Source organism: Manis pentadactyla, chromosome 3 (genome assembly GCF_030020395.1).
Source record: "Manis pentadactyla isolate mManPen7 chromosome 3, mManPen7.hap1, whole genome shotgun sequence".
NCBI classification, from domain to species: Eukaryota; Metazoa; Chordata; class Mammalia; order Pholidota; family Manidae; genus Manis; species Manis pentadactyla.
This window is the reverse complement of record NC_080021.1, coordinates 153838603-153960498: the sequence shown is the minus strand read 5'-3', so window position 1 is coordinate 153960498 and position 121896 is coordinate 153838603. Positions and strand designations below refer to the sequence as shown.

The 121896-nt window shown below is 41.0% G+C and overlaps 1 protein-coding gene across 5 annotated transcripts; it reads left to right on the top strand.

Annotated features, from left to right (window-relative positions):
* The first annotated feature begins 205 nt into the window (after positions 1 to 205).
* On the top strand, positions 206 to 114644 carry TJP2 (tight junction protein 2). 5 transcript variants are annotated; one of them, XM_036920194.2, is made up of 24 exons: positions 391 to 552; positions 22053 to 22173; positions 72309 to 72362; positions 74476 to 74600; positions 75728 to 75830; positions 76249 to 76876; positions 88924 to 89027; positions 89708 to 89861; positions 91136 to 91244; positions 91347 to 91480; positions 93002 to 93068; positions 93911 to 94061; positions 97489 to 97597; positions 98698 to 98908; positions 99613 to 99800; positions 100253 to 100348; positions 101074 to 101153; positions 101564 to 101774; positions 107233 to 107333; positions 108480 to 108692; positions 109816 to 109926; positions 111074 to 111403; positions 112582 to 112667; positions 113688 to 114644. In XM_036920194.2, exons 3-24 carry the CDS (start codon positions 72318 to 72320, stop codon positions 113851 to 113853), a joined length of 3522 nt encoding a protein of 1173 aa, XP_036776089.2. In that variant the 5' UTR covers positions 391 to 552; positions 22053 to 22173; positions 72309 to 72317; the 3' UTR covers positions 113854 to 114644. The 5 variants fall into 5 exon arrangements, with proteins under 5 accessions (XP_057354576.1, XP_036776089.2, XP_036776085.2 ...); XM_057498593.1 differs by lacking the exon at positions 22053 to 22173 and having other exon boundaries at positions 206 to 552; XM_036920191.2 differs by lacking the exons at positions 391 to 552; positions 22053 to 22173 and adding an exon at positions 38707 to 38908.
* The last annotated feature ends 7252 nt before the right edge of the window (positions 114645 to 121896 follow it).

The window sequence follows — 121896 nt, the reverse complement described above, 5'->3', positions numbered from 1 at the left end:
TGGTCGGCTCGCCCTTGGGTGGGAAGAAAGCTCAGCGGTAGTTTCGCGGAGAAGGGAAGACTCTGGGTAGTGGGCGCCCTGGCTCGAGGGACAAGGCGGTGGCAGTGGCCGCAGCCCCTGCCCCACCGCTGGGTGGCGTGTGAGCACCCCCACCTCAGGCCTTCCCTACACCCCAAATAGTAGCGCTGCAATAAGCTGCGTGTCCTTTCCGGGCTCGCGCGCCTGGCACCCTCGGGGTCTCAACCAAGCGACAGCCGCTGCCCACTGCCGTCACCCCTCCTGCCGCCGCTTTCTGGCTCGCCGCCGCCCAACTCCCCCTGCCTCCACATTGGATATTCCTCCAAACAGGAAATAGCCTGAGTCACAATAATACAGAGGAGAGGCGGCCGAGGCCACTCGCACCCGCCCACTCTCAGGGCAGCCTGCAGCCCTTCGGCTCCGGCGAGGCGCCATCAGCGGCGAGCGCGAGGAGCGCAGGGGACGCCAGCGCAGCCGCAGGCGCCGTGCCGGAGCGCGCCCCAGCGCCGCCCGGACCCCGCCGCCCGCCTCCAGGCGAGTACCCTTCTCTCTCGCTCCTCCGCCCCGGAGCGCCAAAGGGGCGTCCGGGCGCTGCCCGCCGCACGGCCGGAGGAGCAGCCCTGGCGCGCCAGCCTTGGCTCGGGCGTCGCCGGGACGCCTCCCTCCTGTCCCCACTTTGGCGAGGGAGGCATTTGCGGGGTATGGAGGGGCGCTTGCGCTCTGGATGGGTCGTGCGGCCAGAGGTGAGGGCAACTAGAGTAAATGCGAGTGATGCCACCGCCCCCCTCACCCCCCCAGATCTCCCTGTGGATTCGGGGTGTACTTTATTGGGCACTGTTTTTTTTCCTCTCTGGGGATGCTTAACTGACTTTTGCCTTCTCATCCTCCTGGGGTACAACAGTGCACAGCTGGGTTTCTCTTGGGGAAATCGTCTGGAAATGGGTTCAAGCGCGCACCTGTGTCAGCTACAGGTGACTGAGAGCCACCGTCTTTTCCCTACCTGGCCTGGCGTCCTCTCCTGCAGGGAATGGGAACTGTTTACTGTTTCACTTTCTGTTGAGCGTCTCTTTAACCAGATAAAAGGCCTCTGAGTTTCTGTTGGCGCAGCCAGTGTTTGCAGTAACTGGAGGGGACATGAGCCGGTGCCTAGGGTTTATACGGGCCGAGGGAGGAGCTGCTAGTTCAAGCAGGTGGGGTCCGCCTGCGCTGCCAGCCGAGTTTCAGCTGCGGGGCGTGAAAGCTCCGCACACCTGAGAGCCCGACTGTACAGTCCTGAGGCGCTCGCCTGTCCGTGCAACCCGCCGAGCGGTAGTGTTGGAGAACTTTTTTTGTTGTTTCTCTGCAGTTTCTGACCCTTATGTAAGGGAGGTGCCGAGCTTGTCACATGCTGGGCGTTGTCCGTTTTAAAGGGCTGCATTGCAAGGTTCTTCTATAGGGAATTTAGTCAAAACTGAGTTGGAAATCTTTATGTTGGATAAAGGCCACTGAATTCCAGGCATTCTTCGAGCTTGAGAAGGGTATTTCAAGATTGTTCTGAAGTCTGCGGTGAGGACTTTTCTACGAGAAACCGCCTCTGCCTGCTATCCTTGTCGTTTGTGACGGCTTCCTTGTCCCGGAGGTGGAGGTACTCCGGAGAACACCCCTTCAGGCAGACCTTCTTGCCAAATTTCCCAACGCTTTTTAATTAATGGTGGTTGGTAGTAAGTTTCGTCGTTAACCAATTCACTTGAAAAGATATGATCAGCCCTCTGCATTTCCTGGTGAAGGGACAGTGGTTCTAGATGGGTCCGCTGACTGGGTGACAGTCTGTTTACTTCGAGTGCTCTGAGGCCTTGCTGCTCCTAGTGAGGGTCGCGACCGCCCTGGAGTCACACAGCATCTCAGGCCCCACCCTGACCTGCTGAATCAAGATCCCCAGGGGATCATTTGCATATTAACGTTTAAGAAGTGCTGGCCTAGATTATCTTGGGGTGAAGTTTCCTGTCCTGTGTAAGGAAGTGATTTACAATACATTTCTGTACACTTTCATCCCCTACGTTTGGACCTTCATTTGGCCAGACTAGGACAAACTTGATTGTTTCTAGGTGATGGCTTTTCCACTCAAGGGTGTCAGGTTCTTTAGCAAAATTTTGGAAATGTGTATTCTTTTATTATTGTTACGATAAAATATACGTAACATAAAATTGACCATTCCAACCATTTTTAGGTGTACTGTTCAGTGGCATTAGGTACATTCACAGTGCTGTACAACTATCACCACTGTCCATTTCCAGAATTTTCTTAGTCCCAAACAGAAACTCATTAAAAATACCCTATTCCCTGCCTCCTCAGCTTCTGAGGTTCTGGATACTTTAAATGATATTTTTGGTAAGGTAAAGAAAAGGTTGAATAGGAATGTAAAGTAAAAGTAGTAGAGTCTTTGCAGAATATGAACAAACATTTGTAGATTCCTGGATCTCTCTCCGGGTGGACATGGCACTATTGCTCAGGTTCTTAGAGTACATACGCTTTTTAAAAAAAATAGAGACAACCCCATGAGTATTTCCTTTTTGGTTTGGCTGGAAAGGGAGCTACCCAGGGCTCAGATTGCACTAATTAACTACATATGGTAATAAGTACATGCCCAGTAAAAATCTATCCCTGCACTTCTATTAACTGGCTTTATTTAGGTGTCCTGTTTATATTAGGTTTAGTTTTTTTAAACAGTGACTCAAACTCATTTTTGAAAGTAGTTGTAATAAACCTTGATGAGAAAAGTTCTTTCTGATAAATATAGACCACTGCAAGAGTTCAGGAAGATTGAGGTAATTTTCCCAAATCCTCCAAACTATTTTGCTTCTGCTTTAGTATTAAATGATTCAAATGATCCAATGACATTATTTCTAGTTGTAAAAATGTTTGTATAATTTAGAAAAACTCTGTAACAATGAAAGTCATATGCATTTGCTTAAAATTGTCCAGCTTGTGATTCGAGGACATACTTTTCATGATGACAAAGATGTGAACTGGTAAACTAATATAAATCGTTTCATTTCATGTTATATATAGATCAAGAATGTTGAACATAGATGATCAGAGATAGTGGGAAGAATTAATAAGTAGCTGAGTAGTGGGAGATCCTTTAAATTCATCCCAGATCCTTTTTTCTCTTTCTAAGACACCCTTGATTTTTGTTATGACTTTCATTAGAATGAGGCTGTCAACTTGTAGGAAGGAATTTACAACTTCCTTTGATTGAAAAGTCCCTTTGAAATGTTTAATGACGATATTTCAAATGGGCAAGATCGGACAGAAAATTCTTCTTCAGGAACCTTTTGCATTCACAGAATTTCAGATTATTTCCTTGAAATTCCAGTAAGGCAAAAGAGAAAAGGTTTCTCTTCCTCCACTGTGTTCACATCTGAAATAGCAATACAGTTCATCTTTTTATTTAGTGAACAAATGCTATTTTGGAGTCCACACATAAGAAAAAAATTCCTTAGAAAGTGTCCAATGAGTGATTTTTATTAGCGATTCAGTGATGCCTGGGGAATCATTTGGGGAGGTCAGTAAAAATGGAAAGTAACCCAGACCTACTAAGTGAGAATCTCTGCATTGCAATATGTAGGTGATTCCAAAATATGATTAGGATTGTAAGTCACTAGAGTAAATACGCACAAGCTAAGACAGTGAAAAATTAATCTAAAGATACATAAAAGCATAATTTTATATTAAATTTGAAATAAGATTAATAATGAATTCTTTAAAATTGGGTAACCATTATTTCAGGTTTGGCAGATCTTAACAACTTTTGATGTTGATCATCACTCTTGAGATTTGAGGTTTAGAATCCTGAATGTCTAGAAGAACTTAACTGGTTTCCATGGGGAGAGAGATCAAGGGATCAGACTGTTTGATTTGGCATCAGTGAACATTTGTTGAGTGCCTGTTGTGAACAGGCATTTTCAGATATATTTCTATGAAATCTTTACAAGGACCTTGAGAAAGGTATTTCTTTGTTTCCTCATTTTACAGGTGAGAAAACTTCAGCCAACCTTGGTCTTCCTGCTATAGACCATGGTTCTTTCCATGGTCCTTCCATGTAGAATAATAAATCCACATCCACTAATTCCCCTTCACATCCAAATAGCTATGTACTTATCAGTATCTTTCGGAACATCAGGTACTACATGCACTAGGGCTCTGAGGCAATAAAAAGATGAGCTGAACTGAAATTAATTCCAGAAGAGCAAAGGGTTCTTTCCATGGACACAAGACCTCTGATGAGTGAACACCTAGATTACAAGTGGTGTAACTGGAGGATTAGTGTAGCTAACTAGTCCAGTCCCCGGAAAATCAAATCATGGGCATTTTCCTTACAGAGATTTGTCAACTGTGCCATCTCTTTATATTGTCCTGAAAGCATCAGTGTGGCACCCTATGATGCTAAACAGTGTAGAAGAAAGGGTGCGGGATTTAGGTGTGGAGACTGCCTGGGAGCAAACATCATAAACTCGGAGCCATGACCTCCTGGAATATAAAACCAGGGGAATAACAATTACCCTCTAAGGTTATAGTATGGACTCAAAAGGACCTTATTTGTAAAAGTGCTTGTAAACTAAAATGATAACAAAATTCTCTCTTATCTTCATTTGGGAGAAATTTACAATGGAAAGGAGACAGAAGAAGCTGCATGTTTGAAGTACTGAACGCTTTTTAGTGAACTGAGTCTATAATTCTCTTCTAGCTTTAAGACCTTTGAAAAAAACAGTTTTATTGAGATGTAATTCACATGCCATAATTCACCTTTTAAGAGTGTACAGTTCATTGGTTTTGAGAATATTCACAGAGCTGTGTGATCATAAACATCATCAACTTTAGGACATCTCTAATGTCCCTGAACCTCGTGCACCCTTTAGCTGGCACTGGCCAATCCCCTCATTCCCCCACCCTAAGCACCTAAGTGTCTATGGATTGGCCTGTTCTGGACAGTATGTGGTCCTGTATGTCTGGCTTGTTTCACTTAGCGTATGTTTCCAAGGTTTATCTACATTAATGTAGATAACATACATGAAGTGCATATCAGTGCCTCTCTCTTTTTATTGCCAAATAATATTCCATTGTATGTGTTTACCACATTGTATCTATTCCCCAATTGATGGACATTTAAGTTACCTCTTTTTTGGTTATTAATATTATTTTATATATTAAAATGATATTAAGAATAATGCTGCTGTGAGCATTCATGTACAAGCTTTTATGTGTACATATATTTTCATTTCTTTTGAAAGGCATATACCTATAAGTGGAAAACATGGTAACTCCATATTTAACATTTCAGGAATTGCTGGACTGGTTTCCAAAGTGGCTACACCAGTCTTTAATCCTATAAACAATGTATGAGGCTTCTGGTTTCTCCACATCCTCATCAACATTTACTGTTTGTCTTTTTTATCTTAGTCATACTAGTTGGTGTGAAGTGGTTTTGATTCACATCTCTCTGATGGCAAATAGTGAACATCTTTACATGTGCTTATTTATTAGACCATTTGTTCTTGACTTTTTAAAAATTTAATTATTTCTAGATGAAGGAAAATCAATTTTGGCTAAATTCTCTAGGTTCAGTGGTTTAGAAGAATACTGAATATGTAAATTTAGCCCTTTGCTCTTTTGAAATTTATTTCAGTTTTGGCTCATCTTTTTAGTTGCCTTAGGGCCTAGTGCATGTAGTATCTGATGTTCCAAAGGATTTGAGTGAAGAGTTAATGAATACATAGCTTCTTGGAGATAAAGGGGAGTAAGTAGGAAGGGGCTTAATATTCTACATGCTGATTTAATGCACACTAAAACCTCATGCACCTCTCAAGTGTTAGTCACACACCAAACCTTCATTGGTACCAGTGGTAGACATTTTAAACACTTTAACTGAAATATTGTTTGATCTTATGTTGATATGGGTAAAGTTGGGGTTCCTATGGCCAGGATCCTCACCTGAACCTAAACTACTTGATGATGTAATTGGCCTACTGCTAGGCTACTACTTCCACACCCATAGGCAATAAGCTATTGTTGACTGAGTCACTGTATAGAGACCTCTGCCCAGTTGTGAGCAGAGGCAGAGAGGAAAGAGGATTGCAGACCTGCAGACTGTTGGATGCTAATGTAGTTATAGTGCTCAGCCTGTTGCCAAGTTATAAACCCTTTTACCCCAAGAATGTTCCATTGCCATTCCTCAGTCTCGCTGAATCCACAGTGAACTTGCCTGGGGCTGAAACCCATTGTCAAGAAAGTTGGTTAACATTTGTCCATTCTACTTATTAAAATGTACAGTAACATACTTTAAAAAAACATTAAGAAATTATTTATGAATATATAAAATACATTGTTAACATATTCTCTTAGGGTGCCCTTTATTTTATTTTCATGTACTGCCAAACAAGGTGGATCAATGGACACTTTTACATGAGTTAGTACGTTTTTGTTCTTTCTGACCTAAGCTTCTTAGCAGTGATTTTTCTCAATAGCCGTATGAAGAATTACCTTCATGCTCTGCAGTCATAACTCAATCACAATTCTATTAAATACTTGTTGTGTTTTGGAGGTGCACCATATTGAACTTGACTTGTGCTCTCTGATCTTGTGTTACTGGTAAATAAGGTAACTTTACGAGAACTAGGGAAATCAGCTGCCCTGAGAAAAAGGAAAATGACTTTGCTTTTGAGAACTGGTTGAGATGCCACGGGATAAGCACATGGAGGCATGTAGTGCAGGGTTCTGAAATGTTATTGGCCTGTGTCTGAATCACCTGGAGGGCTTGTTAAACCACATGTCATAGGCTCCACTTCCTGAGTGTTTACTTTCTGACTCAGTATGTCTGGGGTGGGCTGAGAATCTGTTTCTGGAACAGGTACCAGGTGATGCTGCCTCTGCTCATCCAGGACCCCGTTTTGAGAACCAGTGGTTTGGAGGCATCTGGATGCGTCCGACTGAAGCAAGAGGGAGGAGAGGGACAGGGCTGGAGGTTAGCATGCCTGTTCTGTGCATACAGGAGCATGGAGCCAGTGGTACTGTGGTACTGTGCAAGGGGTCATAGACAAGTGCAGGGAACTGAAATGTAGGGTAAGGTGGGGAGGGTGGCTGGAAGAGAAGCCTCTGAGATGAAGAAGGAAGGGGCAGAGTGTTATGAGGAGATCAAAGCCAGTGAGGGCCACAAACTCTGTGTAAACAGGGGAGTGAGGACCTGTCTGGGTATTGGAGGCAGAGGAGGGGCTGGGCTGTCACTGGGATGGTAGGTGGACCTGGGCAGGCCTGGCCTTTCCACCAGTCTCAGAAAGGCAAGGTGGGGTTCAGCATTACTGGGAGGGGGGAATGTGCTGCTCAGGGCCACACGGTCAAGCGTGGACTTTCCTCCTAAGACAAGGAACCCTTTTAATCCTTCAGGCCACAGTCCTGGTCATGACTGACCATTCTCCCCCTCCTTTCCTGTCACTGATAATCATAACCTAGAACCATGGTGAGCTTTGTAAGCCAGAGGCAAGAGGTCTTTGTGCAACAGTGACTGTGCAGTTTTAGTTTTTCTTCTTTAATGCATTTAATAGTTTTAAGATCTGTGCTGTCATGGCATCTAGTCTCCTTAGCATAATGTGGTATAAGCCGATTCTGAGAGCGGGTGCTGACAGTCCTTATTGTGAAGGTCAGGTGTGCTGCAGAAAAGAAATCCAAGAATGGTGGCAGTCCACTGCTTACTGGGTCTTCTATAATTGAGTTGTATTCTGCCCTTCCTGCTGCTATCACAAAGGCAAGGCAATGTCCCCTAATTGTATTTCATATTTTATTTTAAAGGAATCCTCATTGTATCTGAGGATGTAAAGCATTTCTCTTGGGTTTCCAAAAAGGCTGAAGCCCACCCCCAAGGTATTCTGTTATCATTTGGGGGCACCTGTTAGCAGAGCAAGAGGGTTTTACAGAGTGGTTGTAAACTGACTACCCAGCTCCGCCTGGCACTTGGTGGTGTGGTCTGGAGCTGAATGGCAGCTACGAGCTTACACTTGCCTCCCTGCCCTCTCCCTTTCAGCCAGTTGCACACTTTTACATTCCTGCCTGGCTCCTGTGGGCTCTGGGTGTGTGATTCCTCTGCCCAATGGACAGGACTGGACAGGAAGTATTTCACAATCCTGCTTTTGTGGAGAGACAGTGTCGTGGAATCCCCAAGACCACCCCTAGTTTCAGGGTTTGCTAGGAGGACTCACAGGACTTAGCATAGAGCTGTACACACCACTGGAGTATTCCAGGGAACGGGTACAAAGTAAAATCAGCCCAGGGAAAAGATCCCTGGAACAAAGTCTGAGGAAACTGAGCACAAGCTTCCAAGTGCCCTGTCCTGGTGCAGTCACATGGAACAGGCTGGCTTCCAACAGCAACGAGTTGGGACAACACATGTGAAATGTTACCAGCCACATGGAAGTTCACCAAAGACTCAGTGCCTCAGGTTTTTCCTGGGAACTTGTTTGTTACACTGGCATCCTCTGTATAGTGTGTACCAAAAGTTCAGTATCCCAGAAGGAAAACAGGTGTTTAGTGTAAACTGCATTGTTTGTACAGTTTAGGAATAGTGAGCCACTCTTAGTCAGTCCTGGGAGTGGTGGGAAACCTTCCCCAAATCAAAGTTGCCAGACTCTAGCCTAGGACCAATCTTGTATGCAGTCCTTTCAAAGGATGCTTGCTATTCTGTGCTCAGGTGGGGATGAGGATGGAAGGTGAGAATGGGGACAGGAGTCCTTGCACCTGCAGAAGGGGTCTGTCCATGTAGCTTCAGAGTCTGGGACTGCACGAGCTTTTCTCCCTGTGACTGAAGTGGGAGAGGGCAGGAGTGAACTCGTGGTTTCAGGATGATACCTGGGATTCTTTCACTACAGGAATAGAGAAGGGCAGTAGAGCACATTGGAAGAGTTCGAGGCCCTGTTCATTCATGTGTTCATTCATTGTTCACACAAGCTACTGATGCCTATATTCTGCCAGGCACTGTGCCAGGTGCTAGGCATACAGTGGTGAGCAGAGCAGTCTCTTTCCTCATGAGACCCATGTTCTAGAGGGAGACAGAAAAGAGGCAATTGCATTTTATTATTATGGGGACATACCAAGAGGCCCCATGGTGCCTACCCAGAGTGTCAGAAGGCATGAGTTTTGTGTTCACACAGACCTTGGTGGGAATCACACCTCTACTACTTATTACTGGTATGGCCTCGGGGAGGTTACAGAGTCACCTGGTGCCTGAGTGTCTTCATCTGAAAACAGGGAGGTTTCCTATTTACCTCTTATGGTCATCATGAAAGTCAAACAAGGTAATGTGTGTTGAGCACTTCTCTCAGTGGCTGGCGGTTTGGACATGTTCACTATAGAATAGTTTAGTGACATCTAGCAAGGAGAAGGGTGTGTTAGCTGGAGGGAATGGCCTTTGCCTTAGCCTCACTGTGCACAGCCTGATGCCAGAAGACATACCTGCCTCCTGCCAGCTCACTCCACTTACTGGTCTGAGAATCTCTTTGCTGTTTCTCTTTGCTGGCTCTTGGGGCTGCTTTTCCGTCTGCCTCAGATGCCTCAGATTCTTTTGTCAGTCTGAGGAATGTCTACTCACTAAAGCCTAACTCAAGTATCTGTGAAGACTTTCCCAAACCAGGATCCTCAGAATTGTCCACCCCATCCTTTGTCCCATCACTGTTCCACGGTCACTCCCATCCCTTTTACCACCTGCTGGGTTGAAATTACTTTTTGCTCCATTAGAGTGAATGGTTCTTGAGGTCATGGATGGTTGGTATTATTTGTATGTCCAGTATCAATCTGTGTTTGCTAGGGAGAGGCCTAGTGGTTGTCCAGGGACTCAATGAATGAATGAATGAGTGTTGGGTTGGACTAGAAAACCCAACAGGAAATGGGCACAATGTCAGCAAATAGGTCTCTGCCCTCAGAGCAGAACTTACAGTCTAGAGCGGGAGGCAGATAGTAAACAAGTACACCCAAATATATAGCTAGAGACTGAGATGTGACAGAAGGAAAACAGCGTGGTTTGGCAGCAGGTGACGGGATATGGAACTGGGAGAAATGGGAGGTCCGAATGTTGATGCTGTGGGCAGTGTGCAGTTATCTCCTGGAGCCTGTGTGTGTTGGAAGCTGGAAGGACTGGTCAGGCAGAGAGCTACTCCAGGAGAGCCAGGAGTCCTCCAGATGGGGATAGATGGGCAGATCAAAGGATATAGCACCTCCGCTGGAGAAGGGTAGGACTGAGAGGAGATATAAGTAGACCTTTGGAAGGTAAGGTGGTCCACTCCAGAGCACAGGAACTGGGGTTGAGGAACTCATGGTTGATTGAGGACGTGGCATCAGTGAGTTGAATTTAGGACCTTAGTTCACTCCAGCTTCCATAACAAGATATAGACTGGATGGCTTACACAACAGACATTTATTTTCACAGTTCTGGAGGCTAGAAATCTGCTATTGGGGTGCTAGCACGGTCAGGTTCTTGGTGGGGGGCCACCTTCCTGGCTTGCAGAAAGGCGCCATTTTCCTGTGTGCTCACATGGCCTTTCCTAAGTAGATGTGATGGGGAGAGTGAGTAACCTCTTCTCTTCCTGTTCTTATGAGGGCACATGTTCCATCTTGAGGATCCTACCTTCATCATGTAATCTATAGCTAATTTACCTACCAAACCACCTCCAAATACCATCACACTAGGGATTAGGGCTTCAATTTATGAATTTTGGGGCAGATACAAACATTCAGCCCATAATTACTTGAGCCAATAAATATTTGCTGAATAAATAATAATTAGGACTATCACTTTGAATGGTCCAGGCCCTAAATGTTTTGCATATACTCATTGAATTTAATTCTCAGGTTGGTGCTATTATTATCCCCTATTTCCAGGCCCTGGAGAAGTACCCAGCCACACAGCTAATTAGGGTATAAAGCTGGGATTCAAACCCAGGCAGTCTGGTTCTAGAGTGCACGGTCTTAACAGTTATACCCTGCTGTCTCTTAATTAGGAATATTATAACCCTAATAATTAATATAATAGCCCTAATATTATTGGTTATCTGTTATGTGCTGATTCTTGATCAAGGAGAGATGCTAGAGATACAAAGATGAATATGGTATCATACCTTCCTCCTGGGCCGTCACAGAATGCTCAGGGAGCTAGGCCTGTTAAAGGTAATTCTCTGCAGTCTGTTAAAATGTATTGAGACCAACAAGAAACTTTCTTTCACCTTTGTCTTGTAACTCTGGTACATAGAGCCATTGGCAGAGGGAAGTTTTTCCCTATTTCAAATTGTCTGGTGGCTGAAGTGCTCCTAAAAAATAGATTGCTTACGAAGTAGTGGACTGACTCATCAAATTAAAATTTACTGTTTATTTTTAGTCGAGTGTATAATATGAGAATAATTAAATGATGGTAACAGGTACCTAAAACTTGTAATACTATCAAGATTCAATCTGAGAAAGAGTAGAGCCACTAACTCTAAAAAAACTAAAAAACCAAAAAAGTTTTCTTAGACTAAAAAAAGTTAACTTATAAATGTTTTATAGGAAAATTTTAAATGAAATGACTTAAAATCTTGTGATATTTCACAATCTTGACTATGAGGATCATATAGAAGCTCAGTGAACCTAAGAAGTAACTCCCATTTTCTGGATGTTTGTCCAGGGAGGAGGACGTAAGTTCCAAGCCCCTGGTGGGAAGGATAAGGAGGACAGTGACTCCTTGGTAGGAGGCCAGCTTGGTGATGGTGGGTCCTGGAGAAGAAGGGAAAAGGGAAAGCCTGCAGCCAGAAGGGGGCTCTGAGGTTGGGTGGGTGATACCCTCCTGTCTCAGAGGAAGCAGCACCCCCTGCCCAGGGTTCAGGGAGACCCCTCTTTTCAGGGTTTCCCCTGGGTCCCTGTTACCTTTCAATCATCCTGTCTTTCAGCCTCTGTTTTTCCCACAAAACCACTCAGCCTTGGGTTTTTCTGGTTCTTTAGTTGTGTGTTAAAGAAGTTGTAGCTGCCTGGGTGGATCAGAAGTGTGTTAAGTGCACCTTGCTCTTGCCTGCAGAGAAATGAGGATTGAAGAGGGTTTCTTGAAGCGGTATTGGGAATAGAAAAAGAAAGACAGCTAGAAGAGATGAAAAGGGAAGGAGGGAGGGATGGTATCCATTGAATGCATGTATAACATCTCATTTATTATTAAAGCCACCCCCTGGGTTGTGGTCTTAAGAATTCAAGTTTTACAGATGATGAAATAGGTTCAGAAGAGGCAAGTAGCTTATCCAAGATCACAAGGTGTTAAACAACAGAGGTGGGATTTCCATCTAAGTACAGCTGTCCTTCCCTGTGTCACGGGGTTGGTGTGATTGGGTACTACAGGCATGGGGGAGGATGTCCAGGTCTTGTGTCAGGTGAACCAGGAAGAGGGTACAAGAAATAGGAAAAGGCAAGAGGCACCTGCTGGGGGCTGGGCAGTGGGTTATGTCAAATGTGTATTGGGCTGGCGGGGAGGACAAGAGTAGAATGACAAATTTGGTGGCATCCAGTTGAAGGTAATAGTTTAACTGAACCCAGTAGTGAGTGCATTCTGAGGATGACTGTGAAGAGCGGAGACTAGCTTGGGCTGAGGCTGGTAAACACAGGGGAGCCATAGCTAACCGTGAACTCTTTGGTAATTCTTTGACCTCATGTGGCCTATTTTTCTTACAGTGTTCTGATGGATCACCTGAGCAGCGAATATGTAAATATACCTTATATGTGAAGGTGTTGAGGAGATGGGGAATGAAATGACTTGCATGTCATAGGTTTGTTTGTAGTAGAGCTAAAAAAACGAAAAATAGCTGTTTCTCTGACTCTTCTGTTTTTAGTTAAGGCTTTTTCCCAGCTCCCTGAAAAGCAGACCACGTCCTGTAAAATAGCCCGTTTGGGGTGTTAGTTCATTTCCATTTTTGTACTTGCATTTTTACTGTTCAGGAACATTGAAATACCCAGTGAAGAAAGATGTCCACCCTTTTCCTCCAGCAGAAATAAAGTAGAAGTAATCAGTTCAAAGGGAATGTCAGTCTGATCTTTTACATTTTATGTTCAACTTTTTCAGAAAGAGAACTTGAGCATCTTTACTTGAAAGCTCTATATTTAAAGACATTTAAAAAATAAATTAATGATTTTTAGTCAGATAATTGTAGTTGTAAAGAATTTCTAGAATTCTGGGAATTAACCAAATAAATGCATATTTATAAAAAATCCTACAATTATTAAGAAAATGCCACATAAGTACATATCTGGATGGGGTATTCTGGTTAGATTCTTTTTTTGTGTTACTGTCTTTATGAAGGAGTTCACACAAAGAGGACAGTTTTTTTAAGGTGAACAAATAAATCAGAAAACTAAACAATCTCTTTTAGGCAACAGAGGCAAATTCTTTCTTACTATTGCTAAGACAGATTTTTTTTTTCTAATGAGAAACCCAACTTTAGTTTTGTGTGAGATATCATAGATGAAAATCACTTTGTAAGAGCTGTGTGTTAAATGCATCAAAAATTCCTATAGAAAATGAAACTTTAAAAAGTGCCATTTATACAGTATTACATCACTTTCACTGTAGTAAAAGAGTTTCCAGTGGGTGACAAGTTGAACCTGATTTTTTGTTGTTAGCTCAGGCTTCATTTCTTATTTGAGAGGGTTGTATAGTAATTTTTATCACGTGTCTTTAGACATACAGTTTGTTAGAACAAAGACTGTTGTGTAAGTATAATTACATCTTCCTGTATGATTAAATGAGGGCTGTATTGAGGCTTTTTTCCAGCAGTGGCAGCTGTAGCCAACCACGTTCAGCCCATAAAAGAATTCCTGTGACTAACTGGTGCTAATTGTTTGCAGACCAACCAGTGGGAGTAATATTCATGAACACTATGGAAATGAAATATTCCAAGACCAAATGGCTTATCCCGTGTTTTCACCACTTAACTGTGGTCAGATTATAATAACTGTGTAATCAGGCCAAGTAAAGTGGGAGCCCTTAGTCTTCTGTTGTTATTGGAAGACAATTTAGCACTCATCTGTTCAGACTTCTCATCTTACAAGTGGGGAAAATGGAGGCGTATGGAGCAGTTGAAGGGTTAAGTCACTGACCTTCAGACGTTTTGCTCACACCCCCTATCAGATTTTTTAAGTATACCCTGCCACATGTGTGAGTGTATTAATTTCTAAATGATATATCGCAGTGTAATTTAAAATATATGTTTCCAAAGTAAATATTATACATATTTAAAAACTTGACTTTTTAATGGACGAGAGAAAAAAGGAAAGAGATGATTTAATAGTTTCTTTCCACACCCTGAAGATTGTTGGTGTGAACCCCAATTTAGAGACTCATGATTTATGTCATTAGGGTTTAAAAAAAAGAAAGACAAAGAAAGTTGCTATTGAGGAAAAAGAGACTCTAGTGAAAGGGTTCAAGATTTGGGGGGATGAGGATGGGTTTGGGACACTCATTCACTGTGGGTATTTAGGTTAATCAGGATCGCCTCATAATGACTCCTGCGTCCACTTCACTTCCTCTTTATATAGAGTTTTAGGTAAGAAACAGTTCAAGTCCTGTATAATATTAAATAAAAAATAAAAAATACTTGAAGAAGTCAGGGAGGTGTGGGTCAACATCTTCAGAGTGACAGAAACTCAGCTAAAACTAAATTTCACAGAATTTTACAAAAGTTAATTTATTAGTTTTAATAAAAGTGTAACTGAGATCTCCTGGGATTCCAGCAGCCTTAGCCTAACTTGATCCAGAATCTCAAATGATGTTGTTATTTCCTTTTGATACTGTTTTTCTCAACTACGGTTGACCCTTGAACAATGGATTTGAGCTGTGTGGACCACATATGCATAAGTTTTTTTCAATAAATATATTGGAGAATTTTTTTGAGATCTGTGATAGTTTGAAAAAATATTTTCTTTAACTTATTGTAAGAATACAGTATATAATACATAAAACATACAAAATATGTGCTAATCAACTGTTCATGTTATTAGTAAGGCTTCCAGTCAACAGTAGGCTATTCATAGTTAAGTTTTGGGGGAGTCAAAAAGTTATAAGCAGATTTTTTTTTCCAATTAACAACAGCCAACAATTTTTTATTTTCTCCATGAAATTGGTTACTTCAGAAGTGCATATGCCATGTATTTTTTTTAAAGAGCTATGAAGTCAATTATTTTATAGTACAGCAGCCTATAATCCCACATTCTAGCTTAACTTTAACAAGGTGGTTTGTTATATCCTTATAAATGTTTGCCCTTTTTTATTAAGGTATCATTAATATACACTCTTATGAAGTTTTCACATGGAAAACAATGTGGTTATTACATTCACCCATATTATCAAATACCACCATATACAATTGAAGTCACTGTCCATCAGTGTAGTAAGATGCCACAGAGAAGTTACTTGTCTTCTCTGTGCTACGCTGTCTTCCCTATGACCCCACACACACCATGTGTACTAATCATAATACCGCTCAATCCCCTTCTCCCTCCATCCCCACCTACCCTTCCTCACCCCTCCCCTTTGGTAACCAATAGTCCCTTCTTGGAGTCTGTGAATCTGCTGCTGTTTTGTTCCTTCAGTTTTGCTTCATCATTATACTCCACAAATGAAGGGAATCATTTGGTACTTGTCTTTCTCTGCCTGACTTATTTCACTGAGCATAATACCCTCTAGCTCCATCCATGTTGTTGCAAATGGTAGGATTTCTTTCTTTCTTATGGCTGAATAGTATTCCATTGTGTATATGTAGCACATCTTCTTTATCCATTCGTTTACTGATGGACACTTAGGTTGCTTCCGTATCTTGGCTATTGTTAATAGTGCTGCAATAAACTATATGCAGATTTTTTTGCTCTGCGAGGGTGGTGCCCAGAACCCCTGCATTGGTCAAGGGTCCACTGTACAAGTGGTGGGCTGCCTTCACATGGTGGGGAATTTGAGAGCTAACAGCTCTGGCAGCCTATCAGCCCTGATTAGCAGCTCCAATAGAAAAAGGGCATTTCCCTCAGAATGTCATATTTTCATCCCAGGAGAGACTGTACCTTGACCCATTAGGTGGGCCACTGTGATGGATGGGTCCACCTTCAGCCCACAGAAAGTGAGCAAGAAAAGTCCTCCAGTCAAAGGAGAGACATTTATAAAAAAGGGGGAGGAGGTAGATTTTGAATGTTTCCAAACAGTATATTTTTATGCTATTGGGGCTCACCCATGTTGGATTCTAGAGGTATTTTAAAAGATATTTAAAAAAAAAAACAGAATTGTTTCTTAATTTTTACTTTGCTGTTGACTCATGCAAGGAGTTTTACAGCATTTAGAAAATGCCTTGCTATAAAATGACACCTGGAGCTCCTTAATTGTCAAAGCATAGCCTTTTAGGGAGAGGTGTTTGCAGAAGGAGCAGACCTGCTTCTGATTTTAATTCATCCAGAGTCACGCAGGCTTTTTGGACCAATTATTACTATACCTTGAGATAAATCACCTCCTGTGCCATTTGTACTTGAAGGATTAGCGGCCTCAAAGATTTAAGTGCGGATTAATTGGGGAGTGAACATTAGATAGCTGTGTTTAGAACCACGGTCGTCCTGCAAATCATTTTCATTAGTGCTTTATTCAAAATTCTTCAGCCTTACATAATACTGACGCAGGGAAATCTGGACACAGCTATTTATTTGTGGCTTGGCCTCAGCCTTTGCCCCACCCTCACTCTCCACCGTAGAGTTCAGTAGCTCTATCTAGGGATGCACAGAGCATCTAAAAGCACAGCCGCTTCCAGTATTGCAAAGATTACTTCATTTGCTTCAGCCAGACAGTGCCCGAAATTTGCATGACCTTGTACTGAGAGAAACAAGATGAGGTACAAGAAATATATGGCTATTCTGGAAGCAGCAGTGGGCATCACCCCCCTTAACAAAAGAGAACTTCTCCCTGAAAGCAGAAGACACGTGAACCTTTGGCAGCACCCTGGGTAAGCAGAGGAGACCAGAAATGCTTTGTCTGTGTTTGGGGGGTCTAGGTGGAGAAAAGGGTCATATTTGTCATAAGGATATAGATGCTGAGCTCTTCACTGAGAACTTGTTTCTTCCTGGAAGATACAGCCTTCCTAGACTGAGTTAAAATAGTCAGCATTGAAATTCATGATGAGAATAGTCTAAGAAAACTGGTCCCACAGCCAAGAAGATGAAGGAGTGTCTAGAGCTCATTTTTACATTCATTTTTTACATGTACATCATTACACTCACATCATTTTACATCCTGATTTTGAATACATTCAGGGCTGAGTTGCCATGCTGAAGGAGGGTTTAAATGTTCTTTTTCCAAGTGGTCAGAGGCCTCAATCCTCACTTTCCTCTGTGAAGTCTCTTTTGTGTCCTTTACATATTGAGAAGTTGTTCACAGAGCAGAGAGTAGTTTTAGGGACTGAATTTAATTTTTATGCTGAACGAGCCACACATCGGTACACACTCAAGATCAGCTTGAAGCACCTGGGTAGCTATGATACTTTCTAAAAAGTAGAAAGTCACTGGCTTATACATTCATTAGAGAAGATTTAGAAAATACCGAAAAATATGGGGGGAGAAATCATCCACAGTCCCATCTCCCTAAGAGAGTGGCTATAGTTATTTAGGTCAGTTCTCAGTGGTGGGTGCGGTGTGGGAGTTTGCCCCCCAGCGGACATTTGGCAATGTCTAGCCAAAGTTCTGGTTGTTGCAACTGGAGAGGGTGGGGATTGCTACCATATCTAGTGAGTAGGGGCCAAGGATGCTGTCCAGCATCCTGCAATGGGCAGAATAGACCTTCCACAACACCAAAAATCCAGCCCCGAATGTCAGTAGTGCCACCGCTGAGACATTTGATTTAGGCAGATTTTCTTCCCATCTGTAAAAGTTAGTTTTTATTAGAAATAAAAAATGAATATTTCTTTTGGACATTTTAAGAATGCTATAGAGTGGAATACTAAGGCAGCATTATTATTATTATTTTAATTATTATTTTACTGCTGTCTTGAAAGTAAAAAAAGTGTGTATATATGTGGAGGGAGCAACGGGGATGTTAGCCATGTGGGTTAATGTTTAGTGAGAACTATGAAAAGCACATCCTCATGACCACATTGTGATTCTTCCAGTAGTTCCTTGAGATTGGGCATTCTGGAGGCCGGCCCTTTGTCCTGGAATGACAGAAATTTAGAACTAGGAGGACTTTTTATCAGGGATGGTGAACAGGCTTCGTGTGGCACGTGGAAGGCAACTGATGGCTGGGCTTCTTAGAGTGTCAAGTTAGGGAGGACTCCCAGGCCAAGTGCGGGCTTGCAGGAAAGGAGCATTGTGGTTGGTGAGGGATGTTTTGTTCTGGACACGTAATTTGGAGAATTGGAGTACTGCAACGGGTGGTCCATATATTTACCATTCTTTAATCTAATTTAGTCTTACAATTTTACAAGTCTGAACCAGCCTCGTTTGAGTCATCGTGATTGAGGGCTGGGCCCTCAGACAGCAACTGGATGTTCTTAGTTTCTGGCTTGGGAACTTTCATTAAGGGATTCACCCTAAACAAGCCCGACATGATTCAGATGTGTAAATTGATTCCCACATTATTCTTTCCTTTTTGGAGATAACCTTTTCCAGCCATTGGAATGAGTAAGCACCCCAGGTAGAATCATCTCTGCTTCTTCCTCATCTCCCCAAGTCAAGCCAAACAAAAGTCAAATGATTCATTCCAAAGTGATCCCTAAAGAGGAAAGTTGAATGTTACTTTCTTTAAAAAAAAAAAACATTCCCTTAGGCCTGATGAAATTGCAGTGCATCACAGAACAACAGGACCTTCCTTGAATCTGTAATACTTCGAGTTCTTTGAATACACATGGACTAAACATTGTTCTGCTGATGCCCATTTTTTTGTTTGCTGACCCCCTTGTCACCTGAAGCAGCCTTTCTTCAGACATATTTATATCCCTCACTAAGCTTGCAGTAAACTCTCCCTTCCGAGTATCCTAGGAGGGGTCATCTCCTACTGGTTAATTTCATAAATCAATCTAAGTCCTTCAGAGGCACTTCTCACACTTTAATTTATATATGAATCATGCTGCCAAAATGCAGATTTTAATTCTGTACATATGGTCGAGCCTGAGAGTCTGCATTTTAAAAACTTCCAGGTGTTGCTGTCAGCACAGGTGATGCCCCATGGATGGTCAGTGATGCTGACCGTTCAGTCCATGAGCCACAGGGTGAGGGGCAAGCACTTGGGGAAGTGCTCTGCATCACGGCCAATTTGCTTTCTCTTGACCTCAAACTTTTTTGATCTTCCTGAGGACTTTTAGTCCCCAAACCTCCCCTCCCTGCAGTTGTTGGAGATCTCAGTGGCAAGAAGGCAGGTGGTTGGCTGTGCTTCTGCAGAGGAAAATGTGTCCATGAGCGCTCAGACCCTCTCTGCAGAGAGTTCTGTTGAGCTGATTGACTAGTGAGGCTGTTAGTTCTTCCAAGAATTCTGTCCCTTTCATTCTTTTAAAGAAATAATTCAGATTACTACAACACATAGGTAATACTGCATAGTATTCAAGAGCAGCTGCTTTTGCATTTTAAAAAACATAATTGGAAGTCAGGTCACAACTCAGTTCTCAAACCCTAGAGAATTCATTCATCATTAACCCCCTTCTCCTTTTAGGACTTTGTCTTGCTGTCTGCAAACAGGGCTGTGCTTGGGCGTCTCTGCGAAGTGCAGTCACAAGATAGGCTGATGCAACCAGCCACCAAAAATGTTGCAAGTTCGTGGAAGCACAGACTTGGTGACTTACACGCGTGCATATTTACTCCACTGCCCAGCCTATGTATGATAGGTGCTCAGCTTTGCCAGTGTTCACTTGGTTTCAGCATAGACACAAATGAAGAAAAAAATTTCTAAGGAACTGACATTGAAACACAAAAATACTGAGCCACCTCTGGATTCTCCTTTTAAAGATTTGTGATGTTTTTCACCACTAACTCGTATTACCTCACAGTTGTTTTATGTATCTGTCAATACTATTGAACACCAAAACTAGAAATAACAATAATAGAAAATAATAGAAACACCAGAAAGAGTAATTTAAGGCTTTCTGCCAAGCTTTTTCTAAATGTAAAGGCAGCCATAGTCCATAACAATGTAGTTTAGAAATGGCTGATGTTACTGATGGTTTGCATACATGTCAAAAACCTTGGGAACATTACAAAAGAAAGTTAAAACCAGGATGTCTTACAAATGCAGAAAACTGATTTAATTAAAAAGCAAGCAGTTCCAATAAAAGAAACAAGTTCTCTTTAGACCTGATACCTGTAGAAAAATTTCACATTAAGGCCAAAAGCATAACCAATCCCATCTTGATTTGCTGACCATTTATTTATCTTTGGAAGTAATAATAGAAACCATGTATGGGCTGGACTCTAATCCTATTGCTTGCTTTGTAGGATGTCCAGATGGCCCTGCTTCGGCCAGTGCCTACATTTCCTGCTTATTCTTGGGGAAGGGAAATATGTCCCCTGCCTGTACAAATAAAATCGACACTATCTTTTATTTCTATTTCATTGTGTAGGGAATGTTTTGCCCAGATGCCACAATACCACTTTGTCTAGCAAACAGAGGAGTATGTCCAGAACTGGTGAGAAGCCACATTCTTCCTCCCACTGGAAGGGTTTCCTTTGACGGGGGTGAAGCAGCTGGGGCCCAGCCCCACCCAGATGTGAGCTTGCCTCCTTGTGCAGTTTGAAGGCATCTGCAGGCTTCATAAAAAAATGTGGAGAAGGGATATTTCTTGGGTTTTTTTGGGATGAGGAGTAAGCAGGAAAAGTATTTGCCACTTTTTCTAACTGTGGGCAACTCACACATGTAAACATAAAGATAAGCCAGTACAATAAGTGCTGTGAAAAATAAGTTCCATTTTAGTTTAAAATGTTTTCTCTACAGTATACTTTAAGTGTATTTTACCACAATTTTTAAAAAAGTGTGTTCTCTCTATATTTTCCCTCCTGCTGAGTATTTTTTTTTAATCCCAAAAGAAATTCTTATGGCATCTTATTCCTCAGGATGACCCCTAGGTAAATTGATGGTGCCAAACTTTATATGGCCACTCATTTTCAACATTTTTTGAAAGATTGAAAATACTAGGGGCAGCAATTCCACCTGTGGGTAAAATTGTAATATTTCCAGAATATCTCACCTGGCTTTAAGGCATTTGCATATCAACAGGCATTCCTAAGGGAACAAGAAAAGTAGTTCATCTTCACATCAATGGGTAATTACCTGGGCAACCAAGGGGCTTATCTAAACCTGAGAGGTTGGGGGGAGGTCTTGCTTGCTTCTGCCTGAGCAGGAAAAAGATGGCCCCAGACTGCAGTTTTTAGCAATAAACAGGTTTTAAACTTTATTTCTCCATTTTACTGATTTCGGTTTTAGAGGTATTTTACCCCAGGATTTCCTTCCCCCGGAGTTACAAAACCTGAGAGAAATGAATATTATGTCCATCTAAACACTTGTGCATAGTAGCCAAAAAGTGGAAACAATCCAAATGTCTATCAGCGAATGAATAGATAAATATACAGTGGAATATTATTTAACCACAAAAAGGAATGAAATTCTGACACATGCTGCAGTATGGATGAGACTTGAAACTGTAATGCTAAGTGAAAGAAGCCAGTTACAAAAGATCACATGTTGTGTGAGCTCATTAAATGAAATATCCAGAATAGGTAAACCTATAGAGACAAATATTAGATTGTCAGTTGCCTAGGGGCGGCGTGGGGTGGAGGAGGGACTTGCAGGAGTGGAGGGTGATACCTAACAAGAGCGGGGGTTCTTTTTTGAAGTAATGTTCTAAAATGGATTGTGCTGATGGTTGACAACTTTGTGAATATTTTGAAAGCTATTCTACAAATGGTGAGTTGTATGGTATGTGAACTTAAGTTCATTTCCCAAGATATCACCATGCCAGTAGTGACCATGTTGGATTTTAACATGTTGTCTTTTTCAGGGGTCGAAGTGCCACATTATTATCATCTCCCTGTGAGTGGGATTGGCACCCCAGCTGTCCCTCCCAGCACAAGTACTCCACGAAGCACAGACCTTTGCTTGTGGACAGCCTGCTTGACCAGGTACTCGCTTTTTTGTCTCTCATCAACCTAGTTACTGTCTGTCCTCCACCAAAAGCTGAATGTAAATTACATGACATCCAAGCAGTAGCTGACATTGTTTCTGATGTTGCTGATAAAGAGATTGTTCAATATCAAAGAACATTTCATTGCAGTGACTTATTTACCAAAGAACAGAAACATTATACCTGCACTTATGGTCTGAATTGATAGATGTAACTTTGCCATGGTTGGGAGAATGCTAATTGAGGTCCTTCTAGGCTTAAACACAGAAGTCCAACTCCTGTAGTTCAGAAAAAATGCCTAACAGGGTTTTTTGGTGTCTGGGGTTATAGATCACATTTTCTCCCTTTCTTTGAGGTAGCAGAATTATGTAATGGTGGTAAGCACTTTGCTGAAAATATAAAAGACGTCAGTTGCAATGGCTTCTGAAGATTAATTATGTATAAGCTTTCAGCAAAAGAGCTACCAGTGAGTGTTATCTATTTACTGATTCACTTTTAAGTATGAATTAAATGAGATTTACAAGGTATTAAGTTTTATTTTGACAGATGCTGGATGTATTTGTTCTTAGTTACACTTTAACCCCTGATTGTAGACCAGTCCATTTAGCTGGAATGGGGTTGGAGTATTTTTCATGTGCTTGTGTCATTATTCCTGTCTGTTTAAGCTCGCAGCCCCTGCCTGGGTGGATTCCAGCAACAGGTCAGAGCTGGAATTTTAGTGGAGTGTGAGTAGCACCCTACAGAAGAGCACAGAGCTGTTCAAGCCCCCTACCTTACAAGTGTGTGATCTTGGGCACATGTCTTAATGTTTCTGAGTCTCCCTTCCTTCCTCTGTGAAAAGGGGGCATTAACATGAAGCTAAATGAGTTCAAGTATAGCAAGAACAGGGTACATACCAAAGCCTCCTTTGGAGTCTAGTTGTCCAAATGGGGATACTCGAGTGGGGAAATCCTGTGACCACTGAACCAACAGGACTGAGAGTGTTGTTTTTTTTTTTTTAACCAAGATGTTCTCCATTGAGCTCTTAATGTTTCCAAACATAAGAAGACAGATGCTTGCCAAGACTCCAGAAGTGGTTTTCCTAAAGCTCTATTTCTATTTTGGATCTATTGATTTAGTCAAAGAAATTGGAGGGACAGCATGGAGTATGACAGAGGGGGATGAAGCTGTCATTGCCTATTGAAGGGAAGGCTATTTGTGACCCAAGCAGGCCCCTGATGCCTTGAACTAGTGACCATACGCTCCGTCACATCAGTTTAGTTTCCCAAGTGAATGCCTCACTCCCAAGTCTTTCATGTGTAAACGCGTAAACTTGGTTTTCTGTGATGAATTAGCCTCAGATGAGCCAGGGTGGTGAGGATTTTTCCCAGAAAGCATCCCGCATCCCCTTAGTTTCAGATCCAGCAAACTTCTATTAAGAGCACTGGGCTAGGTGATTTTATTGGCCAGGCACTGGGCCAGGTGATTTTACCCATATTGCTTATCCTCAGAACAATCTTGAGAGGAAGGAATTACCAGCTCCCTTTTGTAAATAAATAAACTGAGATTCAAAGATTTTGAAATAAATTTCCCCAGGTTGCACAGACCCTGACTCCTGACTTCAGTGAGATTTCTCACTGCTGACTTTATGAACTAAGTTATACCAACTCTACAGAAGTTGAAGAATTAACCCCTAAACTCAGAATCGCAAACAGGTTTTTCTCTGGGGCCAGTTCTGATCAACCGATAGTGGCTATCTGGAGTTAAGGAGTCGTAGGTGCTGCCCAAGTTTGAGTAAGAATGCTGTGATCCATTAGCAATGTCTGGCAGCAGGGGAGGAGGGTCCCTGGAGAGCATGCCCTTGACCTGGGGTTCTGATCTTCAGCCTCTGCCCCATTTGGCCCACCTTTACCATCTTGGAGCTCCGCCAGAGAGCCCTATTTGCCCCATTCTTGTTTTTTGCTACTTTGCTACTTTGATGAATCACCTTCCTGACTTGGCAAAATCATCTTTACCTCTTTGCTCTCAAGAAGGATCTTAGAGTCTGGGCAGAGGCTCACTCCCTCCACATGGCTTCTCATTGTTAGGCAGTCCTGACACTGTGCAGTTTCCATAGACTCATCCTATAGCATGGGCCTAGAAAAGTCTGAAGGTGAAAGCTTAAAACTTTTACTTCAGTGCACCTGGGAGCCCCTCAGTCCCATCTCCCCTAAGGGCTCCTCAGTGTAGAGGAGTACCTGGGAACTCCCACCAGCAGCCAGACCTCCTCATGTTGAATTGCATAGACTCAGAGCAGTAGTTCTTGAGCTTTGGTGCACCAGAATCACCCAGAGGGCTTGTGAAAACAGATTTCTGGGTCCTACCCCGTGAGTTTCTACTTCAGTCAGTGTGGGGTGAGGCCCAGGAATTTCCATTCCTAACAAGTTCCCAGCCAGGCCATACTGCTGGTTTCTGGACCACACTTTGAGAACCACTAACCTAGCAAGTACTTTAGACAGCTGGTTTAGAGCATAGTCTTGTTTTTAGATGGTGTGTGTGGCTAGCTTCCCTACCTGTGGTGAGCAGCCATTTCCCCAAACATTTATTGAGCATCTCACACAGCACTGCCTGAGGGAAACTGAGAGGAATACAAAGGCTCATCCTCTGGGGGATTTAGGAATCTAATTTGGAATGGGTAATTGCACTGCTGTGTGAGAAGTTCTGTCCTCACCCCATCTGCTGGATGTGAGCAGAAGGCCTGAGGCAGTGACTGAGGGTGGGAGGCCTCCTGCGGTAGCTGATGTGCCTCTCCAGATGAAAAGTTGTTGGCCTGGTGTGCAAAGGAGGGAGGGGAATTCGGGAGCAGAGGGCGTACATCAAAGGGGCGTGGAGTTGCTGTACTGGGCTGGAAGAAAAGTTAAGCTTATGGTGAGAATTCCCTTGGTAATTCCTGTATAAAGTGAAGAGTCAACCTATCGTAAAAACAGCGAAAGCTTTATGTTTTGGGGGATGCTTATTATAATGTGGTTGGTGCTGTGCTAATTTTTTAAAAATTAATTTATAATTTTTTAATTAAGGTATCATTGATATACAATTTTCTGAAGGTTTCACATGAACAACATGGTGGTTTCAACATTCACCCATATTATCAACACCCCCCCACATCCCACTGCAGTCACTGCCCATCAGTGTAGTAAGATGCTATAGAGTCAGTACTTGTCTTTTCTATCTGTGCTAAATGTTTCATCTGTGTTATGGCATTTAATTCTCATACCTACCCTATGAGGTGTAGGACATAATCCCGATTTGTGTTGGTTTCCTAGGGCTTCAGTAACAAAGTACCTCAGACTGGGTGGCTTAAACAACAGAAATTTATTTTCTCACAGCTAAGGATGCTGGAAGTCTGAAATCAGGCTTTTGGCAGGGTTGGTTCCTTGAGAGGTTTTATGAGGGAAAGATCTGTTCCACACCTCTCACTGCAGCTTGCCTGTATGAGTGTCTGTCTCTGTGTCCAAAATTCCCCTCTTTATAAAAGACACCAGTCATACTGGATTAGGGCCCACCCTGAAGATCTCACTTTAACTTAATTATCTCTGTAAACACCTTAGCTCCAAATAAGGTCACATTCTGAGCTAATAGTAGTCCTTCGACATAAGAATTTTTCAGGGGGACCCACAATACAACTGGTAACACCATCTTACAGATGGAGGGTCAGAAGCTTAGAGAATTTAGGTAAGCTGCCCAAATCACACAACCATTAGGCCACATCACGCACAATTCCCATTTTTATAGGTCAAAAACAGTTAAATAGTGGCAGTGTCATAGATCTAACCTAAGGAGCAGCAGAACCGGTCCTTGCTGAAACCCAGGCCTGTGTGACTTCACAACTGTGCTCTTTCATCCAGTGCTTTACTGGCCTCTAGCATTTTTCTGTTGTTTTTGCCCTCTCTCCTTGTGGCTCACTGGGAAAAGCTATGGTGTGATCAGGTAAACAAGCCGCTAGCTATTGGTTTCTGGTCCTTGAGTTTCTGGATAAGATATCCTTATATTTTAGTTTTCTTTTATCTGTTTAAGGAGATTGTGGGAAATTATTAGAGTATATGAAACATTTAAAATTCATGAAAGAAAGGGGCTATATTTTTCAAGATGATATGTTCTTTTTGCTATTAAAATGTTAAATACTTATAAATACACAGTTTATCAGAGTATGGATGTCCTAGTCTTAATTTCCTTCTCAAACCAGCCACAAAGTTTGTAAACAATGTGTTAACCTAATAAGGGATTACTCCTTAAATTTGTATTATAAGTGTATTTACTTGCAATTATTTCTGCATTCAGGGATTTAAACAGCTTAATTGGCAAGCCATAAAGATTTCAGACAGGTAGTTTTGGTAGTACTCACACAATAATGACATATATTTCTCTGTAAGTATTTAAGATGAGAGAACATTGCTCCAAATACTTATCTACAAAGACTTTGTCATTTTAGCAATTCAAGCAAACTTACATCAAGAGAAATTGGTATACAGTTTAAGTGGAAGAAAAATAAAAATAAGAAGGGTTTATTCTTATTTTCTTAATGCTTCAGTTACAGCCTAACATGTTTTCCAAGCAAAAATTTGAGTACACAGTTTGCTCCTGAAATCAGCAAGACAAAGTGGTGGCCCATCTGGCCTATCTCTGGAAATCTGAGCTATCTAGGTATTTTAAGTAGAGCACATAGATGAATACTTCTTAAGCTAGGCTCTGAAACATAAATTTAATTACACTTCTGCGTATTTGAGAGAATCCAGAACCTAAGAATTCAAAGATGGCTAGGGGCTTACAAACCTAGAGTCCTCTCTCTCACTTTTCACAACCAAATTTCTTAAAAGGATTCTCTATACTTAACTGTTTTCCTTACCACCACCTGCCCTTCTTTTCTTCTTCATCTATTCCAGCCACTGAGGGGTCCTGTAACTGGGTTCAGATGCCATATAGGCAGGGCACTACACTGCTGGTGGAACTGTACGTGGGGAAGGGTCTTCCCTAGATGGTAGTTGCCCTGTGTGCCTATATTAGCCCCAGTGCAGAGGGGGCTTATTTTATGATTCTCATTAACCAGATAAAACTGAGATAAAGATTTTGCAACTAGCTTCTCGTTGGGAGGGATATCATCACTGGAGCCCCGATTTTGGTGCTTCATCACATTGTCATCAATTGGAGGGGTTGGTGACAGCGCTTTTCAATTCAGCCAGAATTTTGATGCATTTAGAGGTAATCTGGTTGTCTAGTGAGATTAGATGAAACACCCTAGATAGGATTTCCCCCTCCTTATCATAATTATATTTATATTTGAAAAAATTACTGATTTTTGAGAAAATATACATAATTGTTTACAATCATTCTTAACATTTGGTATTGATACTTGAAATATAATTACTGATATTCAATCAACATTGTTATATATGTATAATTATTTTTACTTCAGATCTGAAGTCTAGTTACTAAAATAATTCTATAAACATGCTTTGAAAGAGGGTTTGTAATATGTTAAAGTTAAGTCTGTTGTCATGGCTTTAGCTCAGCATAAGAAATGTGACGAGAAAGAGGGGTGCTTTCCCAAGACTAACAACAAGAATGAAAATACTTTAGCAACTGGAGGGGGGTTCCAGCAGAGGTAGACCTAGATCAGGGAGAGAAAAGATGAGTAATGAATAAAGTGTCATTGGACATAATAGCTAGGATTACTGCTAAAAAAAAGAAAATAGGAAAACACTTTGTTGATGTGATTTCGTGTGTGGAATGTAGATCTCAGCTCTGAATCCCTTGGAAATAAACATGGCTTCATTTTTTAAAAACTTAGATCATAACTTCAGAGGCAGGAGAAGCTGAAAATCCCTCACATTCCTGGAATTGAAAGATTTCAATCTGTGTTAACCTTACCCTCACATCCTAGATGAGCAAAGAATTTGATGTACCTTCTATAAACCTAATCTTATTTGTTATGGCTCCTCGCCCTGCTTCTCTTCATTACTCTAGGAGTTTTGGAAATGAGCTTAATGCAGTCTTAGTCCCCAAGAACACTGTCAGGCAAGACCTTCCAGAAATCATGGGACACAAAGACTCAAGAGACAAAAATCAGATGTACCAGTCACACACCTGATTCGATTCATTCAACTTGAAAACACGCAGCAAGAAGCCAGGGGAGAAAGAACATGGCAACATAATTAGTTTAAGATACAGATGGGGTAAAAGGTCCACACTTCAGGGACCCTGTGCTTGCATTGTTCACATATCCTTTCTCTCTGCTCTGTTAGCTTTCCCAGTGATGTGTGGTCACAAAGGCCAAAGTAGAGATTATCTCAGCAAGTTGAATGTGTCTGAAGCCACCACATGTTTGCCCTTTCAGAAGGATGTAGGGCAGGTAGGCCTGGCCAAATAGTGGTAGCTCACCAGTGATCTGTTTTCTCTGCAGTTCAGGGAAGAATATACTTGGGGCCAGAAGTAGGCACAAGGCGTGTCACTAATGGGTGATCGAATTAGGGATGATTCAACTGCTAATCTGAAGGTTACATATAGGAACTGGGTTTATTATATATTATGAATATTTCATTAAGTAGGTAATATTAAGAGTACAAATTATAAGATATTTTATATGATTACATTTTATTGTATCTAAATAAGTACAGTTATGTTAGATATTTGTCAATATTTTATTAAATATCATTTAAGATTTAATTTGTTCTTCCATCTCCTTCTATTTTTAACACTCTCATTTCATTTTTTCCATCTATATTTAACACACAAATGCTCCATTTATTCTGCTTAACACATTTATAGGTTACTATCTACTATCTATACTATATTCATCATAGAGATTCTGCCTGAGCCTTAACAAGCTACTTTTTTCTTCATTATCTGTGCCAGATAAATCTTAGGAGTATCATCTATCTGATTTTTTCCTTGTCCTCTATATCAGTTTTTAAAAGACCTTTGAATGGAAGTATTTATTCAGAAAATTATTGTGTAGTCATACAAATGGAATATTATGCAGCTAGGAAAATGATGCTATAAATCTATATTGCCATAAAAAAAATAGTCAAGCAGTATTCTTACATGGAAATAACAGGTGGCAAAGTCTAGCACAGCCCCAGGCATGTAAAGTATTTGACATCGACATGTTTACTTGCATACAGGTCCCTGGAAGGATGCTTGCCCAGTTACTAACAGTAGTTTGCTCTGAGTGGTGATAGTTCAGTTGCAGCTCACTACTTCTTTTATGATCTACTGTATGGTTTGGTTGTATAAACAAGTATCAATATCAAGTAAAAAAATATATTTAAATATATAAATAATTGATACACATATGTGTGTATACAAATATCTATGTCAATAAACATAACAGAAAGAATTATAGGACCAGACGCTTTCTTCTGTAAACCAAGGACATTCTGCAAATACTTATTTTCTGACCTTCAAAATGTAATCTCTCTGTTTTGCATCACAAAATTGCAACAGCAGTTAATTGTCCCTTTGGCAGGATTTCCCAGACCTCCCTGATGATGAGACTTGTCTGGGGGTGCATGCTCAAAATATAAATTCCCCAGGCCCATTCTCAGACCTACTGATTGAGAATCTCAGGGGAGGGACTCCATGTGCCTCAGGTGATTCTTATCATCAGAGAAATTTAGGACTTGGTCCCATGGCAACATAAATGTTAGGAGCCGCATTTTCCATTTCTATTGAATGCCTCCAGGAAGTGCCTTTTCCAGGCCCAGCTTCTTTTGTTTTAAGAGGCCTGCACTAATTTGCACGGCTGCCCTGGAAAAGTATCTGTGTGCTGCATTTTTTCAAAGACCCCTTTCAGGACTGAGAATTCTTTGACAATCTGGGAGACTCTTAAGTAACTTTAATCTGTGTTGATCAGGGATACTGAATTCTTAGGGCAGAGGATTCTGGTGATGATTTTTTAGAGCAATTCACATGTTGCAAGAGGCCACCCCTGGCTCCCTGGAGGACTCGTATCTCACGCACAGTCCACTGGGCCTCTCTGACCTTAGGTTTGCTCCCTTGCCCATGAGATGAGGACCTTTTTACTTTGTGAAATGTTGAACTTCAGTTAAAGTGTTTATCTTAAGTGTTTATTTAAGGAGAGGGAGTGCTAAAATTCAGTTAAACATCAGAATCATATTTGCTTCAAGGTTTCCCATTAATTAGCTCATCGACTGGAGTCAAATGGCATTTACCTTTTTAATATTGCACAGGAAGAGTTTCACAGACATTGTTTGCTCAGCCGAAAACCTCTGAGTTCTGTTGAAAGGAGTCAGAAGGAAAACAAGAACAGAAGACCCACCTCTCCCCTCACCCGGCTTGGTGCAGTTGTTCTGCTGCAGCAGAGGCTGTGAGCAGAGGCCCAAGAGCGGTGATGAGAGAACGGACTCTAATCCTGCAGTCTGGGGTTTGGAGTCTCACCGACCACCTCCTCGGCGATGGCCTGGGCAAGTGGTTTGCCCTCTCTGAAGTGCAGTTTCCTCATCTACAGCAGGGCAGTCATACCAAATCCATAGGGGTACTGTGAGGGTTTACACGAAGTGAAAGATGTTTGGTATATAATGTACATTTAATCAGTCATTGTTTAATCACTGTTTCTGTTTTTTCTTTTTAATGGAGAATTAACAAGTGGCACCTGTCCCTGAAAAGAGTGTAAATTTCATATACTTTGCAGTGTAAACAGTAGTAAAATGATAAAGGCTATTGAAACTTGAGTACAGTGTCTCTGAGGGCCCAGGGCTCCCTGCCTGGAAGGGAGGATTCTCCTGCATGCAGAGCAGTCTCCCTAAAAGCCTCTGTCTAGACTGGGTCGTGCCTCAAAAGGTGCCCATAGGCCTCGAGTTGGATTATGCTCTGTCCCAAACTCCCGCTCGCTGACCAGGCTGAGTGCGCCTTGACCTTGCCTGCCCACTGAGCATACCCAGACCCACCCTGTAAGTGTGCTAGGAGTCTGCACACAGGCAGCCTGGTCCCATGGGGGCAGCCCAGACACAGCTGCCTCCTTCCAACCAGAACTCTCCCCAAGCCCAGGGCCTCCTCAGATGCATAATCCATCAGCCGGCAGCTGACTCTGAGTTGCACAGCTAATTCATTTGTCAGCTTGGTGGCCAGCTAAACCCATCAAGCCCAGAGACACTGCTCGGTTATGTCAGGGTTTGGGATTTGTACCACTGGCAGGGAGAGGAGAGAGTTCCTAGAAAGGCACCATCCATTGAGAACGGACAACTCTCTTGCAGTAGGTCTGACTGCTCATGATTGCATCATTTTTGTACTCACTCACACATCTTTTCATTGTGGTAATAACAACATCCCTGCCAGTGTATTACCAATACCAGTAGTAATAATAATAAAGTTAGAGAGAGAGAAGTGGCTAATAGGCTCCTTTGCTTTCTTGGGCTTCTCCCCCTTCCAGGCTTCCCTTACCCTAACCAGACTGCCTGCTGCCCCCCACCAAGCCCCCTTTTCATACCCCTGCACTGTGCTCACTGAAATGCTTTCCCAGTAAGCAAAACACTCAGCTGGACTCCATCTCCTTGCTTTAACTTAAACTTGCTGTCTCCTAAGGGCACATGGCTCCCTGGTAGCCACCTCGGGGATGTCTACTATTTTAGATAGAGAAATCTAAGCTAAGCAGGAGCTGGCTCTGTTGTCCAGGTATGGAAGCTCGAACAGCTTCCAAAAGGCTGTGGGGCAGAAATGAGCTTGGCAGCATTTCGAGACCAACCAAGAAAGGCCAGGATGGCTTCATGCAGTAAGCTTAGGAGAGGGCAGGACGAATTGAGTGTGGAGAAGCAGCAGGGTCAACTCACAGAGGACCTGGAGGCTGTGTTAGGCCCTACAACAGAGTACCATAGCCTAGGTGGTTAAACAATAAGTTCTGGAGGCTGGGAAGTCCCAGACTAAGGTGCTCACAGATTTGGTTCTTAGTGAGGGCCCTCTTGTAAACAGCCACCTTCTCCTCTCCATGTGTCCTCATGTGGCCTTTTCGGGGAGCAGGAGCATGGAGAGACCTCTCTCATGTTATAAGGCCACAACTCCTTTCATGAGGTCCTACCCTCAATAGCTTCCCCAAGGCTCCACCTCCAAATGCCCCACACTGGGGGTTAGAGGTTCCTGCCTCTTGGGCGGATGGAGGGGGACACAAACATTCAGCCTGTAACAGTGGCCATGAAAGCAGTTTGGATTGATGACCTTTTTTTTGTCTTTGCACAGCATTTATTTTATTTGTTTCATTAATTTTTAAAAAAATGAAAAGTTGCACATAGGTTAAAAAATAGTAATACAATCACGCATCCTTTCTTAGATAAAAGGAATTTGGAAAATCAAGGTCCCATTTCCTATTCTGTTAATAATTAGCTGTGACACTAGAATGCAGATTTTTTGTTATTTTAGGTTACCATTGAATAACGATGATTCTTTGTTTGATTACAATAGATACAGACCTGACATTTTTGTTCTATTTGTCATATAGCAAGAAAATTACGTGTTCACAAAAAACATTCCAAAAACATTAAAGATTATTTGAAATCAGATTTCTTAGTCTATCCTTGTATATCATCATATTTTAGAAGTTGAAATTCCTCTGACTTGTTTCATCTCTCTTCTATTGTTTTCTTTTTTTAATTAAGGTATCATTGATATACAATCTTATGAAGGTTTCACATGAGCAACATTGTGTTTTCAACATTCACCTGTGTTAGGATTGATGACCTTTTGAGGATTTAAAAGCATAGGAGTGACGAAATCTGATTTGCCTTGTGAAAAGTTCACTCAACTGCTGGGGAGAATGGATTGGGAGAGGCGGTGAGGCAGGACTTGATCCTGAGAGACTGTAACGGAAAAGCAGGTTCTGGGGAGAAGAGAAACTCTCTAAAATGAAAACTTGTAACTTTTTTTATAAAATAAAAATAAAGGCTAATCTCAGGATGTTTTTCATAATAGGTTTGCTTTACTTTAGAAGTGTCTTTGGAAGCTCACCACTGAGGATTTTTTTTGAGGAAATTAAATCTTCCTTTTCTCTTTAGATGCTCTTTTGGGGACTCATGTTGAAGAAAAAATTATGTTCATGAATTATTTTCTGTTTCAGTCAAGTTTTTTTTTTATTCCCCTAGTCAGTTTCAAATAGAATCTTATTTACTATTTTAAATTAAAATAACATTGTAGTAGGATCTCATTTTTATTAAAATTATTCTGGTCTCTGAGGCAGGTCATCCATCTCATCTCCTATCCCTATATATGTGTATGTCTGGAATATTCACTTAATGTTAAGATGGTTATTAGGAATTTAGATTTGACTGTTTTATAATGAACACGTTATGCTTCTTTTCAAAAACTCACTGGTCTAAAAAATTAACAAAAATGAAAATTGTTTTTGTTAACTATGGGGCAGTGTAAACAGTGTTACACCTGAGGTTACATACTTTACTGAGTAGAAGAGTGACTATGTGAAAATTAGTACTTGTTCTTTGAGACACTAAAATGTAAATATCTGAACCTGTTTGAAGAGCAGCAAACTAGAGGCAACTTTCTGCTCTTTCCACCTAATATTAAGATAGGGGAGCAATCCTGAAGACAGGCAGGCTGCAAGGTTTTTGGTTTTTTCTTGTGCTTTAAAAAATTTTTTAATTTTGGTATCATTAATGTACAATTACTTGAACAACATTATGGTTACTAGACTCCCCCTATTATCAAGTCCCCACCACATATCCCATTACAGTCACTGTCCATCAGCGTAGTAAGATGCTATAGAATCACTATTCTTCTCTGTCTTGTACTGCCTTCCCCGTGCACCCCCCTACATTATGTGTGCTAATCATAATGCCCCTTTTTCCCCCTTATCCCTCCTTTCCCACCCATTCTCCCCAGTCCCAGTGAACTGGAGACAATGTTTCAAAAAAAAGGGAAAGCAAGACTCCTCAGTTGCTGGAAAGATGGAAATAGGCCCTGAGAGTTTTTTAGTGGTTTATAATGCATTCATCTTTTAGTTAGTGTGATTCTAAGTGCTAAAAGGGATAGCTTGAAAATAATTTGCTTTCTGCAGTCTTCACAAACCTAAAACTTGAAGTCAACTTTGTTTCATTGTATCATATTTATAGAGTGAGATCAAAGATTTGAGTAAGGAGCCTCTCAATCAAAAGACTGTTTTCCTTGGAGGCTTGGGGGTCATGTGGGAATATATGGTGCTAGAAGGTCCATATACTATACAAGCTGTCTCTTCCATATACAAGAAAGCAGTCTTTAACTAGAAACTAAGGATTTAGGAAGCTAGGTAGCTTCCTACCTGCTGGGAAGGGGATGGGATGCCAGTCTCTCTACTCCCCATTCCCTACACCCCTAAAAAGAAGAGCTCTTTAACAAACTTTCAAAGTGAGCAAGAGTAATATGGAATAACTTAAAAGTCAAGGCATGGGAGGCAGAGCAGAACTTCTGAAGCCTCTGTCCTGGGTGTTATTTTGTGCAGGCTGTTCGCGTAAGGAGTCCTTAAGTGAATATGCACGGTTGTGTATGGTTGGTTGGACTGAGAGGGTGGGAGAGGCCCTGAGAGAATCCCCTACCTGCTGGGAAGGGGATGGGAAGCCAGACCTTTTGTCCTGGAAAGGGCCCCTCCCTTGGGCAGAGTTTTAACTGCTGCCCCTGCACTTCAGTCAGACCTGTGTGTGAGCAGTTCTTCCGCATCATCATCATTTGTTTACATGTCTTGGTCTCCATCACACTGTGAGCAAGGCCCCTATTATATGTTACCTTTATTTTCTCTACACGTACCCTGTGGTACATGGTAGGCATTCCAGAAATGTTTATTGAAGGAGGGTGTCTTTATGATTCAGTCTGACATTCGGTGTACAAGCCAGCTGAATTGCTCAGTTAACCTGTAAACTCTAGAATGTCAGATTCCTTTGTTCCAACTTAATGACCATATTTTATAACCATATTTCAAATATGTATGTGTATATGCACATTTATGTGTATATATGTAAATGTGTGTGTATGTATATATATATATAACCCCAAATCTTATTCTTGAGAAAGTCTGATTAAAAATGTTAGTTTATCACAGTTGTTTGAGATCTTCTAGCCAACTTATTTCAAAGACATTATACTGCAGAGTGAAAAGTGCTAAAAAATAGTCTATTGCACAAACAATAACTATGATTTATGAAAAATACACACAGTCCTATCCTTCATCAATCATGTTCCTCTATGCTTTCCAATTCTTTTATGTATTTTTCATAATTTCTTCATTGTGGTCATCATAGGCTAAATAAGACTTGTGTTCTTTTTTTGATTGTTTGGATTATTCTCCTTGTTGCTATATAGACTTCCTTATTACAATTTTAAGTGATGGCTTACTGTGCCATTTCAATTGATTTGCTGTCATTTAATAGCCCTCCAACATTGAACATTGATGGTTTCCATCTTGCATTATTATAAATAGGCACACAATGACGTGCTGCCTCACCTGCCAGTCACCCACCGTGATCTTACCTTCAGTTCCATCTTTCTATTGAAGCAGCTCTGGCCAAGATGAGCAGTGGTCCTCTTCTTAGCATCTTCTGTTCCTGTCTTAACCGACTTCCTCAAAGTTGCATGTTGTTGGCTTTCTCCCCTCCTGGAAATTCATTCTTTCCTTGACTTTTTGGACACTCTGCTCCAGAGGGTTTTTTCTTCCCTTCCTGGAAGTTTCCCTTTGTTCTCTGTCTTGGGCACTTGAGCTTGCCCCCTTAAATACTGGCATTCCCAGGTATGGGCTATATCCTTAAGCCACTCTTGTCTCAGTCTACACCTTGTCTCTGTATAGTCTCACCTCCTCCCATGACTTCAGCCTTCTTGATACCTTGATGACTCCCAGATCTCTTTCCCCAAATCCTCATCAATGCCTAGGACATATTAGACACTTGAATATCTCCACCTGGGTGACCCATAGCCCTTGAAACTCAATCAGTCCTTAAAATTCACCATCCCCCCTGAAGCCCTTCCCAATATCGGCTCCCACTCCTGTGTTCTCTATTTTGGTAAAAGGCACCATCATCTACATATAAGTAAGCCGGAAGACTGACAGTCATCTAAGACTCACTTCCCTCTTCCTTACCTCATATCTAATCAGGCAGTCAGTCATCCAGCCTGCTGATTACACTTCCTTAATTTCTCTTCAATTGGTTCTCTGTTGTCTAACACGTCTAACTTCATAACCATGTCATCTCTCACCTTCATTCCCACAAAAAAAATGCATTTTTTGCTGTTCTTGTCATTCCTACTGACAGCCTTTCCCCCAACCCCACTGGCCAGATCATCTTCCAAGAAGCTGACAGGATGATCTTTATAGAATGACATTCTAATACCACTTCTGCTGTGTTTGCAGTAGAATATAGCCCCTGCTTGCCTGGCAGCCTCATCTCCTGGCACCCCCATAGCAAGCCCATGGTCCCTTCCTTCTTTGTTTCTCCACTTGGTATTTATTCCTTTCATCTGGAAAGCTTTCCCCCTCTTTAGTCTCACAAACTCATTCCTACCCATCTTTTAGAATGCGTAAGCAACCCCATCTCTGGAGAGCCTTCCCTAAACCCCATCAGCCCCAGTCTGGGTGAGGAACCCCTCCTGAGAGCCCCCAGACCACCCTGAGCCTGCCAAGAATCTCAGCCCTTACACACTGTTTTTTTATTTATTGATTACTGCAGTCGACTGACGTCCCTGAGGTGAGGGCCTAAGTCTTGAATCAGGCAGTGCTGGCTTGAAGAAGGTGTTCGTAATTACTTGTTGGATGGAAGTTCTTGGGAGAAACAAATTCTAGGAGTGGGGTTCAAAGTACAGCTCCACATGTGAAAAATATGTACTATTGTTTCTCCAAAGAGTTGAATTTATTTATACCGCTACCATCAATGCTAGTGTATCAATGGAATCATTTTTCTATTGAGTGTTGCTGTATACATCAGGCATTGTGCCAGAAGAATAGTTACTCTAGTATGACTGTTTCATATGGAGCAGTGTAGTCCAATAAAACTCTCTGCAATATGGAAATATTCTGTATCTGCACTGTTCATATGGTAGTCAGCCACATGTGGCTGCTCAACACCAGAAATTCGACTGTTGTGACTAAGAAACTGAAATTTTAATTTCCCTTAGTTTTAACTAATTTAAATGTAAATGTATTAAATACCTACATGTGGCAAGTGGTTTTAATACTGGACAATACAACTCTAGAGAGAAAAGGCATTCAGCACGTGTAATTGCTACGCTCTCGATTCCTTCCTTTCTTTTTAAAGGTCGTGGTGCAAGCTAACATCACTAAGGTGCCGCTGGTTCACAAATGCTGTCGTTGTTGTTATTAGTCACAACACCTAATTTAGGAAATATTTTTTAGTGTGGTGCTTAGGTTAGGAGAGTAACACCTTACATCAGGAATACAACTAAAAACCTCCAAGTGTGGAGACTTGAAGGAAAATGGGAAACGGGGCTCACAGTTTTTCATTCAGAGGCTTTCACATAGCTACACCAAAGGCGGCCAGAAGCCGGACACTTGCCCAGAGGCATATGCCGGACCTGTTTTTCCACATACACTGTCAGACTAGTGGTCAGGCCTGAAGTGAAGCAAGTTTTCAGGGAGAGAGCCCAGCATCTGTATCTCATCATCGGGTCAGACCAGACCATTTACCTTTTACTCTACTCGTGATCCTCAGCCGACTGTGCTTCTCAATTGAAGGGAAGAGCAAATGTGGGCTGCGCTTCTCTCTTAAAACGTGGTTTCCAAAGATTTCAAACACAAAATTGTATTTTTAATCAATGTACTTATTTTGGTCTTCCCCAGTTTACATGCCCCTAAATTAAGGAAGCTCCTCCTCTTCTGGCGCAGTTCTTTGCCCAGAGAAGACTCTAAAACATGGACTTGGTTGAATTAATTGAATGTTGCCGGCTAAGCATCTGTGACCTATCTGTAGCCTCTTAAAAGCTGACAATGGGAGAGGAGTTTCAGTCTGTTGGAGTTGCTGGACATGTACCAAACATAACCTGGAGTATATTTTCCTCAAAAGTCATTTTTTATTACTGAACACGAACATCTTATGCCCTCGGAATTCGGGTAATCAATCTGTTGCTGAGCTGAGAGAGGTAGGGTTTCAGGCCGTGTTTGTTTTGTCTGGCGGGGCAGTCATCTACGCAGGACAGGAAACTTTGGGGGTTCTCCAGTTCTTCCTTTCCGAAGAGAATTGAGTCTCTACAAACCTCTCCCAAACGCGTCCGTAAAGGATGCGCGCGCGACCTTAAGGACAGAGCCCGCAGACGACCAGGCCGGCCCCCAGCTCGCGGCTGCGCTCCGAATTCGCGGCGCTTCCCCGGCGCGCGCCCGCGGCCGGACCTGCGGGCCCGGGGGCGTGCCGCGGAGCGAACCATCGGGCCGGCCGGGGGAGGGGGAGGGGTGCGGGCCGCTCGGCCTCGGGAGCGCAGCGCCGGAGAGCCCTCCCCCCCCGGGCCGCGCGGGGGTGGTAGCGGCCCATTTGAGAATTTCCCGGGCCGCGCGGCAGGCGCCGAGGAGCTGCGCTCGGGCGGGCGGCCGACTGACGCCGCTGCCGCGGGAGGAGGGACAAAGGGGTGGGCCCGGCGGGCCAGCTCCTCGGCGGCCGCCGCTGCAGGCCGAGGACTGACCGGATTTGTCCAGCACGAGGAGCGGGGCCCACGCGGGACCCGCGCCAGAGATGCCGGTGCGAGGGGATCGCGGGTTCCCACCGCGGCGGGAGCTGTCAGGCTGGCTGCGTGTAAGTGCCCTCGAGTCCGCTCGGTTGGGAGAAGCGCGGCGGGCAGTGAGCGTGGGACCCATGGTGGGGTTTGTGTTGCGCTGTAGGTAGGGGGAATTCTTCCACCTGGAGGTGGGGCTTGGGGCACAGATAGGTTTCACCGCCTGGGGGTGGCCGCTCATGGCCGCCAGCACTCCAGGATCCTTTTCTCTCTGTAAAGTCACTCGGGTTTCTCTTAAGTAGGGAAGACTGTCTTGAACTTTGTCCTGGTCCTCTGCTACCTTGGAGTCATCTTGCTTTGCCTGTTTTGTCTCCTGCTGTTTGCCTTTGTGTTTTCCTTCTCTGTTAAAAACTAACTCCATCTGATGCAAAGTTACAGACGGGCGCTTGAGACAAACACCTCTTTAGAGACTAGGAGCCTCATTTTCCCTTTTAATCAGCAGCCTCTGCAGTATGAGTAATTTTCAGTAGGGAATGGAGATGGGGTTTTGGAAAAAGTGACAAAAAGCGGGTGAGAGATGCTTTCTACTCAGGTATTACCTCACCTGTCGCCAATTCCTTTTCCTTTATGACTTATTTTGTCAAGTTTCCGCTTCTACACGGTAGTTTGAGTTATAAATAATCAGGGTTTTGACTACAGGGTTTTAACATTCTTGAGATGTGGACGAACTCGGGAGTGAATACTCCAGGGCTTAGTAATGGAATACAGCCTCCCACCTCTATTTTAACTTCACTTCTGAGGCAGCGCTGCTTCCTTGGCAGCTGTCTGGCCTGAGTAATACTTGTGGTTTCCCTACAGTTCCCAGCGGAAACTCATCCCAGCATAGAAACTGCCCTGCGATCCCACACCCCCTCCTTCAGGCGGGGGGAAATCCCAAAAGAGGGGGAAAGAGGCCGTTTTCTTCAGATCTTTTGGTTTTCTGAGCTGGGTGTGCTGACAATCACTTGGGAGAAACAGGTCCTCTTGGTCAGGATCATTCCTGAGAGAGTCTATGGGTAACGTCTGTCAACATGCACACCTGGGAAGGAGTTAGTAGAAGGAACTGCATTTGTAACATAGTGCCATTTAATATCCTGCCTGAAAGAATGACATTTGGCTATCCAATACATTTTCATCAACAGCTTCACTTCAGTGTGAGGAATGCCAATGGTAAGAGTGTGCTCTCTCTGACTGTCTTGTGGAGGAAGCAGGCAAGTAATTACGACTCTGTTGAGTTCCAATTAGAAATGTGGGCAGGATCCTGGAGCTTCCCCTCTCTAGGAAGAATAGAGAAGGAAGTGCTTTATTAAGGCACCAGTGACTTTTGAGGTGTTTCTTGAGCTTTTTCACAGCTGCTACCAGAGAATGATGAAGGGGAATTATTTTCCTTGAAATGCTGGTGTAATTTTTTCAGGATGTCGCAGCTTATAATTTAATGAGCACCTATTGCAGTGCTGGTCACTGTCAGCAGGTAGGGAGATGAGCAACTCACCTTCTGCCTTCAAGAGTCATTAGATCTGAAAATTTTAGACAGTGGTTTTAACTCTGCAGACACTCTGTGGTGATACTTGCACCTGAGGGAGGGAATGTGTAGTATAGATGCATGCTGTACGTAGAGGAATACACAAAGGGTGGTACTGTCCTGTAGGCACTACTCGGGTTCTTATTTGGAAAGAAAGGGCAGCATTTGAACAGATACCTCAGTGTAAATTAGTATAGAAGATGGGGCTAATAATACCCACCTCATAGGGTTGTGTGAAATGATGTAGGCTGCCTGACGTGTAAGTAACTGGTGGCTGAGTAACCTGTAACTGGTAATAAGAACCAAAATGGGCCCTGAAAACTTCAGTGCTGTGTCCCAGGTAAATAAGGATCTGGAGAAGTACAGGTAGGAGATGCCCAGTAGGTGTCAAGGAAAGAGCTGAAGGAAAGAGGAAAAAGTTGCTTACACTCTTGAAAGGCCTTGAATGCCAGTAGGAGAACCTTGAGAAAAATGTCAAAGAAATCTCTAATGGATTAATGACTTCATTTTTTTCCTTAAATGAAGTGAACCAGTTTCCCAGTAAACATTCCTCCCCCCCCCCCACCCCACAGGGAATATTACTATGTTTGAGGCTGTCATCTGCTTAAGACCAGTGAATTTTAACATCACCCCCTGGGGAATGCCATTTGCAAGGACTTCTGCCTACATTTGTTTGACTTTTGATCTGGGTCTTTGTACATTGACAAAAGGTCACAGCTAACCATTTATCTTCTGCTGAAGTGCCTGGGAATGCAAGGGGGCTGATAAAATCCCAATGGTGACTTGAGTTCAGCAAGGCTTTTCTCTTAAGTTTTCTTTTTAGGACACGGATAAGTTCTTGAAACTAGGTGGGGTCACTTGAGTCCTGTAGTATGTTCCGTAGTTTAAGAAGTTGCATAGATTTGGCTTGGGAGTGGCATGAGGTGTGGGAGTGGCAGAGGTGGGGTGAAGATTTAGGAAGGGTTGGTAATCAGCTGCGCTCCCGAAACTTTCAACACACCTCTCCCAAGGATGTGAGCCATCAGTGCATTCCTTGCTTAATCCCTGAAGCAAATCCTGTTAAGGAGTTGTGGCTACAGATTAATTTGTCTAGGGTAAGAGCTGACTCCCTATAAAATGCCTCATTGATTAGATTCTAAGCAGTAATTGGGGCCAAGAGTTGCTGGCCAGAGTGGCCTTGAACTAGCCAGTCTTGGTGTCAGGAGGCATTTTCTGTGGAAAATGATTTGGGACATGGTGTGTAGGAGGGTGGGATTGCTACAGATGTGGGAGAGAAGAAAAGCGTGGGTAAAGAATTATTATCTCAGGTGGTTTACTGAGTTTCTTGATCCTAAATCCAAGGGTCAGGGTCAGAAACAGACTGAAAGGTCAGATTTAACACCTATTTAGTGGGTTAAAAACTTCAATGTTCATGTGAACTTTTTTAAGGTTAAAAATCAAATAATTCCTGAAACTATTTAGGGCCAACTTCACCCCACAGGGATTTTTATGATGACCTTGTTAGCTGAAGGTCGTATGGCTAGCAAATTTATGAGGATCTGAGGTGGTATTATCATTAAAATTTTTTGGAGGACTGCAATGGAAACTAGTTTTCAAGTACTCGTTCCTAACATCCAATATTGGCAATGGCGAGTTCCAGGTTTAAAGGTTACCTAGGAAAGCAGTCGATTAAGCTTGAACACCACCTACAAAATTGTGAGAGGCAGTCTGAGTTGGAAAGTGCATGCTCTCACTTTCTCAACTTGATTAGGAAATGCACTTCTTAGAACTTGGCTTCTGACTGCTAGAGCCAGGCCAGGCCTGCATAGTGCTGCCTATGATGGTGACTGTTTCAGTCTGTTTTTTAAGGGGATTAGTTAGTGTCTCCATCACCCACCCAGCCACTGTGTACAGAGCTTCATTAGCTTCCATAACCTGTGAGCTCAGAAGAGAGGCTAGAACTATCATCCTGAAAAAACACCTAATAGGTTAATTAAGCATTTTCTCTGACTTTTCTGCTGTCCTTAAAACATAAGTGTTGCCCAGAATGTGCTATGCAAGTAGACTTAGAGGTGGCACGTTCTATTTTTCAGTTACTGTGCATGAATATTGTACTTAAGGACTACAAAACATAAAGCCAGCCATCAGACTCATTTGTTTTGTGGGTAGATTGATTAGCATGAGGCAAAAATAAGTGGTAAGTATAACAATGAGTTCCTTTTAAGGAAAAGAGTAAATTATCAGGATCAACAGCCTGAGAATAAGACAAGCCATTTTGAAAGAGCTCTTGAAGTCTGAGATGTAAGAAATACTGCTTAAAAGTTGAGTGTGACATTTAGTTATGGAGAGTGAGGCATACGTTGGCTATACCGTCCGGAAAGTTGGACACAGAATGGCCCAGAAAAGTCAAGAAAGTTGAGTTTGACAGACTGTATGTCTTAACGTGTACATCTTGCTCTTGTCCAAGAGCATATTTATTGTAGGGTAGATTCAGAAGGGAGACGGTATTTTGGCATTACTTAGACCTCACTCTGTTAACCAGCGTTATCTCATTCATGATCTATTGGTGCTCAATAATGTAGAGAACCAAAGAGTTTCACATATATGTGCATTTAACATTTTTAAAATGTAGCTATGTTGGTCTGTCAAATAGGCATTAACAAGGATTTTCTAGGAACTGCAAGTCTTAAGGTAGGAAAAAAAAAAGTAACCCTGCCTTGACCTAGAAAAATGAACAGTTGAAGTTCACGTTCATGATAGGTGAATAAAACCAGAATAGAAAACACTTTGTTTCAGTTGCCAAAATCCCTAATTGTATGTGTGTACATGTACCTTTTATGAGAAATCCTAAGCCTTCAAATAGTAACTTGTACTTCAGTCATTTTAAACCAATACCCATATTTGTTTAGTGCCTCTGCCAGATGGTTAAAGCTAAGAGCCTTAAAAATATAATGCGGATTTTCTTCATCACTTTCACATTGCAGGCCATAGCTATATACATTTTTATAATAATGTTTAACTTTCAGATTAATATTTAGCTTAATTAGAATATTGATGGCTTATAGTGTCTTCCCCCAGCATCGCATGTGTATGGTGGGGGGAGGTTTGGGGCAATGCAGGAATAGCAGTAGTGAAAGAATAATTTTGGTATATTTTTGTGAATAAAGATATTTGTGTTTTGGGAAGGTGGACTGACCAGAAAATTTCAGATTATACCATTAATTATGGCAAAGATCTCAGTACCAGATCCTTGCATACAAATATTTACTAAATGTTGCCTATGTGCATATGTAAACATGGATTTCAGAATTAATATGGTAATTATTATTTCTATTGTAGACTTTAATTAGCCATATGAAATATATGCATTATGTTTACAAGAAAAATACATCTTTTAAACCTTTAATTATAGTAAACACCCTATATTAGCATGAGACTGAATATATAGTTGTATATTTATAGTTAGAAACAAATCAGGGGCATTTGGAGGGAATATATTTATATAGTACACTGTGAGAGAGAATTATTGGGGTAGTCTCCCTGGGGTAGCTGTTATTAGGCCATAATTAATAGATAATGACTAAAACCCACTTATAGCTTTACTGTTGTATTAAACAAAAGCTATGATAGAGAGGAGAGAACACTGCAGATGCTCTAGATTTTGTCACTTATGTTGAAGGTGAATAGGGAAAACAATGCTTTCTAGTCATCAGCAGAAATTAATGAACTCTTATAGGACTTGCAGCTTCTAGGATATTTGCTTTACCCAGGAGGAAATAATGTTCCAGATGTAGCTGTTTGTTTCCATTCCTTGAGAGCCATTTGTTATCACTGTATTAAAGGGAGTGTTCCAAGTTCCAGGTTACGGGGTTTCTCCTGTGCCTTTTAGAGTAGAGGCACCTGAGACCCTGGGTGGGTGGACCTGGATGATGAAAACAAAGGCCAATGGATACCGTGAGAGGCAGCTAGCCCACTCCTAGCCCTAGGAAGCCTGCTCCCAAGTATATCTGGCAAAGCAGAATGAAATTGAGGGGATTCAGTAGTGAAACTAACCATTTCTGTTTTTGAAAAGAATGAATAGCCCAGGAGGAACTTCCTGGTGAGCTCATTTTTAGAAGCCGTGTTCCTCCCTTACCCTTCTTCACTGAGGCTGAATCTGTTTCCTTCTTGCCTGGGATTAGTTAGCATGCACACACCAGTATTTATTAAAGACCTTATACATCTGCTCATGGCAGTCTCTTCCCCCAGCCACAAGCCCCTCCCTACTCTGAGTCAGTCATATTCGTAACCGCAGGAGCCAGCAGGGCACCAGACACCTACACTCTTTACCACATTGAATTCACTTGATTTGGGAATGGCCTTTGTTACGTAAATTGGTAACTCATTGAGAACCAAGAAGAGTGGATTCCTGACATTTATGTAGTGAGTGAGTGATAGTTTTTGAGTAAAAAAAAAAAGAATTGTACAATTATGTATAGACCATTTCTGTAGTGGCATATAAGCTGTACCACTAATTAGCTGGGTGACTTTAGCTAAGGCATGGAATTCTAGCTCTCGGTTTCTTTATAGGGAAATAAGTAGTTACACGATAGTCTCTGAAGTCTTTTACGGTGCTTAAGATTCTAAGTGTTTGGGTGTAAAGCCTAGAGAACACACTAAATCATTTCTATTAGTCCTTGTCATCTTAAAGTGCTTCCATGCTCCTTACAAAAATGTTTGTTCTCTATTTTTTTCTCTTAAGAGATCCAATGGATTCTCTCTGAGAGGCATTTTTCTTTAAAGATAAACTGAGAACCCAAGTTCTATAGTTGTTTAGCTCATGAAGCGATGGAAAGATCTATTATTCAGTTGCAGCTTAAATAATGTACCAGCACAGTGTGTTCTGGGTTCTCTTCCTTGCTCCCAGCCCAGGCCTCTTCCTCTCCACCCCTCCCAGTAAAGGTGCACACTGGGAGCCTTCTACAACCCCTTTTCCTGTGGTCTTCTCTCCCAGGGGTCATCACATCACACCTGTGGCAGGCAGGCCTGCACCTGGGAGCCCTTTCTGATTTGTCTGATTTGTGCTTCATAAATACACTGAAGGTGAGCCTCCTGGTTACTCTTGCAGGACCTCATTGTTCTCCAGCTAATGTGTAATTACTCACTGTCACCAAAGTTCTTGGGCTGGTCTGTTTAGTGTCTGGATGAGTTTTAAGAGGGGAGAGAGATGTGTGGCATCTTGGACACCCATTGATATTTTCCAGAAATGGAACTGGAAACATTTGTGCTTTTCCTTCTGGTGTTACCGTTAGAGTCTAAAAACAGGCAAGTGGCAACATATTGGAATGAAGAGGCACTGAGCTCATCTTGAATATCAGTGGTCTTCTTCCCAGCTGAACCTAAATTCAAATTATAATTAAAGGTCTGGGAGAAATATTTAGTCTACTTATACTGTTTAAGTGCACAGTTTGCACATGTCTTTGTCAGGAGATAGTAAGGGGCAGGAAAGGTAGATTCAATATACCCAAGAACCGAGGTTAGGAAATGTGCCTGAAACAGAAAACTTCCCGTAGAAGCAGTAGTATCCAGGGTCTGTCTTCCCAAGCCTGCTTACTCATACTGAAGCTTTTCTTTATTGTAGTATAATTTACATACAGGAAAATGCACAAATCTCAGGTGGAGAGCTTGATAAGTTCTGTATGTGTGTGGGTAGGGGAGTGGGGGTAAAACACACAGAAGATCCACCATTTCAACTATTTAAAATTGTGTAATTTATGGGGGTAGGTTAAGGGCAAAGTAGATGAAGGGGATAGAGAGGCACAAACTTCAAATTATCAAATAAATTAGTCACAGGAATGGAAGTATAGCATAGGGAATATAGCTAATAATAATGCAGTAGCTTGAGAGAGGGTAACTATGCTTACCGTGGTGAACCTTTAGTAATGTATATCACTGTTGCATCACTATGCTATACACTGGAAACCAACATAATGTATATTAACTACATTCCAATAAAAAAAGGGAGAAAAATAAAGTGTACACTTCAGTGGTATTTAGTACATTGACAGGGCTGTGTACCCCCCACCACTGTCTAGTTCTAGAGCTGGATGGACTTTTTTTTTTTTTGGTATCATTAATCTACAATTCTTGATGGACTTTTCTATGAATGTATTCACATGTGTGACCACCTCCTCGATAAAAAAATGGGACTTCCCATTACTCTAGAGGGTTCTCTTGCCACTTTCTCCGAATATCGCATCCTACCCTGAAGTGAGCCTTCCTTCTGACTTCTCTCACCGGGGAACAGTTCTGCTCAGCTTTGAGAGGATCTGTAGAAATGAAATCACCATTTTGTGCCTGGCTTCTTTTGTTCCTTTTTGATGCTGAGAGGTATTCCATTTATATGAATTTGCCACAGTTTGTTTATCCATTGTTCTGTTGATGGATATATAGGTTGTCAAGTTTTCTTTCCCATTAGGAATAAAGTTTTTATGAAAATCACCTGTGCTGTGTTTTGTGGGCTGGTGCAAACCCATTTCTCTTTTGTAAATTCCTAGGAGCAGAATTGCTACGCCCTGGGGTGGGGATATGTTTAACTTTCATTCTTTAACTTTGAAGTCAGGCAGACCTGGGTTTGAATTCTTTCGTCCTGCCACTTCCTTGCTTGGCCTGAGGCAATTTACTCACCTTTGTTCAGTTTTCTCAGCTGTAAAGTGGGCATTATGTGCCCTCTCAGATAGGGTTCAGGGAAGAAAACAGACATCATTCCAGCTATTTCAAGGATAAAGGGATTTAATGGAGGGAATTAGATGCCCATAGAACAAAAGGCTGGAGGGATGAGAATCAGGGCCCACAGTTTGCTTTCAGAATCGCCCCACAGAAAGTTAGACAGCTGGTGCTTGCAGAGCCAGAACCATCAACAAACCTTTCCACTTTCTCAGCCTCTGCAGCCCAGAGGGGGCCAGAATGATGGGGAACTTGGAGATGGCTGCAAAGCTCAGGTCTGTGAGGTCTACAACTGCTGCTCCAGGAAAAAGAAAAATGAGTGGCACCTGCTTCCCTTCATCCTTCTAGATCTTAAACCCTAGGAAAAAGAAAAATAAGTGGCACCTGCTTCGCTTCATCCTTCTAGATCTTAAACACGTGTATTGCATTGGCATCCTTTTGGCTAGGGAGTCATGGGATTCTGGCCTCTGGGAGTAAGAGAAGGTGAGTGCCAGCCAACAAGAAATGGCATAGACGCCTCCTGGGGTTGCAGTGGCAACCCGATGGCAGTAATTATATGTCACTGGTATCATTATTATCACTGAAGAACATGGTGCCGCCGCAGTCATAAGACTTCTTCCTGTAACACGTCTTAAGAATCAGTCCTCTGACTTCAGTCATTTACAGGAGTGTGTATGCTGCCCTTAGGTCTCCCTGTCACATACGGCATTGTTTCTCTGAAGGGCTTCAGTCACTTCCTCTACAAATCAGTGATTCAAGGTAGTTTTCTCTATGAGTAAGGTGGAAAGATGGTGATTTTCAAGCCTACGTTGATAGAGCAACTGGAGGGTGACTCAGTTCCAAGCACAGCTGCTTCAATGTATGCTGTGTGCAATTTAATGAGTTTTCTTTTTGAAGTCATTCTGATTTGTTTTTGATAAAAGGTGACATATAAACTTGGTTTATATAGATGGGCTAAAGAGGATGCTCCCTTTTTCTTCCTATGTGTTTAACTTCCTTCATCTTTTAACAAATGAAATGGAAAGAGATTAGATTTTTATCCTATTTTGTGCCTTAAATCTCATGCTGACAGCATGTCTACCAAAAACATTTGGCAATGATGGCTGTCCTATTTCTAGCTTATATTATGAAATATGAGCTATAATGTAGTGCTCCTGAGATATTTAAAAATCTTGAATCAACTTTGGCTAAAATCCTCCATAAAATGATGTTACATATGCAAAGAACTAAGTTTTTCTTACTTTAAATGTCTATAAAATTTATCTCATTCAGATAATTTTCCCTATACTGACCAATTTTACTTCCTAGGGACTTTACTATTATTGCTTGATGTGGTTTGGCCTTGTGATTTATTGATTAACATTTTATTTTAGGATTCTATCTATTGTGTTACTTCTGAAGGCTCCTTGCCGAGAAATTTGAAGCGACAAGGAAAGCTAATATTCTAAATGCCAAGATAAGCATGACCAGTAACTTCATTTCAGCCTCTGGTGTAGCAGTTAGAGTGAGCTGGCTCTTTGCAAAGCTTGCTCGAATGTGCTAGAAATATATTGACAGAATCCCATTTATCTATCTCTTTTTCACCAGACTTATCCAGTCAGCCAGGGCTAACAATGGATGTCCAAACGATTTACAGTGGCTAATACAATGGACAAAGGATTTCACTGTTTGGAGAGTGGAAAATGGAGCCGAAGGGGAGCTTCTTAAGGGCACTGACCTAATTCACTCCTTCAACAAAAATGATTAGTTTTAACTATATATGTATTTCTGACCCAGGTGTCTATAAATATTTCATCTTGTAATATTACAGCCCAAGGAAGGGACATGTGATGCTGCTTTGTGTATTTAGGTAAAGCACAGCCTTTACTTTTATTTGACAATACCCTTTAAAAATTAAAAAAAAAAAAAAGTCAAGTTCTGGGATGAACTGATACTCCACAAAAGTTAGGGAATTAAGAAAGGCAGCCGAAGTGGCATCCTCCCCTCCCTCAGCCCTTGAAACCTCATCACATTCAGGAATTGGTTTTCACCCACTTTTTAAAGGTAAAATCCTCTGGGGCCTTTCCTTTATAAAATGTGAAGAAACAGAACTGGGCTAAAAATAAAACCAGTTCAGGCATTGCTGAGTTTCTGAGTATTGTGTTTGTGATTACTTTGTCCAGAAAACATAAATGGGCAGTGTTTTTGCTATTTATTGCCACAGGATACTAGAGTCAGCATGCGCTGCCTCAGAGATTTTTCCTCGCCTATTAATAGAACAGGAGCAGAGGAGAAGATTCATGTCCCTCTGCAGGAAAAAGGCTCGTTGGGCTTAGTAGTAAGCTCCAAGTAACAACTGCATTGTTCTGGGTTGTCTTGGAGTGTGACTGGATGATTAAATATAAATGTTGACCTGATTGGATTATATCCCAGCAGTGAACTCTTCCCCAAAACAGCAGTAACATATCACTCTCGACAGTTACCAGACTTGTTCTTTTCTGCTGTAGGTTTGGGGTAATGGCTTCTGCAGTGAGTGTCACAGAAGCTGGGGTGCTGTCTGTCCCTCTGGTCTGCTGCATGGGTAGTCCGTTATCTTCATGGGAAGCAGCATAAGCTTGTTGATTGTGATGAGTGCGATCAAAATGAGTGTTTGGGAAGGGGGCACTACCAGAAATGCCCTCAGTTAGACCTGAACATCACTGGGTGGGGCCGTTCTCCCAGAGGTGCAGCAGAGCGTTAGACCCTTGGTACAGACCTCACTGAATGCTCCCAGCCAGTTGGGGGTAGGTTTTAAAACCCACTTTTATTGGTGTGGAAACAGGCTCAGAAGTATTAATTTGCCCAGTGTCCCATAGCTTGTGTATCGGGGGGATTTGAGCCAAAGTGCACTTGAGAATCAAGAATCAAGAAGTGTGTGCACCTCCCTTGGTCCAGTGTCAGCACCGTGCGGGGGAAGATCGCTTCTTGACTAATTTGAAACCTATAGATTCTTTCAGCATCACTAGCCTCGGCTTTTCAGAATCAGATGGGCAGAGAAATAGGGAGAGGACTGAAAGGCCCGGCCCTCTGTCGATTTTTAAGAGTTTAAACATTATCATTGAAAATATATAGAAATTTTCCCCTCTAGAGAATCATAAGTAACAATAAGAGTGAAAAACAGTAGGTTATGTGTAAGTTTATGAGTAATTATCTAATGGCAGAAAATCGTGTGTATAAGCTCATAGTGTTCTCTTAGAAATTATAGAATAAGGAAATTCATATGTGCTGTCAATAAATTTCACTGCAGTTGTCTAAAAAAGATAACGCATCAGTGTTTTAAAGAGGTGTTTTCATTTTTCAGTGTCCATTACTGGATGAGGCCTGAAAGAGTAAGACACAGCTTTATGGGGAAGTAAAAGACATAGACAACTAGCTAAAATTTTCAAGTCCACAGCTTCTAGTTACAAAGACTGTTATCATTTGTGACAAACTCCCCATCCCCAATGTAGAAATAACAATTGTTGTTAATGTCAAGAAAAACTTGTGTGGCAACAAAGCACATGGGTTGTGGAATTTGAAAGAACATCTTAGATATGCTGTGTTTGGGAACTTCCCTGGTAAGAGTCAGAATTCCATCACAAGTTTCCTGAGGGTCAAAGCATATCTTTTAAAACACAAAATACCGCCAAGAGGTTTAGGCTACCAGGTGTTCACACTTCAGTGTGAAAGTAGGTCAGCTTTCTTCTAATGTCTAGCTGAGACCACATGCATGGTATAATGAGAGTGTTGTTGGAGATAAAGATGGGGAATTTTCAAGCCAGAACATTTTGGTGATGGAGTGGACGTTCATGTGGAGTGCCAGGTGTTCAACTTTGGGTGGGTTGGGGTGGGAGGACATTGAAAACCAGAGTGCCCAGCCCAAGTGGCAGGAAAAGCTAGGAAAGACCCCAGATAAACTTTGTTTCTTCCCAATGTCCACCTGGAATCCCATGAAGGGTGCTTTTGTCTCTTCCTCATTGTCTTTCCTACCCCAGGACCCAGAATTGAAGAGATACCTGAGTTTCTATGGAGAGTCTAATGAAACTGACAGTGTGTGAAATGTAGTTTCATGGTTCTAAGCTCAGCTGTGACAAATACTGTATATATAATTCTGACCAAATTCTAAGTTGGACTTCATGGTGGACAGTGGAAGCTTCCAGTGTTTTCACCCTCTCTTCAAAAAATTTATTCTAAAGCAGAGTTTGCCTTGGGTTGTGGGTGCCATATCCTCGTTGTCTTTACACAAGGGTACATAGGCACCAGCCCAGCTTGGGGTCAGGAACCAAGATTTTTGCTTCCCCGTGTCCAACACATTTCTTCACACAGTGTCTTGCTCAATACATGTGTTGATAATACTAACACATGTAGTTAATTATCTGCTTTGAGGATTATTGGAGGCAAGATTTTGATCTTAGGCTGGCTTTGCCTGCACTGTATGACTGGAAATAGTGAGTAAGTTCAGATTTTAGTTGAGGTAAAATATAACCAGAGAAGTTCCATTGCTTCCAAAACCAAGTGTAGTTCGCTTTAAGTTGACCAGTTTGGATTATGTACCCACTAAGAACTTACCTGTTAGTAAATAAAAAAGGAAAAGAAAATTAAAAAACAAAACAAAACAAAATGGGATTATTCCCAAGTGGTGACTGGATGCTAAGGACAGACTGTGAGGCTCACTGAGGATAGCAGAGAAAAGCAAGGTGTGGAGAACCAAGAAGCATGTGCGCCTCCCTCCGTCCCGCATCAGCCCCATGCAGGTGGAGATGGCGTCTTGGGGACTGGACACCCACCTGCATGTCAGTAGTCTCACTGAATCCTGCATGAGTTTGGAGTACGGTTGGCCAGTTACAGCCAACTACCTGTTTTCGTTGTTGGTTTTCTTTTTTTTTTCCCTGCCTACTAGCTAGGAATTGTTCTTAACCTTTTGTAATGATTATAAAATAATCTACATGATATTCTCTGCCTGCCTAAAATGTATGCTATGTGGCCCGTTAAGAAAATATTTGGTAGGCCTTGGTCTAGAATTCCCAGAAGCAGGCTGCTTGCTTTCTTGCCTCCTCTTCTGTCATCTGAGACATTGGTATGTCAGGATGCTGGCTTGTGAAGGATTCTGGCCTCGTGAGGACGCTCCTGTCTGAGGTCCCTCTTAGGAAAGCGAAAGGGAGAAGGGGATGGGCCTGAGCACTGAAGGGCTGGTTTGCTTCTGTTTTCAGTCAAGGAAGGTGCTTGATAATGGGCCAACTCAGAAGTCGGGAGCGTAGACTTCCTCTGGGTTAAGCCGTAACATAAGTACAAGAAAATGTGGAGAAAGTGTACTTAAAAGCACATTTTCTCTTTAGGATGTAGAAAGGGCCATAAAACTGAAATATCCCTCTATGATGAAACATTTTTGTCTGGGTTTAGGATGTCCTTATTTGTCTGGATTCCAGCTTTGGAATACTGATACTTTTTATGAATGCTTTTAATTATGTTTCTACGTTGTTGACCATTTCACCTCCAGACAATTCATTTTTTCCTGCCAGGGAAAACTCAAAAAAGTTACAATAAATCGCTCTCATGGATTGAAAATCTTGAAGTATAGTGCAGAAGAGGAATTGATGATGGTCCTCCAGCTCAGGAGATTGGGAAAGGCTTTGGACTAACAGACATATCTGTGACTGGTACCCCACTTTGTATGCATTAACTGTTGTCTTTCTCTACTATTCTAGGCTTCTTTACATTCTAAAACAAGCATCCTGTGAGGGTAGGGACTTTGTTCTACACAGGTCTGTTTCAAAGCCTGATGTGCAGTAAATACTAAAATGTTGAGTGGATGCAATAAATTTTTTTAAATCTACTGTTAAACCACATTGCTCTTTTTTTAAGAGTGGGGCTTATTTAATACAGGAAACACCCCTCATTTTTGTGACACTTCACAGTTTATAAAAGCCTCCACTTAAAATTCTCACTCAACCTTCACAAGAATCCTGGGAGGTAGGTCTTATCACCCACGATGTTTAGAGACCTTTGGGGTTGTACAGCTGGTTAGTCATGAACCAGGGGCTTGACCCTCTTACAGAGTAGAACAGCTCAGTCATTCTAAGGGGCTTCATTGTGTTGTTGTCTGTCCTTGGACCCGACCCCCAAGAGAGCACAAAGCCTGATCATTTTGGTGAATGCTCAGTAGCAGTCCTGACCTGGTTTTCCCTCAGTGGACGTGTTTTGGTGGTTGTCGTCCTTCAGATGAACACTCTTGACAGAGCGTTTTGTTCACTTTGATGTATTCTGGTGTGTGCGCCGAGTCCTCAGAGTGCCTAGGAAACATTCCTGTGGCAGGCCCTCGTATCAGATTCTCGCCCACTCCGCAGTAACACACTGCAGAGGTGTCCTTGGAACCTGGCTTGGAGATTTTAGTTTGCTTTCCTCTTGTCTCCCAAAAGGGAGCCTGACTGGCGCTTGCACCCTTGGATGGGCCCCTTGGCCTCCATTACTGCCTGTGGGATTCAGGGCCGGGTTTCCTTTCTTCTTCCACCTCCTGCAGCCCATACTTTCTGTCCACCTGGGTTTCCATTTCCTCCCTACTTCTCAGGAAGATGAGGAATTTAGACTCATATATATAAAAAGACAAACCCACTTGTGCCATTGTCTTGCCTCAGACTTCCACTTATTTTACTCATAGATGAGACCCTGATCTTTCCTGAGACCCGGGCTCCCCTTTGGCCCTGTCTGTGCCCCAGCTGGGGTGGTCTTGGGGTAGGCCACAAACCTACTGCCACAGGGTCACTAAGAAGGAATGCCTTCCCTGGTGTCCTTGAAGAGGCCAGTTCCTCCCATTCTAGACCTTTCTGTGCTTTTCTCTTCATAGCACACATCAGTTTTAGTTTTCCAGTTTTAGTTTTAGGTTGCTTACTGTTTTCTTGATTTAGCCTGTGAGCTCCGTGAAGGCAGGACCACGTGTATTATCTTTACTGTTTAATCACTAATGCTCAGTACAGAGCCTTACAAAAGAAGTGCTTAATAAATCCCACCTGAAAGAACCAACAAATGGATCCCACCTTCTACATGAAACATGAATTCCTGTAGCTCTTTCTCCTGGAAATTATGTTTCTCCATGCCAGTTAGGTCCAGTAATTAACAATTAGAAAGCACTGTCTTCTGCTCTCCAGATAGCTTCAATTCTTTAATATATACCACAGCATGCAGAGCTGGGTCACAAACTTTGTAGGGTATTGATGTATTTATAATATGCTTTTGTTTTTACTTTAATATTCACAAAGGTCCAGAAGTGTAACTTTCCACTTTGTTTTCCCCTGCTCTTTTCAAATTTGCCTTACATCTTATGGCAGGGTTTTTAAAAAAATAATTATTAAAGTCCATTTCTTATTTTCTCTAAATTTTATTTTGAAATTTTAAATTTGAAAGGAAACCTGCCCTCGCTCCCTTTTTTATTTCTGCATGATTGCGCCACCTAGTGGATCTTATGTCTATTACTATTCAGGGGCCTTGGCTGATTTTCTGACGATCACAAGTTCCACAGGAGGGAAATGTTGGGTGCCTTTTATGCTTTAAGATAACATACAATTTCTGCCAACAGTTGGCTAGGCAAAAATTGATTTCTTGAGTGTAGCTCAATGCTGCTTAATTTAGAATTGAACAAAAATACTGACCTATATCTGAAATTTCCCATGTCACTGGTAAAGGAAAACAGTGCAAACTTAATGTAAAAAAAGGGAGGGTGTCCTACAAACTTTTTTATGGCCTGTCAGTTTAATTCAGTTTATATAATAATGGCATACAAAATACTAGATCAAAGAATGAGATCTTCTATGTTGAGAAACAAAGCAGTTTCAAACATCAGAACTTTTTCTTTAAATTTTGTAGTGAGAAAAATAATCAGGAGATCTCTGGTGTAATTTCACTCAATCTACTCTGTTTTATTATTAAAGTCATTGGTAAGGCTTGTTCATTTGCATATTCATTTTTAATAGCTTGGCTTGGCCTCATATTTCATCTGTGGGAGGTGGATGCAGGAAACCTCACCTTTCCCCTTCCTGTCTCTGGGTTTGTCGCCCCCTCCCCTTAGTGGATTGTGTTGTAGTAAAAGCGTGAGTTCTTTGTTATTCCCCATTGATTCCATGAGATGTAGTGGACACTCACTGTGCTAAATGTACCATGCAAGAACACTTTCAGTAATCGAGCTGATATTTTAAATATATAACAAATAGTTAGGCAGCTGAAGCCAAAATTGTAAGCTTTTTAATTATCCATAGATTAACATTTCAATGTAAAATTACAGTGCCTCTTACAGACAGCTGGTTAATTCAGTGTTTTCAAAGTGTCAATTGTTAATTTTTACCAACATTCCTACTTAAGGAATGCAAAGTCTTTTTTCCCCCCCACAGTCCTCTTTTGCTTTCAGGAAAAATTTTTAAAGATTACCGAAAAGGTTTTTAAAGTATGAAGTCAAGTACTATTTCTATAAACAAATAACATTTTTTTTTTCTTCTCAAAATGGCATTTGATTTCATCTTGCTACAACACTGTAAAGTGTTGAACTTCTTTTACAAGTGATAGGTCAGTACACCTGAAGAGGCTTAAAATGCTCATGGTCTTTAATTCAGAAATGCTACAAAATATGGTGGGATGGGGGGCTGCATGCATAACAGTGCCGTAGTATTAGTTATAGTAGCAAAAAAATGATAACAGCTTAAATGACTGCTAAGGATATGATTAGTGAATCATCTACTAAATGTGGCCACTGTTCATAAATTAACATTTAAATTAAATTAAGGTAAACATTCTGGTCCTTAATAGCAATAACATTCAAGTGCTCAATAGCCACACTGGTTAGTGGTTACCAAATGTGACAGCTCAGCTACAGAACATTGACATCGCAGCGCAGTTTGGCTAGACCAATGCTTCTCCCACTTCATTGTGCGTGTTAATCATATGGTGGCCCTTAGCAAATGCATCTTCTTATCAACAGGCTCAAGGTAGGGCTTGAGCTTCTGCAGTTCTTACAAGCTTCCAGGTGTTGGCAATACCGTATCTAAAGCTGAGGTTCTTTTAGTTACTGTTTATTCCCCAATTCTGAAGGATAGGCATGTCTTCAAAGCCCAGGATTCTGTGTGTGGGTTTACTGTTTTCTGGGGATTAACCAGGGACATTGGTATCTGGCAGAACCATCGTGTTGCTCTTTTCGATATGAGCTGTCCTCTGATGGTGCCAGGGGTCTGGGAGGGACAGCTTACCTTGGGTGTGTCGTCAAGGCCAGCCCTGATGGCAGTCAGGTGCAAGTTCCCCAATTATTATGGTTGAGCACTCTTACTAATTGGTTTTCTAACTGCCTTTTGACAGAGCAGTTTATAATTTTCTTTATCTTGGTAGCCTACGTCATGGGGTGGGGGTTTGAGTATGTATGTGTTTTTAAAGTGAAGTTGTGTTTTCATGTTGTACAGGCTAAGTCAGATTTAAAATCATAAGAGTAGACAAGACTGTGGCTGTGTTGCCAAATAAGCACCTTTCTTTTTGGCTTATTAATGGCTTCTTTGTAATTACAAATAAAAATGATCTGTTTAAATTATTATATCTTATAGCTCAGTGTACCACAACTAGGAACATAGAGGTCTTAAATGTTGTGATTATCTGCTAGTTCCATTCCCCCCACCCCATATACCTTATTAAAATTGGTCTCACATGAACCTGGATTCGGATCTTGACTAACCACCAAGTAGCTTGGGACCATGTGCAAGTTTGATATCTCAGGCTAATGTGTGTATGTGTATTTAAATGAAGATACTATATTTTGTTGGACCAGTTTAAGGTTCACAGCAAAATTAAGAGATTTCCCATCTTCTGTCCCCACCTGAACCACCTCAGTACATGGAGAGCCTTCCCCATTATCAACATCCTTGAAATCCTTAGTTTATATAAGAGTTCAGTCTTGAGATTATACATTCTGTGTGTGTGGACATATATAATGACATGTATCCATCATTATGGTATCATACGGGGTATTTTTACTGCCCTAAAAAATGCTCAGTGATCTGTTTCCTCCTTCCCTCTAACCCCTGGCAATCACTCATCTTTTTATTATCTCCATCGTTTTATCTTTTCCAGAGTGCCATATAGTTAGCAACATACAGTACGTGGCTTTGTCAGATTGACTTCTTTCACTTTTTGCATTTAAGTTTCCTCCATGTCTTTCCATGACTTGATGGCTCATTTCTTTTTTTTTAATTTTGGTATCATTAATATACAATTACATGAGCAACGTTGTGGTTACTAGATTCCCCCCATTATCAAGTCCCCACTACATACGCCATTACAGTCACTGTCCATAGTGTAGTAAAATGCGATAGAGTCACTGCTTGTCTTCTCTGTGATATACTGTCTTCCCTGTCCCCCACCCCCACCCCTACATTATGTGTGCTAATAGTAATGTCCCTATTCCCCTTATCCCTTCTTTCCCACCCTTCCTCCCCACCCTTCCTCCCCAGTCCCTTTCCCTTTGGTAACTGTTAGTCCATTCTTGGGTTCTGTGAATCTGCTGCTGTTTTGTTCCTTCAGTTTTTGCTTTGTTCTTACACTCCACAGATGAGTGAAATCATTGTACTTGTCTTTCTCTGCCTGGCTTATTTCACTGAGCATAATACCCTCTAGCTCCATCCATGTTGTTGCAAATGGTGGGATTTGTTTTCTTCTTATGGCTGAATAATATTCCATTGTGTATATGTACCACATCTTCTTTATCCATTCATCTACTGATGGACATTTAGGTTGCTTCCATTTCTTGGCTATTGTAAATAGTGCTGCGATAAACATAGGGGTGCATATGTCTATTTAAAATTGGGCTCCTGCATTCTTAGGGTAAATTCCTAGCAGTGGAATTTCTGGGTCAAATCGTATTTCTATTTTGAGTTTTTTGAGGAACCTCCATACTGCTTTCCACAACTGTTGAACTAATTTACATTCCCACAGGTAGTGTAGGAGGGTTCCCCTTTCTCCACATCCTTGCCAACATTTGTCATTGTTTGTATTTTGGATGTTGGCCATCCTAACTGGTGTGAGGTGGTATCTCATTGTGGTTTTAATTTGCATTTCTCTGATGACTAGCGATGTGGAGCATCTTTTCATATGTCTGTTGGCCATCTGAATTTCTTCTTTGGAGAAGTGTCTGTTCAGATCCTCTGCTCATTTTTTAATTGGATTATTTGCTTTTTTGTTTGTTGAGGTGTGTGAGTTCTTTATATATTTTGGATGTCAACCCCTTATTGGATATATCATTTATGAATATATTCTCCCATACTGTAGGATGCCTTTTTGTTCTTCTGATGGTGTCCTTTGCTGTACAGAAGCTTTTTAGTTTGATATAATCCCACTTGTTCATTTTTGCTTTTGTTTGCCTTGCCCAGGGAGATATGTTCATGAAGAAGTTGCTCATGTTTACATTCAAGAGAGTTTTGCCTATGTTTTCTTCTAAGAGTTTTATGGTTTCATGACTTAACGTTCAGGTCTTTGATCCATTTCAAGTTTACTTTTGTGTATGGAGTTAAACAGTAATCCAGTTTCATTCCCTTACATGTAGCTGTCCAGTTTTGCCAACACCAGCTATTGAAGAGACTGCCATTTCCCCATTGTATGTCCATGGCTTCTATATCATATATTAATTGACCATATATGCTTAGGTTAATGTCTGAACTCTCTATTCTGTTCCACTGGTCTATGGGTCTGTTCTTGTGCCAGGACCAAATTGTCTTGATTACTGTGGCTTTGTAGTAGAGCTTGAAGTTAGGAAGCAAGATCCCCCTGCTTTATTCTTCCTTCTCATGATTGCTTTGGCTATTTGGGGTCTTTTGTGGTTCCATATGAATTTTAGAACTGTTTGTTCCAGTTTGTTGAAGACTGCTGTCGGCATTTTGATACAGATTGCATTGAATCTGTAGATTGCTTTAGGCAGGGTGGCCATTTTGAAAATATGAATTCTTCCTACCCAAGAGCATGGGATGAATTTCCATTTGTGTCCTCTTTAATTTCTCTAAGGAATGTCTTATAGTTTTCAGGGCATAGGTCTTTCACTTCCTTGGTTAGGTTTTTTCCTAGGTATTTTATTCTTTTTGGTGTAATTGTGAATGGAATTCTTTTCCTGATTTCTCTTTCTGCTAGTTCAACGTTAGTGTATAGGAATGCAATGATTTCTGTGTATTAATTTTGTATCCTGCAACTTTGCTGAATTTAGATATTAGTTCTAGTAGTTTTGGAGTGGATTCTTAGGGTTTTTTTATGTACAATATCATGTCATCTGCAAACAGTGACATTTGACTTCTTCCTTGCCAATCTGGATGCCTTTTATTTCTTTCTGTTGTCTGATTGCCGTGGCTAGGACCTCCAGTACTATGTTGAATAAAAGTGGGGAGAGTGGGCATCCTTGTCTTGTTCCTGATCTTAGAGGAAAAGCTTTCAGCTTCTCACTGTTAAGTATGATATTGGCTGTGGGTTTGTCACATATGCTTTTATTATGTTGAGGTACTTGCCCTCTATACCCATTTTGTTGAGAGTTTTATCATGAATGGATGTTGAATTTTGTCGAATGCTTTTTCAGCATCTATGGAGATGATCATGTTCTTTTTGTTCTTCTTTTTGTTTATGTGGTGGATGATGTTGATGGATTTTTGAATGTACCATCCTTGCATCCCTGGAATGAATCCCACTTAATCATGGTGTATGATCCTCTTGAGGTTTTTTTGAATTCGGTTTGCTAATATTTTGTTGAGTATTTTTGCATCTATGTTCATCAGGGATATTGGTCTGTAGTTTTCTTTTTTTTGTAGTGTCTGCCTGGTTTTGCTATTAGAATGATGCTGGCTTCATACAATGAGTTTGAAAGTATTTCCTCTTCTATTTTTTGGAAAACTTTAAGGAGAATGAGTATTATGTCTTCTATAAATGTCTGATAAAATTCAGCAGTGAATCCATCTGGTCAGGGAGTTTTGTTCTTGGTTAGTTTTTTGATTACTGATTCAATTTCATTGCTGGTAATGAGTCTGTTTAGATTTTCTGTTTCTTCCTGGGTCAGTCTTGAAAGGTTGTATTTTTCTAGAAAGTTGTCCATTTCTTTTAGGTTATCCACTTTGTTAGCATATAGTTTTTCATAATATTCTCTAATAATTCTTTGTATATCTGTGGTGTCTGTAGTGATTTTTCCTTTCTCATTTCTGATTCTGTTTATGTGTGTAGATTCTGTTTTTTTCTTAATAAGTCTGGCTAGGGGTTTATCTATTTTGTTTATTTTCTCAAAGAATCAGCTCTTGGTTTCATTAATTTTTTATGTTGTTTTATTCTTCTCAATTTTATTTTTTTCTTCTCTGATCTTTATTATGTCTCTCTTTCTACTGACTTTGGGCCTCATTTGTTCTTCTTTTTTCCAGTTTAAATAATTATGAATTTATACTATTCATTTGGGACTCTTCTTCCTTCTTTAAATAGGCCTGGATTGCTATATACTTACCTCTTAGAACTGCCTTCATTGCGTCCCACAGATGTTGGGGTGTTGCACTGTTGTTTTCATTTGTCTCCATATATTGCTTGATCTCTATTTTAATTTGGTCATTGATCCATTGATTATTTAGGAGCAAGTTGTTAAGCCTCCATGTGTTTGTAAGCCTTTTTGTTTTCTTTGTACAATTTATTTCTAGATTTATACCTTTGTGATCTGAGAAGTTGGTTGGTAGAATTTCAATCTTTTTTAATTTACTGAGGCTCTTTTTGTGGCCTAGTATGTGGTCTATTCTGGAAAATGTTCCATGTACACTTCAGAAGAATGTGTATCCTGCTTCTTTTGGGTGGAATGTTCTATAGTTGTCTGTTAGGTTCATCTGTTCTAATATGTTGTTCAGTGCCTCTGTGTCCCTACTTATTTTCTGTCTGGTTGACAGGTCATTTCTTTTTAGCACTGAGTAACATTCCATTGTCTGAACATATCACAGTTTATTTTTCCATTTACCTACTGAAGGATATCTTGATTGTTTCCAAGTTTTGGCAATTATGAGTAAAGCTGCTATAAACATTCATGTGCAGGTTCTTGTGTAGACATAAGTTTTCAGTTCCTTTGAGTAAATACCAAGGAGCAAGATAGCTGGGTCATATGGTAAGTGTATGTTTAGTTTTGTAAAAATTCACCAACTGTTTTCCAGAGTGGCTGTACCATTTTACAGTCCCTCTAGCAATGAATGAGAGTTCCCGTTGCTCCACCTCCTCATTTGGAATTGTCATTCTTCTGGATTTTGGCCATTCTAGTAGTGTGCAGTGTCATCTCATTGTTTTAATTTGCATTTCCTAATGACATAGGATGTTAATTCTCTTTTCATACATTTATTTGCCATCTGTATGTCTTCTTTGGCTAGGTAACTGTTAAGGACGTTGGCTTATTTTTTCATTGGGTGGTTTTCTTATTGTTCATGCTTAACAGTTCTTTGCAGATATTCGTTAACAGCCCTTTATCAACTATGTCTTTCATACATGTTTTCTCCCAAGTTCTTGGTTTGTCTTCTCATTCTTTTGACATTGTCTTTCACAGAGCAGAAGTTTTTAACTTTAATGAAGTACAGCTTATCTTTGTTTTGTGGATCATCAGGCCTTATGTTTTCATATCTTAAAAGGGAGGAATCACATAAGGTTTGGGGAAGGATGTAATAGTCAGTAGCTATAAAGCCTTAGCACAGTGTTTGGCACATTGTAACATCCAGTCAGTGATGTTGTGTTTCAGGTGCCCTGGCTTACAGGTGTGTTCACAAACCATTAGGGAATTAATACCTACCTGGCTGTTGAAGAGCCAGAGATAAAATCAACCTGATCCCCTTCCTGCACCCTCTTCTTACCAAGTCATCACAGAAGAGTCACTAGCCGGGGTTAACTTAGACTTAGTTGTCTAAGGCAAACTACTTAGACATGCCCATCATGTTAAGTTATTCTGCACCGTCAGAGTGGTCGGACCCGCTGCTGGTCCGCTGCTGGAGCACCGACAGCCGGGGCAGTTTTGGTCTGTCGGCCGAGGACCAGTCACAGGGAGATTTGGAAGGTATGATGGGTGTCTGGTGACAGAGGCTGGCTCTGCAGTGGAAAGCATGCAGGCTTTGAGCCATGCTTCCCTGGGCTAGCATCTGTCCTCGGCCACCTTTTACGTGTATGACCTCAAGCAAATTACTTTCTTCTCTGACTTCAGTCTTTTCTCTAAATGAGTCCAATATTTTCACATTCCATATCATAAAGAGTACAGATCAGTGGTCCTTAGCGTATTCATAGAGTTGTGCAGCCATTACCATATCAGTTTTAGAACATCTTTATCACCCCAGAAAGGAAACCTCATAACCCATTAGCAGGTCACTCCCCATTTCTCCCCAAACAACCCTAATCTTATGCAACTACTGTCTGCTTTTGTCTCCAGATTTGCCTCTTCTGGACGTTTTACAGAATTGGCATCAGACAGTATTTGTCCTTTTGCATCTGGCTTCTTTTACTTAAAATATTTTCAAGGTTAATCCATGGTATAGCTCAGCTGGGGTTGAGTCCTGGGAAAGTACAACCTGCCCTGCTTGGTGTAAGATTTGTAACAAACTTACTCTCCATCGATCCTGTTTAACTGTTCTAACATTTATGAAGAACTTATGCTTGTAGAGTCCAAGGGAAGGACGCAAACTTTTTTGAGTGCCTGCATGTGCTCTTTGTAGAGGTTGCCTCATTGCATGCTGACATTGGTCCTCTGAGGTGCAAATGGTATTATCCCCATTTTATAAAGAAGGAGACAGATTATCTAAGGCTACACAGCTAAGCGACAGAACAGAAGTCACACCCAGATCTTCTGCCTTTAAAACTCACTCCCATTCTTGCCTCTGCATCAACTTGTTTACCATGTAGGTTTTATCTCATGGCCTGGATTGATCACATGCCTCAAACCCAGACATATCAGATGGCGCACTCTTCACTTGCAAGCTGCTTGGTCTGTTCTGGTCCATAGGTGTAACATATGTTGTGGTACCAGGAATGATCACCAGCTCCCCAAACCCAGCTCTTAAACCCCAAGCATCCCATAAAGTTTTGTTTCCTGTTTTTAATTGAGGTATGGTTGCTATACATACTATATTGATTTCAAGTATACAATATAGTGATTCATCCATAAAGTCTTTCCTAGATGTTTAGAAACCTAAAATGGGCCTTTCTGACTCTGTCCCTTATGTGGTAAAGACCAAGAAAGAAACAGAGAACAGGGTTCTTTGTTCCTGTTTTATCTGCTAAATTTACAGAAAGGTTAGAAAGAAGAAAAAACTCTGCTGAGTGAGCACACTGTCTCCCAGTTGGCCCTGAACTGCACCAACTGCCCGAGTCTTATCTTCCTCTCATGTACAAACGTAGTTATCTCCAAGGATGTGAAATGTCTTATCTTTGTGCCTTTTAATTTCTCTGTAACATTAGCAATTCCATCATCTGAAAAATTGCCAAGTCATTTCTAGCCGGCTTATGCTTTCTGTGTGTATGTGTGTATGGGAGGGTCCATATAAATAAATACTTCTTTAAATGTTCATTTCCAGAGCCCTGCTCCTGGATGCCGTTGACTTAATAACTTCTACTTTATACTGAGTCATTTTATACGTCTAAAAGGAATATTTACTCTAATTCTGTAGTTCTCTCACATGGGAGAGGAGGGGGAGGAAAGGAAAGCCATTAAAGTGGTGTGAATTCATACTGCTTTCCTTTTGTCCTCACAAGTGGTGCTTTTCAAAGCGTTTGGCATCCCTGCTGGACGGATGTGTCACTGTGTGAGATGACAGCGACCTGCTGGGAATGTGGGCCACTATTGTATCCGCCTTCCATAACCACGTGGAGTGGTGGAAGGCGGTGAGCAGCCTGGGATGTAGGCAGTGGCCTGGCTGATTGACTCCAGAAGCCATGAAGACTGCTGGTGTCCTACGGAAGATGTGGAGCCGGGCTTTTAAAAAGTTGGGGAGATTGAAAGGCCGTGTGAGTCCATCTCTGCAAGCTCTCCCCCTTTTCTTTCCCAGCCTTACTTTGTGGGAAGTGGGGGAGCAAAAGCCTTCTTACAGTGATTCCTTTCTCCTCAAATGTAACTGTGCTTCTGGCAGCTTCCAGGACCACATTGCAAGGCACAGATTGTAGTCAATGGTGGGTTTTTTAAGTACTTGTCCTATTTTTAGCAGACTTACATGAACCTGACAGCTTTTTACTGATTTATGACTCAAAGGCTGCTGTTTTGCATGTGTTGGGAATCTGCAGGCACTGTGTTGTTTCCTGAGGGTGACTTAATGTATTGCCTCATATATAAGATATTTTTTTGTGTTTGGGACTTTCTTGTTTTTGGAACTTGCTTCCTTATAATGCAGAAATCTTACTCTTACATCTAGGTTTCTAAATTATAGGAAAGAGGTTCTTCCTGTTTTTCTTAAGAATTTGAACATTTCTAGTACTGTAACCTGTGTGAGTGTTCACTTCTATGGCTTTGGATTTTCACCAAGCATGACCCTTCCAGGCAGATTTTGATGAATCCCTAGCTTTAGCTCTGGCCTCCATCACTGGGAAGCAGCAGTTTATGGACAAAGAGCTTACAGTTGCCTGTTGGGGGAGTTAAGGCAGTGAAGACTTTTGGTATCTGCCTTCTGGATGGTTTTTTACAACATTTCCCTACTCGTTGTATAAAATACAGGATTTTACCTGTTTGGCCAAGGTTTTTCAAAGGAAAGAAATAACTGGGGGATATTTTTTTTAAAAACAGATTAAATAACTATTTGTCTTTGTCTTTGTCTCTTTCTCTTCATTCTTCATATTACTGTTAACACTAAGTTTTATATTTATGGTAGAAAAATTGGCTCCCTTTTAGCTTTCCATGTTGCCTAGGAATGACTCGTTATACTATCAGGAGGGTTGTTATTAACACTACTTACATGCAAAGTGAAAGTGTAAAAAGTAGAGAGAATGGCATACACCCAGATCCTCCTGGTGCATGGGATGAAAAGGACAGTGGGAGTCTTGTGCACCTTGCTGTGCCCCGGGCTAAGGTTCCTTTTCTCCAGCCCCTGCCTTTCTTTACCGTCCTGCACCTCTCATCTGACCACTACCATCTTCCAGCTTGCCCTCCCCCACGGTTGAAATGATCACACTTGCTTCTGCTCTTTCACTTGGCAAAATGTGTCCTGCATTAAAAATATTTAGTCTAAGGTCCTTGGCCAGGAACCCAGGTATCCCTTGGTATTCTCTCCCATCCTTCCTATTTTTTAACTTAGGAAATGTTTGGTACACAGAAAGGAATTACGTATCTGAATCATAACCGTAAAACAGACACCCAGTAGCCCCTCATGCATACCCAAGGATCCTCAGCAAGATGGACGCAGGCCCTTTCTCACTCCTCTGTCTCATCCCCAGGTCACATCATCCTGAATTTTGTGTTTTCATACCCTTGCTTTTTCTTACCATTTTACCACACATGCATCACTAAACAAAACACTCTTAAACAAAAGATTGGTTTTATTTGCTTCTTTTTTATTGTGATAAAATGTGCATAACATAAATCTTGCCATCTTAGCCATTCTTAAGCGTATAGTCACCTTGCTTCGAAAACTTGTTTTCTTTTTGAACTATGTAAAAATGATAGCAGGCTGTACGAATTCTTATGGAATATTTTCTACCTAGCATAATATTTGAGTTGCATTTGTATTGTGGAGTGTGTGGTTCTAGTTCATTTGTTTTCGTTGCAATGTGACATTGCGTTTTAATAATATATCACAATTTATTTGTCCATTCTGCTCTTAATAGTAATTTGGGTTGTTTCCAGGTTTTGGCTCTCGAGAACATTGCTGCTGTGAATACTCTCTGTGTATCCTTGTCACATATTCACCCGTTTTTCCCAAGCCTCTGCCCAAGAGTCACTGCCTCGCAGAATATGTGTCTCTGAAGACTGATACATGTGTGCTCTTCCTATGGCTCTGCATGTAAAACTGCCCAAATGCTAAGTAGCTGCCTGAGGCATTCATACGGAGAGTCTGAATATTGATAGCAATTCTCAGATCTGTGTGTAGCCCAGCACAGGTTGGGAGGGGCTCAAGCCTGTGTCTCAGTTTGAAAGGCATGCCCTCAAGCCCTCAGCTAAGCCACTGTATGCTGGCAGCAGGTATGCACCTGGAGCTGATGTTCTGAAGAAGGTGTGATTCCTTGGGGTGCTCTGTGTTTCTGAAAAGATAATATATAGATGAGGTAGGGAAGACAGTGATTTGCTGTTTGGGCACACCCATGGTTGCTAAACACTGTGTGGGCCTGGACTGTCTTATTCATCAGTGTATCTCAAGGGCCGTAAATCACATGCTTGGCACAGAGTGGGTGCTCAATAAATATCTTTAAATGAGTGAATGAACAAGTGAGTGAGTGAATGAATGAGTGGTTTTCTTTGAGACCTTCACAAAAAAGTCAAAGCTCTATGGGCTAAATACACACTTGTGGTATATTTTAGTAGCTCTTAAAATTGCCATTAAAATTTATTTTTACCTCAGTTTCCTCACCTTTTAAAATAAAGATTCTAAATTAATCACTCAGTTTAACAGAACACATATTCTTTTAATATTATGTTTAAGTAATCAGTAGCTTATGTCACAATCATTAACCCTAGGTAAAAAGAAGACGCTTAAAATCTGATCAGTTTCATACAAGTTGGTGAGGTCTTTAGGCACCTAGCAAGGTCTGATTGATTAAAAATTTGAATCAGTCCTGTTAGCGGTGGTAGTTGTAGGACTAGGGGATTAATCCTCTTGACAAATCTAATTTAAATCACCGCTGTGGGCAGCACAGGAATACTTACATGGTATAAGCTCATGGAAGAACAGTGAATATCAAAAGCCAGGTGCATTCTACTCGGACAGCCCTTTAAAAATAGAATTTTGTAGCGGCTCACTTATTTGGCTAAGATACAACATTTTACCTAAATTTTTAAAAGAGAGTTTGCTGTTGTTATTTTTTTAAATAAAAATGTATTCTAAAAGTAATGTGCTCATATAAAGGAAAAAAATCTCTGCCATACCACAACTCCTGGGGAAATTTAACATTTTTTGGCACTTACTCTTTCCATCTTTTCCCACTGTGGTTATATAAATATGTATATAATAATGAAAATGATGTTTTGTAGCTTGATTTTCTTCCCCCAATAGACATTTGAGATCTCTATATATGTAGTCATATGTAATCAATATCTTACTATTGGACATTGCTTTATCATTTTAAAAACTATAAGCAGCTGTAAACAAACTTACATGTATGGCTTTGTGCAGATATTTTGGGAGAATAAATTCCTAGAAGTGGAACTGGTTGTTCTCAGGGTATACAGATTTTACATTTTGCTACACATTAGTAATTTGCTCCCTGGAATACTTATATCAGTTTATCAGTTTATATTTCCACCCCTTTCACCAACAGGGGACAGACCTGAAAATATAAAACTAACTAACTCTTTTTCTGTAATTGAAAACACAGTCATCATGATGAAGAAACTTTGAGAAAATTGACAGAAGTTAGCTATTTCCAGTGCATGTGTGTTGCACTGTGTTGGTTCCTGGAACTTAAATATCATCCTCCTTCTGGACTCTGTGCTGCTCTCCCTCTGCAGCATCGCCCAGTCCTATGGGAGATTGTCATGGTATTGGTTGGTTCTTTCCTGATGATTTTTAAATAAATATTTTGGGGAGGGTGCTATGTGATGTTTTCTTCTTAATGTGCAGGGATATAACTATATAGAAAGAAGAGTTGGCAACTATTTATTTTACCCCAGCTTCCCGATTGATTCCGTTTGTTGAAATTTGCCAGCTTTACAGTAAAGTGCTGAGTAGATAGACATGGGAAGCAGGCGTGCTGCTAGTAAGGTCATTTCTAGTTGGTAGTAGATTGGTTTCACTAAGGCCCATTGAAACCTGAAAGTGCCGGGGAGTTAGGAGATGCTCTGTGGAAATGGAAATGGTCAGTTCTGATCAACTGGGTTTCTGTGATTTCCCTTTAAGAACACTTTTTTTTAATGGAAAACTTTATTAAAATCTTAGAAAATCTGGATTATACTGGTATCTGTTGGAAAAGGCTGTTTTAGATATGGACAAAATAAGAGGAATGGCTATGGAACACCTAAAAACCTAAAAACCTGGAGCACCAGACATAGGCATGTCTGAGTCTCCAGCCTAGCCACCTGTGTGTGCTCCTGAAGAGGCAGAGGGCCACTGAATGTAATCAATATTTCCTTTAAGAAAACTTAGTGCCTTAATCATACTAATTGAGTGATGAATGGATAGTGTATCTATGTCTTGATTTATTGAAGAGAAAACCTTTTTGACTGCCTATGTGCCAAACTCTGTTTGAGGAGATGTGGGACAGAAGTGAGTGCGTGAGAAAAATCCCTGATTTGAAAAGACATACGCATCCCTATGTTTATTGCTGCACTGTCTGCAATAGCCCAGGTACGGAAGCAACTTAAGTGTCCATCAATAGATGAATGGATAAAGAAGAGGTGGTACATATACACAATGGAAATATTATTCAGCCATACTAAAAAGAAATCCTCCCATTTGCAACAGCATGGATGGATCTAGAGGGTATTATGCTCAGTGAAATAAGCCAGGCGGAGAAAGACAAATACCATGTGATTTCACTTATTTGTGGAATATAAAAACAAAGCAAAACAAAAGGAACAAAACAGCAGTGGACTCTTGGACACTGAGAAGTGACTAGTGGTTACCAAGGTGGAGGGATTGAGGGTGAGGGGGAGAATGATGGGGATAAAAGGGTACAATAATTTGCAATCACAATATAGGTTGGTCACAGGGATGGTAGTACAGCATGGAGAATACAGTCTACGATTCTGTAACATCTTTCTACGTTGATACATAATAACCGCACTAGAGGGGGTAAGTATTTGATAATGTGAATAACTATTGAACCACTGTGTTGTACATTTGAAACCAACATAAGCTTGTGTATCAACGATACTTCAATTTAAAAAAAAGGTGGAGAAAAGTGATTGCTTGAGATACAAAATTTTACCTGAAAATCCACTTTTCTTTTTTTTTTTAATTGAAAAGCAGTGATCATGTTGGACAAGCTTGAATACTTGGGGAGATTAACATAATTTGGATAATAATCTTTGTGAAGGTTTACGTATTTCATTACATGGATGGTCTTCATTTAATCTAAACGTCATCCCATTTGGGATGCTGGTGCTCCCCTAGTACCACAGCACCCAGCCCCAGACCTGCTGGTAGCAGATCCTAGCTCGCTCCTTTGCAACCCTGGAGATAATTTGGATTCTAATTTTTAATCTCTCTGAGAACGCTGGTGTGTTGGAACCAGATGGTATTAGCCATGGAAATGTCTTCAGAGTGAATCCATAGAGGGAGGGGGAGGGGAGTGAAAGGATTAGGATTCCTCTCAGTTTGAGTAATCAGTGATAGGTACACAAGAGTAGGCTCGTTTGCTTTCTGTACAAACAAAATTGCCTTTTCCTAACCCCCTCTGCCAAAGGGAATGATGATCTGCTCTAATGTATCAGTTGATAGAATTGCCTTTTGTGCTAAGCTCCTCCCGCTCCCAAGCCTAAGGGTTTGTTTACTGGGGAAAAAAGAAACACATTATCTGGGCATTTTTCAATTTTTTTCTCTCATATATTAGTATCAGTGCAGGGATGGCAAATTTGATTCTTTAAAAATTTTAAGGTAAAATAAGTAGTTTTTCTTATTTTAATTTCTATGTAATAAGTACAGTAAGGTTTTTTTTATTTATAAGAATAAATTTTTTTACTTTGAGTTCTTGTGTCTTAGATATTTCCTATTAAAAAACATATAGCTGGGCCTTCTTGTTTTTAATCCATTTTGACAATCTTTCTATATCTATTGTGATTCTATATCATTACCATAATCATAGTTTGTGTTTTTGTCCTGCCTTTTCTAAATTTCTCCTTTTATCTCCTTTACCTTCTTTTAGATTGACTTTTTCCTCTACTATTTTGGGAGTTATATATTCTAATTATTCCTATAGTGGTTAACCCAGAAACTTTAACATGTACATTGAACTCAGTAAAGTAAAAATGAATCACCAGTTTAACTCTGCCAGGGAATAAAACATTTAGAATAATTTCATCATGTTAAAGTCTTCTGGATTTACATGCTTATGTTGCCCAGTGCTTTAACTCTGTGTTACTTGTTTAACTTTCACAGATTATGCTTTATTATGGTTCCATATGTGTTCAGGCCAGTATGTGTTCAGGCTTACACAGTTCTCTTGCATTTTAGGTCTTCCTTCCAGCATTATTTTCCTTCTTTCTTAAGTTTTTACTTTAGAAACTCTTTTAGTGCTGGTCAATTGTAATAATCTGTCCAAATTTTTTTTGTTTGTTTCTAAAAATGTATTTTTGCCGTTTAACTCAACAAACCATTGTTTTTAAAGGTATTAGTCTACTGACTACAGGCTTTCATTACTGCTATTTAGAAGATGGCTGTTACTCTTATTCTTTTGTAGGTCATCTCTTCTGTCTGCAGACTCTCAAGTCTATCTTTTTCTATAGTAAGATTACTGTGTATTTTAAAGTGTTTTTCTTTCATTTTCTTTTTCTTTTTTTAAAATTTACCCTGCTTGTGATATTGGGCTTCCTGAACCTGAAAAATCTTCAAATCTGAAAGAGCCTTTATGCCTTCGAGTATCACATCTCTTCTTCACTCTCTCATCATCTCCCTCAGGAACTCTAACCCCGCACTTGTAAGACTTCCTCACTCTGAACTTCTCTTTCATATGAACCATCTGTTTTTCTTTTTAACACTGTGCTGCATTCTGGGTAATTCTTCCCATCTGTCTTCCAGTTCATCATTGCCTTCAACTTGTGGTATGTGGTCTGATGCATTGCATATCTTATTTCAGTTACATTTTTTCATTTCTAAAATTATTTGCTATTTTCAGATTTGCTTGGTTATTTTGGATGTTCTTTCATTGTACTTTCAGTTTCCCCCTTTAATTTCTTATGATACACATACGATACATATTAAACATTCTTTTTTGGGCCTGTGACCCATATTGCCAGTATTTATAGTCTTTGAGTTAGCAGTTTTTTAGTTTCTTTTTACTCACTGATGGTGACTTGTTTAAATCTTGCACTCGAGTTTTTCAGATGCTGACCTGAGGGAATCTCTGGTGCCTGTATTTAGTGTGTTCTTTGGAGGGCATTTGCATTTGCCTCTCTGAACCTGCACGGTGCTACCAATCCTGAACCACTTTGGGTGTGAGTCTTTCTGGTGTTGGCCCATCTGCAATAGGAATTCAATTCCAAACCTGGGCAAGTATGGGCCTTTTGATAGGAATTCTCTAGGGAGCTATTGTATTATTTCCCTCTGCAGAGCCAAGGATGAGACAGTGAGTGTACCTACCATTTCCATTCTGCTTGGTAGTGTTTTTACCCTAATACATCCCCTCAGATCTGATCTCTACCCTTTCCCCTGCAGTTGATCTCTCTTCCCAGCATCCTGTTTAAATGCCTGCTTTAGTGTTGGCTTATATCTGTCTCTGAGCTTCCTTGGCTTTTCTGCCCTTTAATGATTTTCCTTCAAAGGCAGCCTGCATTTAATGGATTATTATTATTTTTTTAAATGATATCCACAGTTTTCAGGTTTTTCTAGATATCTACTTTGGAGTATTGTCAGAAGCTGAGCCCCAGTGCTCTATTTATGCAGGCATTATCATCTTTCACACCCAACATTACTGATGGATACCCAAAGGCCAAGGATCCCCACAGGTTACCCAATTGGGCACACTCTGTGCTAGGGGTAAGGATTCCTTTACACATAAAAATGCATAAGACGTGCCTCGCTCAGTCACTTTGACAGGATGGGGAAATGATTTTAAAAAGAAAAAATATGTTTGAAACTCTAGATTTCTCTTTAAGGAATTTTTTAATGACAGTGTTTTTGAGTGGTGATGATAAAAAGGCTCAACATAATTTTTAAATTCTTTTTAGGGTATGTCTCTCACTCTGTATTTCACTAATTTTCCAGTACTGTTAAGACTGCCATTTTATTGAAGGAGGATGTGAAAATAGGTAGTATAATGTTCCTGAAAACACAATCCACTCTTTTTGGTATATAGAATGTATGAGGTGGACTTTATATTGAGACCCTGTGAATTATAGTTAGTTTTACATTGAAGCTGTTTGGAGTTTAATCAAGTTGATGTTGCTTGTTTTAAAACAGGCCCCAGGCATGGAAGAACTGATATGGGAACAGTACACTGTGACCCTACAGAAGGTGGGTGCTGCACATTTTGTCTGTTGTGTTCTAAAGTTTACAGAGCTTGGATCTTATTTATTTTTGCCCAAACACTGTTCCCCCCCCTTTCAGGCAGATAATGTGTTATAGAGAATAGTTGGCAATAACTCACATTAACAAAGATTTGCATGCTATTATATTGTTTGGATAAGGTCTGTATAATGGGAGAAATTACACAGGTCATTTAGCGCATGCTCCAACTCCAGACAGAGTGGGTTATGAAAAAAGAAATAAAGATGAGGAGGAATGGATGTATCCTGTACTGTTTAAGGACTTTGAGATAGCTCTACAACTTGTAGCTCCCTCAGTGAGTTTTAAGTCCCAACTAAACTTTAAAACATTTTTTTAGCAGTCAGGAGACATGGGTTATAGTCCTTGTCCCACAGCTGATTATATTGAAAAGTACTGAGTCAGTCAGATTTAAAAAAAAAGAACTACCCTTCCCCTTTCCCCACCATTTGAAAGTAGAAGTCATACTTATAAGAAAATGTATTTTACTTCGTTTTTAAAGTCATTTCATAGATGTGCCCCCTCTTGATTAAATGAGGTAACACAAACAGCTTCTAGCACGTGGAGTCCGGAATATAATCATTGCTTAATCAATGTTAGCTCCTTTCTTTTTCATTCTGACAGGAAAGTTTGAGGAAGGCATGATAGGCATTAGCCCCACTTGAAATGTAGCCACCAGGAGTCTGCGAGTGATTTGTGTACAGCTGAGCTGGACTAGAACTGCACTTAGGGCCCTGGAGACTCGTTCCATCAAGCTGCCTTGGCAACACTGCTGTGGTTCCTTTTTTCCCTGCACCCCGGCTGTGGTCTTAGTCCTGCTCTGAATCCCTCCAGTCTCCATCCCTTCCTAGAGGGATTCTTAAGCTCCTCAAGTGGAGTTTTCCTTTGACTCTCAGTACCACGAACTTTGAACTCTTCAATGAAGATTTAGTTCCTGAATAAATGTTTTACATTAATCCAGGTTGGACAGAAAACAGATCAGTGCTCAGGTGCTAAAACTTCTGGTGTAACATAGTTTCTTCAGTTAGCGGTTTCCCTCTTTAAGTCTTACTTTCAACTCTAGCCATTTTCTGGCTCTTTTCTGTGCCCTTGCAGCAGTGCATGCCACATACCCCTTGAGTCATGGACCCCAAATTGGAAAAGGTGAGAGACATTTTAGGCCTAGTAGAGGGGTTGGAGTTACCTCTGTGTAAAAATAGGGCTGTTCAGTTCAAAGCCATGTGTTTAATGGACAGCCGCCCAGCTTGCTTTGTGTTGGATTATTTACCATCAGTTGGCATAGTGGGCCCCACACGGGAACTTCACCATGGGAGGAAAGATTTCCTTTTATTCTGGGTACATTTTTACATAATTTAACCCTGATTTAGGGTTGTAGTCATATATACCATAATACCTGGATAAAAACTGGGAATTTTAGCTTTTTTAAACACTGATGTGAATTAGGATTATGTATTATCTGGGTTCATTGTTTTCTGTTTCTAGACCAACCATAAATGTCATTAATCTGTATTTTCCATCTTGTGTGCATGTAGAAAAGAGTTTAATGCTTTGTTCCTATAAGTTCTCAAAACTGTTTATCTTCAGATTTTATTGTATTTTAAAAATCCATTTTCCTCTTTTTCACCCTATATTAAAATGAAACCACCAGCCCACCTAACTTGGAAGTTAAAGGTATACTTTAAAAATCTGGTCTTGGCACAGATTTCGTTGTGACTGAAGAAGCTGTTGCAGCTCAGGCCAGGATAGGAGAGCTGCTATGACTCGTGGTTGTGATCACCTTCTTTGGACAGAAGATGTTACTTCCCATCCTCTGCCAGCTTCTAGTGATAACTCCAGTCTGAGTGATCAGTCTTTCCAGCTCTTAGAAGGCTGTTTCTTATACATAAGAGATATCCCTTAATAAACTCATTGGCCAGCCATGACAGTGCTTTCTTTTGTTCCTCATTTGTTTTTGTAAGTCCTCAGTTCCAGAGCTGTCTCTGGTTATTGATTTGACCTTTGTTTTATCCAGTGCTTATTAATAAATCCTGAAAGCCACTTACAGAAGGATTAATAAAATCTTGTTTTCTCTTAACTCCAACAGGATTCCAAAAGAGGATTTGGAATTGCTGTGTCTGGAGGCAGGGACAACCCCCATTTTGAAAATGGAGAAACATCAATTGTCATTTCTGATGTGCTCCCAGGTGGACCTGCTGATGGGCTGCTTCAGTGAGTGTTCCCAGTCCTGCCAGCCCCACTGATTGGTCTTAGGGTGCCTTGGGTGCTATATATGTTTTTAAGTTAAAAAACTTTAATGTGTTCACATTGAAAAGTCTTTAAGAGGGAATTGAGACCACAATACGCTGTGCTTTAACAATCCCCAAACCTTTGAGAATATCCAAACTTTGGAGGTAAGAGGGCAGTTGTTTCCATAGGAAAATAGTTACTATTAGAGCTATTATGCCTGGGCTTAGGAATCATTTCTGAACATGGAGTACAAAATTGGCATGCTTCAACTGAACCCTGCCCCCATACTAATCCAACACTTTATATTTACTTTAACTAATGTTCATTAAGAATTTAATGAGGATAGTCTCTGGCTTACTACTTATATGAGTCATAAGAGGGATGTGGAAAGTGGGAAAATTTACTATATGAAAACTCAGGTTTTCTAACTGCCAGCCTTCTGGTGTGGAGAGACTGTGCCATTTACATACCTGAGTCTCCCCTTAGGATAATTTCTCAGGGCAGAATCTAAAATTAAATATATGACTGCCTTGGCCAGATAGGCTCAAAAGTTTAGGTTCTCTTGTCATTTCAAGTCATTATGGTCCTATCACAGTTGATGGTGTTTCATACTGAGAGCAATGTAAAATTTTAAAATAACTTTGAGGTGAGATAAAATAAGAGTTAGGGTTTGATGACCTCTCCATTTCTTTAAGAGTCCGAGGTAAACTCTTGACCTCTTCTCCTCCAAAAAGCACAAGTGGTTGTAAACCTGCTTTGAGGTATTTATAGATTTCCTGAAGCCCACCGTGTACCTCAGATAAGGGGGGCTTGATGCAGAAGTTCCTTTTGGACCTGGACCTCACCACTGTCAAGTGTCTCCTGGAGGACCCTGTGGTTTGGGTCCTTCTCCCAAGCTGGTTTCCAGTGGACACCATCAAAAGTGGGCTGAGTGGCTCCTGGGTTCCTTCCTCGGAAGAGCGCAGACCTTGTTGACTGACCAGGAGCCATCAGACCCTGAGCCCTCTAAATCAGTGTTTTGAGTCATTTTGCCGTTTCTGTTTATTCTAAATAGTTTACAGTGAATATATGGGAATTTTTCATGTTCCTTTTTTATTTTTTGTTTGCAGGGAAAATGACAGGGTGGTCATGGTTAATGGCACCCCCATGGAGGATGTGCTCCATTCATTTGCTGTTCAGCAGCTGAGAAAAAGTGGAAAGATTGCTGCCATTGTAAGTTCTGGGTTTGTTGTCAGCTTGTCTCAACAATTTGTTTTTAAGCCCTGAAGAAAATTACCTCTCACTTTTAAGTGCTTAACAGAATTACATAATCTAGGGGCCGCTGCCTCTTGTATCCTGGGTAGTTTTGGAGCGTGATGTTATGGATGATATAAAGGTGTGAGTAATCTCGCCCTTTCTTTTCTTCATTCTCCTAGCTTCTTAACACCCAATGATTCTCTGGAGTGAGTTTGCCCTAAGAGCCAGATGAAACATTTTAACTAGATTGAGAACACTGGTGAAACAGTATTAATTCAGAAAAGAAATTTCATCTTAAAAGCTCATTTGTAAAGCTCCAAACAAGATTTGTTATGGCTTAATAAATTAGTTTCATAGGAGATTCCATTCCCCAATATGATTGTTTTGATGACAGGTGGTCAAGAGGCCCCGGAAGGTCCAGCTGGCCCCACCCCAGGGCAGCCCTCCAGATGAGGGTGACCGGGCTTTCGACGTGATGGATGAGTTTGATGGCAGAAGTGCCCGCAGTGGGTATAGTGAGAGGAGCCGGCATAGTGGCCATGGGGGCCGCAGCCACAGCTGGGAGGACAGCCCCGAGAGGGGGCGGCCCCATGACCGGGCTTGGAGCAGGGAGCGGGACCCGGGCCGCGGCCGGAGCCTGGAGCGGGGCCTGGACCACGACGACTATGGGCGAACCCATGAGCGCAGCCGTGGCCGGAGCCTAGAGCGGGGCCTGGACCACGACAACTACGGGCGAGCCCATGAGCGCAGCCGTGGCCGGAGCCTGGAGCAGGGCCTGGACCACGACGACTACAGGCGAGCCCGCGAGCACAGCCACGGTCCCAGCATTGACCGGGCCTACAGCCCGGAGGTGGAGTATAGTCGCAGGGCCCAGCCCACCAACCAGTATGAGGTGTCCCGGAGCCGCAGCCGTGAGCACCTCCAGTCCCGCAGCCCCAGCCCCGAGCTGAGGGGGCGACCAGACCAACCAGACTTGGACAGGCCCATTGGGGTCCTTCTGATGAAAAGCAAAGCAAATGAAGGTAGGCATGCTTGATGAGAAAAGGCACTATGATATTAATAGCTAACTCACACATGGCACTTACTGTGTGCCACATACTGACCTAAATGTTCAACTCATTCTCAAAACCATCTCATGTGGGAATTACTCATATCTTCATTTTATGGACAAGGAAACAAGCAAGGAGAGCTCACTGGCACAAAGTTGTATTGTCAGTGGCAGAGTCAGGCTACAGAAATTTGGCTTTAAAACTCCTAGGCCAGTGGTTCTCAAAAGTATCACCTGGACACTTGTTAGAGATGCAGGTCCGTGTCCTGCCCCACCGAATCAGAAGCTCTGGGATGGGCTCCTATGAAAGGGAAAGAGGAGATAGATTAAAGAGAAGAGGGGATGTGAACTCAACAGTCCAAGCAGGTTTATTGCTGAACCTGAGAGAGACCCCTTTGTTCTGGCCAGCAGAACAAAGGAAAAAGGGGTCTCTAACAGGTTAATAGGCTTTTATGGCCAGGGCTTCAGCAGGCTCTTTGAGTGGAGGGGTCGGGAAAGGTGGGCTTGTGGCTTGCTGATGTGTCCTCTGGAGAATGCTTGTAGCCTAGGTAAGATGACACCTAGGTCTCTCTGTGATGGTGGGTGGGCTTATTCAGAAGGCGGTACTCAGGTCTGGATTCTATCATTCTTACTTAATCCTCGTCAGAATGCTGGGTGCTGGGTGGAGACTTCACTGCTTTTTTATAAGTGAGAATACCAAGGTGTAGGGAGGGTCCTGGCATGCCCACTGATAAGGCAGGGTCTGGCTTCAGATACCCATCCCACAGTGCATGCCTAGAGCGCTTATATACACTTAATCACATCCAAACTTCCCTGAAGCCCTGTGTGGCAGTTAGAGAAGCCAGCAATGGCACTCATAGTTTAGGTGAGAGTTCTCAAACTCAGAGGGGAAGCAACTTCTCCACATCTTGAAGCCAGTAGGTAAATGGTGGCGCTGGAACCCAAACTCTGTTTCCTAGAAATAGATGATAGGGAACAAGCAGGGAAACGAACAGGGCTTTAGAGCCAGGTATTTTGGGGGTTGATTCTTGGCCTCTGACTTCTTAAATTCCTACTGCAAGGAATTTTATCTCCTTTTGTCCTCTAATTGTTCTCCTTCCAAGAGGAAAAAGGTTGGATGAAGAGCATACTGAGAATGCTAAGTGAAAGACTGCCTTCTAGGTTGAGAATTTGAATTTCAGATGGGAGGGCTTAGTTTCTTTAGTTCTAGAGAAGCCTGAAGAGATACTGTAAGTCTGGGGAAAGGAAATCCCAGGGCAAAACACCTCTAGAAAACGAAATCAGTCAAAGGGAGAAATAAAGTTTAAAACCCGTTTATTGCTTACAAACTGCAGTCCAGGGCCTGCTCTCTCCTCTGCTCCTGAAGAAGCAAGTAAGCAAGCCAGCCCCTACCTCTAAACTCTCAGGTTCAGACACACCCACGGTTGCCCAGGTAATGACCCATTCACATGGAGATGAACTTCTCTCCACCCCTGAGGATATGCAAATGCACTAACGCCAGGCTTGATACTCTGGAAATGTTACAATTTTACCCACAGATACAGAACTAGGTGCCTGTTAAAATACCTGAAGAACAACACAAGGTCGTGAGTAATGGAGCACCTGGAGTCCAGTTCCAGAAAATAGAGGTGTACGTTGAAATTGCACTCTGAGGAATGTGCATCTTAGGAGGCTTAAGGAAGCTATTGAATCTTTATACTTACTGATAAATATTTTAACTCATTGACCCCCAAGAGTTGCAGAGTACAAGCCTTTTGCTCCAGGTTAACAGATAGACTATAGAGAAGTTTTGAGAAAGGTGACCTAGCATGAGACCTCCTGCAGAGAAGCTGATGCTTGCATCCCAGGTTCTCAAGTTCCTTAAGGCAGTGCTTTTTGCACTTTTCCTCTTTCCCTCCTCCCCGTTCTTGTCTTCCTCCCTTGCCTGCCCCCTCATCCTCCTACTACAGAAAGAACTACGTCTTGTGAACAATCATGGATGCACCTGCATATCAAAAACTTGAATGAATGTTTCATGGAATAGTACTTCATGTGATACACTCTAAGAGGTTTCATTACATTACATTTTTAAATGCTGGTCACAGCTCACTATATTGATTTCAAGACTCAGTAATGGGTTGTGGCCCACAATTAAAAAAATATTGTCTGTCCTAAGAGACTGCCCAAGTCATGCCTGGATTTATAATGCTGTCAAGGAGAAAAAGGGCTTATGTCTCTTTGTTGAGACAGTATATTCATCCTCCTGAGCCATTTTGTTCTTCAAACTTGGAGTCATTTAAAAAGTTTCACTTTTTTAAAGATGTTTTTCCATGTTTTCCTAAGATTACACAATAACTTACCATTCACTGGCTGGAGCATAAGAATCAAGCTTTAAAGAAATCTGGCCACAGGCAAGACATACTGATTAAGAAAAATATGACCCATTCATATGGCCATTTACATTGCATATCATGGGCACTAGATAGCCTTGCAGGTGCCTTAGAAGCTGATCAGTTGATTTTTTTTTGCTCTGTGTAAGAGATGCCCACAAACACAACAATAACCTATTTGCAACTTTACAATAATAGTGTAGTTTTTAAGAGGATAGAGGAACTGTTGATATTTGAGAAAGAAGTCATCATTCAAGCTCGTCTGAGGGCTAGGTTGTGAGGCTGTTTATCCAGTAAGAAATTGTCGTCCACAACAAAAGATGCTCTTCTGCTTCCACTTTCTTGACTGTCTGCTTTCTAAAGGAGGGGGATGGGCCTCAATACTTCTGATCATTGTTTTAAGATCTGATGGTAACTTACTGTAATTTACCTAAAACTTATCTTTAAATCCACTTCATAACTTCTCTAAATGGTAGAAAATTACTGTTTCGTATTAACATATTTTTAGTCCAGAACAATAAAATCTGAATGTGCCTCTTTCAAAACCTGCTAGGTTGTGGTAGTCACCTAAAATAACCCAAATTCATCCTTAAAATAGATATTTTTACAGATTTCATAAGTAAAATCAGAATGGTATTTAAAATATTATTAAATAGACATATTTAGTAAATGCAGTTGTTTTTTAATCTGAGAGCAATTCAACATCCATAAATCCCCAGAGCCCTGCTGGCCTTAGTTCAATACTTTATTGCTCTGCCTGGCTTCTTTACCCCTTTTCACACTGAAATTTTTCAGTGCCAAGCCCCACACAGTCTAAACTGTTGCGGATGAACCTTGACAGTATTATAAAGACCAGGCATGACGTGTTCTGTTTGTTGTGCCTCCCTGTGGGCAACTGCGCTGTCAGCAGAACACGCCTGTGAAGGTGCGCTGAATCGTTTTTTGTCTCTCCAATGTCTTATTTTGAAAAGTGTTAATTTTCATATAGTTGTGCCAGTTGTTACCATTTTGCCATATTTGTTTTCCTTCTTTCCTTTCTCCCTCTCTGCTGCCCTCTCTCCTTCTTTTCCCACCTCCTCTCTCTGTCTCAGTGGTTTTTTGGAATCATTTGAAAGTAAGTTGCAGGCAATGACCCTTTGCCCTAAATATTTTAACAGTATCTCCCAAGGATAAGAATGTTCTATATAAAACCACAATGCCATCATCACACTTATGAATATTAACATTACTATCCCTTTTAATATATCCTAATACATTTTGAAGTTGCTTCAAAATAATGTAACACACCTCTAGCCCCCACCTCTACCCCAGTTGGGATCAAGGATCTAGTGAAAGTTTATGCATTCTACTTCCTTTTTATCTCTCTTTTAATCTAGAACATTCCCTCTGCCTCTTATTTTCTGTGCCATTGACATTTTTGATGAGTCCAGGCCAGAATGCCCCATATGCAAAGTTAATTCTTAATTTTTTTTTTTTTCTGTTTTTTGTTTGTTTTTTTAAATAGCCATCCTGATGGGTATAGGTGGTATCTCACTGTGGTTTTGATTTACATTTCCCTAATGACTAGTGATAGTGATCCTTTTTAAATGTGCTTATTGGCCATTATCATTTCTGGAGAAATGCCTGTTCAAGTTCTTTGCCAATGTTTGAATTGGATTGTTTTTTTATTGTTGTAGGTTGTAGGAGTTCTTTTTTTTTTAGATAATTATTTTTTGTTGAAGGGTAGTTGACACACAGTATTATATTAGTTTCAGGTGTACAACACAATGATTCAACATTTATATACATGATAATTCTAGCTACCAGCTATCACCATACAAAGTTGTTACAATATTTTGACTATATTCCTTATGCTATACATTACATCCCAGTTACTTATTTATTTTACAATTGGAAGTGTGTACTTTTTTTTTTTTTGAGAGGGCATCTCTCATATATATTGATCAAATGGTTGTTAACAACAATAAAATTCTGTATAGGGGAGTCATTGCTCAATGCACAATCATTAATCCACCCCAAGCCTAATTTTTGTCAGTCTCCAATCTTCTGAGCATAACGAACAAGTTCGTACATGGAGAACAAATTCTTACATAGTAAATAAGTTACATGGTGAACAGTACAAGGGCAGTCATCACAGAAACTTTTGGTTTTGCTCATGCATTATGAACTATAAACAATCAGTTCAAATATGAATATTCATTTGATTTTTATACTTGATTTATATGTGGATACCACATTTCTCTCTTTATTATTATTATTTTTAATAAAATGCTGAAGTGGTAGGTAGATACAAGATAAAGGTAGAAAACATGGTTTAGTGTTGTAAGAGAGCAAATGTAGATGATCAGGTGTGTGCCGGTAGACTATGTGTTAATCCAAGCTAGACAAGGGCAATAAAACATCCACGTATGCAGAAGATTTCTCTCAGAACAGGGGGGGTGAGGTTCTAAGCCTCACCTCTGTTGATCCCCAGTTTCTCACCTGATGGCCCCCCTGCGACTGTGCCTGTCTTAGGTTGTTCCTCTCTTGAGGAATCTTACCCGTCTCTGGCTAACCAGTCATCTTCCAGGGCCATACAGGGAAATGTAAAGTTGGTAAGAGAGAGAAGCCTTATTGTTTGAAAATGTTAACTTTTTACTTCTTTGCAGATTTATGCCCTGTGGCTTCTATGCCCAGCATTTGTCTTGAGGTATTTTTACCACTTGGAAGAATTATGATACTCAGTTAATTCGATATGAGGCACGAATTCTATTTAAGGGTTGTAATTAGGAAGGAAGAAGAAAAGCTATAGAAGTAGCAGGCAGAAGAAAACTTGGGAAGATTGATTATTTCTTTGACATATCTTCTTGTAGAGTAACTTCAGCATGTATAGGTTTTAAACTACTAATTAAATTGCGCACACACATTAACATAATAGGAATACAGCTACATAACAAAAGCCGACCTATAATTACCAGCCATCTCCAGTGAAACCAAGAAAACCAGTTAGGCACCTTAGGCATTTGTGAAAACTTATCTATGATATAGTGGATATTGTCCAACTGAACTTGAACAGTCTGAGAGAAATCAGACAAATTAAAACAACCCATTCCTGGGGACTGTTCACATCCCATATGTTCTTTTAACAGTAAATAGTCTATAGTTGTAAGATTTTGCAGCGCTACAATTTGCACTTCTCCTAATTCTTGGTTGAGTTCCAACAGTGTAGATCCAGTCAAATTTGTTGTTTTACTGTATGCACAGGCCAGCTTAGATATCTCCTTCTTCATTCCCATGGCAAGTCCAGGAACCGGTGGGATGAGTGCATCTACAGCTGTAGCAGTGCGTGGATCTTTGTTGGGGTGTTTTGATGATCATCTTCTGGTATGAGTCTTCCAGAGAGTGCTGATGTTGGAAGTTCTTTTTCATATTGTATCTGAGTTCATTTTCGGGGTAGCCAAATTAGGATTTGATCCTCTGTATAAACACAAACAGACCCTTTGCCTACACTTTTATATGCCCTTTATACCCTTGTGTAGAACTCGTTGGAGATAACCACACAGGAACTGCTTTTTCTGCTGTTGTTGTTATCATTAATCTACACTTACATGACGAATATTATGTTTACTAGGCTCTCCCCTATACCAGGTCCCCCCTATAAACCCCTTTACAGTCACTGTCCATCAGCATAGCAAAATGTTGTAGAATCACTACTTGTCTTCTCTGTGTTGTACAGCCCTCCCTTTTCTCCCACCCCCCCATGCATGCTAATCTTAATACCCCCCTACTTCTCCGCCCCCCTTATCCCTCCCTACCCACCCATCCTCCCCAGTCCTTTTCCCTTTGGTACCTGTTAGTCCATTCTTGATTTCTGTGATTCTGCTGCTGCTTTGTTCCTTCAGTTTTTCCTTTGATCTGATATTCCACAGATGAGTGAAATCATTTGGTATTTCTCTTTCTCCGCTTGGCTTGTTTCACTGAGCATAATACCCTCCAGCTCCATCCATGTTGCTGCAAATGGTAGGATTTGCCCTTTTCTTATGGCTGAGTAGTATTCCATTGCGTATATGTACCACATCTTCTTTATCCATTCATCTATCCATGGACATTTAGGTTGCTTCCAATTCTTGGCTATTGTAAATAGTGCTGCGATAAACGTAGGGGTGCCCTGATCTTTCTCATACTTGATTGCTGCATTCTTAGGGTAAATTCCTAGGAGAGAAATTCCTGGATCAAATGGTAAGTCTGTTTTGAGCATTTTGATGTACCTCCATACTGCTTTCCACAATGGTTGAACTAATTTACATTCCCACCAGCAGTGTAGGAGGGTTCCCCTTTCTCCACAGCCTCGCCAACATTTGTTGTTGTTTGTCTTTTGGATGGCAGCCATCCTTACTGGTGTGAGGTGATACCTCCTTGTAGTTTTAATTTGCATTTCTCTGATAATTAGCGATGTGGAGCATCTTTTCATGTGTCTGTTGGCCATCTGAATTTCTTCTTTGGAGAACTGTGTGTTCAGTTCCTCTACCCATTTTTTAATTGGGTTATTTGGTTTTTGTTTGTTGAGGCATGTGAGCTCTTTATATATTTTGGACATCAAGCCTTTATCAGATCTGTCATTTACAAATATATTCTCCCATACTGTAGGGTTCCTTTTTGTTCTATTGATGGTGTCTTTTGCTGTACAGAAGCTTTTCAGCTTAATATAGTCCCACTTGTTCATTTTTGCTGTTGTTTTCCTTGCCCGGGGAGATATGTTCAAGAAGAGGTCACTCATGTTTATGTCTAACAGGTTTTTGCCTATGTTTTTTTCCAGGAGTTTAATGGTTTCATGACTTAATTCAGGTCTTTGATCCATTTTGAGTTTACTTTTGTATATGGGGTTAGACAATGGTCCAGTTTCATTCTCCTACATGTAGCTGTCCAGTTTTGTCAGCACCATCTGTTGAAGAGACTGTCATTTCGCCATTGTATGTCCATGGCTCCTTTATCAAATATTAATTGACCATATATGTCTGGGTTAATGTCTGGATTCTCTAGTCTGTTCCATTGGTCTGTGGCTCTGTTCTTGGCTTGTGCCAGTACCAAGTTGTCTTGATTACTATGGCTTTATAGTAGAGCTTGAAGTTGGGGAGTGAGATGCCCCCTACTTTATTCTTCTTTCTCAGGATTGCTTTGGCTATTCAGGGTCTTTGGTGTTTCCATGTGAATTTTTGAATTATTTGTTCCAATTCATTGAAGAATGTTGCTGGTAGTTTCATAGGGATTGCATCAAATCTGTATATTGCTTTGGGCAGGATGGCCATTTTGATGATATTAATTCTTCCTAGCCACAAGCATGGGATGAGTTTCCATCTGTTAGTGTCCCCTTTAATTTCTCTTAAGAGTGACTTGTAGTTTTCAGAGTATAAGTCTTTCACTTCTTTGGCTAGGTTTATTCCTAGGTATTTTATTTTTTTTGATGCAATTGTGAATGGAGTTGTTTCCCTGATTTCTCTTTCTGTTGGTTCATTGTTAGTGTATAGGAAAGCCACAGATTTCTGTGTGTTGATTTTGTATCCTGCAACTTTGCTGTATTCCGATATCAGTTCTAGTAGTTTTGGGGTGGAGTCTTTAGGGTTTTTTATGTACAGTATCATGTCATCTGCAAATAGAGATGTTTAACTTCTTCTTTACCAATTTGGATTCCTTGTATTTCTTTGTTTTGTCTGATTGCTGTGGCTAGGACCTCCAGTACTATGTTAAATAACAGTGGGGAGAGTGGGCATCCCTGTCTAGTTCCTGATCTCAGAGGAAATGCTTTCAGCTTCTCGCTGTTCAATATAATGTTGGCTGTGGGTTTATCATATATGGCCTTTATTATGTTGAGGTACTTGCCCTGTATTCCCATTTTGCTGAGAGTTTTTATCATGAATGGATGTTGAACTTTGTCAAATGCTTTTTCAGCATCTATGGAGATGATCATGTGGTTTTTGTCTTTCTTTCTTTTTGTTGATGTGGTGGATGATGTTAATGGACTTTCGAATGTTGTACTATCCTTGCATCCCTGGGATGAATCCCACTTGGTCATGGTGTATGATCCTTTTGATGTATTTTTGAATTCGGTTTGCTAATATTTTGTTGAGTATTTTTGCATCTACGTTCATCAGGGATATTGTCTGTAGTTTTCTTTTTTGGTGGTGTCTTTGCCTGGTTTTGGTATTAGGGAGATGTTAGCTTCATAGAATGAATTTGGGAGTATCCCCTCCTCTTCTATTTTTTGGAAAACTTTAAGGAGAATGGGTATTATGTCTTCCCTGTATGTCTGATAAAATTCCGAGGTGAATCCATCTGGCCCAGGGGTTTTGTTCTTTGGTAGTTTTTTGATTACCACTTCAATTTCATTGCTGGTAATTGGTCTGTTTAGATTTTCTGTTTCTTTCTGGGTCAATCTTGGAAGGTTGTATTTTTCTAGGAAGTTGTCCATTTCTCGTAGGTTTCCCAGCTTGTTAGCATGTAGGTTTTCATAGTAGTCTCTAATAATTCTTTGAATTTCTGTGGGGTCCGTTGTGATTTTTCCTTTCTCGTTTTTGATACTGTTGATTTGTGTTGACTCTCTTTTCCTCTTAATAAGTCTGGCTAGAGGCTTATCTATTTTGTTTATTTTCTCAAAGAACCAGCTCTTGGTTTCATTGATTTTTGCTATTGTTTTATTCTTCTCAATTTTATTTATTTCTTCTCTGATCTTTATTATGTCCCTCCTTCTGCTGACCGTAGGCCTAATTTATTCCTCTTTTTCCAATTTCGATAATTGTGACATTAGACCATTCATTTGGGATTGTTCTTCCTTTTTTAAATATGCCTGGATTGCTGGATACTTTTCTCTTAAGACTGCTTTTGCTGTGTCCCACAGTAGTTGGTGCTTTGTGTTGTTGTTGTCGTTTGTTTCCATATGTTGCTGGATCTCCATTTTGATTTGGTCATTGATCCATTGATTATTTAGGAGCATGTTGTTAAGCGTCCATGTGTTTGTGAGCCTTTTTGCTTTCTTTGTAGAGTTTATTTCTAGTTTATGTCTTTGTGGTCTGAAAAGTTGGTTGGTAGGATTTCAATCTTTTGGAATTTACTGAGGCTCTTTTTGTGGCCTAGTATATGGTCTATTCTGGAGAATGTTCCATGTGCACTTGAGAAGAATGTGTATCCTGTTGCTTTTGGATGTAGAGTTCTGTAGATGTCTATTAGGTCCATATGTTCTAGTGTGTTGTTCAATGCATGTGTGTCCTTACTTATTTTCTGTCTGGTGGATCTGTCCTTTGGAGTGAGTGGTGTGTTGAAGTCTCCTAGAATGAACGCATTGCATTCTATTTCCTCCTTTACTTCTGTTAGTATTTGTTTCAGGTATGTTGGTGCTCCTGTATTGGGTGCATATATATTTATAATGGTTATATCCTCTTGTTGGACTGAGCCCTTTGTCATTACGTAATGTCCTTCTTTGTCTTTTGTTACTTTCTTTATTTTGAAGTCTGTTTTGTCTGATACCAGAATTGCAACACCTGCTTTTTTCTCTCTGTTGTTTGCATGAAATATGTTTTTCCATCCCTTGATTTTAAGTCTGTGCATGTCTTTGGGTTTGAGGTGAGTTTCTGGTAAGCAGCATATGGATGGATCTTGCTTTTTTATCCATTCTATTACTCTGTGTCTTTTGATTGGTGCATTCAGTCCATTTAAATTTACGGTGATTATTGAAAGGTATGTACTTATTGCCATTGCAGGCTTTAAGCTTGTGGTTACCAAAGGTTCAGGGTTAGCTTCTTTACTATCTTACTGTCCAATTTAACTCGCTTGTTGAGCTATTATAAACACGGTCTGATGATTCTTTCTCTCCCTTCTTATTCCTCCTCCTCCCTTCTTCATATGTTGGTTGTTTTGTTCTGTGCTCTTTTTAGGAGTGCTCCCATCTAAAGCAGTCCGTTTAGGATGCCCTGTAGAGGTGGTTTGTGGGAGGCAAATTACCTCAGCTTTTGCTTGTCTGGGAATTGTTTAATCCCTCCTTCATATTTAAATGATATTCGTGCTGGATACAGTAGTCTTGGTTCAAGGCCCTTCTCTTTCATTGCATTTAGTATATCATGCCATTCCCTTCTGGCCTGTAGGGTTCCTTTTGAGAAATCTGATGATAGCCTGATGGGTTTTCCTTTGTAGGTAACCTTTTTTTTCTCTCTGGCTGCCTTTAATACTTTGTCCTTGTTTTTGATCTTTGCCATTTAAATTATTATGTGTCTTGGTGTTGCCCTCCTTGGATCCCTTGTCATGGGAGTTCTGTGTACCTCTGTGGTCTGAGAGGCCATTTCTTACCCTAGTTTGGGGAAGTTTTCGGCAATTATTTCTTTAAAGACACTTTCTATCCCTTTTTCTCTCTTCTTCTTCTTCTGGTACCCCTGTAATGCGGATATTGTTCCTTTAGATTGGTCACTCAGCTCTCTTAGAATTCTTTCATTCCTGGAGATCCTTTTATCTCTCTCTGCATCAGCTTCTCTGTGTTCCTGTTCTCTGTTTTCTAGTCCATTAATGGTCTCTTGCATCTCGTCCATTCTGTTTTGAAGTCCTTCCAGAGCTTGTTTTATTTCTGTATTCTCCTTCCTTAGTTCTTGCATATTTCTCTGCAAGTCCATCAGCATGGTTATGACTTTTGTTTTGAATTCTTTTTCAGGAAGCCTGGTTAAATCTATCTCCCCAGGTTCCTTTTCAGGGGAAGATGTAGCAGATGCCGAAGCTGTCTGGGTTAGTCTTGTCTGGATCATATTTTTTTGCCTTTTCATGTTGAGAGGTGCTATTGACTGTCAGCTGGGAGGGCCAAACTTTTCACTTGCTATTGGCCTTTCTTTACTGGGACAACTGCGTCCCCTAGTGGCTTGTGTTGGGTAATTGCGTGTAGACTGGGTCTTTGTTTCTTGCCAGGCCGGAGTGGAGGAATTTCCCTTTCTGAGGGCGTGACCAGCCTTAGGCTGCTTCTCTGCTTTCGCAGCGCCCGGAGGGGTAATGGACAGGGAGGCTGTTTGGCTGTTTATCTCCGTGAGGGGTCTCAGAGCTGTTGCCCAGGGGGTTAGTGCACCCGCTTTTCCCTGTAATTTCCAGCCACTGGGCTGTGACCTGTGTTGTTTTCGTCCAGCTTTTATGTCCCTGTCCCTTTAAGACTTTCAAAAAGCACTCGCTTTTCTTTGTCACAGGGGCATCAGCTTCGGCACCCGCTCAGAGGTCTTGCTGCCCTTTTTCCCTAGTTTCCAGCCCTCCACGCATGCACTGTGTCTGCGCTCTGGTGCGGGTGGCTGGGGCTGGGTGTTTAGCAGTCCCGGGCTCCCTCTCCCTCCTGCCGGGAGCTAGGGGGAGGGGCGCTCGGGTCCCGCCGGGCCGGGGCTTGTATCTTACCCCTTTCACCAGTCGCTGGGCTCTCGCACGTGTAGATGTAGTCTGGCTGTTGTCCTGTGTCTTCTGGTCTCTCTTTTAGGATTAATTGTATTTGTTGTATTTTTAAAAATATATATGTTTTTGGGAGGAGATTCCCACTGTCCTACTCACGCCGCCATGTTAGCTCCACCCTCCAATTCTTAATATTTTTAAGTAGTCCTAAAAAAGCGACTTCAGTTTTCTAAATGAGTTGATAAACTCTATGTGTGTTTATGTGTGTGTTTCCTAGAGTATGGTCTCCGACTCGGGAGTCAAATCTTCATAAAGGAAATGACCAGAACCGGTCTGGCAACTAAAGATGGCAACTTGCACGAAGGAGACATAATTCTCAAGGTGGGTGGGCAAGGATGAAGAATGGTTCATTTGTGTTTGATTTCGTAGTCCCAATTTACACACTCAAGGGCCAACACAGGGAAACTTTGTTGAGATAGGAGTCAATAGTATGACAAAGCCAGGAAGCAGGGGCAGCAGAGTGAGATAATTTTTATCAGAAAAACCAGACTTAGAGATTTGTAGTAGTATAATAGTTAAAAACCAGACTCAAAGATTTGTAATAGTATAATAGTTAAAAAGAAAAAAACAGCTTGATGAGTATTTTCTTCTTGCCTGTTTATTTAAAGTTTAAACTCCTATTTCCTAAACTAAGGAAAGATGAGAGGGAGAGTTGGTGATATATGAATGCTGAATATTTAATAGTTATTGTAAACCTCTCCAGTCAGGAAACACGTTCCAGTAGTAAACCAAACCATTACTTGAGCTTGGGAGTTAAATAAATTAGCAGAGTAACTTAAATACACTATAGCTCTATCATGCCTGTAGTTGTGATCCAGGTATGCAGGGTTATATTTAATTTAAAGGACAGTTCATTTTTATTCAGTTAGTCATCTTACTGCCCATTTCTGTTTGAATAGCTGAACAAAGCCTTTACATTTCTAGAAGGGAATAACACCAGTTTTCTTTTTCATTGTCAGTAGTTGCCTTGCATATAATATTACTGTTCTTCGTAAACACAGATAAATGGAACTGTAACTGAGAACATGTCTTTAATGGATGCTCGAAAACTAATAGAGAAGTCAAGAGGAAAACTCCAGCTAGTGGTGTTGAGAGACAGCAGGCAGACACTCATCAACATCCCATCATTAAATGACAGCGACTCAGAAGTAGAAGGTAAAGAAAGAGGAGGCTGGGAGTTCAGCTGGGAGTCAGGAGGGCCATTGCTTCTGCATTCTCATCTCTGTGTAGCATAGCCATCCAGCTAGCAGATACATTTCCAACTAAAACTTCTCTTTTAAACTTTAATTCTGAAAGATAAGTGTTTGGTTATTATTTTCTTATTGAAGTGTCTGTTGAAAGTAGACTTCTGATAGGAAATTCTGGTATACTTGTGGACTCCCAGTGGCTGTTTCAGGCCACTGAAGACAAAACTTGTTATTAAAAAAATGTGTACAAGCATTCCCAAGAACTAACCTCAAACACTTGCAAATTGCTCATTCTTTCACTTTCTCATGTAGTTTTTTGAAAGTAGTCATTAATATTTCCAACAAAGAGAGGACAATGTAGAAGATAGCTAAAACAGGTAGACACTATAATAAAGAATCAGAATGGCTAAATACTGTGGTATGCATTGATTAGCAATCCATGTCACCTCTTCTCTCTCATGAGACTGTATTCATTCTTTGAATATAAATGATACATAGGATAACATTTTAACTGTATAAAAATTATCAATTAAAATAAAGTAGGCATGATATATACTAATTAATCATCTTGTATTGTCTTTGTGCAGAAAAGTTCACAAATATTTAAATTCTCAAGTTTGAAAACAGGTTTCTTGATTTTTAAAAGCACTACTTTATAAAACCTTAAATGTTAATTTTAATCTCCATTATATCAAAACTGTAATGAGTTGCTGGCTGCTGGGAGTAAATGCGGGAGAACAAGTAGAGCATGAGAGAAATAATCCCAGCATCCTAAGGGAATTACAGATTAGTTCTTTCCTATTCCAAGTGTGGTGCTCAGCCCACCAGCAGCATCAGCGCCATCTAGGAGCTTGATAGAATTGCAGGCCCCACCACAGCAATTGCATTCTGACAAGATCCCAGGTGATTTGTATGTACAGTAGAGTTTGGGAAGCCCTGGTCAGTGTGCTAAAATGAATATATACACATATGATCCAGTAATTGAATTTTGACCTTCAGTAGCAGCTTTGATGGAAAATGTAAGGCAAGAGGAACATGAAATTCTTCATTTGGCTTCCTCTTTACTCATTAATGCCTTTCCCTTTGAACTAGCAGATTTTTTTTTCAAGGAACAACTATTAGCCTAATAGCACATTTACTGCCTGCTTCTCTCCCATTGCCTATGTCTCTGTACTTTGGAAAGCATAATTTCTGCACAGGTCTTAAATATTGTATTAAGTCTTTTCTTATTTTTGAAACCAGATATCTCAGAAATAGAATCAAACCGATCATTTTCTCCAGAGGAGAGACGGCAGCAATATTCCGATTATGATTATCATTCCTCAAATGAGAAGCTGAAGGAAAGGCCAAAGTAAGATGATGTGTATTTTCCTTGCACACGCCACTGTGAGCATACGCACATGTATTTGCGAATCTGTTACATTATGAGACATTGACATGATGTGTGCTTAAGTTCAAGAGAGGACACGTCAAGCAGATGGTCTAGGATGGGCGCCATACCCACTCCCTTTAAGCCCACTGGGGATACCGCAGCGGCAGTTGGCTCAGAGACCAGCAAGGAATCTGGGTATCAAGAGAAATCCCCAGGTGAGGCTCCTTTTAAACATTTGTGTTCCAAAGTGTGTGCTTCATAATTCTGTAGGATGGCTGGAAGGAGAGAGAAATTACTTAAAAATTATTCTCCTATAAGGAAGGAGCGCCCTTTGTCTCCCTTCTAAAATTGGGAAAGCATATAAAGAATAAAGCCCTTTCTGTGTGCCAACAGCTTGGTCACGGGTTGTTATATTTGATTGGTTATGATGGTTTTGTCACCCATCAGTGATCCCAGCCTATACTATTTCTGCCCACAACACTTCTGACATCAAGTGTGTGGGTTTTTTCCTTCACCCACCTACCGATCCCTAGGTTCTCCAGATACCAGCTGGTTGTCCTACAGTTCAGTTCAGTTCTGACACTGACTACCTGGAGTTAACGCAGACCCCACAGATTCAGTCCCAGAAGATGCCTTCACTTCAGAGTTGGCAGGTTGCCACCTTAACTTTTGACCAGCTGGCTCTGTTTAAACCTGTGGTTCCCCAATCAACACCCTCCCACAATCTGCAGTTTGATAATTCACTAGAATGGCTCCCAGAACTCAGGAACGCACTTTACTTACTATTACTGTTCATTTTATAAATGATACAGCTCAGAAACAGCCAAGTGGGAGAGATGCAGAGGGCAGGGTACGGGTGAAGGGGTGCAAAGGTTCCATGCCCTCTTTGGGCCAGGCACCCTCCCAGCATCTTGGTATGTTCACCAGCCCTGAAGCACCCTGAGCTCTCTAGTTTATAGATTTTTATGGAGGTTTTGTCATGTGCCTGATTGATTATAGTCTCCAACCCCACACCTCCTGAATGATGGGGGAGGTGGGATGAGAGGTCCAGGCTTCTCATCAGAGCTTCCTCTTTCTGGTGAGCAGCCCTATCCTGAGGCTACTCAGGGGTCATCTCTCTAGAACAGAAGATGTTCCAGTCACCCAGGAAATTACAAGGGATGTCGGAGTTCTATGTCAGGGACTGGGTTAATGAGCAAATATAGCAAGAGACACTCCTGGCACCCCCATCACTCGGAAAGTGCAGGGATTTTAGGAATTGGGTATTAGGAACTGGGGGCAGAAACAAAACAGATATTCCTAATTATGTCATGGCCAGATTTTGTCATATTTGGTTAGTTGAGGTCCCTTTGTCTGTCATCTCTGATCTTGACCCCACCTCTGCCATCCTAAAACTGTCATGATTTTACGTGCATAAACATTTGTCCAAGGGAAAAACAGCACTATTATGTGGTTTTTAAGTTATAAAAAGTGCTTTCTTCTTATACATGTGATTATGCACCTTGCATATTGGAGATTTGTTTCTCTTCTCACTTATTTTGAAAATCAGCATTGAGACCTGCTAATGCTTCAGAATTAAACTTCACCACAAACACTGTTCTGTTGTTTCATGTGGTGACATAGATGTGGTATAAGGTACAGCCTTGAAATTTTTGCCAATTCTGTGATCTTTGTATAGAGACAAACAAACTCATGTTAGTCCAGGTTGACAAACATAGATGTTTTTAAATCCACAGCTCCTCAACCGAGAGCAGCTCCGAGAACTTTTCTTCGTCCTAGTCCTGAAGATGAAGCCATCTATGGGTGTGTATTTCAGTGTCTCTTCTTTCCCTTTCATTTTCCACACAGCTCTGTCTCCTAAAAAAAAATCCAGAAGAGTGGTATTTTTTAACTGCACTTGGTGATTTTGCCTATAATCAGCTGCCTTTAACCAACCTCTATTGCTAATGGTTTTGAGAAGGATAATTCATTTGTAAGAAATGTAAAATGTGGTAGTGGGTGAATTTTGTGATGTTAACTTGTCTGCTTGTCTATTTATCTGGCTACTTCCCCAGAATGTGATTTTGAAAATTTGTGTTCACCAGATCAGTAACCCCCAGATAGGGTGAAGGGCTGTTTAACAACAGTGCCTCTGTTGGGGCTGTGATGACATGATCCCAGCACATGGAGGGAGGGTAGAAGAAGTGATGTAGTGCCCTGCATATGATATGCGAAGTCCTGGTTCAGTGGTTGGTGGTCAAGAGCAGCAGGTCCTGGATTAGGATCTGGCTTCACTGGACGCAGGCTATGTGTCCATTTGACATAGTGGTGTCTCCATCTGCCTGTGGTTGGCAGCCAGCCTTTCTTTGGAATAATCTTGAACTGTGAGTCACATAGGATCAATTTTAGCTCTAACTCTGCCCTTTATTTGCTGTCTAATCTTGAATGAGTTTATATAAACATTCTCTATTTCTCTTCACTGGTAGCGTAGGCCTACTGATTCATCTCACAAGGGAGATAAAATTATAGAATGATGAGAAAAATACAGACTTTTTAAGTATAAATCACTCTATAGATAGAAGAAATAAATCTCTCACTGCTAATGTTGGTTCCTCTTTACAAAGAAAAAGCTCCCATCTTTTTTTCTGAAACCAAACCTATTACAGCCCCAATACCAAAATGGTGAGATTCAAGAAGGGAGACAGTGTGGGCCTCCGGCTGGCCGGCGGCAATGACGTTGGGATATTTGTGGCTGGCATTCAAGAGGGTACCTCAGCGGAGCAAGAAGGCCTTCAAGAAGGGGACCAGATTCTGAAGGTGGGCAAGTCCAGCCTTGTTTCCAGACATTACCGGGAAAGCATGGGGTGTTCTGAGGGTGTGATATAAGGGAGGGGGAAGTGGCCAAGCTTCTGAAAATAGACCTGCTGCAGGTTTGTTGATACTGAGCATGAGGTCCCTGTTTCCCTCGAATGGCTCTTGTCTCCTCAGTCCTGGAACCCAACACTCACCCACGGATCTGTAGGAATTTATAGTGTTCAAGACCCTTGCAAAGATTTTTATTGGTTTACTTAACAAAAAAACAGTGGTTGTCGCTGTTAAGGCCGCTGTTCTGTAATTGACTGAAAAGGGTGTCAGCATCAGATTATCCAACTTGAATCCTGTTCCAACGTTTCATTACTTCAGAGACATGATTTTCTGTATCTGTTCAATGGGAAGAATTCCTGACTTTCAGAGACCCTGGGAAGATTGAAACAGATGACCCTTACAATGTACCGAGCAGAGCTCCGACTCAGAGCAGGAATGACCGTATTTTTCCCCAGTGGAAAATAACTCACTGCCACTCAGTATGTTACATCTAAAATTGTCCAGGGAAGGGAATTCCTGGTTAATCAAATATTGATACTTTTAAAGTTAATCTGTCTGTGTCTGTATATCTACATATAGATATGTTTGCATAATCTATTGGTTTTACAAAACAATAATCAACTTGACTTTGACATTTTATGAGTTACATGTAATGTATTTTCCATGGATTTCAGACTAAACTTCAATAACGTCAATTATCTTGTGACGATAAAAATAGAGAATGCTAGGGAACCGTCTGCACTGGAATTTCTGCTTATGTGAATGTGCTTTTCTTCTGTATGAGTTACTAGGAGGTCTGGGAACAGCCTCTGGGCTCAAAGGAGAGGGGAGAATAAAGTTGCAGAATTCCTGAGGAAGTAGCAGCAGAGCACCAGGACAGACAGCCCCTTTCTTCTTGGCTCTTGGCCCTGCTACGATAGTTCACATTTCATTGCTGGAGCAGATGAAGGGCAAACCTTGATCATGAGCTTCGCTGAAGCTTTCTAGTGACATTTTAGACCCTCTTGGGCTCTGGTCAGGATCCTGGAAGACTAAGTGTACCTGAGTCAACCTTGTGGTGACACATGATCTCAGGAAATACCATTTACCAAGTGCTACTGATAAGAATCCCATCTGAAGGCCGGCTCATACCAATTTACTCTTGGGCTGACGCCAAAGGAGAAAGAACATTTCTTAATGTGTGGGGCTCTGGGAAGTCAGGAATTTGGAAGCCTTTGTTCTTGAGGTTCAAGGATAAAATTCTTTTGTACACTGGGGGAAAAAATATTTTCTAAATTTCCTTGAAAAAATAGTGAATTCTTCTAGGGGCTTCACAGACCTCTCTTTAAGTCACTAAAGGTGGGGAGAGTTGCTTCCCCAGGTATAAGTCTTGGGTACACAGTGTTTATACTTAAGAAAGTGTCTTGTTTCCTGTTGTTAACCGGGCAACAAAGAAGAAACTGTGGGAACCGGCTTCTTTTGCAGTCATCCCATCTGGAGGTCAGGCAGTAAATGGTCCTCCTTCGTGGACATGAATACATTTTCTGTTGACTAAAAGGAGCCCTCAGCTCTACAAAGGGGTGAAGAAGATTGAGCTCGCCTGTTGGGGCAGAGAAGCTGCTCCACAGTTGCAGGCTGTGGCTGGTACAGACTCCTCTTTAGGCTCACAGCAGCCTCTGCTAGACCATATAGACTACTAAATAGAGAATGAAAGGGTATTTCCTGGAGAGGGCTGTACAGCCTAACCTTCAAGTGTCACAGCACTGCCCTGGCCTTTTCTCCTTTGCTTTGTTTCAGCACTACTTTTCATGGCCACGTGGGATATATGTGGTGAATAGGTGCATAGGCTGATCACTTTTTTCTGTTGAGGTATTTTTCTTTTAATTTTTTTTATTTTAAAGTGCAGTTCTTCCTTTTGTAAAGGTGATAGCCTGGCATGTGGAACGAAAACATGAGTGTGCTGATAATGTGCCTTATCGGTAACAGAAATGTATTTGCTTTCGGTCTTGGCTTGACTGTCTCTTTGCTTATCATTTATCTGGTATGGTTCTCTTTCAGAAACTTTTATGGAATGGAAAAAAAGGGAAAACTACGTTTTGTTAATAACCACGTGGTTTTTAAAATGTAGCTACCATATGTGCTTTAATTTTGACCAGTATAGTTTTCAGCTTGATGGAAGGTCAGTCTCACATGGACATACAGATAGACAGAGAGACCTTCAAGGCCCTATAGCCTTGTCTTATTTAAATAAACAGACACAGCATATCCAGTGCATATAAAAACAAGAGGACATATAGAGACATAGATAAAGATGCACAAATGGCTCAAGAAAGGATTATATTCCAATGTGCAGTGATCCCTAATGGGGGGACAGAGAAATGAGGACAGTTATGAACATGTTTGCTTTAGCAAACTATTTTTAAAACATGAAGCAAGTCTTAGTCTAACGCCTCTTTTCACTTAATCACAAATTCTAATCTTAAGTTAGGCTCAATGATTTTTTTTTCAGTAATAAAGTATTACTCTTTGATTAAAGGATTCTACAGTCCAGTGATTAAAGCAAATATTTCATAGGAATTCTGTATCTTCTTTTCACTTCTGTAAGACATTAAAATATTAGGGCTTGGAAATAATTCTTGCGTTTACTTGTGATTGTGTTTTAAAGCACAGAACAATGATTTCAAAATACCTTTTTCTTTGTGTCACATTTCATTTTTACTTGCTTTCTAATTTATCTTCCAAAAGCTATTTACAATGTCCCCTACTTAATCACTAGGGTAAATGTGTGAGCTCCTTGCCAGAAATAAGTGTGTGCCAGAAACTTAAATATATAAGCTTTATATGTTTGGCTAATGGTCTACCATATAAGAGCAGTGCTCTTCAATTTCATAAAGACATTATTAGATACCTTTTAGGCAATAGAAGCTATAGGAGAAAGGTGGAATTAGTTAGAATCCTTATTTTCAAGCTTTTATTTGAACCATTTTAAAAAGTGTTAATGCCTTTAGCTGGGCCATCATGCTTGTTTGCTATAGACCCTACATTCCCTATTGAGTTTATCTGTTTCATAATTATATATTACCTCCCTGGACACCTGTGTGGGAGATGCAAAGAAGAGAGAGGCTCACAAACTTAAGCACAGGAAATTATAATCTGACCCAGGAACAAGTCCTTGATGGGATGGCATATTCCTAAGGGATGGTTGGTAGTGTGGGGAGGCAGGAATGTGTGGTGATGTCCCCATAGCCCAGGTCCCTAGCAGGGTGCTGGGAGGACTTGCATATGGACACTAAAGACTTCTTTGCATGCAGATTTTGCTCTTTGCAGGCTCATAAAAACAAACAAAAAGCTCAGGTGGTACCTTTCCATAAACTTGTTTGTATTTGTTTGCTCTTATCAGGTGAACACACAGGATTTCAGAGGGCTGGTTCGGGAAGATGCTGTTCTGTACCTGTTAGAAATCCCCAAAGGTGAAATGGTGACCATATTAGCTCAGAGCCGAGCTGATGGTAAGCATTTGGTCGTGGGTGAGGAGGATGGTAGAGGTATTCTGGGACCAGAATGGGCAAATCTGGGTATGAGTATGTGGAAAAAATTTGGTTACCATTTAACTTTCTATAGAAATTTTTCTGTATATCCACAGAAATAATTTCAGTCAAATCAAGTTGGAATAAAACTATTTTTTTCTGATAGTGATCTATCCTTTAGTTCTGACTGGAGTTATTACTGAGTTTTCTGCCTGACAAATGAAAAGGGCCATGCAGGCTGACCAGCTCCCACATTCATGCTTACCAGTCTGACAAAGTTGCTTCACTTTTCCAGGCCTCCTTGTTCTCCTCTGTAAAATGGGAGTTGATAGCATCTCTCCTGTCTGCTTCAGAGAGTTGATTGGCAACTCTATTAATAGTCAGGGTTCTCCAACGAAATAGAACCAATAGGGGTGTGTAGGTGTGTGTGTATAGGTGTAGGTGTGTAGCTGGCCATTTATTATATAAGAAATTGGCTCACCCAATTATGGCAAGCCACAAGATCTGCAGGATGAGTTGACAAGCTGGAGACCCAGTAGAGCCCATGATTGAGTTCTTGTCCAAGTCCGGAGGCCTGAGAACCAGGAGAGCTGATGGTGTAGTTGCTGGAAGGCTCAAGACCCAGAAAAAGCTGATGTTTCTATTTAAGTGTAAAGTCAGCAAAAAAGTTGACATTCCAGTTTATAAATCAGAAGAGTTAGTTTTCCCTTACTTGGGGGAAGATTCACTGTTCTGTTCTATCCAAGCCTTCAACTGATTGGATGAGGCCCACCCACATCTGCTTCACTCAGTTTATGGATTTATATGTTACTCTTATCCAGGAACAGCCTCCCTTACACACACACAATAAGATTTGGCCAAATACTTAGGAACCCTGTGGCCCAGTCAAGTTGATACACAAAACTAACTAGCTTAGTTTTTTGTCCTTTTTTCCTGTTTGAGCCATGAGACCTGTACATGCACTGAACTCGGTAAATGAAGACAAGGTAAAGAGGGTAGTCAGAGAGGAGAAGCTGATCACTCTTCAAGAAAAGATCTTGAGCTGCACAGAGTCAACATATGGCAATGCTTTTGTCTTTCAGTGTACAGAGACATACTGGCTTGTGGCAGAGGGGATTCATTTTTTATAAGAAGCCACTTTGAATGTGAGAAAGAAACTCCGCAGAGCCTGGCCTTCACCAGGGGCGAAGTCTTCCGAGTGGTAGATACATTGTACGATGGCAAGCTGGGCCACTGGTTGGCTGTGAGGATCGGCAATGAATTGGAGAAAGGTTTAATCCCCAACAAAAGCAGGTATCTGAGATCACGTGTTCTCACACACCCCTTTTAAGCCTTCTGCCCACAAATAAACCACAGCCTTCCCTTCCTCAAAAAGGAAGCCCCACATGACCTCATTATTTGTTCCCATGTCCTCTCTCGTCATCTATTTCTTATTTATGAGTTGTGGCCTGAAACTGAAATGGCCTTCAGCTGATTTGCTGTGTTTAGCATCGTGTGCTTCATTGGTACACTTGGCTGGCATTTGAATGATTTCCTAGGGGTGGCGCACAAGCAGATAACTGAGTGGCCGTAGCACACCAGCTCCTCCCTCAGAGACAAGTTGCCCTTGTCCAATGCCTAGCCCTCATCCTCCAGAGAGGCTTAAGCACCCCAGTGAACGCTAAAGTGGTTGGCTGACAGTGGGGAGAATAGGAAAACTGACTGTACTTTGGCAGAAGCTTCATGTATGTTTACTGCAAACCAGCTTACAGGGAACAAGCCATCTATAGCACATTTATTACTGAGCTACTTCTGATGGATTTTATATGGAGCAGCCTTTCTCTGCCTCCATTGAGCTGAGAAGATCCCCATGTTTCCCACTTGTAAAACCTCTTCATTGTAAAGCTGCATTGTCTCTAATCCAAATTCTTGAGTAATGTTCACTAGACTTGGTTAATGACATGCACATTCGCATATTTCCTGGCTTTTGAGTTTACTTCTATGGTTTCTTCTCTCAGAGCTGAACAAATGGCCAGTGTTCAGAATGCCCAGAGAGACAACGCTGGGGACAGGGCAGATTTCTGGAGAATGCGTGGCCAGAGATCTGGCATGAAGAAGAACTTAAGGAAGAGTCGGGAAGACTTAACTGCCGCCGTGTCAGTTAGCACCAAGTTCCCAGCTTACGAGAGGGTTTTATTGCGAGAAGGTGAGAAAGCCCAGTAGTGTCAGGAAATGGTCCAAGTAGGCTCTGAGGCTTTTTTCCTTCATTTTCAGACTGTAAAGTTCAGGTTCAAACTTCTCTATATCACTTAGACCAAAGATAGGTTTATAGGGTTGGTGTCACATTCCAACACAAAAGACGACTTACAAGAAAGTGAACTGTGCCAGCTGCTCAATGGAGGAGCATTTCCACAACCTCCATTATTTTTTTAATGCTGCCATTCAAAAGTTTTTAAATATTACACATAAAAGCTAAGTTTATCTTTGACAATAATCAGGGGAGTGAAGGTACATTCTTCAGGAAAGAGCTAGGCTGAATGGGGGTGGAGGAATGCACAATCACTTTTATTTAGTCACATAATAGTCTATAAAATACTTTTGCTTCTTAATAGCTAAAGAAGTATATGCGTTTTTATGGCCTTTTCTTTCTCATTTCAGCTGGTTTCAAGAGACCTATAGTCTTATTTGGTCCCATAGCAGATATAGCACTGGAAAAGTTGGCAAATGAGTTACCTGACCTGTTCCAAACTGCTAGTAAGTCTGTCTGTGATATTTTTATTTTGAAAAATATGTAACATGCAGAAAAATTGAAGAAGTAATGAGTACCCACACACCGTCACCTGGAATTGCCATCACCAATTAACATTTTGCCATATGGACTCTCCCACACCCGCATAGACACACACACACACACTGAACGTGTTCTAAAATTTCTGTTGAACCTTTGGAAAGTTTAAGTTGCAGATATGATAGCACTTCTACCCTGGATCATCTAAGAACATGGACATTCTCCTCCTACACAACCACACTACGGTTATCAGAATGGAGAAAATTAACAGCAGTACAATGATTTTGTACAACACAAATATATTGTACAACACTACTACAATATATTTAGTATATAACCCAGTTTTCAGATTTCCTCAGTGTCCTTATTTTGTTTTTCATAGTTTTAAAAAATTCAGAATGCAACTAAGGGTCGTGCAATGCATTTGATTTTTATGTCTTTCTAGTCTCCTCATTTTTCCTAAGTTATTTTGTGACATTAATATTTTGAGAGTCAAGCCCCTTGTCTCACTTGTGGGACTGCCTGTTTCCTTAGGATTTGATTTCAGTTAACAGACGGTGTGGGTCCTTCCCACTGCTGCTCATTAGGTGACACCTTTTGTCAGATGCCCCATCATTACTGATGCTAATAGGTTGGAGCGTTCGGTTGTCACTGACTTGAAAAAATTATCCCCTTGTTTTTGCTTTTGCAGAAACAGAACCAAAAGATGCAGGATCTGAGAAATCCAGTGGAGTGGTACGGTTAAATACTGTGAGGCAAATTATTGAGCAGGTAAGAATTCCCCCAAAGCCCATATTATCAGAACTGAGTCATGGTTTGCTGCTCTGATTTTTAGAATAAAATCTGTATTTTAGCAATCATTAAATGTTCACAATAAAAAATGAATATAAATGCAAGCTGATCAATTGTGTGGAAACCAGATGGTGTTCTGTGGCAGTGATGTGTTGGTATTTTTTTAGAGTTCTGAGCATTATACCAGATAACCTGTTCATTCATTTTTCTCAGGAATTCTAACAGATTGGTTAATATTAAAGTGGATATAATGTAGAGGGAAACATTTTCTGCTTTCTTATTTAAGTTGATAAGTTTTATCTGGTGCAGTCTTTACTTATTAAGACAAACACTTTCGTACTACAGGACCTTATATATCCATTTACATAGCTTTTTCCCATTTCTAACAGGATAAACATGCGCTGTTGGATGTGACTCCCAAAGCTGTGGACTTGTTGAATTATACTCAGTGGTTCCCAATTGTGATTTTTTTCAACCCAGACTCTAGACAAGGTGTCAAAACCATGAGACAGAGGTTGAATCCAACGTCTAACAAAAGTTCTCGAAAGCTATATGATCAAGCCAACAAGCTTAAAAAAAGTTGTGCACATCTTTTTACAGGTAAGTGAAATTTAAAGTGTAGTCTCTGCTCCAAAGTAAGAAATAGAGAAATGAAGAATGGAAAAAATAAGAAAATAACCTGAATGGTAAATAGTAATCTGAAAACCTACTTAAAACTCCTAGAAAAGTAGCTTATCCTGTAAAATGAGCATATTAGATTCATGGTGTTTGTATATTAATTTTGACTGTTTGGAAATGATCATAAAGATCCATGACATGTAATACTTGGTTGTTTTAGTGAGGTTCAAAGTTGTGTGTGGGACTGCAAGCTTAGTGATTGAGTCTAGCGTACCACCTAACACTCACATTTCTATGTAAATTGTGTCATTGTTCTCTACTCACCATCCACACATGCACTGACTTAGAGTGATAGGAACTTGGTTTCACTATTTTAAAATGTTACCAAAATAAAACTTGAACACTGAATATTGGATGATACTAGGGATTTATTATTCCTATTTTTTGGGTGACAGTGATGTTGTGATTATGCTTTTTTTAAAAAGAGTGCTTTCAGAAATGTATACTAAATGAAATAATCATGGACAACCTAATTGGACAACCTATACTTATGGAAGACCTAGTAGGATATGTGGGATTTGCTTAAATAATCTTCAGTGAGGAGAGTAGGTAGAGCAATAGGTAAGATTAGCCAAGAGTTGGTAGTTGTTGAAGCTGGGTGATGTATACATGAGGGTTCATTAAATTGTTCTCTCTACTTTAATATATGTTTAATTTTTTTTCATAATACAGTATTTTTTAAAGGTCCTAAAAGGAAGTCCTACTAGTACTTTACTTATTAAAGTAAAATAATCTAAGAATGTGACATGTTTTAGTAACTGAATATATGCAATACCTATATAAATGATTAGTTCTGTGGATATGGAGTAATTAAGGGTTTCAAGGGTTACATATGGTTTTTAGTCATGCAGTTTTATGGGAACAACATGAGACTATGATTATGATATCCTTAAGATAATGATAGCTCTTTGAGTTCAGTGCCAGTTCATTATCAAACTGTCATTTTTAGCATATCTGACACTGGGAGGAAGTGGGGTGAGTGAGTATGTGTCCATGTTAGACTCCTGTTTACTGTCACTCGCTTTCCTTGTTAAAGAGTGAGATACACTAACTATTATGGCAAAATGCTGTGAGAGGTATTTAGCCAAATGCAATGGAGGGAGAGGTCTATCATAAACTGGACTTTTGGGATTGTAGAGTCTTAAGAGCTTGTGCTTTTGATATACATGATCTTTCCTCTGTTATTTTTACCACTGCTACTATTAATACTTATTATCATTATTTTTATTATAGCAGTAGCTAACAGCGGCATAGCCTTCCACGTGTGCTGTCTTATTGGGCCATAAGAAAGGCCAAGCAGCTTCTGTAAGGTCACACGTGGCTAAGCCTGTAGTGTCTGACTGTATGTCCAATATTCTATAGATGTCATAGCACAGACATAATTTTCTACTGCTGAAAGGTCTCATAGAGTATATTTAACTATAGCTCATGTGATTGTGACTGATATTAAACCTACCTTGGCTTCAGTTTGCCCCCTGCCTTTGCTTAAGTCTCTTAAATAGCCAGGAGACTCCCTCAAAGAGTTGAATTTGGGGTTAATCTGAGGGTATAAATACAAAGAAGGGAAATGACAAGTTGTAGAAGGAAAACCAGACTGACAGAGGCAGGATGAAGGAGAGGACAGGGCAGAAGAAGGCAGTCAGGGACCCTGGAGCACTGCCTTCATCTGGTGTTCAGTTAGCATCATTGCTCTTTGAAGCACAGGCCACAGAAGCTGACTGACTGATGGATCTGGAGGAGCTCACATGCATAGAAGGGTTTAACTCCTTGTTCAGTTCCACCAATAGATTATGAGATCCTTGAAAGCCAGGACTGTACATTATCCAGCTCTGTGCTGAAGGCCAGCATTGAGCCTAGCACACTTCTTAACTAAGACATCAATGTTTGCAAATTAATTAGAACTACCCATGGCTCACCAACCCACTTCTTGCCAAATCTAATCAAAAGCTGGAAGTTTTAGGATAACAAGGTCAGGGGCAGGGGTGGGAATGTAAACACTGGGCATCAGTTTCATATAGAACTTTGAAGTGACCTGTTCTCACCATAAGTTGCCAACTTCTAACCTGGAATTATGCAGTCTGCGGATTGGAGCAAGATGCTTGAATAATCTATACCAACAAGTCCCAGTTTTCTACCAAATGGCCTTTTACTATATTCTTCTGGACTTCTGAGTTTGACTTTTCAAAGCTGTGTGGGTGGCCCCACTAAGCACTTTATATGCCCCTTCACTCAGCCTGACCAGGTTGTGACTTGCATGTGCCATGGCCAGAAACTAAGGCTATTTAAAAATTATAGTATTCTTAGGAATTAATATGTTATAGTGATAGAGCTCCTTTGCTGAACACAGTAATTCAAAATCCAGGGTTATGTTGCATTCAGTCTTATAGGCTCAATATCCTGTTCCCTTATCACATAGTAACAACAAAATCCTCTTTGCACAGATGATATTTAGTTTTGAAAGCTCTGAAATGGCTTACCTTGCAAACTCAAAGTCCTCCTCAGTTAAGTGGAGCTAACGAAGATTTATTCTGGGATTTGCCCAAAAGCAAGTTGACTTGTCAGTGGAAGTAAAAATCAATTGGCCACCCTTCCTTCCCAACCATTTAAATAAACTGAATATAGAATACATTTGTATGGCAAAAGTTATCTTTTAAAACATGAACTTTGAATTCCATGTTTTCTTGGAATTCCTGATGTGTTCAGCTCATGGTTTGAAGACCAGTGAAATGGAATTGCAGACTTAGAAACACAAGCGGGGCCACCCTTTATGTGAAATTGTGCAATCTTTGAACTACGTATAAACTACTAGTGCTTTTAGCAGCTTTCCCAGTTTTCATTAATGTGAAATTCAGCCATTTATGAAATGTAGAAAATATGTTCATGCCCTCTGATAAAATGAAAAAAGTCATAAAACCTCTTACTAAATTCACAATAAATCAAGTATGTGGGGAAAAAAAAGGAACTTCACAGTAGTTAATTTTCTAAGCACCGAATAAAGGTATGTTCCACATAAGTTTGTAATATTCAACTCATGCGCTCATCCTCATTTTAACAGGTGGATGGCACAACTATGTTGCTGCCTTCCCTTTTGGAAGTGCTGAACAAATGTTACTGGTTATTATTAGTGGTGTTACTTTATACTTTTTATCTTTTGGTGTTACATATTGTAGAAAAAATAATTCAGTGTCACTATATAGTGTTTGAAATGGCTTGGGGGGAAAGGTGAATCTTGAACCAGCTGAAGGAACCCAAACTGAGAGAGACATTTTTGGTTCCCAAGGGAGTCAGAGAGTCTGGTGACCACAGGAAGCAGATGGAAGGTGCTGGACTCCTGCTGGGGACTTTGTTTGACACTTGCTTGTTTAGAGTGGGTCCTTGCCACATGAGGAGCTTTATTGAGATTCAGTGTACATACCCTATAATTCACCCACTTCAGGTATGTAATTCAGTGGTTTTTAGTATATTCAGAGCTCAGCTATCACCAGTCAATTTTAGAACGCTTTCATCATCCTGAAGAGGAATCCCATACCCGTTAGCAGTCATTCCTGTTTTTTTCCTTACCCTTCCAGCCTTACATGTCACCTTCTGTTTCTGTTGGCATTTCCCAACCTCCTTGGCTGGAGAGGGAGTGGTGGCCACACTCGTGCTGGGAACGGACTCCCTCTGAGACCCAGGACTCCCAGCCAAGATGTAGGCTGAGTGAAGAGACTTTCAATATTTCACTTTCTTGAGATTGAGAGATGTATGAAACCTGTTCAAGGGGCAGAGGCCTAGTCTGGAGGCTGGGAGCAGTAGGCATTAACTCATCTTGCTTGAAATCAAAGAATCTGAAAAACCAAGTGAGCAAATGCTAACAGTAAACCAAAGGTACCTGATTCTAAGTTAAGGGAAGGCGGCAGCATAGTTGTGCCATCCACCTGTTAAAATGAGGATGAGCGCATGAGTTGAATATTACAAACTTATGTGGAACTTACCTTTATTCGGTGCTTAGAAAATTAACTACTGTGAAGTTCCTTTTTTTCCCCCACAAACTTGATTCATTGTGAATTCAGTAAGAGGTTTTATGACTTTTTTCATTTTATCAGAGGGCATGAACATATTTTCTACATTTCAAAATGGCGTTTTAACTTTAGGTTTTCCTCCTGATAAATATAGACTGTACTCATCTCAGACAACTCTAACACAAAGTTCAAAAAGGCAGCTTAACATTCTTTATACATTTAATGCAAATCGCTCATTTTGTCTCTAGGATATACAGTCTCACTTCTATGTTTAAGTACTATGGCATTACATTTTACCCAAGAACACAATAATTGCAAAGTACCACACTAAGGATATAAAAGCCCAAGGAATCAAGGTTAATTTTCTCTGAGTGGTCCAACATATCAGTTTATTCTAATGCTATAAATAATTAATAACCAAGGAAATTGTAACCTCATTCAGGATTTTCCAAGGTCAGGGTTAGAACTTCTTAAATGAAACAATGATGTATGTTACTAGGAAGAAAACTAATAAAAAGCTGTGACATTGCAGTTTATTATTATTATTTTTTAATCTGAACAGACTTACAGTCTGATCATTGTAGACCTGATTTAATGTGTTATTCTGGACCAGTTTGCTTGTCATATATATACACGAGGTCCGTAAATACATACTGCTAAAGAATTTTTGCATATATTTTATTTGGTTGGTATTTTATGTCTATGCTCAAAATTCATGTTTTCAGATGGGCTGTGTTGTGTGTGGCTAAGGCCATAGGCTCTCAAAGCAAACCTCTGAGTTTGCAGCCAGGCTTCTTCACTTGTTTGGTGTGAGGCCTTGGGTTAGTTACTTTGATTCCAGAAACTGGAATCAGTTTTTCATCCATAAAATGGCGATGATAGCAATACCTACCTTGCAAGGTTGGTGTAAGCAAGAAATGAGCTGATCCATGTAAAGTATGGGGAGGGCTTGGTTGATCCATAGTAAGTGCTGTTATGTGAACTATATTTGGTTTTAAATAGAAAATGTATATTCCTGAACACACATGTATAGTTTGGTTAATCTGTGATTTCTAAATTGTTGAAGTCTATCAAAATGGTACGCATTTAAATGTTACCCTTAGTGTTTTATTGGAGATATCCAATAGTAAGTAAGTAGATACTTCTCTTATTTGTAATGTACATACATCTGTAATGTAAACTCCAACAGCAAGCATGGGAAATAGTTCTAATTACATTCAGCCAAAGGGATTTAGTGTTAAAATATGTGCCTACTTTCTCTCTTGCATTTTCGTTTAATTCAAATATGACAAAAAGTGAGTATAAATTAAGTCAAGTAGCATTTTTAATAAACATTGTTCTGGAAATTGATGCAAACCTTTTTGTTTACATTTCTGTAGCTACAATCAATCTAAATTCAGCCAATGATAGTTGGTTTGGCAACCTGAAGGACACAATTCAGATTCAGCAAGGAGAAGCAGTTTGGGTCTCCGAAGGAAAGGTATGTGGCATAGATACTACCAGGTGAGCGTCCATGTTCTGAAACTTTCCTTAAGAGGGTAGTGAATGCAGGAAAACCATGACCATTTGAAGTGATTCCAACACATGCACTAATCCAGTATGAACTTACAAATTCTCTAAAAAAGCAATAAAATGAAGGGGCTTTTTAAAGACAAGCAGAATGTGATGTATGTGACCCTACATTCACTTCCCTTTTACTTTTATGTAGTAACTAGTGTTGAATTCCAAGCACACTAATCAGAGCTTACAAGACCTCATGCTGAGCTCCACAGCTTTCTGAGGATGTGGGAAACTGTGTGGAGGGGAGGGGTGAGGTTGATGGAGAACATGGTTAAAAATTAATAAGAGAAGAAAAGCAAGTAGAGTTGGAATCATTTGTTAGAAAAAAGGCTGGTGGAGAATGTGTCTGAGGAGTTTGAGTAGGTGAAAATTGCATAGGCTTCTAAAATTGGCTGGCTTCTCATCTGTGGAGGTAGTTGATACACTGCTGGGAGGAAGCAGAGAGGAGCCAACATCTTGTGGTTCTGGGAGCCTTTGGTGCTAATATTCTGTACAGTCCAGAAGAAATGAGGTGACATGTTAGAGGTATGATTTTGTTGTGCAAGTGACTCAATTACCAGTTAGATTGTTGAGTCCTCATCTTGCCCTTTGGGGACTGAAGGTGTCTGGCATCTGCTGAGCGCTTACAGCCAGCTAAGGCTCTGTGCTAGCCTCTGTGGTGAGAACAAGTGGGACAGGACATAGCTTCTCTCAAGGAATTGAGACTCTGTGGGTGAGTGGAGAGGTGTGTGGCAGAAGGCAGTATTGCATTTATTATTAGGAGACAGCAGCAGAAAAGCTGGAAAGAAGCCAGATTCTGGAAGAAAAGCACAACAGTCTCTGGAAGCATAGTACTATGTAGGATGACAGTAGCCATGGTAGGTAGGGTGGAGGGCTCCTAATTTGAGTCCCTGCACAGTAGTGAACATAGTAGTTCCAAGTGATTTCAGGAAAATAAAGATGACTTCCTTTCCTAGAATATGTCAAGGTTTCAGTCACGTGGCTACGCCCTTGGGAATTTTTCTTGAGTCCCCACTCCCAGGAGCCATGTCAGACCCCACTGACCCTCCGAAACAAATTCCTCTAGATGGAAGGGTTGGATGATGACCCCGAAGACCGCATGTCCTACTTAACTGCCATGGGCGCAGACTATCTGAGTTGCGACAGCCGCCTCATCAGTGACTTTGAAGACACGGATGGTGAAGGAGGTGCCTACACTGACAATGAGCTGGATGAGCCAGCTGAGGAACCGCTGGTATCTTCCATCACCCGCTCCTCGGAGCCGGTGCAGCATGAGGAGGTGAGGCGAGGCAGGCCGCAGGCTGCGAGGCCATGGGCAGGAAAAGGAGGTTCTGGTGTTTCACAGCTATTTATTCAGGGTGCTATGGAAGGTCTGCCTAAGGGTTGGAACAGATGACATCTAGGGAGGCACTCATTCCAAGTCAGTGCCAGTAGTCTGATTGGAGTTGTGGTCCATGGGAAAGCGGGATAGGATCCAGGCTCTGTGAGGCTGAGCGGTCAGTGCACATCACACTGATGCCCCAGGCATGCTGCCCGAACTGAACAGCTTTATGTGCCAGCTGTCCAAATTACAAGTGGAACAGTATTTTTCTTAAATGCAATATGATCGTATTTACTTGTAACCTTTGATTAGGTCTCTATATTCTTAGGTGTCTTTGCTTCTCTTTTCCATCCTAACTCTAACCTTTCTAATCTTGCCAAGCTCCTGAGTATTTCCCCATCAGTTTCCTTCTCTCTTGTATATCAGTTTTTTAATTGAGTTCATGAGCACACAAACCTCTTATGTATACTGTGCATCCACTGGCCGGTAAATAGTTTCTATGATCCTAGAAGTCACATCAACAGGCAGTGAGTGTGAGGATCGATTATCCGTTGCACCACAGGAAACACTGGGATAATGATCTTTGAAGATGAGATTATCCATATATTTGAATAATTACTACTATGGACTTCCATTCAGCAATTCAGCTCATTTCAATGAATTCATATTTTTTATGAAATAAAAGTACCAAAAAAATAAGTTGAAGAGAAGAGAAAACCTACCATTACAAAAAAGTTAGGTATGCCACTGGACAAACTGTAAAAAGTAAGTTAATTCCCGAATGTTTACAGATATAAATGAGATAAGGCTTAATGATGTTAACAGCTATAAGTGACAAAAGAGATTTTAGAATTTAGGAGGACTTTTTTTGTGTGTACTTTAAAGGAACTAACTACTACAGTAGATGCAACTAAATTTAAAAAAATGTATCTTCTCACACAAGTTATGAACTTTTATGCAGTTATGAACCTCAACTTCTAAGCTTAAAATGTCACGTTTGCAGAACATCCAGCAAAGCAGACAAGGGCTCTCTTCTCTTGCTGGGATGTTCTTGTTGCAAATGAATCTTTATGTCTTGTAGAGCATAAGGAAACCCAGCCCAGAGCCACGAGCTCAGCTGAGGAGGGCTACTAGCAGAGATCAACTTAGGGACAATAGCCCACCCCCTGCATTCAAGCCAGAGCCGCCCAAGGTATGTGGCTGGGAAGCCCAGGATGGAAAGGAAGAGGCAGCAGACACCCCTGGAGCTCCTGGCATAGCCAGGGAAGAGCATGCACAAGAAGATGGGTTGAATTGTTCTGACTTGCTATTTCTCTATGAGAACCTGTCTTTTGCCTGTTGGGTGGACCCCAAAATTAGGGAAGGGCAAACAGGAGGGAAAGGCATACAATTTTAGGACTGTTGGCATTCTTTAAATTAATTTTTGTAAAAAGAATAAAGTGTGACAAATACTGTATGCCCAGAATCACCAATCTCAGATTCTGTTTTTCCTTTATTTTGTCCAGTTAGAGTTTTCCACTCACAATCTGATTTAGATGCCCCAGAAAATCTTAACTGATCATTTGCTAAAGAAAACATTCACTACCATTGTTTACCATGCCTCTCATTATGCGGGCAGCTTAATTTATTTTTGAAATAAATTGTTACCCAGAGCAGAATTGATAAAAGAACAACACATGGCTTATGTTGTTTGATTCTTTACCCCCTCTTTAAATCAAAGCTATGACTTGTAGGCTTTTCCTTACAACCCAATAAAACTTCTCTATTTAACTCAGTACTTTAGATGAGAAGAAAGTGGTAACTGACTGTGTGAGCTATCAGAAGTAATTAATGACATCATAGAATACATCAATGAAAATGTACAAGCAGGCCTAGGATGGAAGTACGGAGGAAAAGTGGTCATTAGTGTGATAATGCTGTCCTCCCCACCACAGTCTTATTCACGGCTGGACATGGGCCTCACCCACCACATGCTGTATGGCCAGGGCATGTATCCTAAGCATGCATGAACTCAGGAGCCTCCTCTTAGTCCTGAGGATCCTGACTTGTTCTGAGGTTTTCCTCTAGTACAAAATTAAGTCTGATCTACCTCTGGCCCATGCAGGCTCCAGCACTCTCATGGTTTCCCAGAGCCCTTAACACTCTTCTTAGGAAGTGAGTTAGGGCTTAGGGTGCTCCACCCATAGCTATTTGTCTTGCCTCATTTGATTCCTTGCCAGAATGGTATTGGTTGACTACCTTTGGAAACTGATCAGGAAATGGGAGTGTATTAAATCTCTAATATAGATCTGAAAATCAACTGAAGGCCTAAGGTAAAAATATGTCATTGTTTTCTACAGGCAAAAACCCAGAATAGAGAAGAATCCTTTGAGTTCTCCAGATCCTATGAATACAAGTCAAACCCTTCAGCTGTTGCTGGTAATGAAAATCCCGGGGCATCTGCCAAAGGTTGTCCTCCTCCTGTTGCAGTAAAACCTACCTTTGGACGGTCTATACTGAAGCCCTCCACTCCTGTCCCTCCCCCAGAGAGTGAGGAGGTGGGAGAGGTGAGTGAGGAGCAAAATAACAGCCCCAAGTCTGTCCTGGGCAAAGTGAAAATATTTGAGAAGATGGATCATAAGGCAAGATTACAGAGAATGCAAGAGCTCCAAGAAGCACAGAATGCAAGGGTAATTGTCTTTAAACTGCTAAGCTATCTTATCATGTCAGCAATAAGAATTTTCAGTAACTTTGATTTCAGTATAATGATTGGCAGTGCTTTTTCCATTGCCACAGTCATGAAAGGGATGTTCACATGCATAGTAGCAAAGGCACATCCTGTGTGTGTGTTATTTCCAGGTTGCCAGCTGTCACTGCATCCCTTTTTCTTCCAGTCCAGAAAGCCTAACACTATAGGTGAATAAGATTATGCTCTTCATACTTCAGAACTGTTGGCAGGGTCTGGAAAGGGGAAGGGCAACAAGCAATCAGTGCGTCTTAGAAATTTGTTTGGTTCTTTTTTTTTTTTTTTTTTTTTTTTTTAACAACATAAGTTTTGTTATGTTTGTTTGGCAACTGAGTTGTTAAAATTCTCAAATTTGCCATAGCAAACCTTGGGTGTTAAAATGGAAAGGCCTTTGATTGTACTTTTTGATATTCTTTGAATTTTTGTACCATGTGTTCCTAGAACCTTTCAGAAGTCAAAGAAACATTTAAGTAAAGGTCTATGGAGTTTATTCTGCCCAATGGATGGATGTGGGAGTTTTCTTCACTTAAGTCTGTCAAAATAATAGCAATGCTTCTGAGCATTATTTTTATTTTCTCCGTTTTTTTTTTTTAATGGTAAGATATACATAACGTGAAATTTAGCATCTTAACCATTTTTTCAGAGTTCAGTGACATTGAGTACATTGACGTTGTGCAACCCTCACCACCATCCATCTCCAGAACTTTTTCATACTCCACATCTAAAACTCTGTTCTCATGACACAACAGTGCTCTACTCCCTTGTCCAACCCTAGGCAACCACCATTCTACTTTTTGTCTCCTGGAATTTAGCTACTTAGAAAAGTCATATAAGTACAATCATATTTATAGTTTCTGACAGGCTTATTTCACTTAAGTAAAACATCCTGAAGCTCCATCCATGTGTAGCGTGTGGCAGAATTTAATTGCTTTGGGATGTTTTTCCTATTTGATATGTACCACTAGGCATCACAACATTAGAAACTAGAGAGTTGCTTCTGTTTTTCCTCTTCTCCTTGAAATTGGATTGGAAAATGGGACCAGTAGGAAGCCAGCAAGCTGACCATCCAAACATTCATTCTTTCCCCCTTGTTCTTTCTTTTTTTACCCTTAATCACCACAGATTGAAATTGCTCAGAAGCATCCTGATATCTATGCTGTACCAATCAAGACACACAAGCCAGACCCTGGCCCACCCCAGTACTCAAGGTAAGGGAGGATGCTCGGCAGGTATTTATGCAAAACAGGGCTTTGTCTAGAAGTTGGACTTGTAAGCATTTTTCTTCACCTGCATTTGAAAGTAACAAGATTTTTCCTCCCTGGTCAATTCTTTACCTTACTTATTCAGTTAGATTTAATTGTAAGGATTGTAGAAACAAAATATCATGGTAATTTTGTGTGTGCTAAAACAATCATTGACATTTCAAATTAGCATCCTTTGACTCATTGGAGCACAGGTATGTTAAATCATGTTAGGATAGCACATGAGCAAAATTCCTGGGGCTTAGACACTAATTGTTTTGTCACTGATATTTTCTGGCTCTTACCACGCTCTTTAATTCTTTTGCATCATCTAGCAAAGTCAGGCCACTCGTGCTAAACCATAGTCTGAAGGCAAGGTGACAACTGACCATTGTTGGTATGATGCTTTATATTTAAAATGCTGTGTAAGCACTAGGAATTATCCCAGTGTCCCTCTGTTGAGGTATTACACTGGATCATTTCCTGTTCCGAGAATAGAAAAAAATAGTAAATCACATTTTCTTGCAGTCATTCTGACTGGAAGCTAGAGTCTAGTTTTACAGCAATAGGAAACTAGAGGCAGATTTCTTCTTTACCAATTGAATGGTGGCACAGCAGCCAGGTAGCCCCTGGCAACAGAAGGGATTTGGTATAACTGACTGAAACTGGCAGAGAACTCACTCTGCTGGGTGAACTTGTAGCAGTGAGCTTGGGGTGGGGAAGGCACCCCTCGTCCAGCTGGGGAATTCTTAGGTCAGGGAGCACGTGGGGCTTCCTTCCTCACTGCCTGAGTGGGCATTGGCCTTGATCCATGTCCACCTGCACCACTCTGCGAACCTGGAGCAGAGCCAGAAGTGCCCCTGTTTTGTCAGCATAGTGTGTGGGTCCCAGGTAAGCAGTTGCCTGCTGGACACATCACTGCAGCTCCATGAGTCCTCGGGAGCCCAGAGAAGTTTTAGGCTGCACCTAACCCTCTCACTTTGTTAGTTCCAGACCCCCCGAGCCACAGAAAGGTCCTTTGAGACTTTATCAGGATCCCAGAGGGAGTTATGACAGTGATGCCGAGGAGGAAGAATACCGCCAGCAGCTGTCAGAACACTCCAAACGCGGTTATTACGGCCAGCCTTCCCAATACCGGGACACAGAACTATAGGAGCCTGAGAACTGACACTTCGTGCCCGCTGCTGCCACCTCAGAGCAGCACTCCTGTGGAGCCACGGGCCGCCTGAGTGAGCTCCTGTTTCCTCATGGGGAACTTGAGGCAGCCAGTGCAAATTAAGACCTGAAGGCTGTATCTGCGGGTCTGAGGATTTGATGGCTTTTTGCTCAGATTAGAGAGAAAACAAACACTACAGTCTGACACTGTTACCTGCTTCAGTGGACCAAAACCTGTATTAATTCTGTTTGCATATTTTTAACAGTGTATATTAAGAAATAGTAACTATTTTTTCTCCTTAATAGCTGTTTTCAAGGACTGTTTGAATGAGAGAATGTTTAAAAAGGAATAAAAATACTGTTGGGCTCAAACTAATTTCAAATAAGTATTTTGTTACAACTCTAAGTGCCTTTGATAAGAAGTGAGTGTCTTAAATTTTCTTCTTATGAAGCTTTATGCAAAACCATAATGGACTAAAACTTTTTGACTAAATTTTTATACCAGTTTAATAGCTATAATTTTCTCTGTACTGTGTCATCTTTTCAAGGCATTTGTCATTATAATATTTTCCATAAATTTTGACTGGATATGTAATAGCTATACCTGGTAGTTCGGCTAACAGTGCTAAATAGCTTGAAGACCAAGAAATTGGTATAGAAATTTTTTTGTGTTTAAAATCACATGCTCCATAAAAGCAGATACTTGAGAAAAACACATTCTATTTCCAAAAGTGTGTGTATTGACAAGTCAGTTTTATAATTTAATAAAAAGGAGGACATTGCAATCAATAATGTGCTTTGTGTGGATTTCTACACTACTTCCTTCTTTTAAGTGAAACTTGTCATTATTGATCACAAAAGTGAGAGCATGCTCATTGCTGAACATTGGAAAATGGAGACACATAATGAAATAGAAAATAAAAATTACCCATAAGCTCATCTCTTAAATATTGGTGCATTTCCTCCAGTTGTATATTTGTAGGTGTCTGTTAGTGTTGTAATGTGGGTGGGGGGGTAATACTGTGTTTGCAGTTCTGTTTCCTACTTTTTCTATTTAACATTCTATCGTATTTCTCTTACATAGTTAAAACTCATGCACACATCCTGCTAATTGCAGAATAATATATCCTATGATAAGTAGATAGTTCTTCTATTGTTGGCTCTTTGGATTGTTTCTAGTTTTATGCTGCTTTTACATGAAATACACCTCTTTGTATATAATTCATTCTGTATATCAGCGGTTAGCATTTCAATCCTCTTCTGCAGGTAGGTTCCCTGAAGTGGAATTTACTGAGTAAAAGTATAGGAACATTTTTAAGACTCTTGAAGTTTATTGTCAAATTGCTTTCTATACAAGTTGCATCAATTTATACTCCCACATCCCCTTTTTTTTTCATTGAAGTCATATTAGTTTCTTTTTTTATTCTCACCCTGTCATCCAGTTTATTCCCCTAAGGCAACCACTTTTAACCATTGCTGTTTAGTTCTTACTGTGGTTTCCTCCAATCTAGCTATCATGTTTTGACATCTATTTCTTGATTTATCATGTTTGGGCAACATTAGTTAACTCATTACTATGGAAAAATGAGGCATTAGCTCACTTAACCTATCCCTCTCCTATCTCCCTTTTCTCCTCCCTGAATTCTCAGGCTTTTTTCATGCATCTGTTGGTTACCTTTATAGGTAAAATAATAAACTTCTAGATCATGTTCCATCAACTATTACTTACATTAGTTTCAAGTATACAAACAGTGGCTCAGTAGTTACCCATATTATTAAATCCTCACCCCCACTAGTATAGCTACTATCTGTCGATATAGAAAGATGTTACAGTCATTGGCTATACTTTCCATGCTGTACTTCCATCCCCATGACCAACATAATTATGATTGAGAATTTTTGAGCCCCTTTATCCTCATTCCCCTCCTTACCCATCCACCCCAACCCCTCCCTCATGGTAACCACCAGTCCCTTCTCAGTGTCTATGAGTCCACTTGCTGTATTGTTTGTTCTATTTTGCTTTGTATTTATATTCCACAAATAAGTGAAATCATATGGTATTTCTCTTTCTCCACCTGACTTAATTCATTTCACTGAGCATAATACCTTCCAGATCCATCCATGTTGTTGCAAATGGCAGGATTCCTTTTCTTTTTATGGCTGAATAATATTCCATTGTGTATATGTACCACATCTATATCCATTCATCTGTTGATGGACACTTTGGTTGCATCCATATCTTGGCTGTTGTAAATGCTAAATGCGGCAATAAACATAGGTGCATGTTTCTTTTCTAATCAGGGATTTTGTTTTCTTCAGGTAAATGCCTATGAGTATAGTTACTGGATCATATGGTATTTTTTTTTTAATTTTGTTATCATTAATCTACAATTACATCAAGAACATTATGTTTACTAGGCTCCCCCCTTCACCAAGTCCCCCGCACACACCCCATTACAGCCACTGTCCATCAGTGTAGTAAGATGCTGTAGAATCACTACTTGTCTTCTCTTGTGTTGCACAGCCCTCCTGATGCCCCACCCTACATGCTAATCATAATGCTCCCTTTCTTTTTCCCCGCCCTTATCCCTCCCTCCCCACCCATCCTCCCTAGTCCCTTTCCCTTTGGTAACTTAGTCCATTCTTGGGTTCTGTGATTCTGCTGCTGTTTTGTTCCTTCAGTTTTTCTTTGTTCTTATACTCCACAGATGAGTGAAATCATTTGGTACATGTCTTTCTCCGCCTGGCTTATTTCACTGAGCATAATACCCTCTAGCTCCATCCATGTTGTTGCAAATGGTAGGATTTGATTTCTTCTTATGGCTGAATAATACTCCATTGTGTATATGTACCACATCTTTATCAATTAATCTACTGATGGACATTTAGGTTGCTTCCATTTCTTGGCTATTGTAAATAGTGCTGCGATAAACATAGGGGTGCATCTGTCTTTTTCAAACTGAAGTGCTGCATCCTTAGGGTAAATTCCTAGAATTTACCTGGGTCAAATGGTAAGTCTATTTTGAGCATTTTGAGGAACCTCCATATTGCTTTCCACAATGGTTGAACTAATTTACATTCCCACCAGCAGTGTAGGAGGGTTCCCCTTTCTCCACACCCTTGCCAACATTTGTTGTTGTCTGTCTTTTGGATGGTAGCCATCCTTACTGGTGTGAGGTGATATCTCATTGTGGTTTTAATTTGCATTTCTCTGATAACTAGCTATGTGGAGCATCTTTTCATGTGTCTGTTGGCCAGCTGAATTTCTTCTTTGGAGAACTGTCTTTTCAGCTCTTCTGCCCATTTTTTAATTGGATTATTTGCTTTTTGTTTGTTGAGGTGCGTGAGCTCTTTATATATTTTGGATGTCAAGCCTTTATCGGATCTGTCATTTATGAACATATTCTCCCATACTGTAGGATACCTTTTTGTTCTATTGATGGTATCCTTTGCTGTACAGAAGCTTTTCAGCTTGATATAGTCCCACTTGTTCATTTTTGCTTTTGTTTTCCTTGCCCGGGGAGATATGTTCATGAAGAAGTCGCTAATGTTTATGTCCAAGAGATTTTTGCCTATGTTTTTTTCTAGGCGTTTTATAGTTTCTTGACTTACATTCAGGTCTTTGATCCATTTCAAATTTACTTTTGTGTATGGAGTTAGACAGTGTTCCAGTTTCATTCTCTTACATGTAGCTGTCCAGTTTTGCCAGTACCATCTGTTGAAGAGACTGTCATTTCGCCATTGTATGTCCATGGCTCCTTTATCGTATATTAATTGGCCATATATGTTTGGGTTAATGTCTGGAGTCTCTATTCTGTTCCGCTGGTTTGTGGCTCTTTTCTTGTGCCAGTACCAAATTGTCTTGATTACTGTGGCTTTGTAGTAGAGCTTAAAGTTGGGGAGCAAGATTCCCCCCCTCCCACTTTATTCTTCCTTCTCAGGATTTTTTTGGCTATTCAGGGTCTTTGGTGTTTCCATATGAATTTTTGAACTATTTGTTCCAGTTCGTTGAAGAATGCTGTTGCTAATTTGATAGGGAGATTCATATAGTATTTCTATTTTTAATTTTGAGTAACCTCCACACTGCTTTCCACAGCAGTTGTACCAATTTACATTCCCACCGACAGTGTAAGAGGATTCCCTCTTCTCCATTTCCTTGCCAACACTTGTTATTTCTTGTCTTCTGGATAGTGGCCATTCTAACTTGTGTAAGGTGATACCTCATTGTGGTTTTGATTTGCATTTCCCTGATGATTAGCGATGTGGAACATCTTTTCATGCGCCTTTTGGCCATCTGTATTTCTTAGGAGAAGTGTCTGTTCAGGCCCTCTGCCCATTTTTTAATTGGTTATTTGAGTTTTTTTGGTGTTGAGGCATATGAGCTCTATATAGTTTGGATGTTAACCCCTTACTGAATAAATCATTTAGAAGTATATTCTCCCATACTATAGGATACCCTTTTGTTCTGTTGATGGTTTCCTTTGCTGTTCAGAACCTTTTTAGTTTGATGTAGTCCCACTTGTTCATTTTTTATTTTTTTTCCCTTTCCTGAAGAGATGTGCCACAAAATATTACCTATAAAGGTAGCCAGTAGAGGCAGGAAAAAATTGCTGATATTTATGTTCAAGAGATTTTTGCCTATGTTATCTTCTAAGAGTTTTCTGGTTTCATGTCTTACATTCAGGTCTTTGATCCTTTTTGAATTTACTTTTGCGTATGAAGGTAGGCAATAATCCAGTTTCATTCTCTTACGTGTAGTCGTCCTGTTTTCTCAACACCAGTTATTAAAGAGACTGTCTCTACATCCACTGTTTGAAAGTTAAAGTATGCTTTGAATTTAAACGAGACAGCCTAGGAATTTAGGTTTGTATGAATCAAACATATATTGATTTTAGGAAATAATAATCTTGGTTCCACTAAGGATCTTTTTGTAATATGAATTGACACAAAGGCGTTAAGCTTGTGTTTTAGTCAAGTTAGAATCATCTTACTCATAACTGAGCTATATATCCATGGTTGTGTCTATCAGTCTGGGTGCTATAATTCATAAACCAGTTAGTGCAGTACTTTGAATTTCTGAGCAAGTCCTCAAGGCCCTGGCTCAAATCTTCATATTCCATAAATAAAAGCCTCCTTTTGTGGACAGGAAAAAAAATACACTGGTTAAATATATGATGACTTAGTTTGCGTGAGTCCTTTGTATACAGGAATGAGCTCTTCTGCAAACACAGGGAGGGGAAGAGAAAAAGTTCTAGTAGGAGCTGGGCTGTCATCTGGCTTTAGCACTTTCATCATACTCGGTTCCCCAAAATGTCCCTCAGTGTGCCCAGCAGACCACCAGTGTCTGCTCTACCCTCTTTTAAGTTCATATTCTGCTTTGTTCTGGGGAGAGTTTAAAGCTGCCAGTCATATATGTGGACCATTAACTAAAAAATACTGGGTGCTAGGCAAATGGGAAGAGAGGGGTGAAGAGTATTAGAATGGGAAAGGCAAAGCCATGAGTGAGGGTAAGAGTGTTCACCAGACACGCTGGCAGGGTTCTTCTTTTGAGAGGCCAGTGTGGGGCATGAGATGTGACTGACTTGTGGACAATTTGATTTAGAATGTCCCTGAGCAGGGAAGGTTGATTGGGAATTCTCTGCCCTCCCCCATTTTTGTTAGTCTGTGAGGTCTTATGTTGAATCATGTAATCAAGCCACTTAACGATGATATTGGAGGTCTTACATGCAGAGCAATAGCGCAATTCCAAGGCCCTTCAGTACAAGTTCTGGAGAAAGCATCCAGAAGTGAAATGGAGAGGCACCACTCTGCAGTCTGGCCCAATCCAGGGATCAGTTGTCGAGTGTGTGGAGCCAACGCCTCACAAAGAGCATTATGACATGTTACTCATCTTTCTGGAAAAACGATTTTACTCAAAGGTTGGGGGTGGGGACGGGGTAGGATGTTTAAAACAGCAGATTTTGCGGCACAGTGCAAGCCTCGCACGAATTTGTAGGATAACAACTTGGGATTTACTTGAAGTTTTGCATCCTCAGCAGGTCCCTTTGGGCTACATCCTCCACCCCGCTTACCTGAGACTTCCAGAGCCCACAGTCAGCTTCATAAGCAGCGTGTTCAGTCCATTTAGAGCAGCGCTGCATAGCTGTCCTCCATCCCTGAGCTTGCTGTCGAGCAACCATGGTTTTGTTTGGTTAATGAACAGCAGCACTCCGGGTGGATGAGGATTTGAGGGGAGGTCTTTTTAGGGTGGCAAACCCCCAAGACACGACTGTGAGTGTAAATTCGCTTGGGAAGCACCAGGAAACCCCACAACGGGGAGACCGGACCTTAATCCCACAAGAAACGCTGGTGAAGGGGGACAAAACGCAAGCCTCCGAGTCTTCACTCCCAGGCTGCCGGGAAGTTGGCTTCAGATTTTGAAGGCTGCTGCGTGCGTGCGCCTGTGCGTGCGTGTGGGCGCCTGTGCGCGCTTAAGTGCATCCGTGTCCTCCCCCTGCCCCCCCAACCCAAGTGAAGAAATGCGGAGACTGGTGGTTGACAGGCAGGAGCCCGCGGAGGCGCGAGGCCCACGGCGGACGGTCCCAGACAGCCAGTCTTCTCGTTGGCCTGCGAGTCTACTAGTCCTCCGCGGTGAAAGATTTTTTCTGTGTTTTAGGACAGGTTGGGAGTGACGAAGGGAACCAGATTTATCCCTAGGGAGAGCGGTGAGGGGGAAGCCTACATACCTATACTACCCAGGGTTCTCCAGAGAAACAGGGCCAGTAGGATGTGACTATGTAGAGAGCAAGGTTTATTTTAAGGTGTTGGCTCACATTTGTGGAGGGTTAAGACGGCCGAAACCTGTAGGGTAGGCTGGAAGGCTTGAGGCCCAGGAAAGACGCTCAGTCTGAGTGCAAAGGCAGTCAGCTGGCAAAATTTCTTCCTGCTTGGGGAAGGTCAGCATACCTAGTTTTATTGCACCTTATTGCACTTGGCAGATGCAGCCCTGCATGCAGCAAGTATGTGGGCAACATTTTTCTAACAGCATTTGCCTACTTCCAGCTTCTGTGTCTCATTTTGGTAATTCTCACAATATATTCAAATGTTTCATTATTCTTATATTTATTATGGTGGTCTGTGATCAGTGTTGTTACAATTGTTGTTTGGGGTGCCACGAATCACACCCATGTGACAGTGAATTTAACTGATAAATGTGTGTGTTCTGACTGTGCCACCAATGAGCCCATTGCCCCGGCTCTCCCCATTTCCTTGGGCCTCCCTATGCCCTCTGACACAACAATATTGTAATCAGGCCAATAAACAACCCTACAATGGCCTCTAAGTTTGAAGTGAAAGGAGGCATTGCATGTCTTTCTCTTTAAATCAAAAGCTAGAAATGATTAAGCTCAGTGAGGAAGGTGTGTTGAAAGCTGAGATAGACCCGAAAGCTAGGCCTCTTGCGCCAAACAGCTGGGTTGTGAATGCAAAGGAAAAATTCTTTAAATAAATTCAAAGTGCTATTCTAATGAGCACACAAATGATAAGAAAGCAAAACAGCCTTATTCCTGATACGTAGAAAGTGTTAATGGTCTGGACAGAATATCAAACCAACCGGGACATTCCCTTAAGCCAAAGCCTAATTCAGAGCAAGACTCCGACTCATTTTTATTCTATCAAGGTGAGGAAGCTGCAGAAAAAGTTTGAACTAGCAGAGACTGTGTTCATGAGATTTAAAGAAATAAGCCCTCTGCATAACAAAAGTGCAGGTGAAGCAGCAAGTGCTGATGGATAAGCTGCAGCAAGTTTTCCAGAAGACTGAGCTAAAGCAACTGCAAATGTGGTGGAAACAGAGAACTAGAAATGGAGCCTGACGAAATGACTGAATTGCTGTCATCTCATGATAAAACGTTACCAGATGAGGAGTTGCTTCCTATGGATAAGCAAAGAAAGTGGTTTCTTGAGATGGAATCTACTCCTGGTGAAGATGCAGTAAAGATTGTTGAAATAACAACAAAGGATTTAGAATATTATATAAGTTTAGGTGATAAGCAGTGACAGGGTT

Coding starts and splice junctions, on each gene's coding strand:
- TJP2 (XM_036920191.2), top strand. CDS start 38,849: ATGCCGGTGCGAGGGGATCGCGGGTTCCCACCGCGGCGGGAGCTGTCA. Junction 38,909..72,308: donor AGCTGTCAGGCTGGCTGCGT/GTAAGTGCCCTC, acceptor GTTTTAAAACAG/GCCCCAGGCATGGAAGAACT. Junction 112,668..113,687: donor GGCCCACCCCAGTACTCAAG/GTAAGGGAGGAT, acceptor TCACTTTGTTAG/TTCCAGACCCCCCGAGCCAC.